This window comes from Lygodium microphyllum, chromosome 4, assembly GCF_053477565.2.
Source record: "Lygodium microphyllum isolate KBCC chromosome 4, Lygodium_microphyllum_v1.1.10, whole genome shotgun sequence".
NCBI classification, from domain to species: domain Eukaryota; kingdom Viridiplantae; phylum Streptophyta; class Polypodiopsida; order Schizaeales; family Lygodiaceae; genus Lygodium; species Lygodium microphyllum.
In genome coordinates this window covers 15,232,054-15,376,232 of record NC_141138.1, presented here as the reverse complement: position 1 = coordinate 15,376,232, position 144,179 = coordinate 15,232,054, and the positions used below count along the sequence as shown (strand labels likewise).

Here is a 144,179-nt window from a genome sequence, read left to right as displayed (position 1 = left end):
TGGAACTATACAGTGACAGAGCTGGAGTGCTTGGCAATGGTGTTTGCCTTAGAGAAGTTTTGCCATTACCTCCTATCCACCCACTTTAAATTTTATGTGGATCATGAGGCCCTGTCCTTCCTGATGAACAAAGCAGATGTGAAAGGACGAATGATGAGATGGCTCCTTTTATTCCAGGAGTTCGACTTTGAGGTGATTACTAAGCCTGGTCGTTCCCATGTTCTGGCTGATCATCTGTCGCGTATCCCACAAACTGCATACGAGGAGCAGGATGATCCAGACCTCCCTGATGCTTCCCTATTCTTGGTAGAAACTGTAACTCCCTGGTATGCAGACATTGCCAATCTGCTGGCAACCCAACAATATCCTCCTGGTATTTCTAGTCAGAAAAGGAAGAAGCTCATGCTGGAATCAACCCCCTACACCCTGCTAGGCGGTGCACTGTACAAGAAAGGTAAAGATGAAGTGCTCAGAAGATGTGTTGCAGGAGATGAGATTGGGATTGTTCTGAAGGCTTGCCATGACGAGCCATGTGGAGGTCACTTTGCAGGAGAAGCTACAGCCAGGAAGGCTCTACTAGCAGGATATTGGTGGCCTACCATTCACAAAGATTCCTATGATTACTGTAAAAGATGTGATGCTTGTCAAAGAATGGGGAAACCCACCAAGACAAGTGCCATGCCATTGCAACCTATTCTTCCTTTGAAGCCGTTTGAGAAGTGGGGCATTGACTTCGTAGGTCCGATCGATCCTCCTACCAAAAGGAAATAGAACCGATACATCCTCGTATGTACGGATTATGTTACAAAGTGGTGTGAAGCTAAAGCCCTAAAGCGGGACGATGGTAACAGCGTGGCCCTATTCATGTACGAGAATATCATCACCCATTTTGGCAGTCCCCTAGAGCTGGTAAGTGATAGAGGCACTCATTTCCTTAACAAAGTCATGGAAGAGTTGACAGAGTTGTATAAGATCCGCCATCGCAAGTCCACTCATTATTACCCCAGAGCCAACGGCCAAGTCGAAGTCACCAATCGCATCCTCTGCTCGATTCTGACAAGAACAATTGCCGCACATCGTCGTGATTGGGATGATCGACTTACAGAGGCCCTCTGGGCATACAGAACCTCCCATAAAGCTGCAACAGGACAGACACCCTTCTAGCTGGTGTATGGTACAAAAGCTGTTTTTCCTGTTGAATTGGGACTACCCTCTTTGAGAGTGGCCATCAAAGAGCGTTTGGGGGATGATGATTCATTGCAACGCCGTCTCCTGCACCTGGAATGTTTGGACGAAATTCGTAGGATGGCTCTACAGTGCATGGAAGCCACGCAAGCTCGACGTAAGGCTTACCATGATAGCTTCATTAAGCACAAGGAGTTCAAAGAAGGTGATTTGGTCCTAGCCTATGATTCATGCTTTGGCAAGTTTCCTGGCAAGCTCCAACAGCGGTGGATGGGCCCCTATAAGGTACTTGCCGTCAACCCTAATGGCTCTATCCAAGTACAGACCCTGGATGCCTCTGATGATCCCTTTCTGATTAATGGATATCGCCTGAAGAAGTATTTTCCTCCTTGGGGATCTTGACAATTACGGACACTTGATCCTTTCCCTCGTTGGCGCGGCACTGTACTTCTTATGATGTTACTTCTGATAGCCGTTCTTCAATCACTCCTGCTGAAGTGGACGCAACCCTCTGTCCCCTCAAACCCCCCTTCCGGCCTTGATCTCTTATCCTCTATTTTCCACCAGCATCAGTGGCGAGGTTGGTTCTGACAGATGGTCTTTCTACCATTCCCTTGCTCAATTCGAAAAAAAAAAAAACAAAACATATCGGTCATGGGAGAAAAGGACTTAGGTCCCTGTCATGCCGACCTATTCTTCGAGAAAAGGTGGAAACACCCTCGGGAATAGGGGAAAACAAGAAAAAGAAAATAACAAAAAAAAAAACAAAACAAATCTGTTATGAGAGAAAAGGAAGCAATTCCCTGTCATAGCAGGCCTCGTTCCAAGAAAAGGTGGTAAACACCCTTGGGCGAGAAGCTAGCTGTGGAAAAGGTGGTAACACCCAGCAGTCCAGAAAGTGGATTCATTAATTGATATTTCCAGGATTCAATTTCGAAGCTGCCTCCCTTGGTACGCTGTGTCCTGGGTCTCTCTGCAAAGTGACTACCTGTCCTCTAGCAGACGACATGTTCATGTCCAATAAAACATTTGATTTGATGGCTACCTCCCTGGGTACGCCTCTTCAACAACTAATGACGCGATCTTCATCGACAAACAATCAAGTGACGTGAGCTTTCATCCTAACCGGATGGGGAAGTGAGTATGGTTGCCCTCTGTATCTATCAACAACGAGTGAGACAGAGGGTGGGACGAGTGACCAATCTTTTCCCTTCAAATCAAATGAGAGGTGAGAAGTGTGAATGAAGTGTTGCACGCACGGGATGGGCCTCTCAATGCACAAAGCACAATTTGTTTCTGTGCACTGCACCATAAGGCTCCCTTGCCTTCCTTCTCGCACCGTATGCCGGCACAGGGCGGGATGCACAGTTGCACCATCAAATGCACACAAGGCATACAACCTTTGCACAAGTGACCGTGAGGATTACATCAATGGGTTTCAGGAAAAGGCTGCCCTCCTGTATCTATCAACAGAGAGTGAGACAGAGGGTGGGTTGAGTGTGACTGGAGTTTCTTCAATCAATTACCGAGAGGTGAGATTGAGGGACATTATGACACTTGGAGTCAGGTATGTTCCACTTTCCCTGTACACCCACGGGATGGGTCTTTACCGTCAACACCAGACACGTCACCATGTTCCGTACACTGCACTGTAAGGCTCCCTTGTTGATTCCTCAACCGGGTATGAGATTTGGGTTTTAATCATTCTTCTTCGAGTGATATTAGTCATGGGGCGAGTGACTGTTCTTTCATTCCAATTGAGTGACTGTGAGTTGAGTGCAATATCCCTCATCATCGATAAATTTCCTGTGATTTCTTCCATCAGCTACCTCCCTGGGTACTGCCGCGTGGTCCCTGCTATGACGAACGTGTGCCGAGAAGATGCCTTGGTCCCTCCAGCGCCGGCAACCACACTGGACGTGCCGTCGACACTCAACCTTGATTCTTGACGAAATGGGCCAAGTTTTTCTAACCCTACACCTTCTGTTTCTTCGTGACGGTCATGTTTTAAGTGTGGGGACGTTAGTGGATGGTCTGTGGCGTGGTCCTAGGTCCCTGTTGCTCGGTTAACCCTATCCGTTAAGGTCTTAAGTGTGGGGACGCGTCCCTGCGCGTCTATATTGCATACCCTTCTGTATATGCCTTAACCTGTTCATGTATGTATGCCATGATTTGCTGTTACCCTGATGGGGTCCCTTCCCATCCACCCGGTTATGTTCCACCCACCCTTGGGGCTGTTCCCCTGCAGTTTTCCTTCATTCCCTGATTTTGAGGTCCTTCCATGTGAATGCATCCTACGTTCACCAAACTCCAAATCCAACCTTATAGCCATGTTCCTCCCTTTAAACATACCATTTTTCCTTTTTACCTACCCCTGTTCCGGTGCACGGTTTTTGAGTTATTAATTTTTGAAGCATTGTGCGCAAATTAGCCGGTTTCCCATGTGAACGCGCTTTTCTTGCTTCGGAACCATGCTCTGACATCATAACCCTGCCATCCACTTTTCCCCTAACATTTTTCCTTTTTATTCCGCATCATTCCGATACACGGTTTGTCCGTTATTAATTTTCTGGGTTTTTTACGACTTTTTCATGCGTATTTTTGACATTTTTCCATGTGAACCTGCCCTGTTTGCATCGAAATTCCAATTTGATTTAACAGCCGTGTCCCTTGTGCCTTCCCCCACCTTTTTCCTTTTTCCTCCACGCTCTTTCGACTTTCGGATTTTTACTTATTAATTTTTAAATATGTTTTCGGGAGTCTTTTTGGAGTTTTTTGCATGTGAACCCCTCCTATTTCCACCAGAATTGCGGTTTAACATGATCACCCTGTGCCACTTCTTTCTGTGGACATTTTTTCTTCTTACTGCATGTCATTCCGGTGAACGGTTTGTCCGATATTAATTTCCGATTCCATTTTCAGGTTTGTTTTTTGGGTTCTTCCCATGTGAGCGCGTCTTATCTCCGTCGGAATTATGTTTTGATGAGATAGGATTGTCGGGCACATCTTTTTTCACAGTTTTCCTTTTTTCTACACCTCATTCCGATGCATGTATTTTTTGATATTAATTTTTAATTGAGTTTTTGTTCATTTTTTGTGTTTTTTGCACGTGACCGCCCTTTACCCCTCCCGGAACCTCCGTCATATATTTTTCTTGTTTTCCCCCTGCTGTCCTGCCCACTTCTTGTTTTTACGCTATTTCGTTTTGACGTCCGGATTGGAAGTTATTAATTTTTCTTTATTTTTACGTGTACTCGCGCACCCGTTTTGCGCGTGAACGCGCCCTTTTTCGATTTTACGCGTCTCCACGCGCCCCGGTCGTGTCCGCATGACCCGTACCGTCATCCCAACATCATTTCAATCCCGTCCCGGTAAATTTTTTTACCCCGCCCCGCGCACGTGCGCGGGACGGGGGTACGCGTCCCTTTCTTTGGGCACCCCTTACCCTACCCTACCCTCTCCCACCCCTACCCTTTCCTTGGGCACCCCCCACTCCCCTTGGGCCCCTGCCCACCCACCCTGCCCACCCCTTCCCCCCAACCACCCGACCCCTTCCCCTCTAACCACCTCCCTCCCCTTCCTCTCCCCGCCTCCTCCCACCTTCCTCTTCTTCTTTCCCTCTTCCCCCTCCTTCTTCCTCCTCCCCTCCTCCTCCATTTCCCCTCCTCCTCCATTTTTCCTCTCCCCGCCTCCTCCCCTTCTGCTCCTTTCTCCTCCCTCCCCTCCTTCTTCTCCCTCTTCCCCTCCTCGTCCTCTGCAGTCCAGTGCCCCGCCCCTGCCCTCGTCGCCTGCCTGCCACGACTGCCCCGCCCGCGGCTTCGTCGCAGCGCCGCCGAGCCCCTGCCCCTTCATCGTAGCGCCGCCGAGCCGCCCCTTCGCCGTCAGCGCCGCCGAACCACCCGCGGCCACGTCGCAGCTCTAGCCCCTGCCCCTCGCCATCAGCGCCACACGTCGCCTGCTCTAGCCCGGGCCTCCGCTCAAGACGCCCCCTTCGCCAACCCTCGTCCTCGCCCGCAACGCCCAACACCGCCACCTCTGCGTGAACGCCGTCCGCCGGGACGCCCGCCGTCTCCTGCCCGAGCCGCCGGACGCCGTCTGTGTGTAGCCTCCAGCCGCCGCCGCGTGGACCGCCACTCCCCGGCCGTGCCACCGCTTCCCCACCACCTCCACCTCCCTCACCACCTCCACCTACAACCACCTCCTTCTCCTCTAACCACACCTAGGTTAGTTACTAACCTAAGCTTAGTTAATCACTAACCTTAGTTAATCCCAATTAACTTAATATTAGTTAACCTCTAACTTAACTCCAGTTAACAGTTAACTAGCTAACCCTAGTTAGTTGGTTACTAACCCTAGTTAGTTGGTTACTAACCCTAGTTAGTTTGTTACTAACCCTAGTTAACTCCCACTAACCCTAACCCTAACCTAGTTAACTCCCACTAACCCTAACCCTAACTAGGATCCCACTAACCCTAACACTAACTAGGATCCCACTAACCCTAACCTAGTTAACTCACCCTAACCCTAACCCTAACCCTAACTAGGATCCCACTAACCCTAACCTAGTTAACTCACCCTCACCCTAACCCTAACACCTAACCCTCTTTAGGTTAGTTTCTACTAACTGGACTTATGTAACTTATCCAACCTGACTAACCTAACCTGACTTGACTTCCTGTGACTACCATGACTTACCCAGACTAACCAGACTTAACTGACTTACTTCTAATTTACTTATCTGATTAACATGATTTATATTATTTAATTAATTTCTAAATTAATTTTTCCATCAAAAAAATTCCATTTGCTTTTTGCCAATTTTTGGGAGTTTGTCCGTTGGAATTTACCCACCCTACAATTTCTGAAAATTCAATATTTCCTAATTAATCCCCCAAATTGCCCATAAATGTAGCAAATTCATTTAAAAATAGTAACAAATTCTTAAAAAAATTCTAAAAACTTCTAAACAATTCCCCTCACCTCCCTTGCTCATTTTCCATTTATTCAACCATAAATAATCACAACTTAACACAACAAAAAATAAAAAATAAAAAATAAACATAAAAATAAAAATAAAAATAAAAAACCAACAAAAACCAAATTAACCCATCCGCTAAGGTGTTGTGTTTGTTGTTTCATCAGTGGTCTTTACTTTTCCTTTACTGGATTCACTTCTTTTGGGAGACTCTTCCGTGTGCATTTCTACATTACATACACACCCCTTCCAGGTATTTATTTTATGTGCTTTATTTATTTTCATTTCCCCCTTAATCACAAATTAATTGTTAAAATGAATTCTTTATTCACCCATAGTTTCCACGCGCATTCGCGCTCAACACACACATACTTTTTAATTAAAATAAACCCGCCGTTCATTAGCACGCGCTACGTGCGCTGCAGAGGCACTTTAATTTTTAAATTAAAATAAACCAGCCGTCACATGAGCACGCGCTGGCAAAAAAGCGCTCCACATCACCTTAATTTGTAATCAATGAACTTGCATTTAGAGACCCAGCCGGGTATCGAAGCCCGGGATTCGAATAACCGCACCGTTTTAACCTAATAATTGGTAATTTAATTTATAATCAGGAACCGTCGTTTTCTTGCTAAGGTTTATCACCTAATAAAAATTCACCCATTTTTAATAATTTATTAAAATCAACCCTTCATTAAATTAATTCCCCCCTCACTGCACTTAATTCCCCTTTTTAATGAACCGTTTCGTGGGATGGGTATGCGCAGTCCTGAGAGTTTTATCACCGATGTAGTATTGATATGTGTCGGATATGGTATTGTTTTGGTTTCCTGTTTTTGTTACGGTTAGGGGTACGGTATGCAGTTTTTTTCTTTTATTGCCTGATACGGGGTTCTGGGTATTTGTCTGATGCATCACATGAAGCTTTCGGTCGCATATGTCTAGAGGTCATGTCGAATTTTTTCTAGGTTGTGGTTTGCTTGGGGTTAGTTGGTCGAGTCACGTTTTATTGGTTATTCTCTTATCCTTGGTTTTTGTCTATTGCTTTGCAGGCATTCTCCTTGATTGTCTGTGTTTGTGGTGTGTGTGTGTAACCATCTGAATGGCGCCTTCTCATGCTCCTCCCCCTATCCAGTACGTCCCACTAGTTAGTAGGGATTACTCTTCCCTACTTACTTTTGAGCCTCTCACGAAGGCGGGACTTACTGCTTTTGTGGCCACTCCTTTTCCATTGCTTCCAGAGGATCCGTCGTTATGTGATGAGTTCCTGGCCTCTTACAGCAAGAAGACAAAACTAGTCCAAGGAATTTCTATGACTTTGACGCCTCGAGGCTTAGGGAAGGCTCTGTCTCTTCCCTTCAAAGGTGAACCTTTTGTGACCACTCGTCAGCTTTTCTCTAATGAAGAGATTCTAAAGCTGTTGCAAAAGCAGACAAGGGAAATTCTCGATGTTAAGAAGGTGATAAACTCTTCAGGAGTTTCCTTTTCTATGATCACTGATCCCGTATGGAAGACGATCTGTCAGTTCCTTCAGGACAGGTTTATGCCTGCCAAAACGCCATCCCACTATTTGTCCAAAGAGCTTTTCACAGCTTCCCGGATGGTGTTGAAAGGAGTTGCTATTGATTGGAGCACTTACCTCCTCACTAAAATGGATCAGCATTTTGTTAAAGTCACCAGGGGTAATGTTACCAATGTTACATACGGATCATATTTTTCTGCCTTCTTGACCTATTCAGGTTTACAGAAGACTGTGCCTCCACCTCCTCCATCAGATCCAGTACCTCCTCCTCCACCTTCAGAAGAGTCAGAACCCATTGACATAGAGGATGATGATTCTCCGCCTCCCCTGGTCATCTAGCGCAAACGCTTGAAGCGGGTAGCAGATAAAGCTCCTTCTGTACTTCCTTCAGTGCCCATCCCTGCTACCTCTGGCAGTGAACTCCCTGGGTATCTCACTTGTAATAACCTGTTCAGAGCACATCGAGAAGGATCCTTGGAGATCTCAGTTCCTTCCCTGAACAGTCTCGTCTCAGGAGATGCCATTCCTTTCCTCTGCAAGGATATTCAAAGTTCCATTGAGTTGTCAGTGACAACCTGTGTTCAACAGCTGTACGCGTCCTTTTATGAAGAGCTCATGCAGTCTAAGGACCAGTTGCATAAGGCAACATCTGAGTTAGCTTCTGCTAAGGATACCCTAGCAGATTGTTTAAGCAAATGGAACAACAAACCCAACTGGTTGCCACCCAAAGCGATGAGATTTCTTCTTTGAAGACCCAGTTACTCGAGGTTCAATCCCAGGTTACTAGCCTTTCAACAGAGAAGGAGAGGATGTCCAGAGAAGCGAAGGAATTCCAAGCTATCTTAGATGACAAGCTTTCAGCTTTACAGATGGCTAATGACACAGTGGCCAACCAAGCCTCCCAAATCCAGCAGTTGCAAGATCAGCTTGCAAAGTCCCACTCTGTTACTCCAAGCCCTCATGTTCCATTGATTCCTTCTCTTTCATAGCAGGACTTGGCTGCTCTTCAGAGACATGCTACTTTGTGCCCTCTATTCCAAGATAAAGTGTAAAGATTGCAGTCCAGAATGGACTTGTTATGGTCTACCTTTGAGCAGTTTCAGGAATATGTTTTACCAGACCATTCTTTCTTTGTCCACTACCACTTACAGAAGTTGGTCTTCTACATGAAGCTTTCCACGATGGATTTACCTCTTCCAGAGGATGGCTGGAGTGGGGCTTGGTCTGCTGAGTTGTTGACAGAGGTAGTCAGAATGGTCTTTGAAGATTCTGTCACACCAGATACCATGTTGATGTCATACATGTATCTACGAGGAGACTTGTTAATTCCAGATGAGGTAGATATTGCATGGTATGTGGGGGATGTGGTCTTACAGGCTGTTTTGTATATCAATCATTTGGAGTTGCGCATAGCTGACATGTTCCAGAGTTATTCCTCCAAAGTAGCTGATTGTCATGATAATTCGTGGCATCCCATGATTGATTCGGTGGTCCTCAATCAAAGACAAAACACAGCTCCTACCTTTGCCCAGAGTACTAATCAACTGAGGATAGATCTCTTAACCTATCTTTCCAAACATAATCCGTTTGATGCTACCTTCTTTGATGCCTATCATAGACGATCTCTTCTGGGACCTTCTGTTCCTACCCTCCTCTATTACCAACAAATGGCTCACCGCTATGCTATATATCTTTCCCTTTGTCAGTCTAATTCCACCATTATTTTACCTCTTCTTTTCCAACCTTCATCTTTCCCTCAAATTCCTATTTTCACTTACTGTTTTTTTATTGAGGATAGGGTATTTTCCCCTTCTCCACCCTGTCCTTCTCCATCCATTAATGTACCCTCCACATTTCCTATTTATCAGTTAGCACCGTTCCTTAGTGATTCCCTACAAATTTCTGCCACTCCTTCTTTAACCTTTTCTTCCTTTTTATGATTTTTCCTATCCCTCCCTACATCCACTTTCCCTTATTCCACTACCCTCTCCTAACACTTCCATATCTCATCCACCTCAGTTGGTTAGTGACTGTGACGGGTTTGATAATCAGATTTCCAAAAGAAGGGGATGGAGTTCGGATGATTGCCTTACAGGACCGCAGATTAATTGGCCAGTAATTCCAGGAGAATGGACAGCTTCCAGTCAAGCTTATCAGAACTATGTTCATTTTGCCCAGCAGTATTCACAGTCTGCCGATCCCTCAGTGAGATTAACTGCTCACTTTGCTTGGTACCTGGCGTATATGCATAGGCACTCTCATAATGATTCCAAGCCTATTCCAAAGTTGTGCATGAATGTCAATGTTAGCATTGATTCCCAACAGCTGGAGATATTGTATTTTCATGCCCTCTGTTTGCCTAGCAGATACCTGGTCCTGTTGGAAAGGATGTGCTATCTCCAATTTTTTCAAAATCCTCCTAAAAACTTTGTAGATGAATCCTTATCTATGGATCGTTTCCGACAACATCAATCTTTTAAGAGGGATCATCTTCATTGATACCTTTCCAATGTATGGTGGAAGCTTTTAATGAAAAACTCTCTTTTTGACGGAGTCATTCAGATGGTTGTGTTGTGTATTAGTGTTTGTGTTGTGAGTTCATTTATGTCAAACGAATGTGGTGGTTTCCTATTGGATTTCGTGTACGAGCTACGTTTTGGAGATTTGTGGTGATGGGGTCGTGCTTGGAGAATTGACGCAGATGCAGATGAAGAAGAAGCAAACTCTTATATCCTTTACAAATTTGTTGTGATTTTTAGTTTGATAAGAGGTGTTAATGTATAAAGGGTTTTCCTTTCTTTGTATTTTTATATCAGAAACAGGTTATAAGTTGGGGTCGTGGTGGATGGATTCTTTGTGAAAAGCTATTGAAGATCAAAGTTGAGATTTTAAATGCACTTGTATTCCCTTTTTCCTGGGTCGCGAGGACGCTTCCTTATTAAGTGTGGGGATATGTTGAGTGTTGAAATGACTTGTTTTTTGGCTGATTTTTGTTGTTTTTGAGAGCTGAATGGTTGATTTTATGAGATGATTGATTGATTTGGAAGTGGTTTGAGAGTGCTTTGGATGGTAATGATTGTGTTTTGGAAGATCATGATGTTTGTTGGTGGTTCTGTGATGTTCTGATAGGTTCTGTATATCTTTTGTTTTGCTCTGTTTTGGTCTATTTTGTTCTGATTGTCTTCTGTAAGGAGGGATGGAGTATTGATTGATGAAGATTGAGATATTGTGAAAGTTTATTGAATAGTTTTTGAGAGTTTGGAATGGTCTGAGAATGAGTTATGTGGTTTTGATGACCTTCTGTAGCCTTCTGTAGGTCTTCTGTAGAGCTTCTGTTCTGTTCTGTTCTGTTCTGTACTGTAGCTGTTCTGGTACTGTTCTGTAGATTGTTCTGTATGCTTCTGTAAGTGTTCTGTGGAATGTATGTGTGACTTTGGGAAAGTTTTCTAGCCTTGGAAAGAGGTGAATACAAGTGCAAAAGAGCTGAAAGAAGTGGAAGAAGTAGCTGTTGAAGACTCAAGAGAAGACTAGAGTGAAGTGACAGTAGTGAGCTATGAAATGACACTGTAGTGGCTCTGGTGACCCTTCATATCAGACATACCTCTTGGGAGGGGTATCCACGACCTAAGAAGGATTATTGAGAGTGATTTTTGAGAGATTGTAGTGAGGATATGATGTATTATTGATGGAGAGAGAGAGAGAGAATCAAAGATAGCCAATTTTACTGAAACAGAGTGATTGTATATGAGAGATTGAGAGAGAAGACTATGAAGATATTGAAGATGAATACTATGTGATGTATTTCCATTCAAAGATGGTGTACTTCTTTGCTTTCTTTGTTCTATTGATGGATTTTGTGAAGATATTGAAGAATATGGTTGATTCTATTAAAACCGTGGGAGATCTACATGATGCTGTATGAAGATTTGTTGTGCCTGGTGTTCTTTTCTTCATTGTGATCATATAAAACATGATAAACAAGCTTGTTGATGTTACAAGATAGATTTTCTTGCAAGAGAATTCCCTTTTCCTTGGTGTTCCTCTCGGGGCTCCAAAAGAGCAAAGGCTCCTCTACAGTTGGTGCATGTTGACTTGTGCAGTAAAATGCCTACAAAATCCTTGAGAGGATTTCTTACTTTATGTTGATTGTCAACGACTACAATAGGAATATGTGGGTATAATTTATTCATGATGAGGCTCAAGATTTTGCTAAGTTTTAAGAATGGTTGAAATTTATTGAGAATGAAACAAGGCAAAGTGTGAAGAAGTTTAGAATAGATGGTGATGGTGAGCTTAACTCAAAGAAGTTTGAAGACTTTTACAAGAGTAAAGGGATTAGCATCAATTGATGATGCCTCATACACCTCAATAGAATGTCATTGTTGAACGTCAAAATCCCACCATTGGGGAAATGGCAAGATGCATGCTTAAGGGCAAGGGAATTAGTTTTGGGTAAAAGTTGTTAATATTGCAATCTATATTCTCAATCGGAGTTACACAAAGGCTCTTAAGGGCCAAACTCCTCATGAGGCCTATTCTGGTAAGAAACCATTTGTCTCACATTTTAGAACTTTTTGATGTAAATGTTATGCACATGTTCCAAAGGATAAGAGAAACAAGTTAAATCCAAAAAGCAACAATGTATCTTCTTGGGTTATAATTGGGTTATAATGATGAGCAAAAGGCTTACAAATTGTATGACCAAGAGGCAAAGAAGATCATAGCAAGTTGTAATGTGGTGTTCAAGGAACAACCGCATACAATGGAGGAGGAGAATATAAGTTCTTCCACTTTATCATCTAGCGAAGAAGTACTCCACAATGAACCTATCCCAAGAGTTGTCCCTACTCTCAAGGAGGAGGAAGCATCGTCTTCGAATAATGAGGACAAAGTTTACCAACATGCAATCATGCCATCAAAAAAGCCATTGCCGCGATGGGTAAAGAAGCTCTATGATTACAACAATCCTATGCCTACCATAATTGAGCAAAAGGTAGATGGCCCAAGGAGGTTGTTGAGAATAGAGGAGCAAAGAAAGGCTTCTGTTCACATAGTTAACATGGCCTTGATGTGAGATTATGAGAGAAGTAAAGGAGCTAGCAGACTTGGAAGAAGCATTTACCGATCCAGCATGGAGAGTAGCTATACAAGCTGAGTATGACAGCATCATGAAGAATGACACTTGGGAGCTAATGGATTGGCCAAAAAAGAGGAATATTATTGGCACCAAGTGGGTCTGGAAGGTAAAGTACAAGGCTGATGGCAACTTAGAAAAGTATAGAGCCAAATTATTTGCAAATGGATTTTCACAGGTCGACAGATTTTATTCTCAAGAATCATGGGACAACACTCCAAGTGTGCTAGAGTTCAACCCATCTCCTTGTTGCACTTCCAGGAGCACAAACCCTCATGACATAATAAGGAAAACACACCCCCTACAAAGTGCACATATGTTAATCATGGGTTCACAACATGAAAATGATCAAGTCGCCAATAACATCAATAGCCCTTGCAAAACTCCTTCCTACCTTTTCTTAGCTATGAGATATAGCAGGACCACCAACTCTCCTTCCCTCTACCACAATGATAGACCAAGCCCCACAACATCTACCTTCATCACCTTCATTACATCATCTTCATGACCCACCATCATCGGCCCACACATAGCTACCCACTAGGTCTCATAGAGTGCCATGGGACTGGCACCTATCTAGGAGGGGGGTAATGTTAACCTCTTCTTAGAAAAGGCAAGCAAAAGAATTCTAAAAATTCAAAAATTTCAAAAAAACAACAATACAAGGCTAGGACACAAATACGAAGGTGATTTTTAGGATACTTGTACCTTTTTTATAACTTTATGTTGTAAATTATTTCTAAGAGCCAAGCAAGTTGTAGTATATTTTGAAGTGAGGCATCAATGGCTTGGAGCTTAAGCTTACTAAAGCCGATAGGAGTGTAGTATATTTTGAAGTGAGGCATCAATGGCATGGAGTTTAAGCTTACTAAATCCAGGAGGGTTTATTAAAATTTTGGAAAGTATGCACAAGCCAGGAGAAGTCCAATTTTAGGCCAAAGAGAGAGTAGGGTGCCCAAAAAGTAATCCCTCCATTTGATTGATTAATTGATTGAGAGAGAGAGAGAGAGAGAGAGAGAGAGAGAGAGAGAGAGAGAGAGAGAGAGAGAGAGAGAGAGAGAGAGAGAGAGAGAGAGAGAGGGAGAGGGAGAGGGAGAGGGAGAGGGAGAGGGAGAGGGAGAGGGAGGGAGGGAGGGAGGGAGGGAGGGAGGGAGGGAGGGAGGGAGAGAGAGAGAGAGAGAGAGAGAGAGAGAGAGAGAGAGAGAGAGAGAGTGTGTGTGTGTGTGTGTGTGTGTGTGAGTGAGGGACTTGGCACATGTGAAGCTTTTCTCTTCACTCATTTTTTTCTTCTCCTTCTTCACAAAGCAAGTGCAGTGATCAAAGCTATGGAGATTGAGCTCACTTTAGGAGCATTTCTTGAGTCATGGAGCCATCAACAAGCCTTCACAAATAGACTACCATGACAAGGCAAGTCGGTGAGTTTGATATGGTAAACTGCTATGCAATAGTTATCTAAAAGGTAGCCATTGTCAAATCAAGAGAAGTGCTTGAACCAGTAAGCATTCCATCAAGTCTATCATCGAGCTTGGGAAAGGTCTGATAGTATAGTTTGCACCTGTGCTCTAAAATTATACATTTTCATGGGATATATACAATGTGCATTTGCTTGAGAGTCATATAATACATCTTTGATTTGAGCAAAACACAACTATTCAAGTATTTGTGTCATTTTCTTCAACCCTAAGGACCCTATTCTCAAAATGTGGCTATAGTAGGCCTCTCACCTTTTTGAGCCCCTTAACACCAAAATGCAACATTTTCTTGTGTTTTTAATTGTTTTCAAAGAAACATCCATGGAAAACCAATTTGATTAGCAAGAGTGGATGGGATCTCAACATGGTAGAGATAGTGAGGACTGCAAAAGTGATGATCCTGACTGTGTAAAATCAATGTTACTACTATCAAGATGAGGATCGACATAAAGACTAACATGATCATGGCAATAAAGAGGGTATTCAAAGATAACATTAAGGTTGTCACACGGAATAGGGTTGGCCTCCTTCTTGTCTACCATCTGTTCAAATTTCTACCCTTAGTAGCACCAAGGACCCTTGTCTTACTATCGTGGCACCCTTCCATACAACACATGTTATTTCTTCCTTCTAGACCAACAACTAAGTTACAAAGGCTTGGTACTGGAGCACTTATTGAAAAAAAATTAACCAAGTTGTAAAATTCAACCTTTTTGACAAAGACATTATTGGAAAATGATAGCCATCTATGGAGGAGAGAAAAGAAAGACAGTGAGAGTGTGTTGAAGCAAAAGAGTAGAGTGTACTTGCTAAATTGAAAGAATGAGAATGAAAGGTACAAGATAGGTCTAAGATAGACCTAGCTCTAACTCAATTAGAGTTAATTGACTCTAACTCACTCTAAGAGTGGTGACACAAATCATAACTTTAGTTGTGTTCACACTAAGAACTAAAAAAGAACTAAAGACTAAAACATTGGGCACTGCAAATATAGAATTGGCAAATTCTAACATCCCCCTACAGTGCCAATGTGGTAAACTACAAGAATGATCAATCACCAAAGGGTAGCAAGTTTAAGGACTTACAAAAAGCCTCAAACTTCCCATGAGATAATGCCTTGGTAAAAACATATGCAACATTTTCTTGTGTAGGAACATACATCAAGCTGATTTCTTTTGCATAGCATCTCTCTCTAACATAATGGTAATGCACATCAATATGTTTCATGTGAGCATGAAACACAAGATTTCATGCCACTACAATAGCACTCTGACTGTCATCAGAAAGAATGGGTGTAGGACCCTCCAATGCTAAATGTAGATCAGCCAACAATCTGTGCATGCTCACTTGAGGTATTGCATATTGAATATCAAGGCGTGTGTTGCAAAGATAAATAAGACAACCAATCGCTGGTTGTAAATTGCAACATTAGACATCTCTTCACCATCATGCATAGAAAACTTTAAGCCTAGCTCTATGGGAGTGCACATAGGTTTGCAATCTTGCATATTAAACCTATGTAACAGCTTATCCACATACTATTACTATGACATTATGATACCATGGTAACTTTGGTTGAACTGAATCCCCAAATATTAGTGTAGAACATTCCATATCTAACATAGCAAATGCATGTTTTAGTTCAACCTTAAAATCTACAATTTTTGCTGTTAAAGGTCCAATGAGCAGCATGTAATCTACATAAAGAATGATAATCAACAAGTCCCCCCCTTAATCTTACTATATAGTGTGAGTAGTTGGACTATTTTTAAACTCTTTGCTGGCCATATATGCATCAATTCTACAGTACCATGCATGAGGAGCCTGTTTGAGACCATAAAAAGCTTTGTTTAACTTGCATACCATGTGCTCTTTCCCCTTCACCACAAACCCTATAGGTTGTGACACATAAACATACTCATGCAAATCCCCATTCAAGAATGTTGTCTTAATGTCCAACTGATATACCTTCCAACCATAATTTGCATCCATAGCAATTACACATCTCACCATACTCATATGGGATGTACGAGCAAAAATCTCTTCATAATCTATGCCCTTCTTCTCTACATAGCCTTTTTCTACCAACCATGCTTTGTACCTGTCAATGGTACCATCAGCCTTGCATTTGAGTTAAAAACCCATTTTGTGCCAATGGCCTTCTTGCCAAGTGGTAAATCCACAAGATCCCATGTAGAGTTAGTGGCAATAGAGTCTAACTCATCCTGCATGGCCCACATCCAATGTACATCTTGTTGAGCTTCATTCAAGGAAGTAGACTCATCATCATCCAACAATGAGCTCATAAATACATGTTTTTCACAATCAACTACTTTCGTAAAACCATCCAAGTGGGCTCCCCTTGCATCATGTGTTGCATGTCTAGCAACCCTTCTAGTGCATTGATCTAAAGGAGCATCCATTTTACTCTCTTGGAGAGTTTGTAATAGCCATCTCAAGACTCTTTTTGCTACATTTACAATAGCCCTTTCATGTTGTACTGCATCTTCCACTACATGTAGCAAACCATCATCAATACCCTATTGTTTAGGTGCATATGGTGTACAAACAATAGCTTGTTGTATTATGTCTGTCATCTGGCCATTTACAATAGGCACAAACTCCAAAGAAAGTGGTAAGAGACCCTCAAAGACATCACCACTGGCTAGCATTTGAAATTGATAATGTGAAAATGCATCATTTTCAACAAATATGACATCCCTATTGAGAAAAACTTTATTTGTGCATGGGTCATACAAGCGATAGCCCTTGCTTTTCGAACTATAGCCAATAAATATGCATTTTACAGCCTCGTCATCAAGATTTCCAAGAAGCTCTTTTAGAACATGTACATAGGCTATGCAACCAAACACCCGAAAGTAGTTAACCTTGGTGGGTGCATGACTCGACTCCCGATTTGCACTTTGAAGGCTTTCTAACCAGAATTTATGAGGCGGCCCTTTGCTTTTGAGCATATAGCGAGTCACCTCCATAAGAGTGATTCCTCATTTCAGCAACACCATTATATTGAGGAGTCATTCTAATAGTTGCTTGATACATAATGCCATGATCAAGCAAATATGTCACAAAATCACGAGACATATACTCCCCCCCTCTATCCATGTGAAGTTTTTTAAGCCTCAAGCTTTGCAAGCAACAAGAGGTTTAAAATGCATAAACACGTCAGATTTTGTTTTTAGCCCGTACACCCATGTATACCGAGAGTGGTCAATCAATAAATGTAACAAAGTAAAGATGACCTCCAAGTTCGTGTGTCCTCATGGGACCACAAACATCAGAGTGAATAAGCTCAAATTGCAGGAATGCACTAGTGGTATCACCAAGAAACTGACACTTCCTTTTAATTATGTCAATGATCTCATCATGAAATTCTTGCTTGGCACTGCGAAGCACCTCTCCCAAGGTAAATTCCACCCGACTGTTTAAGATCTATTCTTCAAGAACCTTCTTAAGATCTGTGGTTGTCTCAATGTCAGATTGCAACTTATATCCTGGCTACTTGCCCTTCTTTTTGCCCTCTTGTTTCTTATCATGTTTTTGCTCCTGATTGACCTCTTCCATAACATGCTTGGGAGGTGGCTAATTTGCAGCTTTAGGTTGATCCATACTTCTTTTTGTCATTCTTTTAGATGTCCCTGCAATATCTTCATCTCTTTTTTATTTTTCTTCCACAAGTACATCTGTGTTTTGTACCTTTGCTAAATATACATACACTGAATATGCATCTACTGGTGATTCCCAACCAGTTATGCCACAAATGTCTTACCCTGCATGACACATTTCACTATCAGTGACCTTTCTCTTTTCAGCTGCATGTAAAGCATGTGTCCATATTTTAGCCTTTGGACCATCACTTGGCCATGCATTCTATCCAACTGTAGACCAAAAGTAGAAGCATGTACCGCCGCTAAGCATTTTAGGACAGCCAAGTCTTCCAACAACTTTTGCATACCTCCCTTTCCAAAATTCAAAGCAAGAGGCAATCATGTTTCTTGTGCATGGATATTGCCATCTTTCCAGAAGATAAGCTGTCGTGCCAAGGCCTCCTAATAGGCAGCACAATCCTTTCTCTCGTGCTACAAACTGTCACACCACATACATCTTTTTCCAAGCTTAGGGACTGCTACCCGTCCCCTTTCCTCTTGTCCGTTTTCGTCCAATTTTGCAACCTTCAATTGAAGATCCCGCATCCCTTTGACCAATTCATCCAAGACATCTTCCCTAACAGAGGGAACAATAGCAGGTACAGCCATAGGGTTAGCCATAGAAGTGGGTGGCTTACTAGATACTTCAACTGTCTTACCCGTAACAGTGGGCAAGCTAGAGACATGCAATCTTTCTCTTCCTCTATGCTTCTTCACAAGCACGGTAACAGCTTCCTTGACATGTCTCCACTCTGTTTTCAAACCTGTCTCTGTAGTCCGATCCTCCAGCAAATCATCAAGCTTCTCTTGAAGCTCAGGATCAGCTGCCTGTAGAAACAATTCAATTTTCTGGCTTGCAAGAACTTGCTGTTCTGCAAGATCCAACTGCTCAAATCGACTTTCAAATTCTCTTAATAATTCCATAGCCACAAGACCCTTATTGGGTTGTATAACCCACTCCTGAAAAGTCTCGCGCATAATCAAACTGGTATCCTCAATGTAAAATTCTTTCTTGAGTGTCTTCTTGAAGGCTACCCAGTTAGTATCCTGCAAGTATAATTCAATAATCCGTGCTTTTAGTTCATGAACAGTAACACGTACAAAATATCGGCTCCATGCAGATTTAGCCATTCCAAAGAATTCCATCTTCTAAGCATAGGTATGTACATATGCAGATGCATTCCTGCCATTGAATAACTTCACCTCACGCTCAACTGCTTGCAAAGCATTCATCACAATACTTTCTGTTTGAGCTGAAGCTTGCATTACATGTTGTTGTTGTTGTACCTGCATAAGCATATTCATATTTTGCACCAACTGTTGCAAAACATCACTGGAGAATGTATTCGGAGATTCTCCCATCTTGTCTTTCCTTCTTCTGACGACCTTTCAAGTCAGGTTCACCAATGTGTCGGAGGGGTTTTTGTCGAAAGGTCGAATCCACCGGGGATCATAAGTAGAAGGAAGTAGAGATAGGAGATGGAAGAGAAGATAGAGAATGCCCAAGTGGTAAACATGACAAAAACAAATCACAATGAATTGAATCAATATGTATTGAAAGAACCTGGAATCTTTGCACTACTCAGAAGCAATCTCTAGGCATTAGTTCTCTTGGAGCTCCTTCGTAGACCAAAAACGTGGATCAGAAAAATCAGCTCTTTCTCTACTGTCCAGAACTCAAATTTGATGTCTCCGTTGGCTCCGAAAGGGGGGTAAAACCCTAGGACACCTGGTCACGGATCTCCCAGATCACTCCTTCTTCCTTCAGTTCAATCTGTAGTTTTCAGCCTGTTTACAACGATTGCGAAGTGCGCGGTTTCGTCAATCTGTCTTTCTATGAAAAATCTCCTAATTGGCTGAAAAAGCAACTAGCTTTTCGCATGCCATCCTAATCTAGAAGCTTTTTCTAACTTTTTCATAATTTTTACAATAAATAATATCAAAAATACACTAAAATTATCCAAAAATCTAGTATTTTCGGATAATCCATGCAACGCACACTAGTACTAATGGATTAGATCACATTGACTCTCTAGGTCAATAGAGAAGTCGGATGATGATGCATTCCATACTTTTTCACACTGTGTCCTCATAACATCACGACAGCGTAGCCAAAATCATGGCCACGATTCGAATTTTTGTTGTCATTCGCATGCCAGTGGAATCAAATACAATCCATAGGGTTTCGATTCCCAAAATCAGACACTCGAACATCTGATTCCTGGAATTCGAACATTCGAACTAACTTGACTTGTCCAATCAAACGTTGTCCATTCAATCCTAAAAATTGGATTATCCATCACCTGTCCAATCGGACATTCACCCCGTCTGATTAGGATGATCAAACTCATTCAAATCGAACTTCGACACTTGCCCATCGGCCACTCGGATAGAGATGAAAATTAAACCTTGTCAAAATCGGACGCTTGCCACTTGAATATGCCAGAATTGGATACTCCAAAATCGGACAGCCAATATCGAATGTCTAACTCTGAGAATCAGACACTATATAATTGAACATTGTCAAATCGGACTAGAATTCTGACAGGAGAGATTGACAAATCTAGAATATCCCTAGCAAGATAGAACACCTCCTGCAATCGGGGAAGGCTCCGGAAGCCTTACAGACAAAATTTACCCTAGAAATTGCAACTCAACAGCTAGATGCAATCGCTGACAGTCACATTAGCTTTTAATCCCTATTAGAGCTATGAGACGGACCCCAGACCCCCATTTGACCCTAATCAATTTGAACAACATAGCACATACCCTAGAGACCAGAGAGAGTGACTAGTGATTGAGCATAAAGCCCTATTTGGCTGAGAACTTAGATCGGAGTGCAGAAGCTGCACTTATTGTCCTGTATTTGCACCCACATTGTTTTCGACACTTGAAGTGCACTTGGAAAAGCTGAAAGCTTGATTGTGTACACAGTACATGAAAAAGAGCAACTTGCATGCATTGAGTGAACTAAAATTGAGGGTTGGTTGTCAATAAAAAGGAACACACTCAGACCTAATTAACAGAATGAACCCACCAATAGGAGGTGAGGCGACACTCAAACCTAGACAGGGGATTAAGTGACCCCGATCGATAGAGCCAAGTGATAGACACAACACAAAAGGCCAGATGCATCAAAGGAGCAACACCATTGGGAGCGCAACTCTACCTGACCTAATCAACCTCATTGACATCTTGGTGGAGCAAACCACAGGCATGGCAAAACCCAGTGTAAACCATGAAAACAAGGAGCTCGAGCTAGGATATTTCCCGGTTGAAATCCAGCGAGATGGTGAATGCATACGACGCACAAACCAAGGTAGACCACCATGGCAGACCATCAGAAGACATCATAGCGGACCTTGAAGAGGAACAAAAGCTGGCACAAAAAGTCTTTTTAAGAGACTATGTCACCCATATGCGGAGTCTTTTCAAGAGAATCCCAGTCGAGACCTAGGAATGAGCAGTCTCCACTGTGTTCATAAGTGGAATCTGAAGTGAAGAGCTTTACAAGGCCTTGGTGAGCAACTAAAGGGATGTGCTAACTAGGGTCTTCAAAGAAGCCATACGAGTGGATGACTTGCTGAAAGCGAGGAGCTCAAGACCCACAATCCAAGATGTCACTGCTCCTAGAACCTCAGGAAGAACCCCGATCACTATAGTGATGAATCTAGGAAAGGCACCCAAGACAAAGGAAAGAATGTTGATCAGAGTCAAGAGTTGGTAGACGTGAATCTAGAGTTGGCTAATTTGCAAGAGATGATGAGAAGGCCTATGAGGTCCCATATGTGTGTATTGCAATGGAAACCACCTTCCAGCTGAGTGTCAAGACCCAAGATCCCAACCTTGCACCAACTGCAGTAGACTCAATCACGATGCCATGCACTGTAGACTACCGCGAAGACTCACATATTCGCAGCCTTACAACCAGCCTTACCAAGGGAATAGACCTCCAAATTTCTTTGGGAGAGGAGCCCCATTGGCCCTCCTAGCACTTAATGATACAAAGCCATCCATCCCTAGGATAGAGATCAATCCCACAAGCATATCTAGGCCACTTGGACCCTATATAACCCATCCACCAAGCAATGCTCCAATCCATTATGTGGAGGAGCCTAATAATGAGGAGCCCTATGTGAACCCTTACATCTCATATGACGAAGAGGGAAATCTAGTCCTCATGGACTATCAACTAGTGTCAATGGTGGCATTAGGAAGGGGGAGAGGCAGAGGCTTAGGAGGGCAAACCCAAGAATCAATTTCTTGTTGGACTTATGGTCACCCACAACACATCTCTTCGTGTTGCCTCGAGAGGGAGCAAGAAAATCGAGATAAGGCTGATCTCAGATGCGCTGAGTGTGGAATCACTCACCATTTTGCCGATTGCCCTAGGTAGAAGCCATCTTCTAGTTTGGTAATTGTCCCATTAGTTCCATTGGGACTATTTAGCATCGAGACACGCGATAGGGAGGCCATGCCCATCTTGTTGCATGTCATGACCCATGTACAGACAAGGTAGGCCAGCATATCATTGCCAAGGCCTAGCAACTTGGATGCAGCCTCAATCAAAAATAAAAGTCGTAGGTGAAGAAAGAAGGGAAGCAAGGCAAAGGTTGCATTGAAAATCGAGAGCACAACGACACTACCTATCGAAAAGAAAGTTACAGATGTTGAGGCCAAAACAAATAAAGAAGATAGTTACCCCTCATCCACATGCTATGGCCTTGTTGTTTGTGGGGCAAGTAGCACTGGTAGCCCCATACACAAGTTGCCTCTCACAAGGCTTCTACACTACTAGAGTTGGGTCCACACCAACCTATGGAGTCCTATGGGCATGGCTTTCCTTAGGAAGGCCAAGTATTTAGTGTTGATAGTCAATGACTTTAGCCATTATGTGTGGCCTTATTTTTTAGAATACAAAAGCAAGGCATACTCCAACTTTTGCAATTGGAAGGTGTTTTTGGAAACACAAACATCTTTCAAGGATCAAGGCATTTGAGCAAACCAAGTTGACAAATTTTGTTCCAACCTTTTTTCTAATTCTTACATGAATAATGGCATTTGGGTGGAGTACTCCCATCCAAAAATGCTATGGTGGAGTGTGTTGGTTGGGACCATGCTTGAGATGGCTCAATCAATTTTGGGTGTGATGATTTTGCTCATGTGCACAAGAAGAAGAGAGGGAGCAAACTTGGCTCTAAGTTGGAGGAGATTATCTTCATGGGCTACAACATGACCATGAAGGGATATCGATTCTATGACCCAAAGAAAAGAAAGATCAAGGTCAGCAATGATGTGATCTTTGATGAGGCTTCAAATCTTGTTGATGGTTCTTGTATTGGTGGTTCTTTGTCATTAATTGACCTCCCCCCCAACCCACCATTAGCCCTCCCCTTCCTTCTAGGTTACCTATCCACTCTTCTTTATTTGCAACTCTCCCCCCCCTCCTTCTCCCCATGATTCCCTTCCTCCTTTGATAGCTCCTTCTTCTTCTACTACTTTGTGTTCAAGTATTCCTACTCCTTCCCCTTCCCCTTAAGTTTTTTCTAGGGGTATTGACCCGTTAGAAAAGGAGCCTTCCTCTTTAGATGAGGGGGCCTTAACTTCACCAAGTTAGGGAAACTTCCTATCCTAGAAATCATCTATTGTGATAAACTTAGTAGCATTCAATTGGTTATGAACCCAGTGTATCATACGCGAACCAAATGCATAGAGTTTCATTATACCATTTCATTTGAGAGCGGGTTTTGGCAAGTGATATTGACTTGGTTTATGCTAGCACCACAGAGGATCAAGCTGCTGACATTTTTGGCAAGGCCTTGGGAGCTGAGAAGCTTCAACGCTTCAGGACTATGCTTGGAGTTCACAAGCTTATGCTAAGATGCTTAAGGGGGAGTGTTGAGATGTCAAGCTCTACATGAGCTGACATCCACTATGTGCCTTAGTGATGTGGCAAGTTATTCTTCACTAGCATGTTAAGTGATCGACCTGAGGATGCACCAATGATTCTACAGTTGGAACTACACCCACATAGTCCATCCTTAGTTATGGCACATTCATTGTGCCACCTCTTCTTTCCTTAGTGGGTTTGCACTTAGTGACTACATGTACATATGTTATGGTACTTTCATATTAGTCTTTTATTATGTTGTAGACTTAGTTCTTTTGTGTGGAAGAAGAAGAAGATTTTGGTCCTATCTCTCTATATTCTCAAATCTCCATTGCTTTTGTGTGTGTGCTCTCGGGTGCTTCACCTCTCTTCCCTCTTGTCTGTTTTTAGTGTACACATGTATTTGTGCACAATCACATTTGTTTACCTATCCCATTGTCCACCCTTGGTACACTTATACTTGACACCTAACTTAGCTCAAACATCTATGTACTAGCAGTAGCACACATGTACATTGACCCACACTTTCATTTTATGATACTTTTCCTATTGCATCCCTATACATTCACCTTTGTATACCACACCCATACACATATAGGCATAGGACATATACATTGAGTCATACCATTGCACACACTTACACCTTCATGCAAGTGGAACTTTGAGGATTGAACATAAGCCAAAAAGCCATAACATAAGAACCAAGGGAAACAAGAGAGAACTCGTTCCCAAAAATCAATTGAACCCATTGAAACAATATTGTTGACTCGAGTTTAGATTGTCTAAGGTGCTGTAACATGGTTGTCTTGTGCATTCACAAGTTTTTGGAAAAGAGAGAAAGCCTACTTGTGCACTACATACTTTAAAAAACTTGAATTTTACTCAAAATAAAGAAAATGTGCAATCATTGCTTAGGATGGTTAATAGAAACTTGTGAAAAAATGTTGGGCAAATTAGAGAGCTTGATTGAGGAACACAAAAAAGACTTAGGAAATTAAGAGAATGATAGACCAAAAAACAACTTAAGAACACCCAATATGTCAAAGGAGAGACTTAGGACTTAAAAATCTCAACATGGATTGGAAATTCTACCCCTGTCAAGAGCAAAGACCCCTAGTCCTAGTGGGACACCTTGGATGACTTCTAGGCTACCATGAATCTTTTATAATATATTGTAGAATTGGATACCTCTAATATGACCCTAGAAGTTGTGGTACCAAAATTTGTAAAGCTAAATGACCAAGGCACAAATTGATTAATAAACATAAATAACAATACATGATAGTAGCTTATACACATACAAAAACTAAGATAGATAGCATCTATAGAACGAACTTGGATACAAAAGTAGTAAGATCCTCACAGGGTTCTCTATCAAATTTAGTGCAAAAATGACTTTCTAATAACATGGAAACACTCTAGGTAGGAACACACATGATTCAAACCCTATCTACTAGAATGGGTAACACCTCAGCCCAATGTGACCAAGCCAAGGTTTCCCTTGAAGTTAAGAAATTTAGGAAATATACTATTAGCTACCTAGAACTAAATATACAAATATGTGAGTATGAAAACCTCAACCCTACCACAATGCCAATACAAGCCCTAGGGTCAAGCATAGGTGAACAAGAATGAATTGAGAACAAATGCCTAGGTACCATCAAATAGTCATATTGTGTAGATCTTGACTTTGAATGAGAAACCTTTTCAAATGACAGGGACTTGGAATATGGACACATGTTTGGAAATGCCAAAACACTTACCCAACTTCATAGAGATATGGCTCAAATATAACTTAGAATAAGACACTATGTGACCTTAGAAGGATGGCACAAAATGCACATGTCTTGCAATCATCACAGGTATTGCTACTCCCAAAATCAACCACAACAAGGCCACATAAACCTAAAGCTTATTGAAACTACCATTAGCCAAGACATATGGCTTGATATTTCCCAAAACAACCACAACCTAATGCCAAATGACCCTTGGTGCATTGAGTATAGCTAGACTCTCTTGTACCAGGATTGTCATAAACATAAGGCATCTAGTAGCACTCCATTTAGGCATATTGAGCCTAACATCTCCACATGCATGGTCAAGGTTGTCACTATCAACCTAGAAGATGAGGAGTTGATTTCATTTGTCTATCTTAGGGTCAAATTAATTGCTAAATAAGAGCATGTAGTTGAAGCTCTCATTGATGAAGGAGCTAACTATAATTGGCAAACACATCCAAAACTACAGTGTATCCAAAAACTACTCTCAGGACCACTTACATGTCCAAAACAGAGGCTAAAATGACCTTAGATGCAAAAAATCATAGTTAAAAAGTCCTAAAGGGTTGATTTGCAGTATGTACACAATTTTTCCATGTCACCAAGTTTCATTGCAATCGAAGATTGCATCCCTACCAACCTCATGAGGGCTATAACCTAAGGCAAATTGAGCAAGGTGGAATAGCTTCTTACCCTTGTTTGCTTACTTGCTTCTGTACTCTAATGCCTTCACTTGCATCAATCGAGCTCTGTGCAATAGTGGGACGGCTTTGATACCATGAAAATAGGTAAGAGGGAAGAGAGGTGAAGCACGAAGAGCACACACATACACAAAAGCAATGGAGACTTGAGCACACAGAGAGATAGAGCTGAAATCTTCTTCTTCTTTCCTCTTCTTCCACACAAAAGAACTAAGTCTACAATATGATAAAAGGCTAATATGAAAGTACCACAATGCATGTACACGTGATCACTGTGTAAACCTACTAGGAAAGAAGAGGTGGCACAATAAATGTGCTATAACTAAGGATGGACTACATGGGTGTAGTCTAGTTGTAGAATCATTAGCCCATCCTCATGTTGGTCACCTAACACACTAATGTATCCTTGGTAATGGTGGACAACTAGTAAGCGTTATGCAGTTTGAAGTGGCCAAAGCTCTAGTTAAATTTTGGGTTGAGACTCTCAAATAGATAAGTTAGTGTGGATGTGAAAGGATATCTTTCACTACAACCAATGGTAATCTCTTATGAAGGAGTAGAAAGAAGAGAGATGCATGTGGGCTTACTAAGAGAATCTTGCTATTGGCCTGGGAAATTTGGAAGAAGGTATGCCACATGTAGAAAATTAGCACTTGGAAAAGGAGGATTGACAGGGTGTATCTTGATGCTTTGGATGGCACTATTGTAGAAGCAATTGGTGAGAGAGCTTGTTGAAGAAGTTTGTGGTCCCCCCCTGTGTGCCCTCTTTGCAAGAGAAAGGAAGAGACACTCCTTTCATCTTTTGTGGGATCATGTGGAAGTATGCACATGTTAGACCTATTTGGAATTGCATCAAAAAATGGCTAAGAGAAGCTAATTTAAGAGATGACTTTGGCCTCAAAACGATGCTTTTCAGAGATGAAGGACATCTAGATGGAGAAAGCCTGAGGTAGATAAACCTACTCAGGGCCTTCACTTTTAAGTTTATATGGTCTTAGGATCTTAGCGCTTTTTAGTAGGAACATGACCTTGAAGATGTTATCTTCAAGATCCTTTGCAAGAAAATGAATCAAAAGATGCAACTAAATGGAGTCCTCAATTGGTTGTTGCTTGTGATTTGTGGAAAGAAATCAAATCTAAATATGAAAAAAAAAGAATGCTAATAAGCTGTTTGATCTAGAAGAGCATTTTGCTTCTGGGGTCTGAAATGATAAGTAGAGATATAAAGGACTAGTATCGTGGCTCATTCCCTTTGCTAATTTCACTCTCAAAACATTGCCATTTCAAGCAATATGTTAAAGGAAAAGTTAGGTTTAGAAGCTAAAAATATATATTGAATCAAATTGCAGAAATATCTATTCCTTGCACACCAACTTCGCTTAAGGATAGCAAGTTGCACTCAAAATATTTATCATTTAATTCTTTTTGTTTTATTTTTACTTCTTGCATTTCAAAGTGTCCTAATGCTTGTTCATATGGTGTATTATCTATTCTTTATTTCTCTTTATATATATAATTGGACCATACCTGTATGCCAATCCTTGCCGTTCGCTCTTCCTACTAGCATATGAAATAGGCCGAGACTCGAGTCCCTAATCGTTCTTTAAAAAAAAAGCTCATAGAATTTAAAGTGTTCAAAAAGATTGATTGTCTTTATGGTAAGGTTCATATCACACTTTAGCTTAGATTAAACTTTGTGGAGTCTCACAAGTAAAGCGAACATGTTGTGACATGTTATTTTGCCTTCTTTGTTATAAAAAATATGATCAGCTTCACACTTTCAAAGCTAGTGAAGAATATAAGCATAATCCACATGTGCAATGTTAAATTCCCTTGCTTTTGGATGCGAATAGATTTATACCACAAGGGATAGGGGATGTGGGGATCAAAATCGCACACTTATAAAACTCAACCCACCCACGATCAAACTCACACATTGATGGATTTGTGCCGCAATGGATGCAGGACATGGGGATCAAAACTCAGGCTAGTTACACACCAAATAAGGGACTCCCACTTTGTAAGTTTTAACCAATCAAAACACTTATTTAAGGGTTGGGCATTCGCAATCCTTTACACACTGAAAAGGACATGACCTGTTGTTTACCTACTAAACAGATGAATTCCTCGCCCTCTTTTGGACTCTCCCCTACCCACTTTGTAAAGTGGTGGACAAGGGTACACTTTTTACATTTGCAACTAATAAAAAAATTATAAATTTTATTTTTTATACTTTTACACATTGTGTCCATTTGATGTGTAAAAGTATGATGCCCATATCCGTGTCCAGTCTCAAAAAGTGCATGCCTATACTCGGAGCGAGGTTGGCAATCCATTACTTGGTGTGTAACGAACCTGACACACTTATAAAACTCAACCCACCCGCGATCTGGGGAGACGAGGAGAGTCTGAGTGTGTTTGTGTGCTAGCGAGCGTGCCTCTTTAAAGAGAGAATGGCTCCGAGAACACCCCGCACAGTGATCAGAGTGGATCCCAACAAGAGGCCATGGGAACAGGAACAGGAGACCCCCATCCACAATCGATGGCACCCACTCATCCCTCCTGTCACCACAGTGGCCGAAGGGGAGCTCTTCCGTGTGGAGATGCTGGACTGCAACGGGGGGGACATCGGGGACAATGACTCGGCCGAGGACGTGAAACATATCCCTCCCTATGGGGTAGAGTATTGTCGTTTGCTCCATTTTCTTGTCCTGTACTGCTGCCTGTCACAGACACAGGAAGGTTGCCCCTTGTGGTGATGATAGCCTGACCACTTATGGTAATGAATAACTGCATCAATGGCACCGTTTGAATGATATATGAACAGTTAGGTACTGTCATCCCCTCACTTGCAGCTGAGATGTCCTTCAAATCTGAAGAAGAGAGGACGTTTTTGTCTCGCAAAACCGTGTATATGATCGGTGGCACTGGTTTTCTCATGAAATTATATGTTTGACAATTAGATGGCTCTCTTACGCACAGACAGACTGACATCTTCACAGGAAGACACGAACTTAAAAATTAGAATTCTGTGCATGAACAAGGCACGTATATAAGTGGACCATTGTCATTCGAGTAACCTATTGTGTATTTCACCAATGTTGTAGTCAACTGTAACTCAGATTGATTGAATTGGCCTTTGCAAGTCCCTTACAATATTAAGGCAACGGCTGTAGCATCGATGCTTCCATGTATGAAGCTTCAAAGAAAGTGGGTGCCTGAATTTTATGTGATTGTTATATGTATTGGAAATTTGGGTACTCAAGCAATGCACTTAATCATATCCTACTTGCAAGTGATAACAACATGGGCAAACCTTAGCTCTCTAGCATTCGCCAAAGTTGATCTCCAACTTGTGAGAGCTTTACTACGATGGAAACAAAGGTGCTGAGGTAAGTGGGAAGTCAAGAGAGAATGAAGGTAGAGATCAACAAGGTTCTTGAGTCCTATGCTAAAGCTCTTAGGTGTAAAATACTAAAGTTAGAATTGAAGGATGTACAAGTTTAGCAATCTATGAATAGGTAAAAGATGGAATTTGACCAACCTGCAATTAGGCAAAAATAATTGACTTGAATGAGTGTTCCACATGGCATAAGTAGCCATGACAAAATATGCAAGGAAAATGGGTGCCCAACCTCAGTAGCCCAAATTTCCTTGGACAAGGTTGTAAATACTCAACCAATGATATGGAGTTCGATATACAAACCCAAAACCCATTCTCATCAATATAAAAAAATGGTACTTCAAATGAGCTAAAGGGTTACAAAAGAATATATTTAAAAAAATAATTGAGAGGTAAAAGACATTGCTTCCCTCTTAACCAACCAAAAGTCCAATTGTGGTGGTCCAAAACATCGGTTTAAACTAGTTGAGATTGAGCTAAAGTAATGGCACTTGAGCTATCCAAGTAGGTGTTAGTAAGTTGATCATGGGAGCAACCTAATTCTTGAAGGAACTATGTAGGGAGCTTGGGAACTCAAACTTTAAACTCTAGAGCCTTAGTCATGTTGACGTCAAACATAGGAAGATCTTGTTAAGAAATACTTATCTATGGACAACAAACACAATTGTATGTCAAAGCATAGACTGATAAAGGACTCAATAGGACTATGCAAAGTGAATACAAAACCTTGAATTCTCGTGTCTCTAGGACCGAGGTAGAGAGAGTGAATTGGAGAGTGTGTAATCCTCTATATGGATCCTGAAATGCAAAAGGCAATCTCCAAATGTATGTGCAGCAACAAACATATATTTGGAGAGATTGGACAGTGGATCAGTGCCAGATGTGACTAGGACAGCTTGAATAGGAGGCAACAGGCTCAAAAGAGTCTAAATGAGGTGGTAGCTGCAGTAGACTGAAAACCATAGCTGTTGATGATGACTGGCAGGCTGATGACAGCAGGCTGGGAGTTGCGAATGCAAGCTGGTGTAGGTCATACAGCAGCAAAGGCAGGCCAAAAACTGGTCATACAGCAGCAAACACAGCAGTAGAAGGTCACTCAGTGGATGGCGATGGTTGGGAGCAATGGAACTAGATTGGAAAACTGCTGCCATCAGCTATACGTAGCAGATGTAGGGCTGATGCAAGTGCTTAGCTGTAGGCAACAGCTTGAACTAAGATATCCTCCAAAAGATGGGGTTTGGAGAGCAGAGACACGGCATTGACAATCTGAAAACAAGGATAGGTTGAGTGGTGGGCAGCCTATCCATTTATAGATGAGTGGATCCTCCCAAATTAGGGTTTGGCTTATGGGACACAGACACTCTCTAGGAACACCTTTCTTTTTTATGTAAGTTTGGTAATAATCAATTGAGTTTTGGGGCTATACTAAAGAGCTCATTAATATAAGATACATTTCTCAACTCAACCCCCTCTTTGAGGTCCAAAATTGGAACTAGCAAGAGATTGTAACATAGCTCAAGCCCATAAGTACCTCAAGATATTGCAACCCCAAGTAGCCAAGGCATTGGGCAAAGGGTGCATGTTGATTGCCTAGTGACCTACCAAGACTATAGAGGCGATAGTTATCTTACTAAGGGAGGTCAAAGGGTCATCCCAGAAAGGCCAAGGCATCGGTATGAGCTCTAAAGATTTGACAATTTGATTAACCACGCTAGCAAGCTCCACAATTCTTCATCCTTGATCATGCTGTTGAGCTAAAATATGCATTACTTGCTGATTAGCCTCTTAAACAGGCCCAAAACACACTAAAAATGCTCTTTTAGAGTAAAATCCTAAAATAGGGAGCGGTTTGAGAGAGTTCAGTGGAAACCCTAAGCGGTTCGAGAGAGTTTAGTGGAAACCCTAATTTTTGGGACACCCTTCCACATCTATAAATAGACAGGTTGCCTCTATTCAGTGATCATCCTTGTTTGCAAGTTATACCAGCCTACACACCCTTTGCTGGTGTTGGCGCCTAGTTTCCAGCCTGTAGCCCGCCTCCATCTCCAGCTATCATCGATTGCAGCCACATTATCTTCAGCCTGTCCATTGCTGTATGCGATAGCTCTTAGCTGCTGGCGACTGCTCCAGACTGTCCGAGACTGCTGTTCAGCGTGCTGTCCATCATTTCTAGGGTTAGCCAGCCTGCGTTTTCAGCATTGTAGGCCCTGACACTCTCATACACTGTTTCAGCTTGCTGTTTACAATAGACTGTGCAGAGTTTCCAGCCTCCGATCGGTGGTACACTGCTGTGTTTTGGTGACCAGCCTGCTGCCATTCACTATTCAGCTCTCCTACACTCCGACTGGTGGTCATAGACTTGGGATCCGTCTTCGGTGGATGTCACACTCTGACATTGCTCTGCCCTTGAGCATACCGTATACTCTTACATTCATTTACAACATTCATTCACTTCAGAGTTGTGTTCTCTCTCTCTCTCCCCTTTTTTTGTTTGTGTTTGAGTTTTGAGTTTTGCCCTTTGTGTCTGTGTCTATCTCTTTGTGTTTTTGTTGTGGTCGTACACTCTGTGTGTCCTCAGTGCAAACCCTAGCAGTTTCCTTCACACATGCGTATGCAAGAAATCGATTTCCTATGCTTATTCCTCCAAGATGAAGCGAGTCCCCCTCCCTTCTCTCTTTCCAAGCCCTCTCAAGCTCTTTGGCCTCTGACCTGTCACAGTCTTCGTGTCTCTCTACCTCTCAAATTAAAAAAAGAAGGTGAGGAGAAGAGATGGAGTTGTAGACAGGAAATAAGAGAACAAGCCTATAAGCTCAACTAAAAAATGCTTCCCAATTTTCTTAGCCTAGCTCACATGCAATGGTGGAATAAACAAAAAAGGTCGACATATAGATAGTGAAAAGAGATAAGCCTTTGATTCTTAGTTATGTGGAATGATTTACAATAAGTTTTTTCAACCGTATATATGAAATTTGAATTTTGAACCTTGGGTAGGGCCTAATTTTCTATTAATGCTCGCCAGACGTTCCTCTTAAGTGTCAGAAGTAGTATAGCAATGGAAGCGTAAACAACATGCTGAAATAAACTGCTGAAACACAAGACGTGAAAGTATGAATGAATGAACACAAATACAGGTGAGAACTCAGATCTATGCTTGGAAAATGGAATCCATATCGAACACGAGATAGCAACATACAACAGTGAGTCATTGGCTTTGTGAGCACCCTGGCACCGGCTCCTCTCTCCCAAGAAGAATCCACAAATGATGGCTGAAGTACACCAGAGGAGGAGGAGCCCTAGCAATATATAGGCATAAAATTGGGGGAGCAATAAATGCAGTCGGCCAGCATTAAATGCTCCCCAGCCTCTAAAAAGTGCACAAAAAATGCTGAAAAAAAAACTACAGCACAGACTCTAAGTTGACTAATCTGCTAACACCCTCTCTAAGATTAGGGGTGATTTGATACAATACAATAGTACAATGATGGGGAATCATAAACTATACAACATAGAACCACTAGAAGAACCATGGATATCCAAGCAATGAGTGGCCGGTCCACCACCAAGATGCCTTGGAGAGTATCTGACGTCGATGTCGATCATAACAGCACCACCTAAAAATAGAGAAGAATCATAGCAGCTCTCTGTGTTATGTCACCTATGTCACTCAGGACATAGAAGACCAATCTGCCAAATATGTCTCTGAACATGTGACCATGGAATCCCCGCCTTCGGCTAGAACTGCCAAAGTGTCCCCTCATGTGGGCTCTAGACGAAAGCCTCCCGCTCTCTGTCAAGTAACCAGCCCATCATGAACCTAGACGTCAATCCTAGCTCTAGGATTTGTACCTGCCAGACTTCGGTCGATGCATTAAGTATGTCCCTCTTTGGATCCTGTGCATCTGTATAGACATATAGATGAGGCACGGCTGCCCCATCTCACCACCCTCTCACACTCCCTCTCTGGCATTGGAGAGTCATGAGGAATATCTGCATCACCGCCACTAGAAAGCAGCTGAGGAAGGGGCCACTAAGCCCTTCCCACGATCCGAAGAAGAGGATCCCTTCCGTCCCTTGGACTTTGCCTTGGTTGGAGGATTGGAATCAGAATTTGAGGCAGATGATGACTCGTCGGAGGAGTTCGCATCCTGCTTCGTCATCTGCTTCTTTTTCTTCCTGGAAGCTGCTAACTCTTTGTAGTCCTTCCTTAAATGACCTTTCTTGCCACAGTGGTAACATTGGGCCTTTGACTTCTGCTTCGTCGAACCCCTCTCTGAAGCTGCATGAGCCTCACCTAAACCTTCATGGAGCGTATCATCAGGGGATGTGCAAGGAGGAGCCATTTGGAGAGGATTGAGAAAAGTAGAGAAAAGAAGAGATTGGGAGAGGGAACTCAGCCAAACCACGAGTATAGACTACAAAAAACAAGAGTTCACATACAGTATAACCCAAAAGCTGATCAAAATAAGCCAAAATCTGCTGCACGAAGTCAAAAAATCAGTTCAAATCTGCTAGAAACAGCAAAAACGGCCTGTTTTGCCAATCGCCCAGCCCAAAATAGTGTTGTAAACAGCAAAATGCAGGCTGCACATTGCCTAAACAGGTGTAGGGAATTGTCGCCAGCAGCCTAATGAGGAAAACACAGGTAGGAGGAGGTGTTGGACAGGCAGGCGATGCAGATGCTGATCAAAACGCAGAGTATGGAAGCCAAAATCTGGTCGCAATCTGGTTGACAGCAATCGCTAGGGCAGTAGAGGGGTAAATCAGTCCTGAAATCAGTAATAAAACAAAGTACAAGGTGTGCACAATCGGAAATCTAATACCATGTCAGAAGTGGTGCAGCAATGGAAGCATAAACAACATGCTGAAATAAACTGCTGAAACACAAGACAAGAGAAAGAAAGAATGAATGAACACAAATACAGATGAGAACTCAGATGTATGCTCGGGAAACAAAATCCATATTGAACACGAGAAAGCAACATACAACAGTGAGTCACTGGCTGTATGGGCACCCTGGCACCGGCTCCTCTCTCCCAAGAAGAATCCACAAATGATGGCTGAAGTACCCCAGAGGAGGAGTAGCCCCAACAATATATAGGCATAAAATGGGGGGAGCAATAAATGCAATTGGCCAACATTTAATGCTGGTCGGCCAGCATTAAATGCTCCCCAGCCCTAAAAAGGGCACCAAAAAATGTTGGAAGAAATACTACAAAAAGGCCATAGCCTCTGTAGCACTGACTCACACCTGGGTTGACTAATCTGCTAACATTAAGCTCACCATTAGGGTCTGCAACCCATCAAGCTATCTATTTTTCTGAAAGAACTAACTCATACACTCGTGCACTATTAAATGTGCCTAAATTTTATAATTTGCACGAGAGTGAGCTCAGCACTCAGAAACTAGTTTTACATTTCATTATGTTAGGCCATATAATATTTCAATGTTAGAATATTTCTCATTTTTTGTGCCATCCTATCCTTGTAGTTTTTTGCTATCTATGCTTTTTCAATTTTTGGATTCTTTTTCTAAATTTTAATAAACTTCTCTCTTTTGTCTACTTTTTCTTGCTTCTTGGCCATTTTCCTTACTTTTTTCCACTATAGACTCATAATCGGTTGACATTACCCCTCTCACTATTTAAGTGCTAGCCCCATGGCACTGGTAGAGGTGCCTGGAACTTGCGTGGAATAGTGGTGGGTAGGGTAAGAGGTCATGTGATGTCAAGGGAAAGGTGGTCATCGATGGTTCTTCTCAGCACTTCAAGATACATGCAAGGAAATAGTGTGTTCTATGTGTAGAGGTGAGTAGGTGTTTTGTGTGATTGGGAGATGGGTTTGCGCTAAGAGAGCCAAAACTCCTTAGTATTGTCCCACACTTGAGGACCCAATCAGCGAAGGGTTATTGGTGCAGTGAGGTAGTTGCCAAGAAGACAAGTTGGCCAATTTCTTGGAATGTCTTGCCGTTTAGGACCTTGACAATTTGTGGGGGAAAGGGCTAGGGGATTGAGGATAGAGCAAGCTGATCGAATCATTGGATACCTTTAGCTTGAGGACCCCTAGCTATATGAGCACATACTTCTTTATTTACTGATGAGTTATATATGTACTACTCCTCTTTTCCCTTCTCTTGAGGTGGTGGAAATAAGGGCTTGAGTGAACACTTAAGATAGGCCTTTCTCATTACGTATCCCTTGATTGAGATACGAGTGCTCATTGGGGGGAATGGCAGGAAGGGGTGATCACAACTAGTGAAGTGGCTTTTATGCATGTCTTCCAAGAGGTTGAGACAAAAGGCTGACAACGTGGTAGCCTGAGGGATTAATCTGGCCATGGCATACCTATCAATTTGTCATTAATATCAAAGAATAAGGGATGCAGCCTTCCCTCATTTGTAGCTCTTTCCTAGTTCAGTAGAACCACCAACAACTTAAGGTAATTGCATGTAAGTACAAAGGCGAGGTTAGGATAGTTTTGGAAAATGTCCACCACAAATTTGCAAAAGGAAGGGCCTAGATCTTGCCCTTGGAATCTTATCTTTAGGATCTTTGGCATTGATGTGGAAGATGAGGGAAAAGTCATATTTGCCATGGAGGCTAGGGTTGAAGTCGAGACCATGCCTCCATGGGTAGGGTAGGTAAGTAGGGTTTCCTCTCTCTGTAGAAAGAGATTTGCAGAAGGCCAGCCAAGCTTCCTTACTTGTTTCAAGAATGGACTTTCTCCAAGATGGTTACGCTTCCAGCCCTCACATCTTCCTGGGTGTTTCTAGCATCTTATTCTGCTAGTAGTCTTCATCTCCCTACTGCCACATGATGCTAACTGAAAGTGTAAATTTTATCTTTTGGGTCATGGTGAAGGTGAAAGTCATTGGTGTGTCCAGTGGCCCTCTTTTCTCTAGCTCTTTGATTTCCTCTTCCCATCAAATGATGATCACTTTCCACTCTTTCAAGAATGGTACATCTTGGACATGTTGAGGTGATGGCTTAAATTTAAGCCCAACTTCTTCCAACTACTTCTTCTTTTGTTGTTTGGAATCCTTATGTGCATTTGAAGATGTATATTGGTCTTGCAATTGCTTAATTGTTGCATGCGCAAGACGGAGTTCTAGTTCTCTTGCCACATCCCAATTCCACTGTGTCGATAGGGGGTGGTGACAATGTAGGTGTCATGATCATGAAGCCCAATCTCATTAGCTATTTCTCAATGAGCCTTTTTCCTTAAGTTGGAGTGCCACTTCATCTCTTGTGCGCTCATACTTAGGAGGCTCTGGTAGTGGTCCTAGGGTGCTCTAAAGTGCCTTTCTAGCCATATGCGATTTTCTCTTAAGGTCTCAGACAATGTCTTCCTCGGTTGGCTTTATGATTTTACCCAAAGCTTTGGTGAAGCACCTCTACTAAATCTTCATTATTCTCTCCACCATGTCAACTGTATCCCTGGCCACTTTCCTTTTCATGCCTTGCTTTTGCAAGCCTGTGAGGAAACTCTTGCTTTAGTCTTGTATTTCTCTCCTTTACTTGCTCGATCTTTTTCTTGGCTCTCTCTAGTCCCCTAGCTCGCTACTTGGTCAAAGCTTCCAATATGGCAACTTGCTTCTTTTTGCTTTGTTGGAGCTTCTTCTTTTCCTTGGTTAGCTCCTCCACTTTTCGCTCAAGGCACTCCTACCTCTTAGTGGCTTCTTCCCATTGCTCTCCCAATCTAAACAATCTATCCTTTATCTATATGGTTTTCTCTTTGTTGCACTTGCGAGGGGAAAATGTTGTAATTGAGAGTGGAATTTAAGAAGCAATCCTTGCATTAAGTCAACATTGGTTGTGGCATTGTAGGCTCTCCATTGATGATGTGATTAGTGTGAGCTAATTGAGGGTCTCGGTATAGGCTCGATACCAATGATGAGGTCCAAAGTCCTGAGATTCAAGCACTTGTTGCATGAAATTCAACCATGTGGTGAAACTCAACTTGTTAAAACGAATCTCATCCATGAAGGGAATTTTGGCTGTTTGTAACAGGAGTAGTGTTAGGAGATAAATAAGATCTGTAATGGAAGTTGGGTGAATAGGGAGGACTGGAGGGTAGATCTGGTTTGCCTGTTGTCTTAGCCTATCTTCTAATTGGGTTATGATGGTTATGGATTTCTAATGACACACCTCCTATTCTTCCATGTTCTCTTTCTCTTGCTCGTACTATCATAACTCTTCCTCATACTTGTAATTTTCTACCCCTTTCATTGCTACTGTTACTATTTCCATTTTTAGGGCATAGATATCTCTTGTGTATTGCCATTGTAGGGTGACATGGGCTTCCTTCTCCTTCTCCAATGTGAGCACTAATTTCTTCCTTTCTTTCTCCTTCTAGTCTCTTTGTTCCTGCAAGGTCTTGAGCAGTGGTCATCTAAATCCTGCGCAAGCCCTTGGGTGATTAGGGGTACATGAGAGGATGTTCCTTCTATTCTTGGAACCTTTTCTCCTCTTCTTTTTTATTCCACCTCTTCTATAGCCAATCTCTTTGACCCTGCAACTGTTTATCCCTTTGACAAGTTATGAAAATTTAAGTTTGATATTGTGTTTAAGTACTAAGAACAATAGATTTCAACATTTGGTACTGCATATGCCAAATTTGGTTTAGGTAGTAAAGAAGCAAGAATAAATGACTTGAAACTTTTAGTAATATCTAGTACCAAATATGGTGCTCCATGAAACCAAATTAGGGGCTATCTTAAAGTGGAAATGTTGGGTTTTAAAGGCTGCATGTGCCTAGCTACCTACATCTACTTGTACTTAATGCTTGCACACCTATACGTTGCAAGTGGCGGTGGCCCATTACTATCACTTTATCCCTAATTCTCTAGATGAAAATAGAATAAGGAAAGATGAATCACACACAGTGATTGTTGGAGTTTCCACATACTGTCTTACTCTCTCTTGCTTGAACCTCCATAGCTCTTGCTTTTCTCTTGCTTCCGGTTGTGCTCTCACTCTTGCTCCACCTTTCAATTGGTATTAATGTATCATTTAGTGTTTGCGGGAACTCATGCTTGGAGCAACGAATGCAATGAGTGAAACTTTTTTGCAAAACTTGAGGAATTGAGCTTCTTCTTCAATATTGATGTTTGCTGTCCGCACATTGATAGAGGTACTATTCTCATAGGCCTATCAAGACCTGCAAAGGTGGATTGTATGAAAAAAGATAAGAGGGGAGAGAGGTGGAGGTGTTAGCCTGCTCTTTATCAGTCTCAGTCTGTCATCTCCTGGTTGTGAGCTCCTGTCAGAGTCTGACAGGAGACAGAGGAGCTCTGTCAGTTCATTTTGGTGGCTGCCCTAGTTAGCCAGCAGCCTTGGGTGTTATACAGCCCAAACTGGGCTGTTTTTTGTCCAGACTGCCCATTTTCTGGGCAGTCGGCCAGATCTGGCCAAAGTCCGCCAGATCTGGCTGGTCGGCCAAATCTGGCCAGGTCAGCCAGTTTGGCTGGTCGGCCAGTTTGCTGGCCTGGGGGCTATTTATATCAGCCCCCCCAGTCAGTCCAGCATTATGCTCTGCAGGTACAGCACTGTTCCCGTCGTCTCCGTCTCCGGCATTGGTGCTGCCACTGCTTCCAGTCTGTCCTGGTTCCCTCACTGACGCTCCGGGCTGCGTGCAGGGACTGTTCTGTCCATTTCAGTGTATTCAGCATTCATCTCAGTTAGTGCAGACTTTCTTCCTTCATTCTCTGCTTTCTCTCTCCTCTCCTCTGTGTTCGTGTTCTTCTTCCGTTGCGCACTCTCACATGGTATCATCGCCTGATTGAGAGCACAGAGGACATACCCTCAGGAGTGAGATACCCTGCTGCTGCTGCCAACAGATCAACCACAGCCAGGCGACTGCTACAGGAGGCTGTTCAGCCTGCGTTTTGCTGCCCACGCTGACTGCAGAGGCTGCCATGTCATCCAGCGACGCAGCAACCCTGCGTTTTCCACCAGGCTGCCCCTCCTGCTGCTGGGCGACCTCCCTACAGGCTGTGTTTTGCTGTTCTGTAGGTCGCTTCCACCTCAGGCGGCACTTTTCCTGCTGGAGACCTCTGTCCGGGCTGTTTCCTGGTGCTGGTGGTCTCTTCTTTGGTGTTCGACATCAGTTCTCTTTGCGTTTTGCAGATCCAGGTGTTTGTAGGCACTCTCTGCCTGCGTCTTGGTGGTTGGTGACCACATTGCTGGTCCTATTTCGACAGCGGCACAACTTTCTTTGGTATTTTGCAGATTGGAAGATGTCTTACCAGTTTTCAGGCTTTGAAGACTCAGAGGATGAGCTTCTCTCTCATCATTCCTCTGAGCGGAGGCGGGATTATCGTGAAGTTCGACATCGGGAAGAACCTCCTCGCACTCGTCCTTCTTCAGTCCATGCATCTCAGAGGGTTCCATCTACTGCGAAGGTTTCTTCAGTGAAGACTGCTTCAGATGTGCGGATGCCTTCCTTGATTCCCTCTATACAGGTGCCGATTCTCCCTTCCTTTCCGAAGGAAGATAAGTTGGATGGTTCCAACTACTCCCTATGGTCATGCAAGGTGGCTTGCATCCTTGATACCTTTGACCTTTGGGAGCTTGTTTCTTCGCCCATCGACCGACCCCTCGTGGATTCGTCCGATGGCACCTCTATGGACCGTGCAGCCTTATGGGATAGGCTCAACTCTCGAGCCCGTTCCTTTCTTTTTATGAGTTTCCATGATTCTGTTCTTGTACATGTTCACAAGTTACAGACCGCGGCGGAAGTGTGGACAAAGCTTGCGTCTTTGTATCAGCACAAGACATTTGCTCACAAGATTTCCCTGGAGAAGAAGTTGCGGATGCTCAGTCTTGATGGTTCTTCTTCCATGAAGGAGCACATCACGAAGATGGAGGATATGCGAGGCGAGCTAGCCTCTCTTGGTCGTCTGATATCGTCTGAGGATATGGCGATGATTCTGTTGACTCAGCTGCCATCACCCCGTTATGATGTCTTCTACACCAGCCTCATCACTTCGAGGACCCGTGAGACACTCCTATGGGAGGAGCTTTCCCCGCTTGTCTTGGAGCATGACGAGCGACTCAACGAGGTGGGAGCCAGTGGCTCCACCAAGGCATTTACGGCCGGCACAGGTGGTGGCAAGAAGAAGAAACAAAAGAAGGAGAAGGCAAAGGACAAGAAGGAGGAGAACAAGAAGGATGCGAAGGAGAAGAAGCCCAAGTGTCCCCATTGTGGGAAGGGCACTCATCCCGAGGAGAAGTGTTGGCAGAAGTGTCCCCATTTGAAGCCTAAGGAGAAGGACTCGAAGGCGGCCCCAGCCACAACAGAATCTGCGTTTGTGCATGTCTTTGTTGAGGAAGACACTGCCCTAGCTTCTACCACACAGGAGAAGCCTTGGCTCGTCGACAGTGGAGCATCTTCACATATGACCTTCCGTCAGGATTGGCTTCAGGATCTTCGTTCCAGAGGGGGTACAGTCACCATTGGTGACAATTCTACAGTTCCTGTTTGAGGCGTGGGGACTTTACCTATGTTTTTTGACAAGCGGTCTTCCTCCACCAAAGTTCTCTATGTCCCTGATTTGGGTTTTAACCTATTATTTGTGCATGGCCTTACTCAGTTAGGTACCCGAGTCATTTTTACTCAGGATGCAGTCACAGTGGAGGATGCTTCTACAGGTGATGCTCTTTGGACAGGTACACAGGAGGGTGGGCTTTATACGCTCACAGCCTTGGCTGCGCAGACTTCCCATGAGCTTGGGCTGCTTTGGCATGCTCGGTATGGTCATTTGAACCTCGATTCTCTTTGCCGGGCTTCTAGGAGGAAGATGGTGGAGGGACTTCTTGATTTCCCTCCTCTTCACACTTTGTGCTCTAGCTGCTTGAGGGGCAAGCAGCACCGGCAGCCTCACCCGCAGGTTGCTTCTAGGCGGGCTACTTCTCCGCTTGAATTGGTTCATACCGACCTTTGCGGACCTATGGGCACGGCCTCCCTTGGGAAGGCCAAGTATTTGATGCTGATTGTGGACGACTTTAGTCGTTATGTGTGGCCTTATTTCTTGGAGTACGAGAGCGAGACGTACTCCCGTTTCTGTGAGTGGTAGGTGTTTGTGGAGACCCAAACAACTTCCAAGGTTCGTGGTGTTCGAGCTGATCACGGTGGCGAGTTCACTTCTCACCTTTTCTCTCAGTTTTGCAGGGATCATGGTATTCGGGTGGAGTATTCCCATCCGAACACACCATCAGAGAATGGTGTGGTGGAGCGTGCGAATCGGACCATGATTGAGATGGCCCGATCTATGCTGGAGCATAGGAGTCTTCCTCATTTCCTTTGGGGTGAGGCGGTGGCTACAGCGGTGCATATTTGCAACCGCTCTCCGACTTCGGCATTACAGGACATGACTCCGTATGAGGCTTTCTTTGGAAAGAAGCCTTCCGTGTCCCATTTTTGCATCTTTGGGTGCGATGCTTTTGTCCATGTGGACAAGAAGAAGAGGAAGACGAAGTTCGACTCTAAGTCGCGAAAGCTTATCTTCGTTGGTTATAGTACGACCACGAAGGGATATCGGCTCTATGACCCGACGACGCGGACGGTTGAGGTGAGCAGGGATGTGATCTTTGATGAGGCTTCGGCCTCTGAGGATCCGATTGATGGTTCTATTACAGATGTTTCTTCATCATCGACAGACCCCCCCCCACCTTCTCTCCCTTCCCTTCCTTCCAGGATGCCCCTTAGCACCCCCCCTATTCCTCCTCCTTCGGCTTCCCTTTCCCCTTTGGTGGATGTGCCTTCGTCTACTACGAGCTCTTCTACCGCTACTTCGGGATCTTTACGGGATATACAGCCTTCTTCAGATGCGGAGGATCTACCTTCACTCGGTGAGGGGGAGTCCCTCTCCGATTTGGGTGCTTTATAGGTTTCGGAGACCCCCCAGTCTCCCTCACAGCAGCAGGAGTCTCTCAGGATTCCTTTATGGTATCGCCGGCTCATGCAGGATTCAGGTGTTACTCACTTTCCTGCTTCTTCTTCAGGTCCACGTCGATCAGCACGTTTACAGGCCCAGCGGGACAGTTCACTATGTGTGAACTATGCTCTTATGTCTCAGATTCTTCAGGATTCCAAGCCTTCCACTGTGGAGGAGGCTCTTGCACAGGATATTTGGAGACAGGCTATGTCGGCCGAGCTCGATTCCATCGAGCGAAACCATACGTGGGAGCTTGTTCCGCGTCCCGCGAAACGGAAGGTGATTGGTGTGAAATGGGTCTTTAAGACCAAGTATCTTGCAGATGGCTCCCTGGACAAGCATAAGGCTAGGCTTGTTGCCAAGGGTTTTGCACAGCGTGCAGGGTTGGACTGTGCCATAATCAAGGATGGACTATGTAGGTGTAGTCTAACTGTAGAATCATTGGTGTATCCTCATGTCGGTCACCTAACATGCCAATGAATAATAACTTGCCACATCACCAAGGCGCATAGTGGATGCCAACTCGGGTAGAGCTCGACATCTCAACACTTCCTCTCGAGCTCAGCATGAGCTCGTGAACTAAGTATAGTTTTGAAGCATTGAAGCTTCTTAGCTCCCAAAGCCTTGGTGAAAATGTGAGCAGCTTGATCCTGTGTGTTGACGGAAACCAAGTCAATATCTTTGTCTAAACCCGCTCCCGAATGAAATCGCAATGGATCTCTACGTGTTTGGTCTGCACATGATACATTGGGTTCCTAGCCAATTGAATGCTACTAAGGTTATCACAGGAAATGATAACCTTCTTATTCACGTACATCCCTAAACCAAGTAGCTTGCGTAACCAAGCTACCTCACATGCTGCAATTACAGCATCTCTGTACTCTGTCTCTATACTAGATAGACCACTGTCGGTTGTTTCTCGTTGCTCCAGGTAATAGCAGCACTGCCAAAGGAAAACATAAAACCACTGGTAGACCTGTTTGAAATACTACTAGCCCTATCTACATTTGTGTAACCATGCAAGTCCAATGGTACACTTGTACTATAGAATAAGGCATGGTTTCAATGTGGACTTGATAGAGTACGATGTGTACCGCAATGCATTAAAATGTGGCTTTTGCGAAAGCTATATAAACTAACTCTCCAAACCGATTGTGTAGTTTAGGTCTGGCCTAGTGATCATCAAATAGATAAGACTGCCCACAATCTTCCGATATATAGTGACATCCTCAATTAAGTCACCCTCATATACATTAAGCTTAGCATTAACATCCAAAGATATAGAAATAGGTTTGCAATCAGCCATACTATATTTCTTCAACATATCCAACACATATTGTCTTTGTGACAATCATATACCCTTTGGAGTCTTGATTATCTCTACGCCGAGATAATAACACAACTTTTTCAAATCCCTAATCTTAAATTTAGTCTTGAGGAGACCCTTCACATGGTCAATCTTTGTCTCACTATCACCCACATTGATCAAATCACCCATATATATAGTAAAAACCATAATACTTGCGTCACTCTCATAGACGTAGAGTGAGTGATCAGCTTGTGCTTTGCAAAATCCAATGCTAACAAGGTACTTTATAATCTTGTCATGCCATGTCTTGGGTGCTTGTTTCAGACCATACAAGGCCTTATGAGGTCTACATATATAATTTGGATGATTCTCATCTACATAACAAGAGGTTACTCCACATAAACTTCCTCTTGCAACTCTGTGCAAGAAAGCATTCTTAACTTCCATTTGATGCATGATCCAACCTTTTGATGCAACCATTGCTATAATAGCCCTTATAGTGGTCATTTTAGCCATCGGAGCAAAAGTCTCCTTATAATCAATACCATGAGTTTGTGCATAATGTAAGTGATCTTCCTTCCGTGGATGGGTGGTAAATCCCTGATTACAACTTAATTACAGCAGCAAACAATAAATGCAAATCTGAAAATACAAATTAACCTACTGATCTTGGACAATGCACACTCGATTGGCCCCATAATTGGTGCCCCTTTCGGTATTTATTTAGCTTTATTGAAGAAAAAGTTGATTTACAATGGGATTCTCCCAATCCCTTTCGCAATCCAAACTCCCCTTGCTGTCCAAAGTGACCAGCAAGTCTTCAATCTGATTTGCCTCTTGATTTGGGCACTTAATTGGCCTTCACCCACTTCATAGATGATGGAAATGTCCCAAATTCAATGGCTGGCTAGTCCTCCACCTGTATTTAGTTGAAATTCACCTTCAGCCTTGAAAAGTCCAAGTCTTAGAGCTTTCAATTTTTAACGCGCTTTCCGAGATTGCTGCTAAACCCTAATTTTTGCTGTAAATTAGTGTTTACAGCAGAGAAATTTGCAATTTCTCAACCTCCAAGGGTCCAAATGCTAAGATCTTTAAAGCAAGGCTGTGAAATGGCTGGGAGATGAGAGAGAAAGCTGTAGAGAGAGAAAATTCAAAGTTTTGTCGCAAAGAATGATTGAAAATCAGTCAAATGCAGCTGCTGCCCTGCCACAACAGCTTGAAGATGCAAAGATTTGAAGAAAATCAGTCACTTACTGCTGCTGCCTTATCTCAATAGCTTGTAGATGCTGTCACCTGCGCTGTTGATTGGCTTTCTCTAGCCCCTAGCTGCCTCAGAAGGTCCTCCAATGGTTGGAAATCAGACCAACATCTCCCCCCTCTCTCTTGCAAGTTGAATACACTAAAAATGCCTCTCTCCAACCTCTAAAGACGTTTTTCAGTCTTACACGGGCATTTTTGACAAGTGGCAGCCTTCCCAAATGTTTTTTCCAACATTATCCATAATTCAATATTAATTTTCAGCCTTTAAATATTGAAAATTAATCTAATAATTATTTTGGTGCCTTGAAAAATAAGCTGACTAGCCGATAATTAAATTGGCCAAGCATCTTTCACTCCCGAGTGTCTCTGCGTCATCTTTGACCATCAGATTGGCGTTAGGTACCATTAAACGTCCCTTCTCTAGTGTCATCAAGTGACACTTATGGCCAAATAAACGAACTAGGCCAACAACTGGCACCAGATACCACCAAGTACCTATGCGGCATGAACATACATGTGTTAACAGTGTGTTCAGTACACAATGTTAGCTGATAGCATGTATGTGTTGTACATGTAGTGCCAAGTGTAAGTTCACTAGGTTAGCTGGAAGTATGTATGACATTCATGCAAACGAGGACGTTTGCGATTTCGGGAGAGAGGTATGTCACAAGACTGTGACAACTATTATCTTTTTGCTGATTTTTTAATTACTACTTTATTTGGTTTTTCTTTTTGGAAGGATCCCTCTTGAAATCTAAACGCCTGAGTTGCATGGCCAATATGTGAAACGGACAGGAATGTCCAGCGAGTCAAGACTGGACAATTAAGGTCCAATACAAGTCTGGAAGAGACTGATGGCACTGTAGATTGACAAGCCTGGAAGAGACTTGTGAAAGTGTATGTGGACAAGTGTGTTGAAGAACTAGCCTGGAAGAGACTAGTTCAAAGTGAAGATGGACAAATCTGCAAGAGATTAGTCCATGTGGGGTTATCAGTGGAAATTCACTTTCAGTTGAGCTACATTGCAAATTTGGATGTAGCCATAGTCTGTAAAGATGGTCAGAAGACTAGTGGGGATGCAATGGAAGCAGCTCCTAAAATTTAGGGAGTTACTATTTTTGCACCCCAGAATCTGTTCGCGACATTATTTTCTTTTTTGCACGAGGATTAATTCTCTGGTCTGTGCCGAGGTCAAATTTTGCACCAATCATAGAGAATTTTAGACCGAAAGGTTTAAACAGGAAAATTGTTACGTGTATGCCATGTGTCACAATTTGGGCATAAATTCCCAAAAGAGAGAGAGAGCAGCACAAAAACGAGTTTCAATGCATGAGGGGCAGATTGAAGCATGGAACTCATGGGGCTGAGGGCAGATTGCTGCAAATACATCAGCTATGGAGGGTACTTCTTCATCTCTGACTCATGTACTTCACAACATCTTTGTCATAACTGGTTTTGTCATATTTTATAAGTAAATAAGGACATGTCTTGCTCCTCCTAGGTCACTCTCTCCTTATCTGAGCAGATGGATTATGTACAGTGTTGTGGGCTGATCAGATGGATCATGTACAGTGTTGTGGGTTTATGCATAATTGCTGAGGCAAGAGCCTCTTGAACAGGTACAGGGTTTGCTAATTGCATTTCCAAGCAGATACTTGTGTGGAAAACGCTGTTTTCCTGAGATTTCTCGCGTGAAATCTTGTAGGATTCAAAGGGCAAGTGGCCCATAAGGTGCGGGAGCCCACTGGCTATGCACACAAGTGATTGGCAGGTAAAACAGGGCCCAAAACAGGAAATTACAGCCTGCTGTATATTTTTGCAGGTCTAGGTTTTTGAACATTTTTGGTGTCTATTTGCTCCAGAAGCTTCAAGGAAGGTCCAGGGACACTGTACATGTATTTTGGAGCAGTTTAAAGACAAAAACCAAAAAATTCAGCGTGCTGAATTTCTTACCAGGCACTTCATTGAGTGTGGTTAGGTGTATGGAGGCACCTATTGAGTAGGGATAATGACCAGATCAAGTTGTACTGCCGTTATGGTGTCCAAATCGGGTTGGAATTGTGTTTCTTTCTCCACTTTGTACAGGGACAGCTTGTAGGCAGGTTATTGTGGGATTATCCCTTTGTTAATGAATAAAGAAATACCGCAAGGGGCGCCTGGCTTAGGGGCCAACAGGGTGTCTGTGTCGCAACAGGAGCATTCTAGCTTCCTGTATTTCTTCTTGGTTCTGTGTCTTTAAGTTTAGGTAAAGTGGGTGACTGTGAATTGGGTGAAAGCATTTATATATTTTTGGTTGTACACTATCGCCCTTTCCAGTGAACAGGCCGGTTTCAACAACACCTAGAGCTTGAACACAGACGTCTAATACCATGTCAAAAGTGGGTGCAACAATGTAAGCATAGAAGGTTGTTGTAATGGACTGCACAACACAAGAGAAAAGAGAGAGCACAAGAACATTGTAAAGAGAGAACTCAGAAATATGCTTGGTAAATGGAATCCATATACCAAACATGAGATAGTCGTGTACAATAGTGAGTCATTGGTTGTATAGGCATTAGCATCGGCTTTCTCTCTCCAACAAGATTGGCTATATGGGCACTGGCACCAGCTTCCTCTCTCGAACAAGACTTGCTCTGGAAATATTGCAAGTGATAAAATGACCGAGGAGGAGGGAGCCACTGACTAAATAGCCAAAAAATATGCCAATATCTGGATCAAGTTGGACAAAAAATAAAATAATAATAAATGCTAGTCAGCCATAAAATAATGACAAAGAAATAATAAAAATAGGCACCAAAAAAATACATGAATAACGTCTTGTGCCCAACCCACTAAATCACACTCACACTCACTCATGAGTAGACTAATCTACTAACCTTATGGAAATGAAATCATGCTCTTAATGTGATGAATACAAGTGACCTCAACCAATGAACTAATCTCTACATAATCATGAATAACTCTATTGTTAGTAGTCATGTTTGTCATGCTTTGTCTTCTCCTACCAATGACCCTTTAGTTTGAGTCAGATGGGAACATTAGGAACTCTGACAAGTTTGTCATGTGTTTTGATAGTGGAGGCAGCTCATTCTAGAGCATGCATTTCTTCTCCTAGTTGGATTTGTGTGCATTTCTTGCCATTTCTGGCACCTGTGCAGATGGCTATGATCTACCACATCGACATTTCCTGATTAGTGTTTAGGGTTTATTGCTGCCATATCAGCATTTTATGCAGGTCGGCCAGTATACGGCATATTTGGCTATATATAGCCACTTCCAGTTGGCTATCATTCATATTTTGTTTTGCAGGCTCCAACATACTTCAACATTTGGATACTCCATCTTCCGATGTTGCCATGATCTAGTGCCCTCATTGACACCTTGGGTTGCGTGCAGGGATTGACATCAGTCCTCCTTGTATTCATCTTTTCTTATTGTTCAATGCAGATTTCTCTTCTCTTTCTGCTTTCTCTTCTCCTTTGCTTATCTCTTTGTGTTCATGATTCTCTTCCGTTGCGCACTCTCACATCTACATCATTGTGAATAACATCATCCTTGAAACGAAATGTAGCATGTGTGATTGAAGCCCATCTGGAAAGTAGCCAACAATATTTGAATATATTGCTATTGTGAGAGGAAAATTCCCCTTTTCCTTTTCCATCTCTCATGGCCAAGAAAGAAGTAGTGGAAGTCCTTCGTATTATGGATTTGGGCATCCATCTCCTCTTTGTTCATGGCCTTATCCAATTGGTTATCTTAATCGAGCAGGCCATCTTTACAAAGGATGCTATGTTAGGAGCCATTCTTTGGACAGGTTGTCAAGAGTGTAGGCTTCATCAGCTTCATTTTCCTTCTTTTGAGCAAGGTCATCTTCGTCATCTCCCCTTTGCCTCATCTATTAGGCTACCATCGATCCCGTAGGTTCCACCTGTTAGAGTGCAGCGATGCAGAAGCGTATGACTGGACTGAACATGAATGCAAAACACAGAGAGAAGAGAGAGAGAAAGGGATAGTAGAATGCTGATTGCTGAAGAACACTGAATACCGAAAATACAAGGGAAGAATATGTACAGGCCTGTGAGTATATCAGCCCTCTCAACCTGCGCTACTAAGTGTTGAACACCAAGGTTCTGTGGGGCCTACATAGGCTAGGTCCCTAGACCTGCCCACTGCGCGCGATCTTGTCCATTTTGCATGTAGTGCTACTTGGCATGACCTGGTGCCTGTCTGACTGCTCGTTGCTGCATGCCGAAGCTGGTGCCCGCCTTGGAGGTGCCTAGGCCCTAAATTGATAACACCCCTCCGAGATGTGGGATGTGGCATGAGGCTTGAGGATCTAGAATGCTGATGAAGAAGGGTCTGAGAAAGTGATTTGGTAAACAAGTCCATCAAATTATCCTCTATCTTAAAATACTCCACATCAAGAGTCCTGTCCAAGTTCTTCTCATGGGTGAAGTGATATTGGATCTCGATGTGCTTCATCCTCACATGAAATATTGGATTCCACACCAAGGCTATGCAACTCTCATTGTCACATAGAAGTTTCGTAGCTCGAGCTGTGAACGGCCAAGCTCACCTAACAATCTTGGAAGCCATAATGTCTCACAAGTGGTAGAAGATGCTGCTCCGTACTCCGCTTCTGTTGAAGATAGGGCAATAGTCGGTTGCTTCTTGCTACCCCAGATAGCACCCACATCTAGTTGGAAACAATAGTGTGTAGTCGAGCATAATTCCGCATTGTTGTTGCTCCAATTTCTTCATCAGCATCTGGCATGGAGTATTGGTGGTCTATCGCACTCAAGCTCCATTCTAGAGAATGATACCACAACTCTCCCTCACTCCATTCCAGGAGAGAAAATGGCTATTAGACAGCCCTTTGCTCCTTGGGCATTAAATGTATTCACCTCACATACTTGGTTTGTTAATTGAGTCTTGATTCAGCTTTGATCATTCATTCTCCTTCTCCTCCATTTGAGTTTTGTCTAAGTTCATAGTGTTAGTAGTGTTCATACACAATTACATTTTGTGTTTTCTCTGCAAACCTTGGTGTATCCTCACTATGACATTTGATCTAAATCTCTCTTTTTTGACCTTGGTTTTTAAGATCATGTGTCTTATATCAAGGAGATATGAAATGTGTTTGGATGCTTCAAGTTGTGGGTGGATATGGCTGAAAACTCATGTGGGTTTTAAGTGGTTCCTTTTTTTTGGGTTTTGAGGGGGGGGCAGGGGGGTGTAAGAGGGAATAACTTTATCCTAAGTTTGATGCATTGCTGTCTTGTCCAAATATCATATTTAATGCATTATGCATTCACACTCAGAAAAATGTTTTTGCTGGCACAATAGCTGTTCTTGTTTGGAAATGGTGATGTGCAAAATGGAAGAAAGATTTGGTAAACAAATTTTTGTCGGACACTGTTAGGTCTGCTGCACAGGGCCACGTGGTGACCGCCCATGTATATTGGACAAATAATTCCACTCTTTAAGTTTGGCAACAGCTAACTAGACCTGGACTTGTGAAACTGCATATAGGTATTCATTTGAGGGTCCTGGTGGTTCTTTAAAAAAAAATTCTTAGCTTCATCAATGGGCTGCTTTAATGCGATAACAGGATTAGATACTCAGCATGCAATGCCTTAGTTGGGCAGATTATGCACAGCGTATGTATCGAGCATTGACAAGTAGTCTAATGTGCCTTAATTGTAAGCTAATTTCTGGGCTGCATTTCCCTGGAGGCTCCAGTGTTACCTTGCATGCTTTTATGGGCAGTGCTTGGGCAGGCTGTTAAAGCACCTAAGTGTCTCGGGGATTTTTTTTTTCTGGTGATGTATGCATTTCATGGCTCAACAAAAAACAACTGATTAAGGGCACCTCTAGCTGTGAGTGAGAAAGGGCGGTAGTTAGCCCTAATGTGGCATGCTTGAAGGTTGCAGCTGTCTTAAAATATAGACACAAATCCTTTCAGGAACAATTTGTCACAAGGACCGGTTTGATAACTATGCAGTTGTTGAAATTTCAGGTGCATTATCTTAGTGGCCCAATTAGAATCACTGATTTAGAAGGCAGACCTGCTCAACCTGGTGATCTGCTGAAGGTTGAGATTTGTAACATGGGGCCCCTTCCAGGTCATGAATGGGGCTACACTGCCATTTTTGATCGAGAAAATGGTGGTGGGTTTTTGACCGATCATTTTCCTGCTGCAGCTAAGGCTATTTGGTATTTAGAGGGCATCTATGCTTCTTCTCGGCATATTCCAGGTGTTTATACTAGTCCAGTGTTATGTGTGAAACTCAATGGGTAACTTTTGTTTTGCAAAAATCCTCTTCTCAGAATACTGGAATCTTTGCTCCATTGGTGAAGGCTTTTGTGTCTCCTTCAGGTGTGCGCTTTCCCGGAATCCCTCATCCTGGTCTCATTGGCACTGCACCCTCCAAAGAGCTTCTTGACATTTGGAATGACAGGGAGAGGGCATTGGTAGAGAGAGGTCTAGAGTCTTTCTCACTTGCCAAGGTCATGCATACACGGCCACTAGCTGCCTTGCCAACATCAAATGGGGCCCTTCTTGGGAAGGTTGGTTTACATGTTATGGAAAGCATGTGGTCTGGTTCCCCAGGAATTTGAGACCTTAATGGAAAAAATCTTGCCTGTTTGATATAAAAAATTTGAGATGGTTACTTCTACTAACTTCTTACCCTGCATGTGAAAATGAGACTTCTATTCTTATCATAGATTGAAAAAGGCACACCTGAGTGGGAGAGAATAGCAGCTGAGGCTGCAAGGACAATACCTGGCCGTGAGAATGGTGGCAACTGTGACATCAAAAACCTCAGCCGGGGATCGACGGTGTATTTACCAGTGTTTGTTGAAGGTGCTAATCTAAGCATGGGAGACATGCATTTTTCACAGGGTGATGGTGAAATAGCCTACTGTGGTGCAATTGAAATGAGTGGATTCTTGGAGCTCGAGTATGAATCTTGCAGCATCATGTTCACCCTCCATGTGTTAAACAGTTGCAGTTAGGCTTCTCTCTTTTAAACAGGCTAGTGTGATAAAAGTATTCTCATTTTTGTGAAATTAGATTAAGTGGGTTTTTTGTCTTTCCTTTCTTTTTTTTTCCCTGAGAAAGGGGGGGCGGGGGTATGGGAGCTATGTGGGCTTAGAAACTGCAAGCGCAGAGTCAAAGCCACAGTTTCATGCCCTTGAAATTGTGAGGCTCCTAAAACTCTGTGTCAGTACCCACAAACATATGAAACTAAAATGTTCTGTTGTGCACTTGACATTTCTTGTTTGAAGTGGTTGGTTTTCCACCTTGCTTATTTAAAGTCCCAGACTGGGTTGTATAATAGCTTCTTTCTTATATTAGAGCTATGAAGTATGAACATTCACATTGGGAGATTTTTTTGCAGATGTGAAATTCTTCGTAGTGGAATGGAACATTATCTTACACCATTTGGGCCAAGTAAGTTGAATGTAAATCCGATTTTTGAAATCGGGCCTATAGAGCCACGATTTTCAGAATGGTTAGTGTTTGAAGGGGTTAGTGTTGATGAGAAAGGGAGGCAACATTATCTTGATGCCACTGTGGCTTACAAGAGGGCAGTCCTCAATGCCATCGACTATCTAGCTAAATTTGGCTATACCAAGGAGCAGGTGGGGACCATTTCTGGAAAAAATTGTGTGCTGTGTGATAGATTTTTTATACTAGCTGTTTCAAGCACTCACATTTATCAATTTATAGGCATATATTCTTCTATCAGCTTGCCCATGTGAGGGCCGTGTCTCAGGTATTGTGGATACTCCAAATGCATGTGCAACACTTGCTATTCCAGTATCCATTTTTGATCAGGTATGCCTCATACACATTTTTGAGTTTCCACTTTCGACCTTCTAAAAACATGATATGTTTACTCCTTTCCTTCTATGGTAGTGTATATACATATCGTTAATGTATGTAATTGCCCAATTCAACAAGCGTGAACTAATAGAGGTGATGAAAGAGGACACTCCAATGTATATCTTCCAGACACATGGAATTGCTCTTAGATGGTGCTCTAGACCATTGAATTGGACACAACTCTCTTTCCAATTTTGTATTGAGTGACTTGAATGAGGGCGACTTGGAATTTTTCCCCTAAGAGAGACTAAGACAACTTTCAAGTGATAATCCAATTTCCTTACATCTTTGTTTTCATATCATCGCACATAGTTGCCAGCATGATTGACTGAAGATTTTTGAGCAGAAAAATCAGCCGACAAAGTTGCTTTTCTTTCTACAACATGATAGCATATATTCGTCATGGTGAGGCCCCTTGGTACATCTAAATAGTGAGATGCAAAGGCTATAGAGCAGTAGCAATTAATAGGCATGTTCTACATTGTCTTCTGTGTATCTCATGCTTGTCAGCCTCAGTCTGAGTCACATGAGTACTTTTTGAGCTCTATCACCATCTTAGTCTGTCCTTTATTCTTGTGTGTTTGTCTTCTTCATTTCAGGCACATTAGGTGGAGATTAGAGTGCATTTGCCACTTATCCACTTAAGGCTGTTCACACTACACACTTATGATCAGAGGAGTGCAATTTGTTTTTGGTCACATGGGCAGCTGGATTGCCAGTTTTGGCCAACACCATTCTTTTAGGCATCAGGACGGCCTATTCATGCATCCTATGCCTATTTATGGGCAGTCTAACATCCATGCCTCTATCATTCAGATCAGATCTAACGCGGATGTTCAATACCATGTCTGAAGTGGGTGCAATGATAGAAGCATGTAAACCTGCTGTAATAGACTGCACAACACAAGAAAGAAAGTGAGATTGCAAGGAAAGAGAACACTGCAAAGAGAGAACTCAGAAGACTACTTGAGAAATGGAATCCAGATACCAAGACATGAGATAGTCAAATACAATAGTGAGTCACCGGTTGAGTGGGCATTGGCATTGGCTTCCTCTCTCCAATAAGAACTGCAAGTAATTGAGTATGTTGACAATGATACAGAGGAGGAAGCCCAACCTATAAATAGGCAAATGACGAGATTAGGTCAGCTAGCATCTAGAGGCCTTAAAATATAGATTGGCTACCCAAGAAATGCATAAAATAACTAGTCGCCCATTAAATAATTGGGGCCAACTAATTCTCTCTAGAAAAGGAATGCATAGCCCAGGAAGGGATTGAAGCTCAACTGAGAGTGGAGTAGAGAGTGTAGAGTGTGAGAGCATGACACCGAATGCAGTAATCTGTAGTGTAAGGTGCGAGTACAAAGTACAACCATTCAACTTTAGGGTTGTAAGAGGGTGTTCTAAGTGCCCAAAATTGTGTAACATAGGCACATAAAATAAAGGGAATAAATCTGGCGGGAAAAACCTCTCGTACGAAGAGTAAAAAGTGCCCCAGTGTCCTACTGAAGATCACCGACACTCCTCTGTGAGCATAGGTGTGAGTGAAACCCAAGAAATCCCCTTGGAGCGAAAAGTGATTAAAATAGAAGGGTCATCCACCACAAGAGATCAAATTTAAAGCATTGCGAAATGCTTCAAATTTGTCACGAGGAAGAGCTTTGGTGAAGATGTCTGCCACATTACTAGTGGTAGGACAATAGACAAGGTTGATATCTCTTGCATGTAGCCTCTCTCTGACAAAGTGATAATGGATCTCAATGTGTTTCGTGCATGCATGAAACACTAGGTTCCGTGACACTGCAATGGTATTTTGATTGTCAGTGAACAAAGGAGTAGGTTCCGTGACAAATACATCCAGATCAGCTAGCAAGCGCCTAAGCTATGTGCATTCTACTGTGGTAGTGAAAGCTACCTTGTATTCAGCTTCACATGACGATGTGGCAACAGTGGATTGTTTCTTGCTAAGCCAAGAAATGCAAGATGAGCCACGAAAGAAACAATTGCCACTAGTGGAGTGACAAGAATCATAATCACTAGCCCAATTAGAATCACTGTAAGCGTGTAAGTGCAGTGGTTCCCTCTTGGCATAAAGCAATCCAAGAGTCCTAGTGCCCTACAAGTAATGGAAAACACGCTTGACAGCTTGTCAATGTGACATGCGTGGGTGATGCATATGTCTACTCAGGGCTGAAACTGCAAACTGTATGTCCAGTCTGGTGTTGCATAGGTAGATAAGGCATCCAACTGCTGGAGCATATGTGTGGATATCAAACAAGTCACTGTCATCATGCAATGACAACTTCAGTCTAGGTTCCATTGGTATACAAACTGGCTTGCAATCCTGTAAGCCAAACCTCTCAAGAAGTTTACCAATGTATCTCGATTGTGATAAACCAATGCCTTTAGCATCATGAATGAATTGAATGCCCAAGTAATAGTGCAAAGACCCTAAATCTGACATCTCAAAAGTTTGCTGTAAATTTTGTTTGAATGCTAAAATTTGATCAGCATGTGTCCCTGTAAGTAAAAGATCATCAACATATAGACAAATGATCAACAAGGATTCCCCCTCTTTACATACGTAAAGGATAGACTTTGATGAGCTGTTTATGAACCCTTGACTGAGTAAAAAGGCTTCAATCTTCGCATACCAAGCTGGAGGAGCTTGTTTCAAGTCATATCAAGCCTTTTTCAGCTTACAGACCAAGTGTTCGGATCCCTCAACTGCAAAACCAATGGGCTGCTGTACATACACTTCTTCATGAAGTTCCCCATGTAAAAATACAGTCTTTATATCTAGCTGATGCACAGTCCATCTATAATGGACAACGAAAGCAACCATAGGTCTAATGGTAGTCATGCGGGATATAGGAGCAAATGTCTCCTCATAGTCAATGCCTTTCTTCTGTGAATAGCCCTTGGCTACAAGTGTGGCTCTATATTTGTCAATGGATCCATCTGCATTCCTTTTTAGCTTATAGACCCATTTTGTTCCAATGACTTTCTTCCCAATAGCAAAGACACTAAATCCCATGTTTGATTCTTTATGATGGAATCAAACTCAGCTTGCATTGTTGCCATCCAATGCACACTATGTTGTGCATCCTCAAAACATTCAGGCTCCTCATCATCAATTGTATGTGCTGCCATAACAAACTCCATTGTATGTGCACCATCATGCATACGAGCTTGCCTTCTAGTACATCCAACAAAAGGAGCATCCAAATGACTCTTTCATAGACTGTAAATACCATCTAGGCATTTGTCTAGCCTCCTAACTGTGCACAAGCTCTTATTGAATTTCAGATTTAGCACCTTGCTGAATATTTAGATCAGCCATGGGCTGATTTTCTGCATTATCCAATGGAGTAGCTACTTGAACATTAAGTTCACTTGCTGAAACTCCAGTTGTATCACCAAATGAAATGGGCAGCAACCCTTCAAATACATCATTGGCAGCCTGATATGCATCAAAACCATCAAGGGATAATTCTAAATTTTCATCGAAAACCACATCCCTACTGACAAATACCTTTTTAGAGATGGGATCATATATCTATATCCTTTGCTCTCATTGCTGTACCCCACAAAAATGCATTTGATAGCCTTGTTATACAACTTTTTTCTAAGTACCTTGGGAATGTGTGCATATGCAAGATACCCAAAAAGTACAAAAATCGCCCAACAGCAGGTTTTTGGCTGTTCCAAGCCTCAAAAGGTGTGATATTCTTTAATGCTTTGGTGGGGCATCTATTCAAGACGTGGCAAGCACATATAACTACTTCCATCCAAAAACTTTGTGGCAAGCTCTTTGTTTTCAGCATACATCTAGCCATCTTCATGAGTGACCGATTTTTCTTCTCTGCAACCCCATTGTGTTGTGGAGTGTAAGCTGTAGTGTATTGATGAACAATGCCCTTCTACTTTAAAAAAGAATTCAGCATAGAGGACATGTATTCTCCCCCTCGGTCCGAACGAAGAGTCTTCACCCTACAGCCAGATTGGTTTTCAACAAGTGCTAGAAAAACCAAAAATGCATCATACACTTCTAACTTTTTTACTAAAGAGGAGACCCAACAAAAGTGAGTAAAGTCATCAATAAAAGTGATGAAATAGTAATAGCCACCCAATGACTTGGTCTGCATAGGGCCACATACATATGTAACATGGCAATGGCTCTAAAAGCAACATCATGGGGAAACGAAAACTGATGCATTTTTCCCAAAATACATCCCTCGTATAAGTGCTCAGGAGTTCTCTCCAAGAGAGGTAATCCATCAAGCATCTGTGTATGCTGCAAAAGCATCAAGCTACCATAGTTTACATGCCCCATGTGAGCATGCCATAACTCCGCTTGTAGCATAGTAGGAGTAAGAGTGGATGCTAAATAGGCCAACTGATCAATTGAAAGAGTATCCAACTCATATAACCCATGACATAGAGTGCCAATCAAAACCAAAGTCATGTGTTCCTTATCTCTCACCATGCATCAGTTATCATCAAAGGTGACCTACAAACCACACTGTGCCAAAGAAGAAATAGATAACAAATTCTTCTTTATACCTAGCACGAACAAGGCATTCTGTAAGTGGAGAATAGAGCCATCAATGGATGTCAGCACAATCTCCCTAATACCTCTAACAGGGTATGATACATTGTTGGCACACTGTACAGACTTGCCAACCGGGGCTGCAATAACAAAAGCAAATAAATCTCTACAAGATGTGATGTGCCTAGATGCACCACTGTCAAAAAACCATGTGTCTGCATCGTCAGTAGAGCTAAATGCTCTATCAGCCCAAGAAGAGTCATAATTGCATATATAAAAACAATAGTCTCTATTTGCAACAAAGGACGCTGACTCAGTAGTAGTGGAAGATGCATCAGAAACAAACATCCCCGACTCCTTCTCCTTGGCTATGCACTTTCTACACTCAGTGATGTATTGGTCTGGCTTCTTGCAATAGTGGCACTTAACCTTCTTGGCTTGTGTGCCCCCTTGTTTCTTATTGCCCTGTGAAGTGGCTGAAGTCCCAAAGCTCTGCGGAGTATTCTTTGCTTGCCTACCCTTGCCCTTTTGTGGTGCCATAAAAGCTTGCTCAGAGGCTATAACATCCACACTGCTGTTCTTTCGTGTCTGCTCCTTCTCTAAGAGCAAATTGACTAGCTGAAGGAAAGTAAGTGGTTGTGGGGCAATCCTCATGGTGAGGTTTAAGGCCGTATGAAAGGCCAAGTACGAGGGTGGCAATGAATTTAAGGTAGTAGATATCAACTGTGCATCTGAGTAAAACTCATCAACATTCATAAGCTGCTCATGCAAGTTGTGAATTGTATTTAGGTGATCTTGCATAGAATCATCCTCATCCATCTTCATTGTCTCAAGCTCTTTCTTCAAGAAAGAGATGCGGGTCTCATTCTTTCCAGCAAACATCTGCTTCAAGGTCAGCCAAGCTTCTCGTGAAGAAGTTGTAGACCGAATGTGAGGGATAATAGACCGTTGAACTGCCAATGCAATCGGCGACAAAGCTTGTGAATCCCGTGTATCCCATGCCTTTTGTGCTGCTGATCTCTAGGGAAGTGGCTGAGTTGGAGCAGGCTGAGTTGCTTCTTGTCCAGGTTTTCCTAGAGGAGTAGTAGTAGGAGCCACAACTCCGGGCCTAACTTCTTTACCGCTGACATAATCCCAAAGATTCTTCACAATTAGCACATTCTTCATCATGAAGGACCAGAGAATAGTTGTTAGCATCCAACCTATCCTCCTTGGAAGGTAAATGCATCATCTCCTTGATTTGCGAGGCCAAACAATGCTGATCAGAGAGCAAAAGAGCAATGTCTCAAGCTAGACCAACCTGTTAATCTTAGAATTTCCAGAAATTACAACAAGTATCTTGCTGTAATTAGTAAATTGAAGCACACTGTCAAAAATGTCTGAAATGCATGCAGTCCAAGGTGCAATAAATGCTCAGCAGCACTGTAGATGCAAAAGCCCCAATATTTATTGTCCCAAAATTCTCAAAATTAGTCTATTTCAGACTGGAGCTGTACTACATGTACCAATGTCTGCTCAATACCCAAAAGCCCCAAATTTCCTGACTGATTTGCCAAGAAATCTCTGCAATAATCGTGTCCGAGACACATATTGAACCTAATAGTGCCTGCTCGGGCAAAAGCCCCTTCCCCAAAAGTAAATCTGAATTCAAAATAAAAAAACTTGTACCTCCAATTTTGAGCTGATAAGCAGTAACTAGAGGTCAATGTGAAGGCCTGTGCTGGTGGTGCGCTGGAGACCAGAGGTCAATGTGGGTAGATGGGCGCAAGTTACAGGCGATGCCCAAATTGCAGGAGAGCAGGCAGGCGACGCAGCTGGACGAAGCGCAGGGCACAAGCTGCAGGGCGACGCAGCTGGTGGAGCTGCCGTGCAGATGGCTGACAAGCAAGCACTAGGATGGTGCTTGTGGAGGTGGCACTGGCTGACTAGGTGTGCAGATTGCAGGTCGAGGCTGAGGCGGCGACTCTGGTGTTGGTGGGCTCACGGGCGTCTGTTATAGGCTGCAGGGCGGCGCAGCTAGCGGAGCTTAGGAGATTACTGACGGGGTTGGGTGGCGCAGACTGCAGGCCGCTGATACAAGCCGGGGCAGCTGAGGGGACTCCAAGAGCAGATGGCAACCTCTGATGCAAACATCAACTGACCAGGTTAAGGCTAGAGCAGAGCTAAACACAGGGAGAGAAGATTGAGCTAAACACAGCTCTGATACCAACTATAAGAATAGGAAGGGAGAGAAGATTGAGCTAAAGGGAGAGAAGATTGACCCAACCTTGGATATATCTCGTGGGGGGCTTTTTGTTGGCAAGCAATTAGCCAGGGGCGTCACCTTTTGTATGAGGCTCGGATGCAGGATACATTTTTTCTCATTCAGGCTGGGTCTTGTGCAGTGGTCGGCTTGGAGGCTTTACCCAACCGCCAAGTATTGGAGCCCACAGCAAAGCGCTTAGAGGTATGGGAGATCATAGGGAGTCTTATAGGATGACACATTTGGAAGGCACGCTATCATGTGGTTTTTGGCGGGGAGTGCCTTTCAGTATATGCGACTTTGGACCTCCATCATCCACTCCCGCCACGGCCGTTGGGACTAGGTGCAAGGCGAGTCTCAAGCTTGTCAGAAGCTCCGTCTTCACTTTTTGCTCACTTGGGGGGGGCATGACTTGTTCTTCACGATATAAGCGGGCAGCCCCAAATGGCAATACACTCCCCCTACATGGCTTCTTGCCCCCATCCCCCCCAGACTGCCTTGAGAGGCTTGTGTACGTGATGGATTTGTGATTTGCATCAGCTCCAGCTAGTCTGTTGAGCATGTGCACTTCATTGTAATCAACCTTCTGTGTAATATAATTAGCCACATTTTACTTACAAAAAAAGGTTTCTTTCAAGAGGGGGTAAAATAAGAAACACGAGTTTTTTTATACAGGGATTTTTCATAGTTTTGACTAGGAAAAGAGGTTTTAAACCTCTATGGAACTCTCTCTTAAACAAAGAATGGCCAATTGAGCTTGAGTGATAATAGAGTCAATTAAGAATAATAAGTTACATATCCATGATCCATTATGGACTTGTCACTTATGTCAAAGTTAGTCTTTGGATAAGCTATACTATGGTTTAAAACTCAAACATTATGATTCATATATATCATACAAAGAAAATTGAAATAAAAATGTAAATAGCATATCTACAATATGGACTGAGTCAAGTTGCAACATCATGATTCTCATTTCAAAACAAACTAAGAAAATGTGAAAATCGAGAATGAGTTATGATATATCATAAATAACTCATAAATGAGACTAAAGTTGTATAATAATCAACTCTTAAGATAATAATAGATACTAGATTCACAAAGTCCAATAACTAAACAAAATCACAAAACAATTAGTCTCTCATCCAAAATCTTGAGCCCTTACGAGTCATTACACATCATCATCATCATGTTTCACATTGCCCAACAACTTTTGTTAAAAAAAAACCATGTTTTCGGTTCCAACTCAAAAAAAAAAAAAAACCCCACGTTTTTTACTCTAAAAAATGTTTCGTAAAATTCAAACTGAAAGAAACATGTTTCTTAGTTGCTATGAATTCAGTCATTGTATTTATTGAATATTTTGAACATTATATCTTCATCCACACTATCAAGATGACATGATTGTAAAAAGACACTTGGGCAAGTGAACAATTCATTTGTGAGGGCATTGTGTTGGTGGCATTGTTGCATAGCGTTTTGCATGAGCATGATCAAACTTGCATTGCCTCTTGCATAACTCTAGTGCATCGGCATTCTGTTCTATAAACATGCATTTGTGTGCATTTATCCCTTTTCGGTCTTTTTGAGTAATCGACGCTAGACTCACCATATTCACACCATTGCACATGGCAACTCCCTTGCTTGCTTAGCCTCACTAGCTTGATTTTTGACACACTTTTTTTTGCCTCTCCACATACCCCCCATATTTGTTGCACATTTCTCTAGTCTATTACTCCATCATTGATATCCAATAGTAATAGGGATAGCCTATTTATTTTATGAAAGCCCTTGGAACTGGTTACTTGTCTCCCATCCATTACTTAATCGACGGCCACTCCCCTTTTTGAAACAACGATTTTTTTAATTAAAAGTTCATTGTGATTCCATCTACCTTTGCAGGACTTGGTAGGCCACTGGGTAGCCGACGTACATCCTTTGTCTAATGCCTTGGCTTCTCTGGGGTGACCACTTGGACTCCCTTGGTAAGATAATCATTGCCTTTGTAGTCTTGGTAGGCCACTAGGCAGCCACCGTTCACCCTTTATCCGATGACCTAGCTAATTTAGGGTGGGATGCTTCTTCTTGTTGCCTCCTCCTGAACTTACATAAAAGATTTTGTAGAGCCGGATCCACAAGCTCCAATCTCCTTAAGACACTCTTCATGATCCACAACAAGTGGTGCTAACTCCTCCCAAAGAATAGTCTCCCATACCCGAGAGGTCAATAGACTCGGGTAGAAAATATTGTACTTGGGAGATGGTAGATGAGCAAGAATAATTATCACCATATTCTCTGAAGATATTGTCCAACCTAGGGATGCAAGCTCATCCTACATTTCCTTATTTGGTTAATGTGCTCCATCATAGGAGGGGAATCATCAAATGAGAGCATCCAAAGTTTCTTCTCTAGGGTGATGCGGTAGGCAAAGATCTTTCGATGGTAGAGAGAGGGTAACTTTGTCCACTCTTCTGTTGTAGTTCGAAGTCTGCACACATAGACGAGGACAAAATCCTGTAGCCTCATGAAAAGGACAAACCAGGCTCTAGAGTTGAGCTGATCTCATTGAGTGGCTTGGTCCATCACAGACCGATTCATGGATTCTCCACGAGATGGGGAATAGGGGTGGTAATAAAATTCCAAAGATCAAGGGTATCAAGGATGCACTCCACTTTACATGACCAAAGGGAATAGTTTGACCCATCCAGTCGATCTTCTTTGGGTAAGGAAGGAAGCATAGGCACTTGAAGGGCTGAAGGTAAGGACCAGGAAGGAAATATGGAGGAAAAAACAAGGGGTGGGGGGGATCTTCTCAACCTAACAGAGTGAGAACAAGACTCTGAATGTCGAACTTTTTGTTGCTCTTTGCGACAATTTGACTAGTGTGACTATCGATCAGAAGAAGAAGGGAGAAGCTCCTCTTCAGAATCATCAAAAGCATCAAATGGTAGTAATCCATCTCTGAAAACCTGCAAACACACTAGTAATCCATCAAATGGTAGTAATCCATATCTGAAAATCTGCAAACACACTAGGAAAATTTGTGTTTTGGTGTCGAGATGCCGAATGAAAAGAAAATCAGCTAAACCTTGCAAAAGGAAGTTATAGTTGCCCCACGCACTTGTAGATGGCCCAAACAATGTAGAAAATCTGCATTCTTTGCCATAGATCTGATCCAAAAAGCAAACTGAGAATGGTCTTCTCTTTGTAGAACCTCTAAGTCCTCACTTCAGCGATGATATTGTGTGATAGTGCGCAAAGGAAGAAGAAACACGAATAGGGAGAGAGAAGGGAAGAGAAGGACTGCAATGAAAGAGGAGAATGGAAGGAGAAAATATGCACTAGACTTTGAAAGAAAGCTGAATATAATGAGGACTGATCAGTCCCTACATGCGGCCCAAGGCATCAATGAGGATACTAGATCAGGCTGATGATGGAAGTCAGCACTAGAAGACGGAGAAGAGCATATATAGCATACATCAGAGTGTGCTGAAACTTGCAAGACAGAATGACCAGCCAATTGTGGGGGCTGAACATATATTGCAAAAATCAGCTAAATCTGGCCAACCTACTCCTATAGCATACATAAATACTAAACAAAACAATCAAACATATGCTGATTGCCAATAAACGATCAGGTCGCCCCATCTTGGCCAATATAAACGCAGTCCAAACTTGTAGAAAAAGCAATGCAGAGGCTAGAAACTACGCAGCCAATGTGGACATGCCTAAAACCTAACTGAAAAAGAAATGCACTAGAGCACTACAATGCATGCTCCTCTAGAAAGATTTGCCTCCTCTGTTAAAACACCTGATAGACTGAAGGTCATAGCTTCTAATATCCCCTTTTGACTCAAATTGAGGCTCATAGCCAAGAGGTGACTGTGCATGACAAACACAACTCCTAACATAGCCATCTATGCTTGGCCTCTCACTTGGAGGATTAATCACTCTAAAGTTGAAGTTTGGCAGATCTACATCAACATGAAGATTTTTTTCCATCACATTGGTTGGCGCGCTCCAAATGTTTTGTTGAAGTCTCACTACAAGAAGAAACTCTATGGTGTTCTTGCCATTGAGCATGGTCGCTCTCAACTTTGCTTGGTGGACTTCTATGGTGGAATGTCAAGCTCAACAAATGAGCATGGAGATTAAACAATAAGACTCAAATGAAGATACAAACCTCATGAAGATAATTGTTAGCAGATTAATCAATCCATGTGTGAGTCTAGTTGTGTTTCAATTGTTGGGTTTCACTCACGCCTACACTCACAGAGGAGTGTCGGTGATCTTCAATAAGACACTGGGGCACCTTTTACTCTCCGTACGAGAGGTTTTTTCCCCCAAATTTATTTCCTTTATTTTATGTGCCTATGTTACACAGTTTTGGGCACGTATTGTGTTTCACACACTTCAGGTGTGAACACCCTCTTACAACCCTAAGGTTTAAGGGTTGTGCTTTGTGCTTGCACCTTACACTTCAGATTATTATATTGGGTGTCATACTCTCACACTCGACACTATCTACTCCACTCTCAGCTGAGCTTCGATCCCTTCCTATTCTTATAGTTGGTATCAGAGCTGTGTTTAGCTCAATCTTCTCTCCCTGTGTTTAGCTCTGCTCTAGCCTTAACCTGGTCAGTTGATGTTTGCATCAGAGGTTGCCATCTGCTCTTGGAGTCCCCTCAGCTGCCCCGGCTTGTATCAGCGGCCTGCAGTCTGCGCCACCCAACCCCGTCAGTAATCTCCTAAGCTCCGCTAGCTGCGCCGCCCTGCAGCCTATAATAGACGCCCGTGAGCCCACCAACACCAGAGTCGCCGCCTCAGCCTCGACCTGCAACTGCACACCTAGTCAGCCAGTGCCACCTCCACAAGCACCATCCTAGTGCTTGCTTGTCAGCCATCTGCACGGCAGCTCCACCAGCTGCGTCGCCCTGCAGCTTGTGCCCTGCGCTTCGTCCAGCTGCGTCGCCTGCCTGCTCTCCTGCAATTTGGGCATCGCCTGTAACTTGCGCCCATCTACCCACATTGACCTCTGGTCTCCAGCGCACCACCAAGCCGACCACTGCACAAGACCCAGCCTGAATGAGAAAAAATGTATCTTGCATCCGAGCCTCATACAAAAGGTGACGGCCCTGGCTAATTGCTTGCCAACAAAAAGCCCCCCACGAGATATATCCAAGGTTGGGTGCCACACGGCAGAGAATATGGCAGGCTCCTCTCTATATGAGCTATGCCGCCTCGCATGACCAAAGGCAATGGCTCATACAAAAGGTAATGGCCTTGCTTGACTGCATGCTAGCCGAAAGTCTCCATGAGATACATCCAAGGCTGAGTGCCACATGACAGAGAATACGGCAAGCTCCTCCACACAAGCTGTGCCGCCTCGCATGACCAAAGGCAGTGCTTTGGAGTTTCCAAGTGCTGCTGTGGACAACACTTACAACCTCCATCCTGATGCATCTGAGCCAACCAACTCCCAACAGCTAGATCCCCATGTGCCAAAAGCCAAAGGAAATACGACACCCTTCTCGATCTCTAACAGTCCCATAGGCGACGCCAGAAAGTCCGACGGAAGGCATCCGTGATGCTATGCTCCGCCCAGTATCTAGTACGCAAAGGCTTGTATCAGAACATGATGGATTGGTAGACATGCCCAATAGACTAGTTGGAGCTTATGCAAATCACAAATCCATGTCCTCCTGCATTAGTACATGTTTACCAATCCTTGCTGTGTACTCCAAGAACCTCAATGGCTTCTTGGTGACTGCAGTGGCCGGTCATAGCCACCCTCCAGGGTCCCACTCCAGCTTATCAAGTGGCTTGCTCTTCCATATCCAAAGGCGCCACTCCCGAAACTCCTCCCAGGGCACATAAGGATCCAGTCACCAAGTCTTCCCCTGGAGTCTAACCATACGAATCCTCCTCCAAGGAAGGACAACTATCTCCTCATCCTGTTGCCCTTTGTCAAGAACCAAACACTCCCCATCTTGCACGGTGAAGAAAGTCCCGTAGGAGGCACCGCTCACTCTATTTGCCACTATAAAGGGATACTTGCCGATGGAGAATCTAGCAGCCTACACCTCACTAGGCTCCATCGGCTCTCAGATTTGGGGGTCTAGCCACTCCTAAGTCTCCTCACCTGAGCTTCTAGCCAACAACTTGATGCCCGTTGCAACACCTCTTGATTCGCCATCTTGTACATCTCCCGCCACATCATGATAGTACAAGTAGGGCCGGCCTCCCAGCCAGCCCACTGGATGTGGGGGCGCTCACCAATTTGTATCCCATCCCGATCTCTGACATGGGGGTTTCGGACCACTGGTTGGTGATCTAACTCCTCCTGGCATCTTGGGGGACCTCTGAACTAGGGCCTTGCGAAGGCCCTGCTACACTCGAAGTAAGCTGCGGAGGAAGGAAGATTTGGGTGGCGTGATTTGGGTAGTCGTGAAGATCCATCTCAAGGATGGCCTCCAACCACCGCCAAGTCTTGGTTTGCACTCTTGGAGACCCTCCTGCAGAAGGACCTTCCAAGTTTGCCCACCTAGTGTGAGACCATGGATCACTAGCTTGCCCAAAATGACCAAGCTTTGGAACTCTGGGTTGATGATCCCAAGCCCTCCCTCAGACCGATGCCAGATGATGGTCGCCCACGCCACCTTGGCTCGGGAATCCCTAGAATCATCTGAGCCAGCCCAGAGAAAATTCCGAACTAGGCGGCGAAGCTGAACCATACAAGATGAGGAGAAACACCAACAAGAGGCGATGTACCAAGCTGTCGCTAGGAGAACGTAGTTGATCACCAAGGCTCGGCTTGCTAAGGAAAGGCAGACAATGCTCCAGTAGGTCAGCTTTCGCCTAATAGAGTCAAGAACTGGAAGAAACTGTCGGGCAGGAGTGATGTCGAGTCCCACTTGGAACCCTAGATATCCGACGGTTTGTCCCCTACTCACCCATCTGAATCCCAAGTGGACATCCCACTCCGTGCTAGAGACCGGATCTGTAAGCTCTTTCGCTAGTTAATTTTCACTCCAATTGCAGTGTAAAATACCTACAGAGCTAGCCTCACTCTCTCCAACATTAGCTTATCATGCTCTACATAAAGAGCAGTATCATCTACATACTCTAAGTCCAACAACTCGGTCTCCTCCCTTACCCGAAGTCGAAGGCCACATAGCCCGCTCATACGTGAGCGGAGGAAGTAGAACATCACCTCCTTAAAGAGTAGGAACAGATACGGGGCAAGAGGGCATCTTTGCCTGACAAATCTCTCAAACCGAAACTCCTCTCCCCTCCTGCCAAGGAGAACTATGCTAGTGGCCGACCTGTAAAGTGTAGAAACCCCACATATCCATGCTTAGAGGAAGCCCAACCTCGCCATGGTGCCCTCTAAGAAGTCCCAGTCAACCCTGTCATCGGCCTTCTCGAAATCCAGGAGTAGTGCCAATCATTGACCACTGTGTTGAGCCCAATCGATTGCCTTGAAAGAAAGTGAAGACATTGTCTAGGATGCTCCTATTCTGAACAAAACCTGTCTGGGTGTCATGAATGATGTCTGGAAGCATGGGGCGGAGTCGACTTGTGATCATCTTGGCCAGTGCTTTATAGCCTAGTGACAACAAGGTGATTGGTCTCCACTGGGACAGCTCCAATTGGTCTCCCCCTTTGGGGAGGAGACTGACAAGACTTGTTGATAAACTCCCTGGCATCCATCCTGAGCTGAAAATCTCCTGAAAGGCCAGTAGTAGGGGTCCTTCACCACCTCCCAATAGGTAGTGAAGAAGGCCTTAGAAAGACCATCCTCTCCCGGGCATTTTTGCCCATCCTGTGCATGGATGGCCTCAGCTAGCTCCTTCTCTGTGAAGGGATCTAGGAGGGAGTGTCCCATCTCCTTTGTGACAAGGTACGGAATGCAATCCGAGACATGCTGTCTACAACGTTGTACTCTGGTTGAGACTGCCTCTTGCTGAAAAAGCTATCTATAGAAGTCAGTGGCAATCTCCATCACATGATTTGTGTTACAGGGAATCCTCCCGTACTGATCATGGAGGCCGCAAATCTGATCTCCCGAGGTGCGAGACTGATGCACCTGAAAAAACTCCCTGCACATCGTGTCCCCCTTCCGCGCCCAAAAGGCTACTGAGGTACAGAAGGAGAACTCAGAATGTATGTCCTCAAGACCGGCGAGGGCTGCCAGTGCATGCATCTCCTGCGTGTGGAAAGTGGGATCCCCTGGTGCCTCTTGTAGTAGTCTCTGAGTGGTTGCTAGGTCTCGCCGGAGTGCTCTCTCCTTCCAACTGTTGCTGCCTGGCCTGTAGGGCTGCCTCTTGGTAGATCCTACTCGACTTGGGTAAGACCTTTGCAACTTCCTCTGCAATCCGGTCCACCCTAGCCGATTCCCTAGTCCAGAGCTGCTTAATCTGCCTCCTCACCTCCTCTCTCCTGTAGATCGAGTCAGAGATCCGATAGGATCGTTTGTCAAGGGCTGAAGCGGGATCATCAAGTGAGGAGAACCGGGTAGTGATTAGACAAAGTGGTGCCAGCCAACTGCCCTACCTGGCCTCCTTGAGAGCACCCCCACTCTCCCACATAGAACTGGTCCAATTTCTCCAAAAGACCTCCGCCTAGCCGCCTATATTCCAAGAGAAGTCCAATGACCTCTCCCTCCTGTGAAAAACTGGGTCTTGCCAAGCATCATGTGCACCTATTGCGAGGAGAAAGACCTCCCGTGCCTCTTGCTCCTCCCCTGCCATACCTTGGTAATCTCTGCCTTTGCCATGCCAATCCTCTAAGGCCTCCAGGTTGTTGAAGTCTTCTCCAACAATCCGAGAGTCCACCTTTGGAAGTCTTGCTGCGATCTCCATCTAGAACCTGTTGCATGTCCTAACCTCAGTAGGAGCATAAACATTGATGACTCCAAGGCATGAGTTCCTTAAATCCAGTTTGATCCATAGGACCCTCCCTGCCATAATCGTCTTGTGTGAGCTTGTGCTCCTGAAGAAGTAAGATGTCGATTCGTCCAGCAGGGGCAGCTGCAGCTCCTGCCGAACAATCAATTTTCTGGAACCACATGCCCCACTGTATACGAGGTTGTTCATGTTCCACTCATGGGAAAACTTGTGATTGACTGAACATGCATCTGTTTGGTGTGGAAGCTGCTGATGAAGAAGAAGAGCTATGGGGCATGCGAATGCGCTTGGCCGCAGGCTTGGAGGGTGAACTCCATTCCCCCATGGTGGCTCTTGGGTGGACCATGGGAGTGATAGATGCTCCAGGCGGTACCGCCAGGACGTCTATTAGCCAGACTGAGAGGCGTGACTGTGCATTGGTAGAAGTGGGCAACATGTGTGAGGGGCCACTCGATCACATCCATTGCTGAGCTCCACTAAGTAGGGGCTCAAAAAACAATGCTCAGATGTGGGAGTTCAGCTCCAGCCCACCAGTTGATGTCCATCATGCACCCTGGCCACTATTGGGAAAAGAGTGCTAGCCCTCCTTCACCCATCCACTGGGAGATGTTGTCTGCAATTTGGCCCCTCACTTCCTCCTCTATGTGTGTTATCATCGAGTCTCCTGAATGAGAGGTTTGAAAGAAGAAAGCATAGTTTGGTCCATCTAGTGGTGCTAGTAAATGGACCTTGCTGTTCCTTGACTTGCGGACCACGAAGATCCCCACCTCCAAAGGCAGTGGAAACTCTCCACGCTCCGCAACTCTCAAATAGGACCATGGACCACTGTAGAAAAACTTGTGTGGGAGCATCTGCACCTGTCAAGGGAAAGTGTGACGAGCAGATTGTTGAGCTAAAACATGCATTACTTGCTGATTAGCCTCTTAAACAGCCCCAAAACACACTAAAAAATGCTCTTTTAGAGTAAAACCCTAAAATGGGGAGTGGTTTGAGAGAGTTTAGTGGAAACCCCAAAACGGGGAGCGGTTCGAGAGAGTTGAGTGGAAACCCTAATTTTTGGGGCACCCTTCCACATATATAAATAGACAGGCTGCCCCCATTCGGCCTTATTTCGTTTGTGCAGGTTGCTCACTCCGCGTGTAGATTTCGGCCGTCAACCTCCTCCCACGTGGCTGTCCAGCCCTTGAGACTGCTGCCACTCCATCTGTGTTTGCTCTTGCTGCTGGCGCCTTCATCCATGCTGATGTCAGCTGCTAGCGCCTTCATCCATGCTGATGTCAGCTGCTGGCAACATCATCATTTGCTGCGATTTGATCATTCAGTCATCGCCAGCCACATCAGACATTGTTTCAGCCTGTTGTTTACAGCAGACTGTGCGCAGTTTCCAGCCTCCGATCGGGGGTGGACTGCTGCGTTTACCAGTTTCGAGCCTCCAGACTGCTGCGTTTTGGTGACCAGCTTGCTGCCATTCACTATTCAGCACTCCTACACTTTGATTGGTGGTCACAGACTTGGGATCCATCTCTAGTGGACGTCACATTTTGACATTGCTCTGCCCTTGAGCACATTGTACACTCTTACATTCATTTACAGCATTCATTCACTTCAGAGTTGTGTTCTCTCTCTCCCTTCTTTCATTTGTGTTTGAGTTTTGAGTTTTGCGTTTAGGGTTTGAGTTTTACCCTCTATGTCTGTGTCTGTGTCTGTCTCTTAGTATTTTCGTCGTGGTTGTACACTCCGTGTGTTCTCAGTGCAAACCCTAGCAGGATTCTTCACATGGTATCAGAGTCGGTGCTCTTGTAAAGAGTATTCTGCAGATATTGTGGAGAGTTAGTCTTTGTGCGAGGCTCACAATATGACTCGTAACAGAGTCACAATGTCCCAGACATCTTTTTCTCCAGTTCCTATGATGTCTTATCAGGCTTCTCCATCATTGGAGGCCCTGAGACCGCATTATGGACTCGGTGAGGAGGACGACACTCCACCTTCACCAGATTTCACTAACATGACAGAGGAGGGCTTTGAGAAGTACTATCGCAATAAGTACGGTTGATGTTTACACCTCTCCTACTAGTTTTGCTACCACACTCGGACCGGTTCATGAGGTTGGCCACCTCTTCGATCATGGAGGACATACGGCATTCGGAATGTGATCCATCTTCATCATCTCAGCCAGGTCCAATGTCAAGTTTGTACAATGCTTTTGTGTTGCATGAATCAAAACCCTTGCCTGTTTCTTCTTTTGAGGTACAGGATCCGGATGGCTTTGCGTATGTGAACTTCAATAGAGGGGGACTCACGAAGCAGACGAAATTCAGGTACATCTACAGCTTCTGTTTCATTTGAGGATATCACACACACTTCTCACTTCCCTCCTATCTCACCCTCTTCTATATCACACCTTGATCACCTCTCATCATCTTTCCAAAACCTTGGATTACACTCCACATTTGCATCACATATCCTAGGGGTTGGATCTTGCATCTCCGCTCCTAGCACCTTTTCCTTCTCCATCCCATTCTCTACCTCTTTACACCATGGTACTTCATTAGGGGGAATGCCACCCTTTAACACAATACCTCTCACCTTTCAGCAAAGGAGCACACCCATAACTCCTGGGTCGACTGTGATGGGCATCCCTCTCACTATCCCTAGCTTCACATCTCACATGACCACTCAAACGCAGGGGTATCCATCCTCAACTTATGGTGCGTCTTCACACTCTCCTTGGGTTACACCTACGCAAGGATTTTGATCTTCTGTTCCCCGTGTTCCCATTCCACCTCCTTGGGTTCCTCATGTGGCTACCATGCCCAATGCCTAGTCAACCCATCCCTACCTATGGATCCACCTTGCACACTACCCACATGCTTGGTGGGCACTCTGGGGCCCATTCCCAAGTATACTCCACTTTCCCATCCTACCCCCACTACACTTTTTCACACTATCCATCTCCGAGCACTAACACTCTTGTTGCAACAACCAAGAATGCCTTCACGGATAAGACACGTTTTAACGGGTCAAATTTCACCACTTGGTCTAATTTCATGCAACAAGTGCTTGAGTCTCAAGGTCTTTGGGACCTCGTCGTTGGTCTAGAGTCTATGCCACTAGCTCACCCTGATTACATCCGTCAATGGAGAGCCCACAATGCCATAGTCAATGTTGAGCTGATGCAGGGATTGCTTCCTAAGTTTCACTCTCAGTTGCAGCACTTCCCGCTCGTGTCAGAGTATTGGAGTCACCTTTTCGACCGCTATGCGGCTTGTGATTGTACTTGGTGCATCAATCTCGACTTTGAGCTTCAAGAGTTCTCTATTAAGAAAGGGGATGATCTGAAAGTCATGTTGGCTGAATATAGGTGGTTACTTGTTGAGTTTGCCACTAATGGCTCTCCAAAGTCAGATGACGATCAGGTTACATTCTTCTTGAGTAAGTTGCGTGAAAAGTATTTCAATTTCATTCAACACATCATCTCCCAACCTAGATTGCCAACTTCTACGAGTTTGAGTGCCTGTTCTTGCATCATGCGAGGCTGCATGATCAATTCCACAAGAAATCCTCATCCCAACCTTATTGAGAGCAGAGGGGGTTGATTGTCTCTTCTTCGGGAGGGAAAACCACCAGTGGCAAGAACTCGCAAGATGTGAAGGCAAGCCAATCAAAGGGTGACTCCTCTTCCTCAGATGAAACCAAAGAATCTAGACCTATCTGGCAGCAACTCCCTAAGAAAAACCGGTTTTGCACCCACTTCCAGAGAGTAGGCCATGTGAACGAGGAGTGTCACTCCAAGGCCCAAGGTCTTCCACCTAAAAAGCCTCTGCAGACCACTGCGACTGCACAGTCCAATGGGGCTATGCCTTCCGCTCCTGCTTCATCTGCTCCTTCAGTACCTATCGTTGCTGCTAGACATGTGGCTCGAGTACAATCTCAATAGCCCATCTCTTTCACTACCCCCGAGGGATTGGCTGATTGGTCTGCAGGTTTCAATCCCGTTGCACTTCATGCATCTATCTTACCTTCCTCCCCACCTTATCAAGCGTTCCCTTGGCAGAGCCCTGCTACTGTCCGTACGCGATGGTGGCCACCTTCTTAGACTAATGTCTCTAGGTTATTTCGGATACCCTAGGTCAGTCTAGCATTCCTTTTTCGCACTCTTAGAGTCGGGCCCATCGGATTCATTGTCCTTAGCTTTTCCATTCTTTTCACTTCTGCTGCATTTACTTACACACATATACATTCATTGCATTTATTTTGAGTTAGATTTCCTTTCTGTTATGTTTTGCTTTGGAGCATCTCACCACTAACCTCTGCGTTTGTAGATTCTAATCTCTTTTGCAGGGTTTTGTCTTTCAGTGTAGGGCTAACTTGCAGATTGCTTTGGCCCTACCTGGGTTAGAGACGTGGAGATGCGCACCGTTCCTTTCATGGTTTCATCAACCTAGGAGTGCTTGCTTTTCTTCTAGAATGGCGGTCTCCCCTCTCGAGGCGGATCGTGTAACATCTCTCTTGATGCTATCATGGCGGTGACTTTTACCTTGCTTTTCTAGCGGGGTTCTTCATCCCCTTGCTCTTCTTTTATTCCTTATGGTTCTCAGCACGATCCAAAGATCAAGATTAGGCTCCTCTTCCTTCTTCGGCATCTACATCCAGGTTGAGAGAGGGTTCCTACCCTTCTTGGTATTCTACCAGCTTTAGCACTTTGTCTTCGACATTGGCTTCTCCCCCCTGTTGTACCTTACCCTTTGCATTGCATGATTTTATCATCTTTGTATTAGGGTGCTTGGGCAAGTGAACAATTTTCCCACAAGGGACACTATCCAAGTGGCACCTGTTGCATGAGTATTCTTCAGCCTACAGCATACTTTGCGCAGAGCACCACTTGGGTGGATCCTAGGCTGTTTCCATCGGCGGCTCCTTCATCGCATGGATACCTCATCACCTATTTTTCCTCGTCATTAACACCTTGAGTGGATGGGTTAGCTTGTACTATTTTGTGATGTGTTGGGTGTACCCTACCTACTTCCATCTTCTGGGTCACTATTACTCGATTGGCTGCATCCCATAAAATTTATCTCACTTATGCAAAAAAAAAAAAAAGTTCAATGTAGTTTTATCCACCTTTGTAGGGCTTGGTAGGCCATTGGGCAGCCAATGTGCACCCTTTGTCCGATGCCTTGTCCTCTTTGGGGTGGCTACTTGGATTCCCTTGGTAAGATAACCATCGCCTTTGTAGTCTTGGTAGGCTGCTAGGCAGTCGGCGTGTACTCTTTGTTTGATGCCTTGGCTGCTTTGGGATGGGACGCCTTGGGGTCAATAAACATCACAGTGGTTGGCCTACCCTTTCGGTTGAGTTTTGGGCCTAAGAGCGGTTGTTGAGCTAAAACACGCATTACTTGCTGATCAGCCTCTTAAACAACCCCAAAACACACTAAAAAGTGCAATTTTAGAGTAAAACCCTAAAACCAGGAGCGGTTCGAGAGAGTTCAGTGGAAACTCTAATTTTTGGGGCACCCTTCCACATCTATAAATAGATAGGCTGTCCCCATTGAGCCTTATTCCGTCTGTGCATGTTTCTCACTCCACGTGCAGATTTCAGCCATCAACCTCCTCCCATGTGGCTGTCTAGCCCTCCAGACTGTTGCCACTCCATCCGTGTTTGCTCTTGTTGCTGGCGCCTTTATCCATGCTGACGTCAGCTATTGGCGACATCATCATCTGTTGCGATCTGATCGTTCAGTCATTGCCAGCCACATTAGACGTTGTTTCAGCCTGTTGTTTATAGCAGACTGTGCGCAATTCTCAGCCTCCGATCGGTGCTACACTGTTGCGTTCTGGTGACAGCCTGCTACCATTCACTATTCAGCACTCTTACACTCCGATTGGTGGTCACAGACTTGGGATCCGTCTCCGGTGGACGTCACACTCCAAAAATGCTCTGCCCTTGAGCACACTGTACACTCTTACATTCATTTACAGCATTCATTCACTTTAGAGTTGTGTTTTCTCTCTCCCTTCTTTTGTTTGTGTTTGAGTTTCTATGTTTGAGTTTTGAGTTTTGCGTTTAGGGTTTTAGTTTTGCCCTCTGTGTCTGTGTTTGTCTCTTTGTGTTTCTGTCATGGTCATACACTCTGTGTGTCCTCAATGCAAACCCTAGCAGTTTTCTTCACACGGCTGGGCCAGATGAGCTAGTGACTGTGCGGGGAGGGGGAGGGTTGGGCTACTGGTGAGGAGAAGATATGGGCGTGTGAGGCTCGTTACCCCCTCTGGAAAGGGGGGGAATGGGTGGGGGGGGGACACATGTACTGGGTGAGGATCAGGGGAGTTGGTCGGCGGGGAAGGTGGTGGGGAAGAGGAAGAGTGAGGAATGGTGGGGTGATTGGAAGTATGAGTTTGGTGTGAGGGGGGGCCAATGGCCCCAGAAGGGGGGAGGGGTGTGGGATAGGGTCGGGGGGCAATCCATGAGGAGGGGTGGGGCATGGGGGGCTAGGGGATCTTGGGTGGGGTGGGCTGTGACGCCTTAGTGGGTGGTGGGGGTGGAGGCCTGTGATCCTGCTGGGTGCTCTGACAGGGGCCCGTCTCTTGCCCTCTTGCTCTCTGCTGCTGTGGTTGTGTTTGAGGGACTGATTGAGGCCCCCCCTGCCGTCTCTCTCTGTGTTATCATTGGACCCGTATAAAACCGTTAGCATCCACCTGCAGGTCTGTCGACTGAGCCGCCTTGGCTCCAAAACGCGTGCAATCTGCTGCCTAATATCCAAAGTCATGGTGTCACAATAACCTGCTGCCTGAAAGAATGTCTGCTTGTCTCAATCTCAAGAAGCTTAGGTATGTTCTTTGTATCTTTCATAGCCACCCGTACCTTCAGGACTCTTGCAACTGTCACTGCATCCGCGAAGGAGAAAGGAAGAACTGTGCTGAAAAGTTGTCCAAAGTCGTCCACTAATTGACGATACTCTACCGCTAGTCCGGGGATTAGAAGGGTGACCGGGTGTCTAGGAAACTTGTTGTGGAGCGCGGATTTTTCCACCGTGAAGGCACTATACCAAGGAACCATGTAGATGACCCCTTTTGTGGAGGCATAAGTTGAGCTATTCACTAGCTCACGGGCTATATCCGCGGAGGTGAGTCGAACGATGAAGATCCCTTGATCCATGAGAACTATCTCTGCAATCTGCGCTGTGCCAATGCATAGCATGGAGTGAAACCAGTTTCGAAGTTTGGCCCCGGATGGAGAGTGTCGTACGACCTATCCAAAGATTGTTGTTTCTCTCAGTTGTAGCTCTGTGGCACGGACAGAAAGGAGCTGTTCATCAGAAAAGGACGACGCGCAAGGTGTTTGACTAGGGGGCACTCGCAGAATGCACCGGCGTCTGACTAGAGTTTTCCATTTCGCGTCACTGCTAAGGACCTACTGAGCTAGCTATTGTGATACGAGGGGGGGTGTTGCTACAGACAGGGGAGCTACGATTGCTAGTGTTATCACATCTCCGTAGATGCAAGCAACTGCTGTTGAACTAGCAAAGGAGAAGCAATTAACAGGGCATACGAATGTGCATCATAGGATGGAGGCACAAGAGCAGGTCGATTGGGGAGGTCTTTTCGTGCGTGTGGCAGAGGACGGAGCCGCCATAGTAGGTCGATGGTGGACGAAAGTTGATGCAAAGGGCGGAGCCTAGAGAGACGCAGACGCGATGGCGGAGATGCAATCGGGCGGTCACGAGCAGGCAGGCTAAGCAGAGCCGAGACTCTTGAAAGAAACTTATGAAACACGTTTCTAATGTTTCGTTTCTAAACGTTTTTGATGTTTTTGGCTACTATGATGACTGAATTAATATCTATAAGCATCTTCATTGTCACTATCAAGAGAAGAAAGTTGTTCCCTCTTAAACTGGAAGGGAAAGCTAGAGGGAAGTACCCTCTCCCGGTCAATCTGATGAAGTAGAGGAGAAGGTACCAAGCTGGTCTTGGGTATAAATACTGTAGCATCGGCCGACTAACTGCTTTGGTCAATATGTCTGCAACATTGTCAGAAGAAGGTACAAATTTTAGGTAGATGGTGCCTAGCTCAACCTGCTCTTTGGTGAAGTGGAAGTGAATACCCACATGTTGCATCCGTGGTGTAATGATTGGATTGCTTACAAGGGCAATGGTACTCTGGTTGTTGCAGTGCACGAGGGTGGGAGAGTCGCATGGAAAGTGTAGCGCCATCAATAAGCTCCTCAAGAAGATGGCCTCGGTGATACCATAAAAAAGAGCTTGATACTCAGCCTCTGTTGTGGAAGCCACTACCGTCTTCTGCAATTGGCCTAAGAGATGGGTGTTGTGGCCAAGGTAAAGAGGTAGCCGCTATGGGAATGATGGGTGTCAGGATCTCTTGCCTAGTCAGAGTCAGTGTACCCCTACAAACATAAACCAAATCCATAAGTTAGGCCATAAGAATAGGTACATCGCAAGTATCTCAAAACACACTAACATGCAATCCAATGTGACATCCTATGTACAGTGAAATACTGACAAAGCAAACTAACAGAGTAAGCTAAATCTAGCCTAGTGTGAATCAATCAAAGAAGCTTCCCTATAGGTGTACTCGTTGAAGGGCCTACGACAAACCTATAGGTGTGCTTGCGAAGGGCGGACCTAGGATATCCTTAGAAAGATAGACAATGAGATCAAGAGGCATGGCCATAGGCCGTGTCTAATCCATGCAATGTTGGTCCACTAATTAAAGAGCGTACTTTTATTGGGAAATAAAAATACTACCCTCATATTGAACTACCTCCATCCGCGAAAAATAAAACAACAAACCAAGGTCTATCATCTCAAAAATTGAGCAAAACTAGGCCTTTATCTCTACTATGGCAGCAAAATCAGAACCAGTGATAAGTAAACCATCCACATACAACATGATGTAGCTGACCCTCTCTAAAGTAGTACAAACATAAAGGCTTCGGTAGTAAAGGGTAGAATGGTATCTGTGAGTTCTAAGGAACTCATCCATTCTCTCGAACCAAGACCGCGGTGCTTGCTTAGAGAATCTGAGGCTCTGCTCCACATGGAATTCCTTCTCCAAAAAACTATTTAGAAAGGTTTTGACGTCCATTTGATGGATCAGCCAACCGTGGTGAGCGGCTAGTGCAACCAACATAAGAAAGTCAATCGCACTGTAAGAGCAAAGGTCTCTTCATAGTCAATGCCTTGCTTCCGTTAAAACCCTTGCACACAAAACAAGCCTTGTATTTGTCTTGAGTCCCAACAACTTTTAGCTTAGTCCTAAAAATCACTTTGTCCCGATAACTTTCTTGTGGCTCAGAGTATCCACCAAGGTCCAAGTCTCATTTCAGTCAATACTCTCAAGCTTCTTTTTCTTGGCCGTCTTGAGAAGGGTACTCACTTGGTAAATTATTAGAACATCTTATACGCTAGAAACCATTAGGGAAACTACGAAATTCTAGTGGATGTGGGAGGTGAAGAATCTGTGAGTGGGTCAGGAGCGGTTCGGAGACCTGGCTCAAAAGGCACTATCTCAATAGGAACAATGTGAGGAAAGGGCACAAAATTTGGTATAGAAGACTGCACAATGTTCCTTTCATCAAGCATTGCATCTCTCCTAACGATTGCCTTGTTTTTTCGAGGATTCTAGGGGATGTGGGAGGTGAAGAATCTGTGAGTGGGTCAGGAGCGGTTCGGAGACCTGGCTCAAAAGGCACTATCTCAATAGGAACAATGTGAGGAAAGGGCACAAATATTGGTATAGAAGACTACACAATGTTCCTTTCATCAAGCATTGCATCTCTCCTAACGATTGCCTTGTTTTTTCGAGGATCAATAGGCTTTTGCTTCGGAGGAGTATCCTACAAAAATCAAGAGATCAGTGCAAGGAGTAAGCTTGCCTATTTTGTCATCAGGGATGTGCATGTCAGCATAACTTCCAAAAACTCCAAAGTGGAAAACTACAAGCCAAGAGCCAAAGAATGCCTCATATGGAGTCCTCTGAGAAGCAGCCGCAATTGAGCACCGGTTGAGGATATATACCAAAGTCTTAACAACGTCGACCCAAAGGCACTCAGGGAACTCTATTGCGAATAGCATAGAGCATGCCATGTTCATGATGGTCTAATTTCTATGCTCTACGATTCTATTCTAAGAGGGGGAGTTGATAGAGGTGAGCTAGCGGGAAATACCATGCTACTGTAGAAACTCGAAAAACTCATGGGAGGTAAACTCACCCCCACTATTGCTTGTTATGCATCCTACACGACGAACAATCTAGTTATAAACCAGCAACACCCAAGCAAAAAAATAGATGAAGGCATTAGACTCATGCTTAAGAAAGTACATTCACATATAACGAGAATGATCATCCACAATAAAAAAGAAGTACAATGTGCCGTTTAAGGCGGCAGTGGATGTCGGCCCAAAAATATCAACATAAATCAGTCTGATAGGTGCCTCAACTTTATGTGTAGACTGTTGAGGAAATGAGGTATGGTATTGTTTCCCAAGTTGACAAGCTTTACAAACATCTTGTGATAGCTTCAAGCGAGAAAGCCCATCAACCATCTATCGACACAACGAGTCATAGCCAAGATTCCCTAAGTGAAAATGCCAAAGACGCTCAATGCTTATAGGCTTTCATGTAGTGACTAAAGCCTAGAAGTGGTAGAACTCAAAGCTCTCAGTTTTCGGCTTTGAAAAAGAAAATGTGTCGTGTGGTATAGGCCCTAGGTTGTGCCTCATCGCAAGTAATCACTAAACCAATTTGAGAGTCAAGGACCTTGATTGTGGTTATTGTAAAGAAGATTGCTCGGCCCAATTAGCAAAGCTGTCGAATGGATAACAAGTTCACCCCAAGCTGGGGGACATAGTATACATCATCCAATATAGTGTGATCCGGGCCCTAGTTAGTGGGAAAACTAATGCGACTATGAGCTTGAATTATGACCCCGAGTTGTTCCCAGCTCGAATGTGCCCAGCTGTAGGGGCTCGAGAAATGAAAATGTCTAGGATGGAGGTCATGTGATGGGTAGCTCCACTATCCACAATCCAAGGAGTAGTTGAAGTACTCAGCTACGACGAGTAGGCCTTTGCAATCACCTCATTAGGAGGCAACTTACAGATGTGGATGAGACTCACATCCTCAAATTTCTCTATGGAGACAGTGTGGGCCTCTGCAAACCAATCAAACAAGCCCTTTAGCGTTGAGAACGTAGTCGATTGTGATGGCTGACCAGCCACAATGTGGTTTTGGTCTTGCCATTGTTCTTGTTGAGAGTCATCACCACCTTGTCTCTCCTACTGGGGATTGCTTGACTAAGGAGTGGGGGTTTTATTCTTAGCTTTTAGTGCTATGTCTCATGCCCTTGATACATTCTGCCACCCAAGTTTTAGAGATGACTGGGAGTTCCCTTGGGTCTGATTAGTTTTTATTGGATTTTGATTTTGACTTTGTTTTTTTATTGGAATTTTGATTTTGTTTACCCTTTCCTTGCTACCCCTTCTGAGAAGAGCAAGAAGAGCCCCCTCTTTAGAGGTCAAACTGTGAAACTAACCAAACAACCGAGTGTGATGCAATAGCTGATACTCAAATTCATAGAATGTGGACATGGTGGGTTGTGAGATCACCTACTGCACAAAATCAAAGTATTTTCTTAGCAACTTGTTTAGAAACAATGTGACCTGATTGTTCGAGGACTAAGGAGCCGCCATGGTAGAGAATTCATTGAGAAGGCGTCGATACTCAGTCAACTTGACTTTCAAGTTATCTCGGTCAGTGATTTTAAAGTTTTGGAGCTCATGATCCAAATTGATACAATGGGTCCTATCTCGAGATGCATAGCGGTAAGTCAAGTATGCCTAATGCTCAAATGCTAAGTTAGAATGCTGAAGTTGTGAATGAAATTCAAGTAATAGACCTTGCATCAACTCGACAATAGCGGAGGCATTTCTAGCCTTCCATGAGCAGACAACCTTGTATAGAACAAGTGCGAGATCAGGTTGGGGTTCCAACCCTTGCATAAGATTCTGTAGGTTCTAGAAGTCAAGGACATTTCTCGTTAAGTTTGACCAAGTAGTGAAGTTTGACCCATTAAAATGAGTCTTATCATTAAGGGCATGTTTGGCTGATGAGAACAAAGAACCATGAGGTGTTAGATGAGTGGAATAGGAAGGAGGCGGTGGAGGGGGATAAGTAGGAGGGGGAGGTAGGTAGGTAGAGCTAGGCGGATGGTGTCCAATGGGTGTCGATTGATGCGGAGGCATTGGAACATGAATTTTTCCATAAAGTGCCAATGAAGGTGGAGACACCAGGTTACATAAGCCCTATCCAATAGATAGGTGGGACATAGCAAAATGACCAGAAGGCCCAGTAGGTAATACCATGGAGGCAAAATGTGGTATCGATAGAAAGGTGCAATGGAATTAATGGGTGGGATAGATAGGAGATTAAATGGATTTGTCATTTGAGTTATTGTGGGAAAAGTGTTAGATTTCTTTTGTCCATTAAATGCAAATGAAAAGTAGATAAATCACCAAAATCATATTGACATGAGATGTAAAAGCTGAAGGAAAAGATACAAAAGGAGCACTCACCATTGATTCTTGCAATTTTTATTTACCTTCTCTTGAGTGCAATTTGAAATACCTATCCTCTTCAAGGCTAATGTATCAGTACTTGGTATAGATAGTTTATTCATCATGAGCATCTTCGATATCTTGCGGAAAAGAGAGAGTACAATCAAAAGATTGAGAAGTATCATGTGTACTTGACATGGAAGTAAATGAAGGTGGAGCAGAAAATGGCGTTAATGCCAGTTTCCACATAAGAGTGATCACTCCTTTGTGGAACTTCCGTGCTTCTACTTCCTAAAAAATCAATAGACCGGTGCAGCGAATCTAAACGGGATAGCTCAAATTTACCTTCAATCTACTGTTGAGCTTGATACATGAGAATGAGACGATGCACGTTGGTTGCCGAGTGGCTTACCAAGACTACAAAGGTAATGGTTAACTTACCAAGGGGGCCCAAGTGATCACCTTGGAGAGGCCAAGGCATTGGACAAAGGATGCTTGTTGGTTGCCCAATGGCCTATCGAGACCTAGAAAGGTGGGAACTTTTAAAAAAAATATATTAAATGGTTTCAAATAAGGTTTTCGTCTATTAAGTAATTGTGCCCTAGGGGGAGAATAAAATGGATGGTTAGATCCACTACATCACAAAACATACAATCTATCCCAACCACCTATGGGTATTGGTGATGAAGTACAAGGAAGAAGAGGTAAAAGGGTGAAGAAGTATGGAGGTGTGGTGGTAAGGTGATAAAAGAACTGTCAGTGAAAACAACTCAAGATCGGTTCAAGGGTACTCTACACAATAAGATGCATAGAGTAATGCTACATGATGAGAATGCACATGTAGCCAGGTACTGCTTGGATAGTGTCCCTCGTGGAGAAATTATTATGTTGCCCAAGTGCCCTTCTATAAAGATGATAATGATTATGCAATGCAAAGGGGAGGTACAGTAGGGAAGGAATGTTGATGTTGAAGCCAAAACCTATAGGATACCAAGAAGGGTAGGAATCCCATCTCAACCATGGATATCTATGCCAAAGGAGAAAGAGGAACTTGATGTTGATCTTTGTGTGGTGCTGAGAATCACAAAGAAGAATGTGGATAAAGCACCCTAGCTAGAGCAACCATGGATGTCAATGCTGAAGGAGTGCCAAATCCATCCCATCTTAAAGTATTTGGATGTATTGCTTATGTGCATTTTTTTATGAGTTGTGCGGTAAATTGGATCCAAAGCAAAAAAATGTGTATTTCTTGGATATTCACTTGAGCAAAAGGGATACAAGTGCTATAACCTTGCTATACGTGAGTGGAGAGTAAGTAGGATGTTGTCTTTGATTTGCAGGATACAGTTGGGACTGATGTGCATGAGAGTGTGGTTGTGTAGAAAAAAAGCCAATAGTCACGGACATTTAGTAGGCTATAAGAATCTCCTAGTCATGGGTCTATTGATAGACCTTGGAATGATAGATTACAGTCACATGTCACTCCATCAAGTACATCATAGATGTCAAGAAAATGCAAGAAAGTTGGGGACTCACCTATTATGACTAATGTATCATGAGTTCTTGCCACTTTCGGTTTTCCCTTGGGCAGAAGTGGTTACCAAACCCCTCTCTAAATATCGTTCTTGTGGACTTGATCATGCAGCATCACATAATGCAATAAGTGACATTCAAACTCGTAGAAAGTTGGTAATCAGGGCAACAAAGTGAGATGTTGCATAAAGTGGATTTATTTAAAGGTTGTTTGTTTAAGAAAATTGTAACCTAATCGTTGTCTAACTTCAGTGAGCCAATAGTGGCGAATAGCAAACTCATTGAGTAATAGCCTATATTCGGCTAACTCGACTTTCAGTTCATCCCCTTAATAGAAAACTCTTGCAGCTCATAATTGAGATTAATGCATTGGGTTTGATCTCTAGCCACATAGCGGTCAAAGAGATGACTTCAATGATCGAATGTTGGGAATAAAGGGCCATTGTGCCTTTTATATGTGCATGGGTGTGAACACACCCTTAGCACATTTGTACTTTCATATATATCTATCTAAAACTTAAAGAGGTACACTCGTCATTGTATGGAACATCAAGTGTCGTGCTCACTCTCCTCTCTACTCTGCACTCTCTCTCTCTCTCTCTCTCTCTCTCTCTCTCATGTGTGAAAGCAGTGTATCTCAATCCTCATGCTCTTTGTCATAGCAAATTGGTGTCAGAGCTGCGGTTAAGATGTTTGCGCTTCTCGGAGTCCGTGCAGGTCAGCTCGTCATTGTTTCTTCACTGGACAGACAGGCGACATCTCGTGCAGTCACACACAGGTCCAAACATTGTTTTCAGTCAGTCACAGGCCAATAGGCCACATCAGATTGTACGACAGTTGTTGTTGGAGAGTAGGCTACGAACAAGTCGCAGACGGGCAACAGTCGGCGACAGACAAGTCACAAGCAGCAAGCAGCTGTGGGCAGATCACGGGCTGCAGACGTCACGCAAGCAGACGACGGCAGTAGCTGTGCGTGACGGGGCAGTAGTCGTGACAGGCAGGGCGTGACGACTAGTTGATGGGCGACCAGGACCAAGTAGGCGGAGGCGGACCAGGTTTGGAGCTGCACGAACGACACCAAACAGGCGCTGCGTGAGGCTCCAACGTGTGAGATAGGTCTAGTGCGTGGCAACCGCCAGCTACAACATCACATCCCAGGTCGGTGGGTCAACGGACCCCCCATCACGTTTTTTTTCAAAAATCAGTTTTTCTTAAAAACCCTTTTGCCCCCTTTCCTTTGCGGGCATTCGTCTGTGTAAGCACAGTTCAGGATTTTGGGCAGATTTGTGCTAGAAATTTGGGGATTTGTCCAGATTTGATGTGAGCAAGACACAACAGTGATATTTGTCTCAAAAATTGCAGGAATTTGTGACATTTTGCCTCCGACATTTGGGGCTTTTCATGTACATGCAAGAATTAGGCTGAAATTTACGCAATTTCTCGACATTGATGCACATTGGACCCCGTGCAATTTGGGGCTTTTGCTGTTTGGGCAAAATTTGTGTGCCATTTGGTCATCTTAGGTACATGCCGGTTTAATTCCATGCAATTTGGACATCTAGCACTTGGAAAATTTTGGGGTTTTTGCTGAAATTGCTCTATTTTGGCAAAATTGTCCTATTCTATGCATGTCAGAGATAGTGCGGATGCATGGTTGATGCTTTTGAGCACAAAAATTTTGGGGTTTTTGACCGTGCATGTCAAATTTTGTGCTCGTGGGTACATGTACAACAGAAATTGTAGCTAAAGTTTGGGACTTCTCATGTAATGTGATGTATTTGTCCTTGGAACAGCTGTAATCAGTTGTGGAGTACTGTAGCACAAGGTTTAGTGCTTCTGAAAATTTATTTGCAGATTTGAAATTTCTGCTTTTACGTGGTTATTTATTGCTGGTTGGTACTTGTTTGTACCTTGGTCACTTGTGTGACAGTTTGGACATGCATTTGATGAATTTTCTGGTCACATTTGGACTGAAAATCATGGCTGGCAGCAGTGATAGCAATCATCTCATGCACATTAAGAAGCTTGAAGGAGCACATAACTTTGCAATCAGGCAAAAAAAGTGCTATAATATCTTGTTGCAGAAGAAGCAGGCAAAGCCGATTAAGACCAAAGGGGCAAAGCCCGCAGATATGGAACAGAAAGTTTGGGATGAGTTAAATGAGCTTGCACGCTCAACCGTCGAGCTATCAATTTCTGATGCCTTGTTGTTTAACATTGAAGGTTTGGATTCTGCCTATGCTATTTGGACTCGATTGGAAGAACTGTATGCACAGAAGAGTGCCGGAAGCAAAGTTTATTGGCTAAAAAAGCTTATGGATTTGCGTATGAAAGAGGGTACAGCAATGTCTACTTAGTTGAGTGAAATTAACTCCATTTTCAGCCAGCTGGTTGCCTTGAAGTTCAATTGATGAAGAATTTAAGGCTACGTTCTTGCTTTGCACTCTGCCAGAGAGTTGGGATACATTCAAGACTGCTATGAGCAATTCAATGCGATCCTTTTGTATGCTGATGTAGAGAGTGCTCTACTCATGGAAGAAATGAATCAGCAGAACAATGCATCCAGTAAGTCTTCTAGTGCTTTGCATACTGGGGCAGATTACAACAAAAAGGCAAATCTGATAGCAAGGGATGCAGTAAATCACGTGGTAAGAATGTTGAATGCCATCATTGTGGCAAGAAGGGTCACTTTAAACGTGACTGCTACAAATGGAAGAAAGAGAAAGGAAAGGGCAAGAAGACAGATGATAGCAAGGAAGAGAAGAAAGGGAGTCAGCCTAAGAAGAGTAGTGTCAAAATTGAAGAGGTGAATGCAGTCACTCGTGACAGTGACAGTGGGAATGACGTACTCTTGGTCTCTTCATACTTTAGTACACATGCTTTACTTGCAGATACAGATGATGACATGCATACTTGGATTCTAGATTCAGGTGCTTCCTTTCATATCGCCCCTCATCATGAGTGGTTTTCTGACTATACAAGGGGTCGACATGGTGTTGTCCATCTTGGGGACAACTATACATGTGACATTGCAGGTATTGGCAGTGTATAGTTGCAGTTTCAGCATGGTTTTGTCTTCACACTTCAACATGTACGGCATGTACCTCAGCTCAAGGAAAGCTTGATTAGTACAGGGCAGCTAGATAACGATGGATTTCATAGCACCTTTGGTGATGGGAAATGGAAAATTTGTAAGGGATCTAGAGTGATTGCAAGAGGTTGTAAAAGTTATACCTTGTATCCTCTCCATGTATCTAGTGTGTGACACCATGTTGTTGTTGTGACCAAGCAACCAAGTGTCTCTTTGTGGCATGGCCGGTTGGGACACATGAGTCAGACTAGAATGAAAGTGCTTTCTCGTTTGGGTTACTTGCCTTGTTTTCGTTATGCTGATTTTGAGCATTGTGATCATTGTGTTTATGGTAAACATGCACAGACGTCTCATAGGAGTCTCTTTCGCTAAAATCTTCTCTAGAGTTAGTACATTCCGATGTATATCAAATGCCAGGGTTATCTTTAGGGGAAAGAAATACTTTGTCACCTTTGTTGATGATGCTATACGTAAGGTATAGGTTTATCCTATTTGTAGCAAGGACGAAGTGCTTCACAAGTTAAAAAAATTCTTGGCATTGGTTGAAAATCACACTGATAAGATACTTAAGTGACAAGGGTGCGGAATATGTGTCCAAGGCCTTTCAAGCATTTTGTGACAGCAAAGGGATAAAGAGGGAGCTCACTGCCCCTCATAATCCACCCCATAATGGAGTTGCAGAGCGTATGAATCGGACCATATAGGATAAGGTCCGTACGATGCTGTCTCATGCTACATTACCCCATGGTTTTTGGGCAGAGATTATTATGACAGTTGTACACTTGATTAATCGGTCACCAAACAGGTCTTGTGGAGGGGGGGGGAGCTCCCCAAGAAGCCTGGTCGGGCAAGCCACCTTCGTATGCACACTTGAAAGTGTTTGGCTGCGAAGCATTTGTGCACATACGTAAGGAAGAACGCAGTAAACTTGAGCCAAAGTCGTGTAAATGTATTTTCCTAGGATATGGTGATGAAGGTGAAATGGGGTATAGATTATGGGATCCCGAGAAAAGAAAAGTAGTACGCAGTAGTGATGTTATCTTTTGGGAAGATCGCATGCACAAACAACCCAAAGGAACAAAGGAAGTCCATAGGGTTGTATTCTAGGAAGAAATACCTTTTGGATAGCAAGATGTGCCCGCTGTACAACAGCAAATACTTGCTGTAAATGAACTTGCAAATGCAAAAAATAATGTTGGAAATTATCAGCCAACCATTGCCCATAATGATGAGCCACTAAATGTGTAGGAACAGTCAGGACAACAAGCTGTTAATGCTGATTTGTAGTTGAAATGCTAGGACAGCAAGCTGAAAATGGAAATTTGCAGGCTCAACAGCCAACAAATAATGATCATTGAGTTAGGAGATTGTCTAGGGCTACTAAACAACCTGATAGATTCATTCCTGGTGCAAACAATGTGGCTGATTATGTCATGTTAACAAACTGTGATGAACCGTCTTGCTTCTAGGAAGCAATGAACAGACATGACAGAAAGAAATGGTATAAAGCCATGTTGTTAGAGATGGAATCTCTTGAGAAAAATGACACTTGGGACTTGGTGCAGTTGCCTAAAGGGCAAAAAGCCCTTCCATGCAAATGGGTTTACAAGATGAAGGTCACTTCTGGTTCCTGCCAAAGTACAAAGCAAAATTTGTTGCAAAGAGGTACAAGCAGGAATATGGAGTTGACTTTGATGAGATCTTCTCTCCTGTAGTCAAGATGACTACATTGAGAAACATTTTGGGCTTGGTTGCAACTGAAGGTATGGAGCTCATACAAATGGATGTAAAAACTACATTCTTACATGGTGATCTACATGAAGACATATATATGCAGCAGCCTGAAGGGTTTGTGGCAAAAGGGAAAGAGAAAATGGTATGTAAACTCAAAAGGAGTTTGTATGGACTAAAACAAGCACCAAGAGAATGGTATCATAAGTTTGATACATTTATGTAGTCTCAAGGTTTTCATAGAATTCAAGTGGATCACTGCTTGTATACCAAGAGGGCAGCAGATGGCAGCTTGATTATCTTGGTTTTGTATGTTGATGACATGCTGATTGATGGCAGGGAAACTCATGCCTTGGACTCATTGAAGCGAAGTCTTCATGGCAGCTTTGACATGAAGAATCTTGGTGATGCAAATCACATTCTTGGCATGCGAATACTCAAAGATAGGTCAAAAGGATTACTCTATCTATCTCAACAGGAGTATATCTCCAAGGTTTTGCAGTGTTTCAATATGGAGGGGGGGGAACAATTGGGGTTCCACTGCCTCCATATGTGAAACTCAATGCAGAGAACAACCCTACATCTGATGATGAGAAGGCTGAAATGGGCAAGATACCATATGCTTTAGTTGTTGGCAGTTTGATGTATGCTATGGTTGCTACACGGTTGCTACACGTCCTGGCATTGCCTTTGCAGTGGGAGTGGTTAGCCGATACAGGGCAAACCCTGGTAAAAAGCATTGGGAAGCAGTGAAATGTATTATGAGATACCTCAAAGGCACAAAGGATTTGTGCATTTGCTTTGGGAAGCAGAAGGCATCTATCATTGGCTTTACGGATGCAGACTATGCTGGTCATGCGGATTGCAGAAAGTTCACTTCTGGGTATGTGTTTACCTTCACAGGAGGAGCAGTCTCTTGGATCTCCAAGCTACAAAAGTGTGTTGCATTGTCTACTACAGACACAGAGTATGTGGTTGCCACTGAGGTGTGCAAGGAGGCTTTATAGCTTTCATGTCTAGTGGGAGAGCTTGGCATTATAGAGTTACCTATTCTCCGTTGTGATAGTCAAAGTGCTATCATGCTAGCACGGAATCCTGTCTTTCATGCAAAGACGAAATGCATACAGGTGAAGTATCACTTCATTAGAGATATACTTGACAACAAGAGCATTGAGCTAGTCAAAGTGCATACAGATGATAATCCTACAAACCTTCTCATGAAGGGTCTTCTAGCAGCAGAGCGGTTTGCTCATTGTCGACAGATGATGGGAGTTGGATAGGTATATGTATTTCAGCTTTGTACATACCTAGACTTAGCTTATTCTTTTCTCCTCTTAAGGCACATTGCCTTTAGGTGGGAGGTTGTTCGGAATAAAGGGCCATCGTGCCTTTTATATGTGCACGGGTGTGAACAAACCCTTAGCACATTTGTACTTTCATATATATCTATCTAAAACCTAAAGAGGTAGACTCGTCATTGTACCGAACATCAAGTGTTGTGCTCACTCTCCTCTCTACTTTGCACTCACTCTCTCTCTCTCTCTCTCTCTCTCTCTCTCTCTCTCTCTCCTGTGAGAAAGCATTGTGTGTCTTGATCCTCGCGCTCTCTATCATAACAGCAGATGCTAGTGGAAAATTGTTGTAATTGGGAATGGAACTTGAGAAGGAACCCCTATGTCAACTCAACATTTGTTGTAGGATTGGGAGCTCTCCATGGATGAATGTGGTTAGGGTGGGTAAGTTGATGGTCCATTACTCTAAACCATAGGAGCAGGAAATGCTCCAAAACGCCTCTTGGGAGGACCCGAAACGCAAAGAGATGGGCCCAAAACATGTTTCCCCAATGGGAAGGAAAATGGCGGCTACATAATTTTTGGGGTTGGACTTGGGGAAACATTTCGAGGTTACCCGTTTTCCCACATGACCGAAACGGTTTTTCAAATGTGGCTAAGTTAAGCACTAACATTCACCATTTTTCATTTTTCTTTTGAATGTTTCATATCAATTGTTTTTAATGTTATCGTTTTTATCCTTTTAATGTTTCATTTGAGTCGTTTTTAATGTTAACATCTTTATTCTTTTAATGGTATCATTTTTAGTGTCTCCATTTTTTCTTTCAACACCATCATTTTTAATGTTTTGCTTTTATCATTCTGGGTAGATGGGGCTTTGTGGCATGAGCCAGTCCACAAGCGCACACAATTCGTACTAACTTGTGGAAGATTGTGGCAAATTGTGATTATTTCTCTCTACCTTGACAATGGCCTTGATTCGTCGCTATGCTTAGAATGACCAAAATAGATCCTCTCTCTCTCTCTATATGCCAAAGTACACTTGCCAACAAACTTCAATTCTTAGCATAAAAATAGACCCAGGATTGCCACTAACAGCTCTCTCTCTCTCTAAACTTAAATTAGAAAGCTTTGAGTATGAGACTACTCTGAGTTCTAACTTCTAAGCACCTAGGCTCTAAGCTCACCCCCCTCCCCCTCTTTTTGCCCTCCCCTTGATGACGTGGTGTTTCCATTTCCCCCTCTTGGAAACTTGCCATTTTTGTATTTGTTTCTGTTTTCATTTCCCATTTTCCTCAATTATGCTCTAAACTAACTACTAGGTCCCAAAGACCCTAAGATTCAAGCACGTTGCATAAAGTTAGACCAAGTAGTGAAATTTGACCTATTAAACACGTCTTATTTGTAAAGCAACAGTGGTAGTGCTGAATGGGGAATAGGGCGGGTAGAGTGGGTAGGGTGGGGAAGAAGTGTACTCTTGAGAATTAACCCTAGAGTGCCCACTATGCATGCCTGATGTGTGCACGATGGATCTAAAAGTGGGTATGGCCGACTAGGCATGGGCATGGTAGGTGTACATGTAGCCCAAGGAGGGATAGGTAAACAGTAGGCAGAGGATGGAAGTCCATGTGTGGGAGTGGCCTATGGAGTGAGGATTAGTTGCATCAAGGTGCCAACAAAATGGTTGATTCTGGCAAATCAGACAAGGCATGAGGTATAAAATGAAAGGCTTTACAAACTTTTTTTTTCTCAGAATAGAAGGGGCTCTGCTACAGTACAAGGGACTCTAGAGGTGTTCTAGGTACTAGAGGGCATTTTCACGCAGTGATAGAAATATGTCACTTGAGTTGTTCTCAGCTTTTGGCATGATTGCTTGTAGGGCAGTTTCTTGCCCCATGGACAAAGGATCGAAGTTTTCCCAATGTATATATACTACTGGCAGAGTGCAGTGGTGGACACCCCTAGGTATCGGAGGCTAGTTGGGTCCCTATTCTGGATCGTTCATATCTGACCAATGTTTCAACTTACATCACCATCTTGAGTTCATTCATACAAAGGCTAATCCAGTCTTATTATTGGCAAGTTGTAGAGGGTGTTTTGTGGTACTTAAACTGGATCATTCATATCTGACCAATGTTTCAACTTCAGTCACCATCTTGAGTTTATTTATGCCAATGCCAATCCAGTCTTATTGGCAAGTTGTGTTGGGTGTTTTATGGTACTTGAAAGGCACCTGGACACACAGTTAGCTATGCAAAGGGGGTTGCCAAGCAAGGCTGAGATAGGCCAAATTACTGCTAATTAACTGCAAATCATTGGCCAAAGGTCCCATTACAAACAGCCCCAAAAAGGGCCATGTTAGATTATTTCTGAATCTTGGTTTTGGAAAGTGCATAGGACAAATGCCTGCCCAAGCTGCATGAAAGGAGCCCAAGAGGGAGAGTCACTTTTCATTCCCCATTCTGCATGCTTCAGTGATCTATCTTTCTACAGAGCTGTCCAACCTATTCCACTCTAGACTCTGGTATCCCTGCTGTTGCCTCACCTGCTCCAGGATAGCCACATCTTTACCAGCTACCATGGAGTGCTGCAGCTGCTGGCGACTCCTACTGCTGCCATAGCATCCCTACTGGTGGACTGCTGTTGCTTTCTCGAGGTGCAGCTGACAGACAGCCATCCCAACATGGCCTCTGTTGGTTCAACTGCTCCAGACTGCTGTGAATTGCTGTTGTGCTATCACGCATTGAGACTAAAGCATAGAACAGGTCAGCAATGTCAGTAGGTTGGACCTCACATATTGTAGCTATTGACACCCCATATTGTAGCTATTCAAGAGATTCCTAAAGCAGTGGAAATTTAGATTGTTGCCACAAAGTCCTTCGATTAGTCAAGTCTTGACAAACTAGTCAGGATAATGTCCTCACTAATAAGTCTCTTTAATTTGATTGCAACTTTAATCTGGGTTGCAAACTCTATGGACTATGTTGGCCCTTGGTGGCATGTGTGAACTTGAGATATTGCATTATAGTATTGCAATTGCTATCCATTATTTTGAAATCAAAACTTTTGTTTATTGGAATAAGGTGTTGCATTCTTGGAAGGTTGGATCTTTATGCTTTTGACTTAACGGCATTTCTACACTCTTATTGTGTGTAGGATATCAGGCCGAAACAAGGTCCTTTCCCTCAACCTAAGCTCATTCAACACGCTACTTTGCCTATATGCACTTACGATGGAATCCTACCAATCACCAAAAATGATGCAGCCTTATGATTAGAAATTGTTAGCAACTTGTGGACTTGGGGTGATGGAAGAGATTTATATACATAATGATTACTATTCAACACTAATGGCCTCTTACTAAACCCAATTTATATAGGCAACAAACAATTGTTAAAGATGTGTAGATTGCAAAAGTACAAGGTTGCTACCAATACATGTAAGCACAAAGTAACACCTTTATTGTTTATAGTTTTCTTATTTGAAATTCTTGGCTTGAACCAATATTATGAGATTTTATCCCTAATGTTCCAATTACTATAAGATGCTAACAATTTCTTATTGAGATATTACACACACATTATATAACACTTCTCACCTTAGTTCTTTCCAAGTCATACAAGGCCACCATTTTGCTCTAGCTTGTCCATAAAATGGATCTTTCCTCTTGTTGAGTCATGTTGCCTAAACCACCTTAGTTCTTCCCTAGTCATACAAGGCCACCATTTGCCTCTTTACTTGCTTGTTCATAAAATGGATATTTCCTCTTGTTGAATCGTGTTGTCTAATCTATTGATGTTGCATTGATTTGTATAACATGTGTATTGCAATCCAATTAGGTTGTTTGTAGTAGACATTTTTGCTTTTGTTGTAAGTACATTGTTCCATGTGCCCAAAGTGGGCAAATAGATGGAATACAATTAAATTTTCATATGATTTCTTTTAAATAACTAGATTTCTATCAAATAAATAGATGCAATGCTAGTCAATTTTTAGATTTTGATTTCTTTAAATTTGTATAGTAATCTCTCAAAAACTTTTAGGGTGGCTCCTTCTCTTAGAGCATGTTCAAATTCAAGTTTAATGCAGTCCTAGAAACAATGATCCATTGTGCTGATTAGGGAAACAAAACAATAAGCACACATAGAAGAAACCAAGTTAACTTAGATTTGATACTTAAAAAAACAAACAAAAATTAAGAATATATGTTTTTATGATGGCAAATCCATATCTAAACTTCATTATGCCTACAAGTTGAGGCTCAAACTAGACCTAAAGATATATGGTAGACGAGATCAAATACATGCAAAGCTTGTATTTGAATACAATTTAAAATCATGCCTTAAAACAACTAGTTTATAGGTAGCTTTCGTACAATCCATTTTCTAGCTCACATCTTGTTCCACACACAAGATACCAAGTTAACTTAGATTTGATACCAAAAAATACATATTTAAGAATGTATATATTTATGATGGCAAATCCTAATCTAAACTCCATTATGCCTACAAGTTGAGGCTCAAACTAGACCTAAAGATATATGGTAGACAAGATCAAATACATGCAAAGCTTATATTTGCATACAATTGAAAATCACACGTTAAAACTACTAGTTTATATGTAGATACATCTGACAAATATAAAATTGAGCAAAAATCAAATAAAGTGCAAGTTTAGATGGTGTTGAACATGCACTAAGTACTATTACACGTGAGGAGGAATAATAATAGAGTACCAACACATTTTCATAACTTAAATTTTCAAAGAGATTTTTCTTAATGTGATGCCTATTCCTAGCCATACATGGATGCATCATGTTCTATGATGTTTCAAATCTGAGTTTTTTGCACATGTAGCAAAGATCTTATATTTGACCAAAAGTGTAGAGCAACGATTGCGTTGCATCCATTTTAGCACCTTCATTATGCTTGTTAGCAATGATATTGAGAGCATTGCTATTGCAATGGTTGAGAAGTGTTGTGTGCTCTTTAAATTAAATCTAGAGCAATTGGATTACTATAATTTAATTAGAGCATTAATGTGTCAATTCTTCTAGTCTTTTTATGTTCTTGCTTCGTTTTGCGCTCCTTTTGCACATATTGGTCAAAAAGGGTTTCAAGTGGATACCATGGAAAATCATCAAAGTAAACAATCAACTTTGGAATTTGAAAGCATGCAAGATAAGTAAAAATAATAAAGCAATCAAAACGCTTCAAGTGAACCTAAGGACAAGTCACAAATGAACTTTCACCACCACAACTTGATGTATGACCATGTCAAAATCCTCAAAATGAAAGCAACTAGAAATGAGGGCAAGTTGACACTTAATATATATGAAACCATCATAGAGCAATCAAAAACTTGCTTCAACAAATTTTGAGTGTCTAAATAGCTCCATAATCAAAGTCTTTCCCATGGCTCACATGGTACCTATACAAAGAGAATCTTACATCTAGTTAACCTAGATTCACAGTTACTGCGCTTGTGTTCATAAAAGCAACCTAACCTTGCCTTTTCTTTAAACTACTTTTTGCAAAAAACTGGCATACACGAGCTAATATCTACAATAATTACACAATTACTTGCACATATCCATAAACCTACTCTTGTTTTCTTCTACCGTCTTCTTATTCATTAATGCCATGATTCAAACCCAATGTCTAAACAAAGAGAATCCTACAATTAGTTTCACACATCAAATTCATATTTATGTGTATCCATAGAAGTAACCTACTCTTCATATTTATTTTGCTATTTTCTTATTAGTGTCTTAAAACAAGATAACCAATTTTATGCAACACTATCCTTGGCAAGTTTTTCAAACATGCATCACTTGGAATTATAAGTGAGATTCCTAGATAAAACAAAATATCCATGCATGTTAACGAGTCAAGTATGTCCGAGTCTATTTGCGAAGTTATAAGTACAATGAGGTTGGTATAGACAATAGAGTAACATATACCTAAGCCTTCTCCAAGGTCTAAGAATGCACTTTTTGAAAGACAAAACATGCATGGGTTCAACATCTTTACACAGCTAAAGGATAAACTATGGCTCTCTAATAACTAGTGGTGAAGGGTGATGCAACAAACAACGTATTTGATTAGCTCACAATGTACATTTCAAATTTAAAACAAAAAGGGCTCCTAATCCATGTCAAGTTGAAAAATACGCAAACACTTCACAAATATCACTAGCCTACTCCAATGAAGTGATGAGATTCACCCCCATGTTTATGATGGTTATGCTCCATTAAGACACAATCATTACTCCACGGACAACGTTCTTAACATTTGAAGATTCCCAAGCACCTATTACAAAATTGGCCCATGAAACATAGCTCTCTCTCTCTCTCTCTCTCTCTCTCTCTCTCTCTCTCAAAATTGCCAATGCTAGTAAACAAGCAAACACAGCATGCACATGTTCAACACATGCACCCAAAAGATTTGGGTTAGAAGAAAAATTGTATTTGACGAACGCCCATGCATGGAACTTCAATCAAATAGCATTTTTCAGTGCCTCTTTTGGAAAAGCACTAGAGAAACTACACTAAATTCAAAACCTCCACTTTGGAATTAATCTAGCATTAGTCAAAAAGCATGACTACTGCCAGACTAAAGCAAGTAATATTGGAGGAAATTTCCTCCGCTAAGCTTTCACCCTTCTCATAGTAACATCAAACTCCGCACATTAGAATCAGATAGCATAGCCCTACTGAGAACTACATCTTTAACTAGCTCCGGCTTCAAAAAATCAAACTGGCTCAGATATTTTACAATGGTTACTTCTCTGTACCACCATGCTCTGAACTGCCTCACACCTTGTTTGCTTTTCAAAACCTGATCCCACACCCCAAAAAAAAATCCCAAAAGAGTTTAATCCTTTGCTTGGACGTCCATCTTTTAAATGCACAAGCACATAGCAACATGGAACCGCAAGTTTTGGGTCCCTATTCCCTATTATCTGTCCCTATTCCCCGTTCCATGCCTATCCCATGTGACTATATAGCCACATGGAATGGCGAATCATGGCGTTCCCTGTTCCATGTTGCTATGCACGAGCATATACAGTCAGCCATACAACAAGAAATGTTAATACACAAGCACGCATTTTCCAAGACAATAGCTATATAGGAGGCATAGCCCAATTTTATGAAGGTCCAGTCAAAGTCAAGACAGTATCTAGCACACATTTCTGTTTTCCTACTCATCCATAATCGCTGTCTGAATGCAGATTATGCAACCCATGAAGATCATGACAGCCACAAGACTCTTCAAAACTTTAACCTGAAAATTTGAGCCAAGATTTGTAGCATACCTATCCAGATCCAACAATGATGTTGTTGATGGGGATAAATATCAATTTCACAAAGAATCCTACAAACCCCATAACCACAAATCCGATAGCTGTCCGGAAGGCAACCTTGGAGAATTCTGCAAGCACGCAACCAGAACTGAGCCAGAGTAACTTTGATGATTCTGTGTATCTTCTTAAACAACTAAAAATGCTGATACAGAATGAATCATTTTCAGATGCTGCCTCTCGTTGATCATACTAAAACACATTTAACAACACAATAAATTACAACACTTTCATAGGCTGCATTGGAAATCTAAAAATGAAGCAGAAAGAAGAGTGTCTCAAATGGAAGAGAAACTGTGAACAGGCTAGTCAGGTCTTGAAACCTAATGGGTATAAATGGTGGGAACTATGTCTGGCAGTGTCACACATGAACAGCTTAAATTATATCGTTATGGATATCTAACTGCATGAGTGATTGTTTAGTCTTCACACAACCTCAGTACGACTTTTTCTCGCAACATCGCAATTTGTACCGAACCTTCTACCTTCTGCAAGAGAGCTTGCGAGTTTGTAGTCAGACTGCTGAAGAGCAAGAAATTTCACAATGATGCTATCATGACTGCAGCAGCCATAGGCCAATTGTATGCTCAGAAGATTGCATCGCCTAGACAGTCATTAAGTGCTTAGGAGGACTACACCTCTAGCGGAGCATGCGATTTCAAAGTGCACACCATTAACTTGGAACGAGCGGCACATCACAAGTGTATACCGATTTCTAAATGGCGTTGTTATGTGGCGGCCTTACGCGGCTGAGAAACTCACTTTCATCTTCTCAAATCTCAGAATCAGATCAGCTTTCTAAACAAGAACGACGACGAGTCAAACCTTTGCGATCTGGCTTGTGGCATCGCTTCACGAGGCGAACGCTGTCTTTGGCAAACTCCTTGACAGGCCTCACGACAGTATCGAGGGCGTCCATGGCGGCGGCGAAAGAGCCTAGGGACAGATTTAGGCGAAGAGGGGCAGGCTAGACACAGGCTTCCTTGAAGCTTTACTCATAAAACATGAGAGAACGGAAAATGGATTGCACCCAAAGGCGGAGGAGTCGATGTATACATTCCTACCTCTATGGTGTTTTTCCTTTTTCCTCCTCTTGGGGGGGGGGGGGGGGGAGGGATTGACCACTTACATGTGCCATGGAGTCATGGTGGGTGGTTGTCCTCTATAATCAAATGTCCTATCCTTAAGGATATTTTAAATTTTGACCATGTTCCAATTTTGATGACATGCAAGTTGATATGTCCTAGAAGGACCTTCAAGAGCCACACCACACACAAGTCCATTGACTTTGAGCAAAGGTTGTAGATTCCCCCCCCCCCCCCCCCCTCCTTTAATGCCTACATGGCTTTTTAGCTCATGCATTGTTAGAAAGAGCGTAGGTAATACAACCTTTTGGATAATAGTTTCCTTACATTGTTTAAAAGATGATGATTCTTGTACATAGTTGGCTATAAAGTGCAAATACGATGGGGCTTGATGAAATTACTTGCTATAGGGTGCAGATACTATAGGGCTTGGTGAAGTTTCTTGGGTCCTCTCTTTGAGTTTGTTGTCTTGCTCATAAAGAGCATCTTCCATTGAGTTGTGTTTTCTGTCTGGCACATTTCTCAAGGTTGCTACCACCTACTCATATCCTTTGTTAGGTTTGTCTAGACTATTAAGTAACACAACAACGAATTCATCTTCCTCTATGTTTTTTTTAAATACAGGATAATTTCACCTTCAAGCTTTTAAATTTATTTATCGATGACATTAGGGAATCATAATTGTTTATCTCCAGCCTAAAAATACCATTAAACTATTTGTCTTTAAATTCTTTGCTTGGGAGCCAAAGGCTTTGTCCAGCTCATTGCAAGCTTCCTTTGCTTTTGTGATCCTTGATGTTAACCTAAGCGCAAGAAGAAAGCAGAAAAAGTGGAAAAGCGCAAGTTGGGTCACCTGAAAGAAGGGTGGTCTCTAAAAATCAAGTCAAAGACAAAATCACATTTTTAAATGCAAGGTGCCCCTAAAAATATTGTAAAAGAGTGCCAGGCTCCCTCCTGTGCAAATTGTAAAAGGTAGGTGGACATTAGTAAGAAAGAAGACAAATAGAAAGCACATAGAGAAAAAGGGAAAAATGACATTGCCATAATGGCCAGTCATGTAAAAAAAAAGGGGATAAGGGGAGGATTACCCAAAAAGAATTTAGGGTTTTGTATATAAAGTTGAAAAGTGAATGAAAAGCTCATTCCTTGGTGAGTGGCAAAGTGGACTCTTCTTCTTCTCTCCTTCTCTTCTTTTGCTTGCTTGCTTTGTGAGTGCTTGAGGGAGGAGTGTGAGGGATCTTAGAGGTGAAGCCCTCCACCATCTCCTCTCTTCTTCTTCTCTTCTCTTCTCTTCTCTCGTCTTGCACGTGGCTATGGAGGATGGAGCTTGGAGAAAGAGGCTTGAGAATGCTTGAGCTTGCATCACAAATCATGGAGCTATCAGAGTGCTTGAGAGAGGAAGCAACTCAATCGGGCATCAAGGTAAGCTCACTACACTCATCAAGAGGGATAGCGCATTGGCTATGTGAGAAAGTAGCCATTAGTGCTCACTTGAAACGCTTGAAGGAATAAGTGGTCCTTGGGCCTTGGCAGTTGAGCAAGAGCTCCCTTTACATTTTAGTTCCATTGCTGGGACCAACGGATTCAAGCTTAAGCACTTTCATGCTTCAAATCAAGCGTTGAAGTAGGGTTCACCCTCGAATCGGTGCTCTTTGTAGATAGGAGATTTGGGAGTTTAATCTTCGAAACAAGTAAGTATTTTGTGTTGTTGATGATTAGGCAAGTATGAGAAATCATTTCAATGCTTTACTTTTGATTTTTGTTGCATTTAGTATAAGTAGGACCAAGAAATCGAAGCGGGAAAGCCTTAGGGTTGCTACTGTCAAACAGGCCCAAACAAGCCACAAATCAGGAAAAAGGAAAAAAGGCATGCTCGAAGGGGTTTATGTCATCAAAAGAGTGATTGGAGATTGCAAGTATGCACAACTCTTCTCCCTTGTCTATGGCTTTGATTTGGGGTGTTTGCTACAGGGCATGCTGTGAATTGTGTGATTTGAAGAATTTTTGTTACGTTGGCCAAAATCATACCTCATTCAGCCCCATCCGAGTGACGGCGATTCTAGGACAAGAGTCCCAAAATTGGCCCTCGACCCTCATGTGCTCGGCCATCCGGCCCACTACTACTCGAACAAGTGGACATGTGGACATTTGGATCAATTGGGCATTCGGCCCACTAGACTCTCGGCCCTTGGCCATTCGAACACTTGGCCCTCGAACATTCCACTTGGACGCTCCAAATCGGACATTCGACGAGTTACATTCGACCTGTTTTCATTCAGCCTCATCCACTCGAACGGGCCTAATCGGCCATTTGGCCCCTACAATTCGAACCTGTTGGGCCGAATCTCGAATTTCCCAAATTTTTAACTGGAAGACCTTGGCTGACCCAATGGACCATTGTCACACGAACCCCCGCAGGCCATATAGATGCTTGGAACACCTTTCTGTCACGAGAAATAGGTAGGTCAACGAAACGTGGACTTAGAAGCAACTCTAGCCAACCAGCTAGCAGTCCAAGTTACTAAGTAGCGCCAGACTGAGGCATATACCCCCAAACAGATCCTAATCGAGCGGAATGACACAGCACGGACCCTAGGACCAGTAAGATCGGCTAGAAACCGAGGCTTGTGGCTTGTTAGACCGAAATTGAAAATGAGAGTGCGAGAGTTGCATAGTCACTCTACATTTACACTTGCACTGTTCTCCAGCACTTGAAGTACAACTAAGAAAATCCAAAAGCTTGATTGTGCGCAATGCATGAAAAGAGTACACACACACACACACACCAAGTGACTGTAAATTAAGAATTGCTTGTAGTTAACAAGGAACACAGTTAGACACAATAACCTGAAGGAATCAACATGTAGGAGAAGACCCTAAGACTTAGCTAGGTGATTAAAACCCCAAGTGTAGGACCTAGCTGAAAATGCAATAGAGAAGCCAAGTGCAATAAGGACAAGCTCCATCGGAAAAGTGGATCTACCTGACCTAATCTATCTCATCGACAACTTAGTAGAGCACGAGACCGTGGACATGGTAGACACAAGTACCAATCACGAACGGAACGAGGAGCTCGACTTAGGTGGTCTCCCAATAGAAATCCAACGGCTAGTTGCCAATTACGATCTACAGGCTCGGATAGACCACCACACAATAAGATATCCAAGGATATCATAGCGGACCTAGAAGAGAAAACAAGTCTAGTTCGAGAAGTTTTGCACGATATAATGAACTACAACCGGGAGCAGCAAACCAGGAACTTGCAGTAGAGCATAGAAATGTGAGAAATTCAGCGAGTGCTAGCGCTAGCAAGTAGAAATAGGACAGGACCTGATGCTGAGAGGTAGAGAGCACTAGAGGGAGATCTTATGCTGGGTGAGCTTCTCATGAAGCGATTGTTAGACAACGCTTCCATCGAGCGAAGTGCCACTGCAATGGCAACCTCGTTGCTTGCAGGATTATAAGTTACTTAGGGTTCCAAGAGCCAATCTAAAATCCTGATAGTCGTAAAACAACTAGACAAGTACCAGCCAAACGATGACCCATATAGCTTTGTAGAGCAGTTTGAGTAAGTCTGTGAGGCTAACGGCCTCTCCGATCTTACTTTGCACTCACAAGCTTTTGGTGTATGCTTAAGAGATAAGGGTAGGACTTGGTACACGAGTCTAGACGCTGCCAAGCGAACTAACTTTAACAACCTTGACAGTCTCTTCATTAAGAGATTCTCTGAGCCTGGGTACTCCGACAACCTACTAGTGCAACTAATGAATGTCAAGCAGAGGGATAAGGAGGATATCCAAGATTACATAACCCATATGAGGAGTCTCTTTAAGAGAATTCCTACTAGCGAGCGACCAACTGAGAGAGCAGTGTCCACAGTATTCATTAATGGAATACGAAGCGAAGAGCTCTACAAGACCTTGGCCCGCAACTTGAGCTTACCGCGAGACGCGCTAACAAGGGTCTTTGAAGAGGCCATTAGAGTGGATGATCAGCTCAAGGAGAGAAGTTCCAAGAGCTCAAATCGAGAAGACACTACCTATAGGAATCCTAAGAGAGCTTCAATGATAAGCAAAAAATCAGGCCCAAGTACTTAGGATAAATGCAAGGGCACTAACTCAAGCCTGGAGCTAGCGGAGATGAGGATGGAGCTAGCTAGATTACAAGAAATAATGAGATGACGACCAACACGCCCTCATGTCCAATGCATATATTGTGGTGGAAACCACCTACCAGTTGAGTGTCAGGACCCTCAGTCCCAACCTTGTGCCAATTGAGGTAGTTTTGGCCACGATGCCATGCATTCCAGACTACCGAGGAGACTCCCGTACTTGCAACCATACTTAGTGAATAGGCCGCCAAACTTCTTCGGAAGCGGAGCCCCATTGGCTCTCTCAGCACCTAATGACGCCAATCCAACTATTCCTAGGATGAAGATAAACCCTACATGCATACCTAGACCACCTGGACCCTACATGACCCATCTACCAAGTGACGCTCCAATGCACTACATGGAAGAGCCGAATGATGAAGAGCCTTACATACACCCTTACGTCTCATATGATGAAGAGGGAAATGTAGTCCTTATGGACTACCGACCAATACCAATGATGGCGTTAGGTAGAGGGAGAGGTAGAGGCCTCGGAGGGCAGACCCAAGAACCAATCATGGACTTGCGGTCACCCAGGACATATTTCTTTGCACTACCTTGAACGGGAACAAGAAAATCGAGACAAGACCGATTAGAGATGCGTTGAATGTGGAATCACACACCTCTTTGTTGATTGCCCTAGATGAAAGCCCTTCTCTAACTTGCCGATGAACGAGCCCTCAGCCCCATTAGGGTTGTTCGGCATCGAGACACTCGATGGGGAGGCTATGCCTATCCCGTTGCATGTCATAACCCGCGCACAGACAAAGTAGGCTGGCATATCATTGCCAGGGCCTAGCAACTTAGATGGAGTCTCACTCTCGAAAAAAGGAGCTGTAGGAAAACGAGGAAAAAACTAGACACGAAGGTCACAGTAAAAACAAAGTGTCACAACGCTGCCTATGGGAAAGAAAGTGTCACACAGAAGTAGAAACGTTAGTCCCAAGGACAATAGAGAAAGGTAGTGCCAGCCCCAACCCAAAGCGCTAACTCAAAGCCATTGAAAAGGTGAAGTAGTGGATGAAAGAAGCCCACGAACACCTAAAAAAAGCCCATATTGGAGGACGAGATCGATGATATCTCAATCATAAGCACGCCAGTGTCATCTCACAACCAAAATTGAGAGATGCGGCGGCACCACAAACAATGTTGCATAAACAAGGCCTAAGCACTACGGGCGAGCGAATCAGCCATGGCCATAGGCCAGGAAGCACAGAGATAGGAGTGTGGCAAGCAACTAGCAATCTCATCACCTCATTGGTAGCCACCCTCGTGATGCTAAGCCTAGGAGATCTGCTTAGGCAGCATCGGCCACTATGGCAGGAGCTGAAGCAGTGGGTTGAAGGACCAATGGGGCAAGGTTCCGCTGACTTGAATGAACATGATGCAAAAACACAAATACCGAGTTTGACGCTACACTCAGCGCCAAAATCCTTACACTTCAATGCTTTCTAGGAGGGCACTAAAACTCATGTTGTCTTACCGGTCTTAGCTATAGGCGACACCACAAGAAAAGTAATTGTAGACACAGGAGCGAGAGTCAATGTGCTGAGCAATGCAATGCTCCAGACGTAGGGTAACCCACAAGTCGAGACGACTAGGTTTAACATCACTCTGGCCAATGAAACGAAAGTGAAGCCATTTGATGTGTTAAAGAATGGGCTAGTTAAACTCGCAGGAGTCCAATTCTCGGTTGATTTTATAGTCATGAAAGGAGTGGACTATGACATCCTGCTAGGTCGACCCTAGATGTGCAATGCGAGAGTCATAGAAGACTGGGGCAACAGTTTGATCTTCCTAGGCAATCGAATGGAAGCGGTAAGAGTAGAGATGGACACCTAGAAGACTATGACGGTCGACCTAGACGCCATCTCCTCTATGCCGAAGGGTAATGGCCAGAATAGAAAATTTTACAGGCCATTGACTAAGTATATCCCTTGCCCTGAGGATGAGCAAGACTGGATGCATGTCCTTGCTACAATCGACCTACCATTCTCAGACAATGAGAAATATGAGCAAGCTATTAAACCGGTTGTTGGTAAGACCCGAGAAGAGCCCTCAGTGGCGATCCATATGATGGCTAGAAGTGCGCAGAGAGGGCCCAACCGGGCCTCATTTCAAGTATCGAACAACAAATGAGAGCTCCATGAGATCTTAGAACACCCGATCAACAAGTTAGTTGGAAACCCGTTAGCAAACCTTAAACCATTCAAAGATCTTAAGTGGACGTAAGTGGCGATGGACCAAGGTGTATGACTTAAACTTGATGTACAATTGGGCCTTAGTCACTGACGAGAAGGACAAAACATATCAACACTTGAGAAATGATGAGCAATCAGATGAAGATAGCTCTAATGATGAATATGAGGACTGTTGTTCCTTCAGTGACGAGAGTGAAGGAGAGATTAACACGATAGAGTATAGGTGATAGAGCAAATACGAGCAAACTCCAAACCACACAAGGGAAATGCCTTTAGAATCGAAAGAGGAGTCATGTGCATAAGTTGCAATCACACCTAGTTGGAGCAATAGACTTTAGAATCGAAAGAGAAGTCATGTGCATAAGTTGCAATCACACCTAGTTGGAGCATGTAGGTGCAATAGACTTTGAGCAAGTAGGCCTAGCCCAACCAAGTGCCACGCCATTGCTTAAGACAAATTCACCATCGGAGCTATGACCACCGGGAGAGACTTCCTCTTCTAGCGAAGACAAAGAGTTCGATTCTGAGTCGGAAGTAAGCTCAGATAGTGATCCCGAGATACCTCGACCTTCTAAAACTAGAAACATCAAGGGGGACTTACCCGTCCACCTCAGGCGTCGTAGATTAAAGGAGGGAAGAAGGAATCAGCATAAGGATGCGCATATAGAGGAGCAAAGAACATCGCGAGACATACCAAGGAGATTCACCAAGTTCAAGAAAGGCGATAGGGTAGTGATCTTGTTGGGGGCCAAATGCCAGGGGCAAGCAAGTGAACCCATAGAAGGACCCACCAGGGTCAAGGAGGTCAATTTAGCCATGGAAGGGGAGACACCCCAACCTGTCTTTATAGATGATGACCTAGACCAAGGCAAAGGAAGTGAGTCTCATTGCTCTCTTGCAAGGGTATATGGATGTCTTTGCTTGGTCTTTAGAAGAACTAAAAGGGGTAGATCTGAGTGTAGTGACTCACAATATACCCATGACACTTGACATAACATCGATCAAAGCGGCGAGATTGTACCCCATGAATCCAAAGCATGCCTACACTGTCAAGGAGGAAATTGATAAGCTAATGAGAGCAAGATTCATCTACAAGTTTGAGCACACAAACTAGGTCCCACCCATAGTCATCGTACTATAGAAGAACGGGAAGATCAGAGTGTGCGCCAACTACAAGAAGGTAAATGTTGCTATGAAGAGAGATAATTATCCGTTGCCATATATCGAGCACATGCTTGAAAGAGTAGCTGGTAAAGAGGCCCACAGCTTCCTGGATGGCGTCTCGGGGTACAACCAAGTGCAAGTGCACCCTAATGATCACTCCACTTGGAAGGAGCACGTAGACAAACTCCAAGTTGCATTTGAACAGTGTCGGCTATATCTTCTCTCGTTGAACCCCGTAAAGTGCCAGTTCTAGGTGAAGCATGGATGCATCCTAGGGCATGTGGTGTTGAATAATGACATTTCCACCGACTTCTCGTAAGTCACGATTATCATCGATCTCCCACCACCAACTGATTACAAGGGAGCTTAGTGTTTCCTAGGCCATACAGGGTATTATTGGTGGTTTGTGTTGAACTATGCATTGATTGCTAGACCTCTATACAAGCTGCTGAACATATTCGAATGGACCGAGGAATGCCAATACTTGTATGAGCAACTGAAAAAGGATTTAACCACTACACCAATTCTACGAGCCCAGATTGGACAATCACTTCATGTTCACATTGACACTTCCAAATTCGTTGTAGGAGCAATGTTGTGCCGGCCTGGTGAACACAACTTAGACTATCCTGTGAGCTTTGCTAGTAGATAACTCACAAATACAAAAATGAATGATTCGACAACGGAGAGAGAGGGGTTAGCCGTGGTATTTGCTGTGAAGAAGTTTTAGCATTATCTTTTGGTTATGCCCTTTACCTTCTTTATTGACCATCAAGCCCTGCTCTACCTTGTTAATAAACCATGTGCCATGGGACACATAGCTTGATGGTTACTTTTGCTTTTAGAATTTGAGTTTTCCCTGGTCGTACGTAAAGGAAAGAAGCATGATATGGCATTGCATATGAACTACCTGATGCACATCTATTTAATCTATCCAGCGAAAGAGATTTGTTTAGAGCTAATTTGATGCCTTACTAGGCAGATGACATAGTCCAAGTGCTTGAGCACGGACTCCCTGAATGACCAATAGAGAAAGCCCTAACTTAAGTGACTCATTCTCAAAGTCAAACCTTTTTGATAGCATGCCAGCTCTATCGGCTAGAGCAAGATGGATTGCTGCGCAGATGTATCAGTGAGCATGAAATGCACAACACACTTGTAGAAGCACACGACGGAATAGTAGGAGGGCATTTCAGTGGAGACACAAACAGCCCGTAAGGTGCTGTAGTCTCAACTATGGTGGCCTACTCTTTTCTGAGATGCAACACGATTTGTAAAGCACTCTGATGAGTGCCAAAGGACCAAGGTACCAATTTGCAAGGACAAAATGGAGTTATGTTCGATTATTGCAAAGCAACCATTTGAGAAATAGGGAATCGACTTCATTGGGCCAATCAGTCTTGTAGCACAATACTCACAAACCAAATACATCATTGTTTCCATAGACTATCTCACAAAGTGGGCAGAAGCACAAGCTATAGGAAAGAATGACACTAGGACCACTGCCAAGTTCCTTTGGGAGCAGGCGATCTCACGATTCGATTGCCCCATCGAACTCATTAGTGATCAAGGCACACACTTCATTAATGAAGTGATTTCTCATCTCCTATCCACCTTTTTAATCATCCATTAAAAATCCTCATCATACTATCCTCAGGCTAATGACCAGGCTAAGTCTATGAATAAAACTCTAGTAAACATTCTAACCAAGGTAGCCTTTACTTCATGTAGTGATTGGGATAACAGGCTCATGGTAGCTTTATGGGCCTACTACACAGCTTATAAAATGGTTGTGGGACAAACTCCCTTCAGGTTGACCTATGGAATTGAAGGAATTTTACCTGTAGAGTTCTTTGTTTCTAGCCTCAGAATTGCTCATCAAGAAAGATGGGATGGAAAGGAGGCATGGATAGAGCACCTAGTTGAGCTAGAATGCCTATCAGAAACTCGACTTCTAGCCACCCATGCGCTAATATGCGAGAATGAAAGATGCAAAATCTGCTTTGACAAGCATGTCAAATAGCAAGATTTTGAATAGGGATCTTAGTACTCTTGTATCCTGTCAAGGGTCATAAACAGAAGATGAAGTTTAGAGGGCTAGGGCCTTTTAGGGTCCGCGCCATCAACAGAACCAATAATGTGGAACTCAAAACCCTGGAAGGAGAGGGCATAGGCTTCTTCAATGGCAGTCACATCAAGAAGTATTACCCTCCCACACACCCATTATATGAGCTTCCAATGCTAGAGCTGTTAGAAGATGGGCATAGAAACCCACTGTAAGCAAGGGAGTATAAGGGTAGATGGGTGTGAATAGCCCTAAGGGCAAGGGAAACCCTAACCCTAGCTGGCAAAGGGCTATATAAACAGCCTATGGGTCACTATCACTTGTGAGAGAGTGTACCCAAGTTGTACTCTAAGCAACTTAGTAAGCAAGATTTCATTCTTGTACTTTGAGCTCTTCTCTCCCTCTTGTGCACACATTCTACTGCTGCAATCTCTGATTCTCAACATGGTATCAGAGCCACCTCTGATCTCCTCAGCTTCCCTCAACATCAGTCATCACTAAGTGCACACTAGCTGTCATTTTCTTCACTTTATCCTTCTTTCCTCCATAGCTGCCTGCAACCTACCTCCATTGGAGGACTTGAGGAGGACAAAGGAGGCCATATTAGCCTGAGATTTCTTCTGGAGACTTCTTTCCCACATCAGGGCACAGCTCCCTGTCAGCTCAAGCGCTGACATTGTCCACGCGTGAGGCCAGCATTGCCAACATTGAAAAAATGGCGCAGTCTAGACAGGCGTGAATCTCGGGCTGAATCGTGGGCAGCAGACGACGCAATCCCAGCAACTATCATGGGGGTTTGATAGCCCCCCAAGTGGGCTATCCTCAACCAAGAGGACTCTGGGAAATTCCTCTTCTGCTGGCTGCTACAAGCCAAACCCTAACTGTGTTTTTTTGGGCAGCCATAGCCAACAAGCTCCAAGCTTGACATTTTGGGATTTTTACACTCTGAGCTTCATTAACAGTGATTCTAATCACTGAAGCAGAGTCTCTGAATCCTATTCCAGAGTCTAAAGCTCTTGGGCATGATTAACGGACATCACCAAGCATCGGGAAGCCGACTTCAAACCGGGTTCCATTCAAGCACTTCACTAAGCTTGACAATAGTGTTCTCTTAACACTAATCATAAATCATCAGTTGAATAGCTTGCTGGACATTCACTAAAACCAGTGAGTTTTTTTATTCCTCTTCATATATTGTTGTAAGGTTATGTGTAAAATGAACACATAGACCATTATGCACAAGAAGTGTATTGCATACCGTAAGTGACATTGTCTCAAGTACTTTGGTCAGTAAAATCAATAGCATGAGTGTCATCATACTCTCCTCAGAGTCATCAGCAACAAGCATTGAGATCATAGACAAACCGTGTCCAACACAAGCCTCATCCACTAAGCCGTACCACAAGGAGGAGCCTGAAGTCCAGTCTAGGTTTACTTCATTAAAACCTAAAAAGACTATTAAACCGGGATCTTTTACATGTCTTGTAATCCAATGCCACCCTGGCATTGAGGGGGGGTGTTAGAAGATGGGCATAGAAACCCACTGTAAGCAAGGGAGTATAAGGGTAGATGGGTGTGAAAAGGGCAAGGGAAACCCTAACCCTAGCTGGCAAAGGGCTATATAAACAGCCTATGGGTCACTATCACTTGTGAGAGAGTGTACCCAAGTTGTACTCTAAGCAACTTAGTAAGCAAGATTTCATTCTTGTACTTTGAGCTCTTCTCTCCCTCTTGTGCACACATTCTACTGCTGCAATCTCTGATTCTCAACAGAAGCCCCCTGTCAACATACAAGTGGCCACAATTACAGAGATTAAAGATGAGGACAAGGAAACGGTGGAACCAGCTTACCTAAGCATGATGGTCACTGCCAAGTACACGACCACCCTTAATGCACTAATCAATGAGGAGGGAGTTGAATTTAATGTCCTATCTCACGTGCATTGGACCCAAATTGGCAAACCGTAGTTACAATCCACTAACTCCAAACTCACCCCATTTGGGGGCCGATCATATGCTCTCTTGGGAAAGTGAAAAATTGCAATCTCTATCGAGTTTGAGAGCATACCAATGATCTTTTATGTGCTCCCAAACACTAAAGATGCAGGTACAGACTCGTTGTTAGGATGCCCGTTTAAAAAGCAAGCTCATTGCAATGTCGACTATGAGTCCCAGTGCATTCACCTCACCATAGGCAGCGTGTGTATAGTCACCACTTTCAGCAAGGGTTGCATGACTCCTTCAAAGTTTGCAAAGCCACCGATAGAGAACCCCACTGTCAAGTCTAGGGAGGGGCGTCGTGACTTGTTACCACCCACCAAACCCCAAGACGAGCAAACCACTAGAGCCAAAGCTGAGGCCCGTAAACCAAGGCTTCAATGGATGCCTAAACATCAAAACCCGCCACCTAGGAGCAGACATCCACGGCCTTGCAAGGCTAAGGACCCGCACTTGAAACCTAGAAAGCTAAGACGAGACCATAGACATCGACGTACGGTCAAGCCACGATGGTTCCCCAAGATCTTATTGCAAGCACAAGGCTACTATGAGGGCAACACCTAGATCTGGGTACCTAAGGCCAAAATGGCCAACGGCCCTACTCAAACGCCACCCTCACCACATGAAACATCAAGACAAATCAGGCACTCAGACCATAAGAGACTCAAGCTGCTAAATCCCTAGAACCTTCGAAGTTTAGGCCTGTAGAATCTAAACCAATCTATAGGCCAAAACTGCAACCCGCTACTAACAAACTGTCTCAACCTAGGCCTACTAGTGCCCCTCAAGCCTTAGAAGCACCATTAGCAACCACAGGCCGCCGCCTATTGAACAAGAGACCAAGCCACAACCTTAGAAGCAACTCAAGTTGCAACAATTAGCTATTCTGCTTCACCATAAAAATCCTCTCGAACAACTATTTTTCAAGTAATGTAACTTTTTACTAGTTCATATTTTGAGGATGGTGTAAAAACAAAAGTTTTAGCCCTCAAAAAGATCTACAATTGTTATCGAACACATGTTTTACAAAATTTGAATATTTAGCGAGTTATTTGAGTCCTAAAGTAACCTTCCAAACCAAATTCCAATTACAGTGGCAAGGATCTTTCCAAGTTCATTAGAAGTATGAAAATGGTACCTATCAATTGAAAGATCTTAATGGGACACTCCACAAGGGAAGGTTTAATGGTTGCAGACTTAAAAATTACTTTGCTTGTTTGATGGGCTAGTACAAGCACATGATGAGGACCAAAGCTCAAAAGATATGTACTGAAGATTCAAGGAAGATTATAAGATTGCCAATCTATTTAATGTTTCTAAGCATACTTATGCTCTAGCAATTAGTGAAGGAGGTAAACATGACACATCTTTTTTGTAAAATGGGGAAAGCATTCTTGTACATAATGTATAGATCTTGGGTTTTTGCAATTTATAGGAAAATAGGGATGTGAAAGTGAGGTATTTGTAGCATTGTTTGTATGTGGTGTCAATTTTTTTTGTCAAATCTCCTACTCACAAGGCCAATATCTTGAGAGATGATGAGAATTTCATTTTATCTTCTAGTGATGCGATGGAGCCTTAGGTGCATAAGAGCATTTTAAAGAGAAGAGAATCGAGAGAATACCAAAGGATTCAACTATTGGCATGGCAATTTGAGTATCAGCTATATGCACCCAAGTGGGGGAGGGGTGATGCAAGGGAAGGGGATGTCATTTTTGTCACAAGGCAAGGCCTATGGTGCAGGCATATGAGTTATTTGAGTAATCCTATGTGAAGGGGGGCTTATAAGATTAAAATGATACCTTTGTTAAGCCTTAAGCAGTGCTTGCATTATGAATATTGGGCCACTTGGCTACATGGCAAAGCAAGGAAGCTTCTCAATTATTGAATCATCAACAAGATTCATCAAAATAGAAAGATTGTCTTCTTGGCATGTTGGTAAAGCCTAAATGAGTTGAGTGTGAATGAATAGGCATCTCAAATGATGCATTGGGCTGATCAGTTCTCCTCTATGTGTGGCAATGCTTCCCTAGCACTAAGATGATCTAGTATGGTGAAAAAACTATATAAGGTTATTATCTGAATGATGATGAGTTCCATGGAGGGTTGTCATGATGGTTTGTTGATTCCCAACCTCCTTTATCATCATGGTCATTATTCTGAGACATTTGTAAAAAATAGCCTTAAGGGCCCTTTCACATGGGAAAATGTTCATTTGAAACCTTTTCCTCTTCCACCACACCCAAACCATGCATACAAATCCTTGTGAAAAGATTCCTTTGAACGCCTGCAATATGGGCATGCACACTTGGATTGGAGTTTAAATGAAGAACTACTAGCAAGGAGCAAAAGCTAAGCTCACAAGTTTTTCCTGGCTATCTTGGAATTATGCAACTTTTGTGGTTTATCATTCTTGCTTACTTTGTGGCGAAGGTTGAGATTGAAGAAAATGAGTAGACTTCAAGGTCTGCTGTGGTGATTCAAGACTCTTTCACAAAGAAAAAGCTCATCACATTATTACAAGTTATCAAAAAGAGAAGGTTGGTGACTCAATTCTCTTTTGCAAAGAGAAGGTTGATCACATTATTATAAGTTATCAAAAAACTTATATTGGGGCTTTTCTTAGCATTGAGAAAAAGAAAATCTATGTTTTATGTAGTGTATTTGGATCTATGGATCAAAAGAGTTCATTAACAAGCATTCCCTTTGAGTTTTTGTATGAAATATGCTCACCCTTTGAGAGGTGTATTGTAATACACACTTCTTCTCATATTGAAATCCCTCCTAATCTCCTCAAGGATATGATTGATATCATTTCTTGTCCTAAGCCAGCCTTTAATATGTGTCCCTTATATCCTTTGTGCCTACTACTTATGTTTATGACTTTCTATCTCATCTTGTCACTTTTACCCACAATTTCAACCATGATCATATGAGAATGGAGGTAATGTCTTGGCCTTTTTCAAATGAGTGAACACTCCTTCTGAAAGTGTCTCCTTGCATGGAAAGTGTGAGAATCCTAGAGGAGCTTCCAAATGTAGTTTGTGGTGTTTGTGTGGTCCCTAAAAAAGAGTTTTCCCTCTAAGGAGTTTATGTATAAGGTTGTCATGATGTAAAAAAGGATGTTCTCTCTAGTATACATGTATGTATCAATGAAGAAATAAGGGAGCTTGTAAAGAGGGATTCATGTTCCTTGTGTAATTTTTTTTAGTTTCAAGTATATTATGAGCTTTGGTTTCCATGGGTCTTCCTTCCCTTTTATGAGTGAGTGACTATAAGGGTTTGAGTTGTCTATCTCTATTGCTTGCCAATACCATCAAAGGATGTTGTTACAGCCCATACAGCCCAAAAAGGAAGACAAAGGAAGCCCAAGTCAAAAATGGAAGATACCCAAGTAAGAAAAACGGAAAAGAAGGCAAGCTCGGAAAAAATGTAGGAAGTGCAAAACAATGAGTGCATTGAATATTCTAGAAAGGTGCACCGAATATTCTAGCAAGGCGCACCAAATATTCTAGCAAAGAAAGCACGAGCCGTGATATAATTCATTTTGTAAAATAGCGCCATGCTTCCTATTGTGCAAATTGTAAATGTATCTAAAGGGCATGGGCAAAAGAACCATGAAAAGAGGAAATGCATGATGAAAGAAGACTTTGGCTAAAATAGCCAGTCATGTAAAAAAGGAGATGGGTGCCCAAAGGGATGAGGGCATGTATAAAAGTCAAAAAGTGATAGAGAAGCTCATTCTTGGTGTGTGGCTAAAGTGGCTCTATTCTTCTCTTCTCCTTGCTTGTGCTTGTGTTTGAGAGAGAGTGTGTGAGGGTGTGAGGGAGTGAGTGTGTAAGGGTGAGGGACCATGGTGGAGAAGCTCTCCATCTTCTCCTCTCTTATTTTCTCTTGTCTCGTGCACAAAGCTATGGAGGATGGAGCTTGGAGATAGAGGATTGAGCTTGCTTGAGCTTGCATCTTGAATCGTGGAGCTACCAGAGTGCTTGAGATAGGAGGCTACTCGATCGGGCATTGAGGTAAGCTTAGTACAATCACAGGCTTGAGAGTGTGTAAGTACGGCTATGTGAGAGGTAGCCATAGCATTCATCTTGAAATGCTTGAAGCAATAAGTGGTCTATGGTCTTGGTGGTCGAGCAAAGGCTCCCACATTTTGGTTCCGTTGTGCTAGGACCAACAGATTCAAGCTTGAGTGCTTGCGTGCTTCAAATTAGGTGACGATGTAGGAGTTCAACTCTGAAAACAATGCTTGGTTTTAGGTAGGAAACAAGGGAGTTGGAGGCCGTTCGATCTCTTTTGTGGATCATTTTAGGTAAAAGAAGCTTTCTTTGCATTGGTTAGAATAGGAGTTGTGTGTTTTGTATAAGATTTGAGGCACTAAGGTCGGAGAAATAAGGAAAAAAGAGAAAAAGATAACTCTTTGGATAACCAAGGAACAGGGAAACATGGGAAGAAAGAAATCATTTTTTGCATATCGAGGAGAAAAACAAAGGTAAGGGAAGAAGGGGAAACCACAAAAGGGGGCACGAGAGAGAGAGAGAGAGAGAGAGAGAGAGAGAGAGAGAGAGAGAGAGAGAGAGAGAGAGAGAGAGAGAGAGAGAGAGAGAGAGAGAGAGAGAGAGAGAGAGAGAGAGAGAGAGAGAGAGAGAGAGAGAGAGGGGGGGAGAGAGAGGGAGAGAGAGAGAGCTCATTTGCATTCAAAGAGTCTGAGAGAGAGAGAGCTTGTGAGAGAGTGGTAGAGAGTTGCAAGTTGCAGGTTGTTACATTGCCTATGATTCATGGTTTGACGTATTCGGCTTGACTAGTATATTTAGGATCCCTGTTATAATCTATTGCATTATTCTTGAATCATTGTAGCATTAACTAGCATGCATTGAACTCAATAGAATCATTTTTGGCCATTTGTCATTTTTGCACACCGCTCGGACGATGACCGCAAGCCTTGGATGGTCAAGTCTTGAGTGGGCTCAGATGTCCAAGTTACTAGGTGTTCACTTAGACAACTCGGCCTCAGATAGCCACATCCAGATGAGACGACTCGGCCTTGAACGACCAAGTCTAGGTCTCTGACGACCAACTACTAGAACTTTGACTCAGACGACCACCCCTGGGACACTCAAACGATTACCCCTCATCCGAGTGTGAGCTTGACTACTCAGACCTCTGGGATTTGGACCTCTACAATTCGGACCACTTAGGCCGAATGTGAATTTAGGCAAAATTGACATAATCAAACCCTATCAAACCCATACCCAAGCCCAATGAGCCTCGAGAAGCCTTACAAATGAGTTAAACGGCTTCTAGATGAAAAAAATGGAAGAAATAGTGACCTGACGACTTAGTAGTGATTGCTAGCTAACTCGTTAGTTGTTCGCCCCCACTTAGTTTCCCAAATTGACTTGTCATAGACCCTGATTACAACTTGACCAAGGTAGGAGATGTAGTAGAGACCCTAATCAACTCTTGAAAGCCGCCAGCAATCGTGCTTAAATCCATGTTTGACCAAAACCAAACTGAGAGGAGAGCAAGAGTTGCATAATTCATCTAGTATTTGCACCTCACACTATTTTTGACACTTGAACTGCTCTTGAAAGTTGAAAGCCTGATTTTGTACTGCGCACACATTGAGTACACATAAGTTAAGAGTTGTTTATAGTAAGAAGGAACATATCAAGACATAATAAGCTAATCGAACCCACGAATAGGAGACAACTCTCCGGTTGACTAAGAACCCTGATCAGTAGGACCAAAGAGAGAGTCAAGACTATGAAGGCTCAGGAGCATAGATGGGTTGACACCATTGGAGAGGCATCGTTACCGGACTTAATCATCCTAATCGATAGTCTAGTGGAGTAAGAAGCCGCCAATATGTCAGGAGATCTAGCTCTAGCCGCTGCTAAAATGACCAACTAGATTTGGGAGATTTCCTAGTTGATATCCAACAACTGGTTGATAAATATGACTTAAAAACTAGGATGGAGCACCATGGTAGGCCGATTGAGGACATCATAGTGGACCTCGAGGAGGAAAGGAGATAAGCCACGGCAAGCACTACAGTGCATAGCAACATACAACCATGAGCAGCGCTCGGGCTAGGAAGTTGCAGCAAGACATAGAGATGCAAAAAGTCCCCCTAGCCAATAGGAATCAGATAGGACCTAATGCAGAAAGGGAGAGAGTGCTAGACAAACTTGACGCTGAGGGAGCTTCTCATCAAGAAGCATCTCATAGACAATATGGCCTCAAAGTAGAGTGCAGCAACCCTAGTAGTAGCCTTGTTGCTTGTAGGTTTAGGAATCAACCAAGGATCCAAGAGCTAGTCCAAAATCCCTGCAGTCGCAAAGCAGTTAGAAAAATACCATCCGGGTAATGACCCGTACAGCTTCATAGAGAAGTTTGAGCAAGTTTGTGAGGCCAACGACCTCATGAATCTTGCCCAACACTCACAATCCTTCAGCCTTTGCCTAGGCGACAAGGGTAGGACATGGTACATCAACTTAGACGTGGCAGAACGGAATAGCTTCAACAACCTCAAGGATCTCTTCATCAAGACGTCCTCCGAGGCCAGGTATTTCGAAAACCTCATAGTGCAACTTATGAACGTCAAGCAAAAGGACAAGGAAGACATTAGGGATTATGTTACCCACATGCGGAGTCTCTTTAAGAGAATCCCATCTAACAAATGACTCAACGAAAGAGCAGTCTCCACAGTGTTTATAAATGGAACTTACAAAGAGGAACTCTACACATCCTTAGCAAGCAACTCGAGCTTGCAAAGAGACGTAGTAGTAATTGTCTTCGAAGAGGCCATACTAATGGTGGACAACCAAGTCAAGGAGAGAAGTTCCAAGAGCTCAAACCAATATAATGCTACTTCTAGATCCTCAAAGAAAGCCACAACATTTAGCGAATGGTCAGTCCCAAGCACCTAAGACAAAGGGAAAAGTGTTGACCAGAGCCAAGAGCTAGCAGAGATGAAGTTGGAGCTAGCTAGGCTGCAAGAGATGGTGAAGAGACCTACACACCCACATGTCCAATGCATGCGTTGCGGTGGAAACCACCTCCTAGCAAAATGTCAGGACCCTTGGTCTTGACCTTGCACCAATTGTGGTAGGTCGACCATGATGCTATGTAAACTACCAAAGGAGACTTCCATACACCAAGCCATACAACCAGCCATATTTAGGGAATAGGCCACCAAACTTCTTTATAAGGGGAGACTCATTGCCTCTTCTAGCACCCAACAATATGAAACTTGCCATCCCTAGAATGGAGATTAATTCCACAGGCATATCTAGGCCACCTGGGCCTTTCACAACCCATCCACCAAGCGATACTCCAGCCCACTACATGGAGGAGCTAAATGATGAGGAAGCATACATGAACCCTTATGTCTCATACAACGAAGAGGACAGTCCTATTCTCGTGGACTATCAACCAGTGCTGGTGATGGCATTAGGTAGAGGTAGGGGTAGAGGCCTAGGAGGGCAAACCCAAGAACCAATTGCATATTGGACTTGTGGTTACCTATACGGCATATTTCTTCACACTGCCCCAAGAGGGAGAAAGCCAATCAAGAGAAGACTAACCTTAAATGCCTAAAGTGTGGAATCACCCATCTATTTACCGATTTCTCTCCTAGAAAAAAACCATTCTCTAGTTTGGTGTTCGTACCATCAGTACCATTGGGGTTGTTCGGAGTTGAAACACTCGACGGAGACGCTACGCCTATCCCATCGCATGTTATGAGATCTGAGCATAGACAAAGAGGGCCGGTATATCACTACTAGGGCCTAGTAACCTAGATGCAATGTCGATAGGAAAAAGAAGCTACAGGTGAGGGAGGAAAAGAATTGAAGAGAAGGTCACGCTTAAGACAGAAGAGTGCTATGACACTAACCGTAGGGAAAAAATTCATAGATGCAAAAGTAGAAACATCCACTCTGAAGACTATGGAAAAGGGGAGTGCCAAGGTAGAGGAGTATCCCAGCCCAAAGCATCAACTTGAAGCCATAGTAGATAAGGTCAAGGAGTGGGTGAGAGAAGCCCAAGAGCACTTGAAGAATGTTGAGCCCATCCTAGAAGTTGAAATTGATGAGCTCTCTAATGTAAGCATGCCGGTTCCACCTACGCAACTAAAGTCAAGAGATGCGTTTGCACCTCAAGCAGTATCGCATAAACAAATCTTAAGTGCCACATAGGCTAGCTAGCCAAGTCCATTGGCCAAGAAGCATGGAATTAGGAGGGAAGCAAGCACCTGACAACCTTCTTATGACACTAGTGAGAATCCCTCTAACTTTGCACACTTAGAAGACCTACTTAAGTCAACGATGTGGCAAGAGTTGACGCAATGGGTGGAAGGACCAATCGAGCAAGGGGTAGTTGACTGACTTACATGACCACAATGCTGTGACTAAGATACCTAGCTTGATGCTACACTCATTGCCTAAGTCCTTACATGTTAATGCTTTCTGGGAAGGTGTAGAGATGCATGTAGTCTTGCCAGTCTTAGCGCTAGGAGACGCTATGTGGAAAGGGATTGTGGACATGGGAGCAAGAGTCAATGTACTTAGCCATGCAATCTCCAAGCTTGGGGTAACCCGCCTATTGAGAACACTAGGTTCAATGTCACACTAGCCAATGGGACAAAGGTTAGGCCATTTAGAGTGTTGAAGAATTGGCCATTGAAGATCACAAGAGTCCAATTTTTAGTAGACTTCATCGTCATGAAGGGAGTAGACTACAACATCTTGCTAGGCCGACCTTAAATGTGAAATGAAAAGTTATAGAAGACTAAGGCAATGGTCTAATCTTCCTCAGCAACCAAACGGAAGCAGTGAGAGTAGAGATGGACACTTGGAAGACAATGTCAATCAACTGAATGCCATCTTCATTATGCTAAATGGTGACGCCCAAGTTAGAAAATCTTACAAGCCACTAACTAAATGTATCCCTAGCCCTAAGGATCAACGGGATTGGATGCAAGTGCTAGCCACCATCGATCTACCATTCTCGCATGATAAGGAGGAATATGAACAAGCTATTAAGACAGCCGATGAACCCATGAATAAGCCCTTAGTACCATTATGCATGATGGCCAAAAGCTCTTGTAACCTATCCATCCCTATCATATTCCACGTCCCAATTAACAAGCTAGAGCTCCACAGAATCTTAGAGTACTTAATGGAAAAGCTAGCTAGCAACCCAACCGCTAACCTTAAACCCCTCAAGGATCTCATGGACAAACTCAAGTGAAAGTGGACCAAGGTACATAATCTAAACCTGATGTAAAATTGGGCCTTAGTCACGGATGAGAAAGAAGAGGAGCATAGAAAACTAGGTGAGCAATCAAAAGAGGATGATTCGGATGATGAGTACAAAGACTGTTGTTCCCTCAGTGTGGAAAGAGCGAAGGAGAGATTGACACGATAGAGCATGACACTCACTGACAAACACGTAATTGAGCAAATACGAGTAGACAAAACCATGGAGAGGGAATACCTTTAAAATCGAGAGAGGAATCATGCAAACAAAGTGCGATCGCACGTGGTTGGAAGACTTAGGGAAAATTGATCACAAATGAGCATGGCTCACCCAACCAAGTGCCACACCATTATTAAGAACACAATCACATTTAGAGCTACGACCACCAAGAGAGATTCCCTCTTCTAGCGAAGACAGAGAGTTCAATTCTAAGTCGGAGGCAAGCCCAGATAGCGATCTTGAAATACCCTGACCACCTAAGACGAAACACACCAAGGGGGACCTACCAGTCCACCTAAGGTGTCGACGGTTGAGGTAGAAGAGAAAGAGACAACCTAGGGAGTCAAAAGTTGAGGAGTAGAAAAAAACCCAAGATCTATCAAAGCGATTCACAAAATTCAAGAAGGACGACAGACAAGCTTCAATATAGAGTTGCACAAGATATGGCCATTGGTACCATGTTTGAAATGTCGATTGTAGCTGGGCATGTTGTACTTGTGATTGATCACAAACATGGCTAGAATTTTCCATTCATTTTTTAGTGTCTGCATTCTAAGTTTTTTCTTATTTTGGATATATGACAAGTTTTACTCTCAAAGGAGATTGGGTCACATGTCCAGTCACTTAACATGCACACCATAAAGGTATGAGGATGAAAGGTATGGTATAAGAATAATGATGTTAGCAAATGGCATAGGGTGTAAAATGTAATGGTAATATGTGATATAAAGGGTTACATAGAATGTAAGAGATGGTGTACAATATTGATCTTTGTTCAATAGCATCATCGAAAAAAGCAAGGAGAGGTGTGCCACAAATCTATTGTAGAAGTAATTAACTATCATTAGCTTTATCATATGCCCCATGGTTGACATACATATGAGAGCTTGGATTTTGTGAGTTCTCTTACAAATGTATTTTGACCTAGCAATTTCTACACCATCATATAGATGTCTCAATAAAAACTTTAGTACCTTAAATGTGGTCATGGACTTTGTGATACGAGCCAATGCCACATCAAAATATCATGCAAAGTTTTTGATCTTGAAGATACAAAGTACAAGTCTTAGGGGTTGGTGGTATAATTTTATGATTGTAGCTTGTGAGAGGGAGCTTGTTGTGACTGCATTTGCATTTCCAAACTCATATTCTCTCTACTACAAAAAAATGGTAAAAAAACTAGAAGAAAATGTCTCATTTAATCCTAGATATGACTTACATGTAATAATGTGGCTTTTCTTGATTATCATTATCATTATTTGTAATGAATTTAGTTACAGTGATTGATTGGAGTGGATTGATACTATCAATGTTTGTTATCAATTGCAATTTAATTTTATTCTAATTTTATTACTTATTTAATTATATTACATATCTATGGATCCCATGTATTTCATCATCCTTTTTAGGACTCTAGTGTCTCGAATTACCAAAATCATGTGCCTTGTCCTAGCATCCCAAGTGTCCTATATTGCCAAAATCATATACATTATGCTTACATTCTATCATGTAGTCTCCAATGTTGTCCTATATCACCTCTCATGCATGTTATGCTAGTAATATTCTAGTCTAGGTGCTCTAATGTCTAGTTATATCACCAAGTTTCTCACTTGCTCACAATATCATACCATGTGTCATCTATGTGTTACATAAAATTATGATAACACTTTAACCTAGGGCATCTAATTTCTAGATATATCACCTATCATGAACATTATGCTAGCATTTTAAGCTAGGGACCCAATGCCTAGCTATAACACCCATTTATACATTATGGTACCATTCTTGCTGGGTGCCAAGAGGAAAGGATAAGCGAATGAGCCTGTAGAAGGGTCTGCCAAATTCGAGGAGGTTGACCTAGCTAGGGAAGGGGAGAAACCCTGACCTGATGACTTAACGAGGTAGGAAGAGGCAAACCTCATTGCACTCCTACAAGAGTACATAGACATATTTACTTGGTCCCTCGACGAGTGCTGAAAGGGGTAGATCCGAGTGTAGTGACTCATAATATTTCCATGATGACACCAAACGCAATGTCAGTCAAGCATGACCATATCCAATGAATCCCAAGCATGCTCATGCAGTCAAGGAGGAGATAGACAAGTTGTTAAGAGCTAGATTCATTTATGAAATTGAGCACACAGAGTGGGTTTCACCCATCATAATCGTCCTGAAGAAGAATAGAAAAATTAGAGTGTGTGTCAATTATAAGAAAGTTGACACTACTACAAAGAGAGACAACTATCCACTACCATACAACACTGAGCATATGCTTGAGAGAGTGGTTGGCAAAAAAGCCTATAGTTTTGTGGATGGCTTCTTAGGCAACAATCAGGTGCAAGTGCATCCTGATGACAAGCACAAGACCACATTCGTTATTGAGTGGGGTGTCTTTGCCTGTATAGTCATGCCTTTCAAGCTGTTAACAAATGCACTAGCCACGTTCCAATTGCTCATGTGTGCCATCTTCCAAGGACATGCTTAGGCGCAAGCTAGAAGTGTTCGTTGACGATCTTTGCATTCACTCAAATTGGAGGGGACACCTAGACAAACTCCACACAGTCTTTGAATGATGTAGATTGTATCATCTCTCATTGAACCCCCTTAAGTGCTAGTTTTGGGTGAAACATGGATGCATCTTGGGGCATGTGGTGTCCAAGAACGGCACTGCCACTGACTTCTCGAAAGTCAAGGTTATTGACGACCTTCCACCACCAACCAACTAGAGGGGAGTTCAGTGCTTTCTAAGAGGACATACATAGTATTATCGATGATTCGTGTTGAACTATGCACTAATCACTAGACCACTCTACAAACTACTGATAGTATTCAAATGGACTAATGCACATACCAAGAGTTGAAGAATGCTTTGATAATTGTGCCAATCCTAAGAGCCCCAGACTAGACCATAACCTTCCACATACATATTGATGCCTCGGAGTTTGCTGTGGGAGCTATTTTGTGCCAGTCTGGTGAATAAAACCTAGGCTATCCAGTGAGCTTTGCTAGTAGACAACTCATGGATACCGAGATAAACTATTCCATAACAACTCTGAGAGAAGGGTTGGCCATTCCGGCATTATCTTTTAGCTACGCCTTTCACTTTCTTCATAGAGACCATCAAACTGTACTATATCTCGTAAATAAACCTTGCACTACTAGACACATAGCTAGGTGGATACTACTTCTACTAGAATTTGACTTCTCTGTGGTTGTATGCAAAGGAAAGCAGTACTACATGGCCAATCACATGCCTCACATACCCACGGGAGAAGTTGCTGGACAGGGTATTGTAGATGACTTACCAAACACACATCTTTTTAACCTATCTAGTGAGAAGAATTTATTTAGAGCTGACTTGATGCCATATTGGGCATACGACATAGTCCAAGTGCTAGAGCACAGACTACTCGAAAGACCTATCAAGAAGGCCCCACTTAGGGGACTTTCCCTAAAGATACAACCCTATCAGTCAATAGCTGCTTAGCTCTATAGACTAGGGTAAGATGACTTACTACGATAATGTGTGTGTGACCATGAGATGCATGACGTACTTGTTGCAAAGGCACATGGCGGAATCGATAGAGGACATTTCAACGAAGACACGACAATGCACAAAGTGTTGCAGTCTCAACTATGGTGGCCCACACATTTTTGTGATGCAGCACAATTTGTGAAGCATTGTGATGAGTGCCAACGGACCAAGATCCCCACTTGTAAGGACATGATAGAGCTAACCCCAATCATCACAATGTTGAGTGTTGAAATGACTTGTTTTTTGGCTGATTTTTGTTGTTTTTGAGAGCTGAATGGTTGATTTTATGAGATGATTGATTAGTTTGGAAGTGGTTTGAGAGTGTTTTGGATGATATTGATTGTGTTTTGGAAGTTTATGATGTTTATCAGTGGTTCTGTGATGTTCTGATATGTTCTGATTGGTTCTGTATAACTTTTGTATAGCTTCTATTTTGTTCTAATTGTCTTCTGTAAGGAGGGATGGAGTATTGATTGATGAAGATTGAGATATTGTGAAAGCTTATTGAATAGTTTTTGAGAGTTTGGAATGGTCTGAGTATGAGTTATGTGGTTTTGATGACCTTCTGTAACCTTCTGTAGGTCTTCTGTAGAGCTTCTGTCTCTGTTCTGTACTGTAGCTGTTCTGGTACTGTACTGTGACTGTTCTGTATGCTTCTGTATGTGTTCTGATGGATGAGAGTGTAGCCTGGGAAAGTTTTCTAGCCTTGGAAATAGGTGAATACAAGTGCAAAGGAGCTGAAAGAAGTGAAAGAAGTAGCTGCTGAAGACTCAAGTGAAGACTGGAGTGAAGTGACAGTAGTGAGCTATGAAAGGACACTGTAGTGGCTCTAGTGACTTTTCATATCAGACATACCTCTTGGGAAGGGTATCCACGACCTAAGAAGGATTATTGAGAGTTATTTTGAGAGATTGTAGTGAGGATATGATGTATTATTGATGGAGAGAGAGAGAGAGAGTCAGAGATAGTCAATTCTACTGAAACAGAGTGATTGTATGTGAGAGATTGAGAGAGAAGACTATGAAGATATTGAAGATAAATACTATGTGATATATTTCCATTCAAAGATGGTGTATTCCTTTGCTTTCTTTGTTATATTGATGGATTTTGTGAAGATATTGAAGAATATGGTTGATTCTATCAAAACCGTGGGAGATCTACATGATGCTGCATGAAGATTTGTTGTGCCTGGTGTTCTTTTCTTCATTGTGATCATATGAAATATAATAAACAAGCTTGTTGATGTTACAAGATAGATTTTCTTACAAGAGAATTCCCTTTTCCTTGGTGTTCCTCTTGGGGCTCCATATTTTTGGTGCGCAGCCGGGGAACCTTGCCATCAACAAGCACCAGAAGAGGCTGAAAATGAAGGAAATGGCATTGTCAAGAAGAGAAGAATTCAATGGATGTTTGTAAAGTTCCTTCTTCCACTGAAGAGTTGGAATTTCTCATAATCAAAGCCACTTTTCACAAGAAGTTCATCCCACAATGGCGGAAACACATCACCATCGTGATGCATGCTCTATGTGGTGGACAGTTTCCTCTTCCTGTTGAAGTAGCAGAAACTTGCATGTTGGTAGCAAACTTTTTGGGAACAAATTGAAGAGCAGAAATAGAGAGAATGACCATTCATGGAAGATTTGGCATTCATTGAGAAGTTTTCAAACATCATCAAGTGGGAAATTGTGAAGAAGCTTCAGGAGTCTTGGTCTATAGAGGTTCACAGAGACAAGAAGGAAAAGAGTTGGAATTTGTTCGTGGATGCTCAATAGCAAGATACATTGGATGCTTGGTGTACTGATAATCTTCTGTTTGTTCGATTGGCAACCCACTGGAAGTTGGTAGACAGAGTGTTCTTTACAACATACACTGTTGAAACCATCACAAGCTGGCATTACTATGATGATGGCACTACCATAATGCTCAGACGTATGCATTTTGACACCTTCAGAACCGAATACCTTCCTTTGTGCAGTGGCATGAAAGCAGAATTCAGAGACATGGAAAAGGAAGAAGTAGAAGAAATGTTGGCAAGACAGTTCTCCAGAGACTGAAGCCTTCTGTTAACCCTTTGTGGAGCACTAACAATAGAGTGGAGCCAATCCCCTGATGAATGACGCAATAAAGAGGCAAGCGCTAGAGTGAGTCCAGAGGTACGTGAGAAGAGAGAAAGCAAAAATCAGAGCCGAGAACGAGCTCGCAGCAGAAGCCGCCTTTGACGCCCTTGCGGAACTCTTTACAGAAGCCCCAATGGCACATCAAGCCCTTCCTCCTCCTGCTGGAGGTCCACTTCCAAGCCAGATCCGTCTTGGAAATATTGATGACAGGCCAGCGAATGTAGTTCCATTGCCAGTTTTTAAGGGAGAGTACAATGAAGACCCCGATCTTCATGTAGCAGAGTTTATGGTAGCATGTGTGGCTAATAATGCCAGAACCCCTGAGCATTGGTTAGCAATATTCCCCGCCACTTTCAAGGGCGCGGCGTTTCAGTGGTATGAGAGACAAGCAGCAGGAACTTTTGGCACATGGGACGACTTGAAGTTGGCCTTCCTCACTAAATTCAGGCGTGAAGGTTTTGAAGAGCGGATGCAAGAGGAATTTATGAACCTAAGTCACTCCTCTGGAGAAAGAGTAGAAGCTTATGTCTCACGAATGGAATCCATCTTGAAGAGATGGACTAACCATAATCTAGATGATGGTATTCAGAAGGGGGTGTTTCTCAGAGGATTACAACCAGAAGTACGTAAGTTTGTAGAGCTACAAAGACCAGCCACATTGTAAGCTGCAACAGAAGGTGCAAGACTGTACGATGAAGTGGAAGCTAGATTGGCGATGAATTCAGGAAGAGGAGTTCTACCTCCTCTGATGCCAGGAATGATGTACTCACCAAATGCAGTCCCAGGGACTGTCCCCTACCCTTACCAACAGATGCCCCCAGTATCACAGTATAGTGCACCAAATCCACAGTGGCCACAATCCATGCCTCAAATGATGGTTCAACCACAACAACAATGATCCCAACCAATTTCCCCAATGCCAAATCAGCATTAGTGGGACACTACCAACTGGAGCCAACAGCCAACAGTTCAAACAGGAGCTCTGAATCAGAATCAGAACAGAGATCCCTCTGCACTAGCCCAACCTGTTTATGCAGTGATTACCGAGACTCCTCAAAACCCTCCTGCCAGTGCCTCAGGAGGGAAAGCTTGAAGTATTACTTATCCAACTCAGTTGCCAACATAAAAAAGGAGTTGGTGGATGTGATTATAGAGCAGCTACAGACGCTGAAAGTGAATACCGCTAGCATATCCAACGTTGCAGGAGCAGGAAGAGATGTGGTGCAGTCAAATACTTGGTGTGGTAAGTGTCATCAAGCAGGTCATTTAGCCACTGAATGTACACGCAAACCAACCATTCTTGGAGCTTTCTGTTCCTACTGTTTGTGGAAGAACCATACAGAGGACATTTGCTCTCTGAAGGAGATGCATGATAGGAGAAGGAAGGAAGAAGACGCAAGATTCAACTTGCTGGAATCCAAAATGACAACACAGGATATTGGACCCAAGCCTAGGGAGTTTGGTCCTAACTTCGGACCTAGAAGGTTTCCATCCCAAAGTTACAGAGGAAGTCAGTCTGGCGGTGGTCAGAGATCAGAAGTGGAGTGTTACAGATGCGGAGAAAAGGGACACATTTCACCAAATTGTCCAAATCCTAGAAGGTTAGTGGATTACAAGCCCTTATGCAGTCGATGCAAAGGAGAAGGCCACACAGCAAAAGATTGTCCAAGCCCAGCCCCAGTGAAAAACAGTGCTACTGATAGTCCGGCCAAGGCCCAAGAGCCTACCTCCAATTTAGTGGAATTGGAAGTTGTTGCCATCACGCGTGCAAAGAAGAAGGAACCACCTATCCAAAAAGAAAATAATCCTCCTACCAGAATAGTGAAGTTCAATCTTCCACCAGAAGAACAGAACAGAACAGAGCCTGACAGTGCCGTACAGAGCACTACAGTGCCACAGAGAGTTACAGAGACAGTTTTAGAGATAGGACTAGAGGTCCAAGAGATAGAAGAGGCGGAGGTGCCGCAAGTGGCAGAAGAAGTTCCCATAATTCCTCTGTTGGAAGAAAGAGGGAAAATGAAAATGGGTGTTACCCCATTCCCTAACCGGTTAGAGAAGCCAGTGGATCCTATTAAGGAATACGATCTGGTCAGAGATCTAGATACCTTTAAACCAAACCTTACATTCCGACAATTATTGATGTTGTCTCCCAGTTGCCGAAAAAGGTTCAAAAGTATACTGACAAGAAGACGTGGCTTAAGGATTGCTCCCTCAACAGCAACAATGTCCAATAAAGCTCCAGAGCCTGTAAAAGAAGTGGACGTAGCTAACACCTTCCTAGATCCAGGTACCCCAAATACTGGCGTGTGGATAGAAGGCTGCTTTATTGCAAATGCATTGATTGATGGTGGTTCATCAATGAACATTATGTCGGATGTGACAATGAAGGATCTAGGCCTGCAAGGTGTGCAACCCACCCAATGGCTCATTAGACTGGCGGATCAGAGCAGAATCAAGCCTTTGGGCATTCTCCCATATGTGAAGACTACAGTGGTTGGAAAAGATTATTGGCTAACCTATCTGGTGGTGAAGCCAAACTCTTATGGTACATCCTATCCTCTGTTACTGGGCAGACCATGGCTTTTTGAAGCCCGAGCAAGGACGGATTGGTTCAAAGGAGCCTTGACCTTGGGTAGAGGACCCAATAAAGTGGTGTTGAAGTTATATGGTTCTCAAAAAGGACATGGATCCACCTCCTTGGAATTATCTTCTGACTCGCCTAATGAGGCTACGGATGGAACATCAGCAGACGAAGATGCTGTCAAACTGATCCTTCCCAAGAAAACAGTGGCACGTTCCTTAACAGTGGATACTGTAAGCCAACTCCCAAAATATGCAAAGCCATTATCAATGGGTGAATACTTCCTGCCTGAACCAGGAACGATTTCCGAAATCACTTCTAACAGTGAGATAGAAGCATGGATGTACTGCTCTCCCTATTATATGGCCATAGTAGAGCCAGAGACAGAGGCAGAAGATGAAACAGAGAACCTGTTCTTCTCTTACAGAGCTCCTACAGAGACAGAGACAGAGACAGAAGCAGAGACAGAGACAGAGATAGAAGAGGATGGAGATGATATGGACGAAGAAGGTTATGAAAGTGAACCAGAAGAATCTATCCCACCTACAGAGGATACATTTGGAGAAGAAGTTTCAGAAGCATCAGAAGCAGACGAGCTCATGCTATGGGACAGAATGGCGATGGTACCATTTGGTCTGGTAAACGGATCTCCTCATATGCAAAATCTTTTTAAGAAATGGATTAAGAAGAATAAGCCGTCTTTCAGCAGTGGCTCATGCCATCCTCACCCACCCTTGCCAAAGAAAGATGATGATGATACACCATGCCAACAAGCACCAGTCCCACCAACCCAACAGGCATCAGAGGGTCCCTGTTATGTGACATTCCTGGATGTGTCATCAGAAGATGAGTTTTCAAGCCACGAGGTAACTAATCTTGAAACCAAACCCGAAACGGCTCTAATCCCATTTCAACATCTCAAGGAGGAACTTAAGTCTCCACCAAAAGAAGAAGTTGGGTCTAGTGGGACATCAGAAGAGGACACCACTCCCTTGAAGGAGTCGGATCTGTATCCAGAAGCAGTCCGTGGGACCTTCATCCGTGAAGTAGAAGGTGAAAGGCAATTAACCTTTGTGGATGCAGAAGGCACTGAACGCCACTTGAAGGTGGGTAGCAGCCTCCCAGAAGAGGAGTTGTCAACCTTGTACAACTTGTTGAAAGAAAATTCAGATGTGTTTGCGTGGTCCTACAAAGACCTAAAGGGGATTGATCCCACAATATGTCAACATCATATTGACTTGGAGCCTGATGCCAAGCCAGTACGGCAACGACAAAGGCGAATGAACCCGAATTATTCCACATTGGTGAAAGCAGAGCTGCTGAAGCTTCTGGAAGCCGAGTTCATCTATCCAGTGGCAAATAGTGAATGGGTTTCACCCATCGTGGTTGTACCCAAGAAGAATGGCAAGCTTCGTATATGTGTTGACTTCCGCAAGTTGAATTCCAAGACGAAGAAGGATCACTTTCCTATCCCTTTCACAGACCAACTGTTGGACACAGTGGCATGACATGAGCTTTATTCCCTTTTGGATGGATTCAATGGATACAACCAAGTCCAAATCGCAGAAGAAGACCAGTCCAAAACAACCTTCACCACAGAATGGGGGACCTACGCTTACCGAGTGATGCCGTTTGGGCTCTGCAATGCCCCTGCTACTTTCCAGTGAGTCATGATGGCCGCATTCCAAAATCATTTGCACGATTTCATTGAGGTATATTTGGATGACTTTTGTGTCTACCGATGCCGGGAGTATGGGATTTCCCTCAACCCCGACAAATGCATCTTTGGGGTCTCTTCTGGAGTCCTGTTGGGCCACATTGTCTCTGCACAAGGGATATCAACAGACCCTGCAAAGTTCGAAAAGATCGTAGCTTTGACAGCACCCACCGACCTCAAACAGTTGAGGGTATTCTTAGGCCATGTGGGTTACTACAGAAGGTTCATAGCCCATTTCGCAACAAAGGCAACCTCCTTGCACAAGCTTCTGAGAAAAGATGCAGAGTTTACTTGGACGGAAGAATGTGACAAAGCCTTCAACACTCTGAAGCAGTGTCTGATTGAGGCACCCATTCTGCAGCCTCCTGATTGGACGAAAGAGTTTCATGTACACACTGATGCATCTATTGAAGGCTTAGGCGCAGTTCTCTGCCAGAAGGGTTCCTCGAAGTTGGATCAACCGATCTATTACGCAAGCCGGAAAGTCACTGATAGGGAACGGAATTATACAGTGACAGAGCTTGAGTGCTTGGCAATGGTGTTTGCCCTAGAGAAGTTCCGCCACTATCTCCTGTCTACCCACTTTAAATTTTATGTGGATTATGAGGCCCTATCCTTCCTAATGAACAAAGCAGATGTGAAAGGACGAATGATGAGATGTCTCCTTCTATTCTAGGAGTTCGACTTTGAGGTAATTACCAAACCTGGTCGTTCCCATGTTCTGGCTGATCATCTGTCGCGTATCCCACGAACTGCAGATGAGGAGCAAGATGATCCAGACCTCCCTGATGTTTCCCTATTCCTGGTAGAAACCGTAACTCCCTGGTATGCAGACATTGCCAATCTGCTAGCAACCCAACAGTATCCTCCTGGCATTTCTAGTCGGGAAAGGAAGAAGCTCATGTTAGAATCAGTCCCCTACACCTTGCTAGGCGGCGCACTGTACAAGAAAGGCAAAGATGAAGTGCTCAGAAGATGTGTTGCAGGAGACGAGATTGGGATTGTTCTGAAGGCTTGCCATGATGAGCCATGTGGAGGCCATTTTGCAGGAGAAGCTACAGCCAGGAAGGCTCTGCTCTAGCAGGATATTGGTGGCCTACCATTCATAAGGATGCCTATGATTACTGTAAAAGATGTGATGCTTGTCAGCGAATGGGGAAACCCACGAAGACAAGTGCCATGCCACTGCAACCTATTCTCCCCTTGAAGCCTTTCGAGAAGTGGGGCATTGACTTTGTAGGTCCAATCGATCCTCCTACCAAAAGGAAACAGAACCGATACATCCTCGTATGTACGGATTATGTCACAAAGTGGTGTGAAGCTAAAGCCCTAAAGCGGGACGATAGTAACAACGTGGCCCTATTCATATACGAGAATATCATCACCCGTTTTGGCAGTCCCCTAGAGCTAGTAAGTGACAGAGGCACTCATTTCATTAATAAATTCATGGAAGAGTTAACAGAGTTGTATAAAATCCGCCACCGCAAGTCCACTCCTTATTACCCCAGAGCCAACAGCCAAGTCGAAGTCACCAATCGCATCCTCTGCTCGATTCTGACAAGAACGATTGCCGCACATCGTCCTGATTGGGACGATCGACTTACAGAGGCCCTCTGGGCGTACAGAACCTTCCATAAAGTAGCAACAGGACAGACACCCTTCCAGCTGGTGTATGGTACAGAAGCTGTTTTCCCTGTTGAATTGGAATTACCTTCTTTGCGAGTGGCTATCAAAGAGCGTTTGGGGGACGATGATTCACTGAAATGCCGTCTCCTGCACTTGGAATGTTTGGACGAAACTCGCAGGATGGCTCTACAATGCATGGAAGCCACGCAAGCTCGATGCAAGGCTTACCATGACAACTTCATCAAGCACAAGGAGTTCAAAGAAGGTGATTTGGTCCTCGCCTATGATTCACGATTTGGCAAATTTTCTGGCAAGCTCCAACAACAGTGGATGGGCCCATATAAGGTACTTGCTGTCAACCCTAATGGCTCTGTCTAAGTGCAGACCATTGATGCCTCTGATGATCCCTTCCTGATCAATGGATATCGCCTGAAGAAGTACTTCCCTCCTTGGGGATCTTGACAATCACGGTCACCTGATCCTTTCCCTCGTTGGCACGGCACTGTACTTCTTATGATGCTACTTCCGATAGCCGTTCTTCAGCCACTCCTGATGAGGTGGACGCAACCCTCTGTCCCCTCAGCCTCATCTTCCAGCCTTGATCTCTTATCCTCTATTTTCCACCAGCGATAGTGGTGAGGTTGGTTCTCATAAGTGGTATTTCTACCATTCCCTTGCTTAATTCAGAAAAAAAAATAAAAATAAAAATATATACATATTGGTCATGGGAGAAAAGGACTTAGGTCCCTGTCATGCCGACCTATTCTTCGAGAAAAGGTGGAAACACCCTCGGGAATAGGAGAGAAAAAAGAAAAAAGAAAAAAAAAACAAGAAAAGAAAGAAAAAAACACAAATTTGTTATGGGAGAAAAGGAAGCAATTCCCTGTCATAGCAGGCCTCGTTCCAAGAAAAGGTGGCAAACACCCTTGGGCGGGAAGTTGGCTGTGAAAAAGGTGGCAACACCCAGCAGTCCAGAAAGTGGATTCATTAATGGATATCCCCAGGATCCAATTCCGAAGCTACCTCCCTTGGTACGCTGTGTCTTGGGTCTCTCTACAAGAGCGTCTAACTGTCCTCTAGCAGATGATATGTTCATATCCAACACAATGCTCGATTTGCTAGCTACCTCCCTAGGTACGCCTCTTCAACAAACTAACGACACGATCTTCATCGACAACCAATCGAGTGATGTGAGCTTTCATCCTAACCGGATGGGGAAGTGAGTATGGGTTGCCCCCTGTAACTATCAACAGAGAGTGAGACAGAGGGTGGGCCGAGAGACCAGTCTTTTCTCTTCAAATCAAATGAGAGGTGAGTAGTGTGAATGAAGTGTTGCACGCATGGGATGGGCCTCTCAATGCACAAAGCACAATTTGTTTCTGTGCACTGCACTATAAGGCTCCCTGGCCTTCCTTCTCGCACTGTATCCCGGCACAGGGTAGGATGCACAGTTGCACCATCAAATGCGCACAAGGCATACAACCTTTGCACAAGTGACAGTGAGGATTACATCAACGGGTTTTAGGACATGGTTGCCCTCCTGTATCTATCAACAGAGTGTGAGACAGAGGGTGGGCTGAGTGTGATTGGAGTTTCTTCAATCAATTACCAAGAGGTGAGATTGAGGGACGTTACGACACTTGGAGTCAGGTATGTTTCCGTTTCCCTATGCACCCATGGGAAGGGTCTCTGCCGTCAACACAAGACACATCACCCTGTTCTGTACACTGCACTGTAAGGCTCCCTTGCCTTCCTCCTTGCACTTATGCCAGACAGGTTGGACGCACTTATGCACCATCAGTTGTGCACCCTGGCATACTTCCTCTGCACCACCCCCCTTGTCGATTCCTTTTTTGTCTACGAAGGAGCTCCAGGAGAACTAATGCCTGGAGATTGCTTCTGAGTAGAGCAAAGATTCCAGGTTCTTTCAATACATATTGTTTCAATTCATTATGATTTTATTTTATTGTGTTTACCACTCTATATTCTCTTCTATCTCCTACCTCTACTTCCTTCTACTTCTAATCCCCTTCCTGCGGACATTTTTCCTTCTTCCTGCATGTCATTCCGGCGAACGGTTCAGCCAATATTAATTTCTGATTCCATTTTCGGGTCTGTTTTTTGGGTTTTTCCCACGTGAACGTGTCTTATCTTAGTCGGAACTATGTTTTGATGTGATAGGATTTTTGGGCACGTCTTTCTTCACAGTTTTCCTTTTTCCTATACTTTGTTTTGATGCACGGATTTTTTGATATTAATTTTTAATTGCGTTTTTTGATACGTTTTTTGTGTTTTTTGCACGTGACCGCCCTTTACCCCTCCCGGAACCTCCGTCGCATATTTTCCCTGTCTTCCCCCTACCGTCCTGCCCACTTTTTGTTTTTACGTCATTTCGTTTTGACGTCCGGGTTGGGAGATATTAATTTTTCTTTATTTTTCTGTGTTTTTACACGCCCGTCCCGCTCGTGAACGCGCCCTTTTTTAATTTTACGCGTTTTAACGCGCCCGGTCGCATCCGCGTGCCTCGTTCCTGTATTCGGACACCTTTTCAATCCCATCACGGCAAATTTTTTTACCCCCGCCCCGCGCACGTTCGCAGGACGAGGGGGCACGCCTCCTTTGTGGGCACCCTGCCCACTAACCCTTCCCCATCCCCCTATGGGCACCCCCCATGGGCCCTGCCCTTCCCTCTACCCCCCTTGCATGGGCCCCTGCCCACTAACCCTTCCCCATCCCCCTATGGGCACCCCCCATGGGCCCTGCCCTTTCCTCTGCCCCCCCTTGCATGGGCCCCTGTCCATTTCCACCCCCATCCCCCTATGGGCACCCCCGCTGGGCCCTGCCCCTTCCTTTACCCTCCCCACCTTCTCTCTCCCTGACCCCTCCCCATCCCAATTGCCTCCCCTCCCTCTTTCCCTCTCCCGCTCCTTCTGCGTGCCCCCCTCCCTACCTCCCTACCTCCATCTCCACCCCCCTCCCTCCATCTCCACCTCCCTCTCTTTCCCTTCTTCTCCCCTCCTCCTCTTCTCCTCCTTCTCTCCTTCCTCCCCTCTCTCTTCCCCCTCCTTCCCACCTCCACGTGCTGCTCCTGCTCCCTCCTTGTTCTTTTCTCCCCTCCTCCTCCTTCTGTTCCTCCCTCCTCCCCGTCATCCTCCTTCTCTCCTCGTTCCTCTCCCTCTTCCCCTCGTCCTCCCTCGTCGCCGCCTCTGCAGCGCTCGCCCCAGAAACCCAGCCTCGCTGGCATCGCTGCCCTCGGCCAGCCTCGCAGCAGCGCCCTGTGGCCCTCAACGCCGCTCGGCCCTCCTCGTCGTCGGCCGCCCGACGCCAGTCGCCGCGCCGCCCTACGCCAGTCGTCGGCCACCCTACGCCAGTCAGCGCCGCCGTCCGCCTCCACGCCATCGGAGCCGTCCTGGACCACCCGCTTTCGCCGTCGCCGCCGTCGCCCACCTCGCAGCGCCTGTGTGCCTGCCTCCTGCCGCCTCCCGCCTTCACTTCTTGTTCAAATCCCCTTTTCCCTCCATCCCCCCACTACTCCCTGTTCCCACCCCCAAACCCACCCCCCACCACTACTCCCTGTTCCCACCCCCAGAAAACCCACCCCCCCCCCCCCCCCCCCCCCCCACTACTCCCTGTTCCCACCCCCATAATCCTACCTCCCCACTACTCCCTGTTCCCACCCCCTCACTACTCCCTGTTCCCACCCCCATAATCCTACCCCCCCACTACTCCTTGTTTCCACCCCCATAATCCTACCCCCCCACTACTCCCTGTTCCCACCCCCATAATCCCACCCCCCCACTACTCCCTGTTCCCACCCCCAGAAAACCCACTAACCCCCCTTCACACCCACTAACCCCCCTTCACACCCTCATAACCCACCCCCACCTAAACCCCTATTTCCCCAGCTCACACACTTCAACACCCACCCCCCTACCCTTCTGTAAGCCCCCTGTCCTACCCTAGCAACCCCGCAGCACCTGACCCCTCCTTAACCCCCCGTCACGCAGCAACTCGCACACAACCCCATCCAAGCTCCGGTTTTCCCTCGAGACATCGACACACGTGCAGGTGTGTACGCGCGAGTGCGTGATTGAGATTGCTTGTGCGTGTTCGTGTGCGGGATCGTGAGCAGGAGATCATTCGTCGGTTGCTGACATGCAGCTGCCATGCAGCCTATTTCTAGGTATTTTCCTAGATTTTTAATTCACACACCCGCAAACCCTTTTAAAATTCAAAAAAAAAATAAACATTGAAAAATACAAACAAATCATTAAAAAAAACACTTTAAATTCTGAAAAAATTACAAAACACTCTAGAAACTTTCCTATTATTTCTGCAACCCATGCCCATATTTTTCTAAACCTGTAAATTTCAAAAAAAATATTTTTGCCCATTTTCAAATTCCCAAATCTTTTCAAAATACCCAAACATATGAAAAAAATTCATTAAAAATGCTTAAAAAATTCCAAATTAATTTCTTAAAAATTTCTCACACTTCCATTACCATTTTTATTTATTTTTGGCATATTTTTCTAAGCTGTCATAATCTTTCATTTCACACCTAAATTCCTTCACAATAAAAAACACAAATCAATACAATAATAATTTTTTTTTTCATCCAACATGAACTAAACATCTAGAAAAAAATCCAGATATTTTTGGATTGAGGAGAGCACATTCTTTGCATTTCCATACACCCACACTACCAGGTATTTTCCTTTTTATTTGTTATTTTTTTCAGCTACCCCCAAACCCACGGTTAATATAAAAATAAAAAACAAACAAGGAACAAAAAAACAAAAAACAAACAAACAAATACTCAAACAAATGAGCCTACACACCACCATGGCACGCGCATTCGCGCTAAACACACCATTTTTTTAAATTAAAATAAACTCACTGTTCACTTAGCACGTGCTAAGTGCGCTAAAGAGGCACTTTAATATTTTTTAATTAAAAATAAACCAGCTGTCACAAGAACACGCATTGGCAAAAAAGCGCTCCACATCACCTTAATTTGTAATCAATGAACTTGCATTTAGAGACCTAGTCTGGGTATCGCAGTCCGGGATTCGAATTAAAGCACCGTTTTCACCTAATAATTGGTAATTAAATTTTTAAGAAGGAACCGTCGTTTTCTTGCTAAGGTTTATCACTTATTAAAAATTCACCCATTTCTTAATAATTTATTAAAATGAACCTTTTATTAAATTAATTTCCCCCTCACTGCATCCCTTTTTAATGAACTCGTTTCGTGGGATGGGTATGCGCAGTCATTGGAGTTGTTTCCATGGTCAAACACTGGTTTATCAAAGTTGTGGTCTTGATGTGTGTCGGTTGTGGTGATATTTTGGTTCCGCTTCTTTGTTATGGTTAAGGGTACGGTGTGTAGTTTTTTTTTCTTTTATTGCTTGATACGGGGTTTTGGGTGTTTGTATGATGCATCGCATGAAGCTTTCGGTCGCATATGTCTCAAGATCATGTCGAATTTTTTCTAGGTTGTGGTTTGCTTGGGGTTAGTTGGTCGAGTCACGTTTTATCGATTTGGTTGTTCTCTTATCCTTGGTTTTTTGTCTGTTGCTTTGCTCAGTTGGTTAGTGACTATGACGGGTTTGATCATCAGATTTCTAGAAGAAGGGGATGGAGCTCGAATGATTCCCTTATAGGACCTTAGATCAATTGGCCAGTAATTCCAGGAGAATGGACAGCTGCCAGTCAAGCTTATCAGAACTATATTCATTTTGCTCAGCAGTATTCACAGTCTGCAGATCCTTTAGTGAGATTAACTGCTCACTTTGCTTGGTACTTGGCGTATATGCATAGGCACTCTCATAATGATTCCAAGCCTATTCCAAAGTTGTGCATGAATGTCAATGTGAGCATTGATTCCCAGCAGCTGGATATATTGTATTTTCATGCCCTTTCTTTGCCTAGCAGATACTTGGTCCTGTTGGAAAGGATGTGCTGTCTTCTGTTTTTTCAAAATCCTCCCAAAACATTTGTAGATGAATCCTTGTCTATGGATCGTTTTCGAAATCATCAATCTTTCAAGAGGGATCATCTTCATTGATACCTTTCCAATGTATGGTGGATGCTTTTTAATGAAAATCTCTCTTTTTGGAGGAGTCATTCAGATGGTTGTGTTGTGTGTAGTGTTTGTGTTGTGAGTTCATTTATGTAATACGAACGTGGTGGTTTCCTATTGGATTTTGTGTGTGAGCTACATTTTGGAGAATTGTGCTGATGGGGTCATGGTTGGAGAGTTGAAGCTGATGCAGAAGAAAAAGAAGAAAACTCTTATATCCTTTACAAAGTTTGTTGTGATTTTCTAGTTTGATAAGAAGTGTTAATGTATAAAGGGTTTTCCTTTCGTTGTATTTTTATATCAGATACAGGTTATAAGTTGGGGTCGTGGTGTGATGGACTATTTTTGAGGCGATATTGAAGATCAAAGTTGCGATTTTAAATGAACTTGTATTACCTTTTTCCTGGGTCGCGAGGATGCTTCCTTATTAAGTGTGGGGATATGTTGAGTGTTGAAATGACTTGTTTTTTGGCTGATTTTTGTTGTTTTTGAGAGCTGAGTGGTTGATTTTATGAGATGATTGATTAGTTTGGAAGTGGTTTGAGAGTGTTTTGGATGATATTGATTGTGTTTTGGAAGTTTATGATGTTTATCAGTGGTTCTGATACGTTCTGATTGGTTCTGTATAGCTTCTGTTTTGTTCTGATTGTCTTCTGTAAGGAGGGATGGAGTATTGATTGATGAAGATTGAGATATTGTGAAAGCTTATTGAATAGTTTTTGAGAGTTTGGAATGGTTTGAGTATGAGTTATGTGGTTTTGATGACCTCTGTAACCTTCTGTAGGTCTTCTGTAGAGCTTCTGTCTCTGTTCTATTCTGTTCTATACTGTAGTTGTTCTGGTACTGTACTGTGACTGTTCTGTATGCTTCTGTATGTGTTCTGATGGATGAGAGTGTAGCTTGGGAAAGTTTTCTAGCCTTGGAAAGAGGTGAATACAAGTGCAAAGGAGCTGAAAGAAGTAGCTGCTGAAGACTCAAGTGAAGACTAGAGTGAAGTGACAGTAGTGAGCTATGAAAGGACACTGTAGTGGCTCTGGTGACTTTTCATATCAGACATACCTCTTGGGAAGGGTATCCACGACCTAAGAAGGATTATTGAGAGTGATTTTGAGAGATTGTAGTGAGGATATGATGTATTATTGATGGAGAGAGAGAGAGAGAGTCAGAGATAGTCAATTCTACTGAAACAGAGTGATTGTATGTGAGAGATTGAGAGAGAAGACTATGAAGATATTGAAGATGAATACTATGTGATGTATTTCCATTCAAAGATGGTGTATTCCTTTGCTTTCTTTGTTATATTGATGGATTTTGTGAAGATATTGAAGAATATGGTTGATTCTATCAAAACCGTGGGAGATCTACATGATGCTGCATGAAGATTTGTTGTGCATGGTGTTCTTTTCTTCATTGTGATCATATGAAACATAATAAAAAAGCTTGTTGGTGTTACAAGATAGATTTTCTTACAAGAGAATTCCCTTTTCCTTGGTGTTCCTCTTGGGGCTCCACACAAGGCAACCATTCGAAAAATGGGGGGATTGACTTCATTGGACTGATTAGCCTTGCAACATAGTACTCACAGGTCATTAAAAAAAGATGAAGATTAGGGGATTAGGGCCTTTAAGAGTTTGCACCATCAGCCAAACCGACAATGTAGAGCTCGAGACCCTATAAGGAGAGAGCATAGCCCACACATCCACTGCACGAGCCTCTGATGCTAGAATCCCCTGTGAACGTGTACTTTTGATGCGTTGAGATCGACGAGGGACCTGACTCTAATATCCTTTCTCACAATCATTGGACTCTCATTGGTCAACCACAACTACAATCCACAAATGCTAAACTCAGCCCATTTGGAGATCAAGCATACACACTTTTGGAAAAGTGCAAATTTATAGTCTCTATCAAGTCTGAGAGCATACCCATGGTCTTTTATGTGTTGCCAAACATAAAAGATGCTGGTAAGGAATCGCTATTTAGGATGCTCATTTAAGAAGCAGGCACATTGCAATGGCAATTATAAGTCACATCACATTCATATTGCCATCGACAACGTACGCATAGTGACAGCTTTTAGCAAGGGCAACACGGCTCCATCAAAGCCCGCAAAGTCATCAATAGACGAAACTACAACCTAGTCTTCTAAGGAGGGGGATCGTGACTTGCCACAATCCACCAAGCCTCAACGCCCACAAACCACCGAGTGTGCAATCAAGGCCAATGAACCCAAGTTCAAATGGGTGCCTAAGCACCAAGGACCACCACCTAGAAATAAGCAAACATGACTTTGCACTGCTAGAAACTCATAGTCAAGACCTAGGAGGCAAGGAGGGCATTATAGACATAAATGAATGATCAAGCCATGATGGATCTCCAAAACCCTATTGCAAGCGCAAGGCTATTGTGAGGGCAATACCTGGATATGGGTACCGAAAGCCAAGAGTGCCAAAGGCACCACTCAAGCACCACCCTTAAACTTGTCTACACAAGACCACACAATAATTAAGGAATTGAAACCGTAGGAGACTCAAGTTGCTAAGCCTATATAGCTCAAAATTGCCAAGCCTATAGAGCCTCAACACGTCTACTAATAGAGACCACAACTTACTACTTCCAAACCACCTCAACCTAGAGTTGCTAGTGCCCAAAGGATATCACAAGCATCAACTAGTATAACATCAACATCGCAAACCATGCCTCTCGTACAATCGACTAAACCGTATCCTCAGGATCAACCAAGTCACAAACACCAGTTGTTGACCAATCCAGTCAAACCCCAACCTCTTGCAGGCCTTAAACCCTTGTATGAGAAATCCATTCTTACCTTGGCCTCTGACTTAGCTAAAAATACGGGATATGACTTGGTCACTTGCATTCAACATTTTGGATGCTACATTTACCATGCTCACTAAAAGCTATGAGCGATTAGACTTCTTTTAGAAGAACCTTTAGCAACAGAAGTGTGTCCACTGCATTAGCAAAAAGCAGGGCGGCAGAGGCTGTATAAACAAGCTTGGAAGCCCAACGATGCATCTCCCTCAATACTATCTTGGATGTCGCACAATCAAAAGAGGAGGAGGCCGTTAAGTCACTAAAGAAAAAGTTGGAGATCACCCACAAGGCTCTAAGACATGGGTTTCACATCCAACCACAAGCAGTATTAGCCATCCTGAGCCTACAGGATCAAAGAAGCTACTTGCTAAGGGCCTGCTTGACAATCCAAGAAGTGGACTCTCTAGGATTCAATGAAGGAGAGCCACAAGAACACAAGGGAGAGGAGGTGCAAATGCCGACCAAAGAAGCAGGACCAAGCTTTGAAATGGGGTAACAAGACGAGGAGCTAGTCCCATAGCCTCCCTCTCCATAGCCAGAAGTACAGTAGGAGGTAGACATCACTACTAAAAGAAAAGCAGAAATCAAGAAGAAGAGAATGAATATGGTAGACCAAGCATGGAGGAGTCTGAGAGCTCAACTAAACTACTTTCAATTATTTAATTGAAAAAATGATAAATAGTGAACATATGCTAGTTGTTGGGCTTAAATTACTAATTCCAAGTCAATGTCCATGTTCAATTCCAAGTGCAAAAATTCAAAGGAGTCAAAGGTGGAATCTTCCTTGGTTGAGAATGACTCAAATTTTCATGATTCAAATCTCTCAAATGAATATGTAAAAGTGATAAGTGAGACACTAAGAAGGAGTGAAAAGATTAGAAGAAAGAGAAGGGCAAGAAAGTCATGAAGTCCTAGAACAAGTAGGAGACCAAGGCCTATCCTTTAGTGAAAGGTAGCTTAGGAATAATATTCTAGGTCAAGATTTGGTGCACTATCTCAAAATTTGTAACATTTAGCTTTAGAATGTGCCACCAATTAGTTATAATATGTCTTATGGAGGTCTTATGTAAGATTAGTACCCACAAGATAGAGAATTATGTTTATAATGTCCATGGTCATCTAATCCAATCTGAAGCTTTAAGTAGTATTTGTTCTTCCTATGAAATGGCTTGAACCAAGTTTCTCCAAGTAATTTAAATGAATATTCAACTACTTTAATAAGTTAAAAACAAAACAATTACCCCTCATGTTTTCAAAATTTTATTTTTGTAAAACTTTACTCTTTGATAAACTTTTGCTCTTATACAATGTGTGATGTACCTTCATGCCCCTAGCTAGACTGGAGGAGGTATCATTTAGTAGTCACTCAGACACCTCTCCACTAGAGCAGCACTACCTGGACTCAATTTGGATGCACAAACTTAGTTGGTTAGGTAGTCTTCAAGTGTAGCTTGTAGTGAAACATTAAGGCCTCAACTCAAAAGATCGACTTGAAGATTCCTACACTATAAAGGTCTCCTAAACAATAGTCTAATACCCACTTAACAAGGGTCACTTTGTAACCAATCAAAGGTGAGAGTGGGCTAACACTGCACTTGGTTCAAAGAGCATGAAAGACAAGGGAGAGTGTAACTTGATCCCCTTATCCATAAGGTAAATCTCAACTCTTCTCCCCTAAAATGATGTTAAGTCGGTTATCTATCCTGCTGAGTTGGGAGTCACATTTTAATAGTTCTATCTAGTGTTTAGGAAAGTTAGCTGACTAATCAGTTCTACCTGACCATAGACTCTCATATGTTGAGACTGAGGCCTCCCACTTTCCTTAATGAGTTTATTTTAGTTATTTACCACACTGTTAATATATATAAAAGTAGCCTTCTTTTATTATCCCATTGCATAAGGTTAATTACATGTAATTTAGGCACAAAACACAAAAAATCAATAAGAAAAGAAGTTTCTTCTAATCAAGGTTCAATTCCTTTATTATGAGCTGTTCAAGGGTCCTAACTTTAGCAAAGTCGTCTTAGTCCTCTGTGAGAACTCCCAATTCCTCGAGGTGATTCCACTTCTTGACTAGTATTCAAGTTCATCCATCCCTAATTGGTGATGGGGATTACAAAGCTCTATATTCCTATCATAGACTGTTTAGGGATTTACTAGCTCAAAGTCCCTTTAAGCTCCTTTACCTAAGGTGATGTAGCAACAATGTACTTGGGATTTTACACCACTTAACTCTTGGCCTTGGATACCAAGCAACATCCTTCTAGGTTTATCTCAATCACTCTAGCATTCCCATTAGACATTGGGGTTAGTAGTCCACCACAACTACCAATGGATTCATTGCTTCTGTGAATCCAACAATCACATGTCCTCTTTTTATTGATCCCATGGATCCAACAGCCACATATCCTCTTAAATCTTCTTATTAATTCACAAGAAAACTCATAAAGCAAATATATTGAAGCAAGGAATACAATCTTTTTCACTCAATAAACAAGCTGAACTAAAGCAACACTTTTAATCCAAATTAAATAAGCAACTATAAAATAAACAACTCAAACTCGATTATTGTGACTCGGTATGATATGGTCTATATCCTCGATGCCATTTTCTAAGTTCTTCACTATGGTTTCTTCCTTGAGTTCTTGAGAAGTGCCTTCTCGACTGACCTTCTTTCCTTCATGATGTCTCTTATGGGCCATCATTTAAAGTAAATTTGAAAGAGCATCTGCACATGTGTGGGAAAGAGGAGAGAAGCTCGATGGATTTTGATAAAGTTTCCACATGCATATGGAGAAGAGGGGAGAAGCTTAGTGGATTCTCGTAGAGCTTTTGTGCACGTATAGAGAAGGCACTTCCATACACATGTGGAAAGGAAGAGAGAAGCTCAATAGATTTTGGCAGTGCTTTCATGCACATGTAGGGAAGAGAGGAGAAGCTCGATGGATTTCGATAAAGTTTCAATGCATGTGTGGAGAAAAGGGGAGAAACTTGGTGGATTATGATCAAGCTCCCGCACAATTGTAGAAGAGAGAGAGAAATCTAAGAAAGAGATCTTCCCTCTAGCTTTGCCTACACCTATAGAGTAGTGTCTTCTCCAAGAGAGTTGTTTATATGTTGTACCTTCCTCCCCTTTACTAGTTGGGGAGGAGAAGGGAGGGGTCTTCGTTTAGCATTCGCAGCTTATATTTTTGAATTTAGGAGTCCAAAAAAAGTAAAAACATGGTCTTTTTGCACTTGTACTCATCTCATGCATAAAAATTCATGCACACTAAATAGAACTTAAAACATCCATATCTTTTAATTTAGAAGTCAAAATTTGGATCCATTTGACCCTTTGCAATCATAGCAATGAGCCCTACAATTTTACCACTTTATTTTATGTTTTTGAGAAATATAAAGTGCCAAAATTCAAGCATCATAATTTTCTATTAAAAATACCTACCAATACCTCAAAAAAATCATAAAGGCAAGGACTTCAACATTACTCTTGAAGTCACTAATATGCAACATCTTTGATTGCTTTTACCATTAAATATTACATAATATCTAAGGTACCATGGTTAGTACATTACAACGTGAGAGGCTCCTCAATGGTAGTAGGCTCCCTATTCTTTAAGATGTGATCCATGAGGACATAATCATAGAATTGAATACCCTTGCTATACTTGTAGCCTAGCTGATTATCATGCCCTCACTAGCATCTCAAGAAAGGATGTCATTATCTAGTCATGCATTGGCTTTTGGAACCATTGCGGAATAACATAGGGCTTCTCCTCCTATGATGCACCTATATGGGAAAGCGACTCCCCCTCAAATAAGATGGATCTGCCTCATTGGAATAAAAGGCTCTCTTGATGTTCAACACCCTTGAAGGGATGGGGTGGGAGTAGGAGTACTTGTGGAAGGACCTAATAAAGATAGGGAATACAAATAAGGCAAAGGGGGAGGTGTTGAAGACAAAGAAGATGTGCCAAGGAGAATCCTAAAATATTGTAAAGAAGAGAACATGAGAGAGAGAGAAGAGAAGAGAGAGAAGAGTGCATAGAGGAGAGAGAAAGAGAGAAAAAAGAGGAGAGAAAGCCTAGAGAAGGAGAGAGAAAGGCAGAAAGAGAGAGAAAGAAGAGGAGGAAGCCATGGAAGCTTGAAGTAGGTGAAGAGACAATTCTACATAATTTATAGATGCCCTAAACTAGGCCTCTCCAACCTTTTATTCCCAAGTTAGTGTGACTAGGTATTTACCTATGGTTCTCATGCAATCTTAGTCTTTACACTCCATCTCAACCCTAAAGGTTTTTTCCCTCAAAAGCAAAAAGCCAATAGAGAGGGACTTATAGCAGTGGCTAAGGAGTGGAGCTATAGAGTACTACTCTGATCAACATTACAATGAGAAAATTTTCTGGATGGGCAACTCATATCCAAGAGGAATCTGAAAGGTGAGAAGGATCAAAGCTTGCACGCGAGCTATGGCGGGAGAGCAAGAGCAAGAAAGAGAGAGACAAGAAATGGGAACTCCAACAGTCACAATGTGTGACCGGGCCTTCCTTTATTCAAAATATCACTAAAAGAATAAAGAATAAAGTGACGTGACGGGCGCCCGCCACCTGCAGTGTGCAATGGTAGGTACTGTCATTGTAGTAATACACGGGGCGGCACGGTGGAGGCGCCTTTACCCCCAACAAGAAAAATCATCAATGAAGGTAACGAAGTACTTCGCGCCACCCATAGACATGCAAGGCATAGGCCCACAAACATCGGAATGCACCAATGCCAAGGGCTCACTCATGCGTGGTCTACCCAATTTCTTATGCGTAGACCTATTCTGCTTACCATAAAGACAATGATCACACGAGTCAAAACATGCATAATCCAAAGGCGGAAGATACTGCAAACCAGATAACATTTTCATTCCCTTTAAAGACATATACCCCAAACGAGCATGCCAAAGTGATACATGTGGGATAGAGCCCACTGCCAAAACATGGTCTACAGAAGACCCAGATACAACAAGAGGATAGAGGCTGCCAGCCTTGGCGCCTCTAGCAGGCACAAGTCTGCCTTTGGTGATCTTCCAGGTAGAATCCCCAAAACAGACATGAAACCCTGCATCATCCAACTGTCTTGCAGACA

The 144,179-nt window shown here is 43.3% G+C and overlaps 2 protein-coding genes across 4 annotated transcripts; one reads left to right on the top strand and one right to left on the bottom strand.

Moving 5' to 3' along the window:
- Positions 1–28,665: 28,665 nt before the first annotated feature.
- LOC148036823 (uncharacterized) lies at positions 28,666–92,529 on the top strand. Of its 2 annotated transcripts, XM_087675724.1 has the most exons (8): positions 28,666–29,000; positions 51,248–51,485; positions 51,608–51,798; positions 51,958–52,193; positions 52,635–52,687; positions 52,763–52,878; positions 52,967–53,074; positions 92,199–92,529. In XM_087675724.1, exons 1-8 carry the CDS (start codon positions 28,776–28,778, stop codon positions 92,313–92,315), a joined length of 1,284 nt encoding a protein of 427 aa, XP_087531850.1. In that variant the 5' UTR covers positions 28,666–28,775; the 3' UTR covers positions 92,316–92,529. The 2 variants fall into 2 exon arrangements, with proteins under 2 accessions (XP_087531850.1, XP_087531849.1); XM_087675723.1 differs by having other exon boundaries at positions 28,667–29,000; positions 52,635–52,878.
- Positions 92,530–95,121: 2,592 nt separating this feature from the next.
- Positions 95,122–97,480, bottom strand: LOC148036822 (protein transport protein Sec61 subunit gamma-like). 2 transcript variants are annotated; one of them, XM_087675722.1, is made up of 3 exons: positions 97,230–97,480; positions 96,360–96,475; positions 95,122–95,353 (listed from the first exon to the last, which is right to left on the bottom strand). In XM_087675722.1, the coding sequence occupies exons 1-2, from the start codon at positions 97,321–97,323 to the stop codon at positions 96,360–96,362; spliced, it is 210 nt and encodes a 69-aa protein (XP_087531848.1). In that variant the 5' UTR covers positions 97,324–97,480; the 3' UTR covers positions 95,122–95,353. The 2 variants fall into 2 exon arrangements, with proteins under 2 accessions (XP_087531848.1, XP_087531847.1); XM_087675721.1 differs by lacking the exon at positions 95,122–95,353 and adding an exon at positions 95,488–95,881 and having other exon boundaries at positions 97,230–97,477.
- Positions 97,481–144,179: the final 46,699 nt, after the last annotated feature.

Excerpts from the sequence above, each read along its gene's own strand:
- LOC148036823 (XM_087675723.1), top strand. The coding sequence starts at position 28,776 with ATGGCTCCGAGAACACCCCGCACAGTGATCAGAGTGGATCCCAACAAG. Across the intron at positions 51,799-51,957 it reads ATGGGGCCCTTCTTGGGAAG|ATTGAAAAAGGCACACCTGA; the intron begins GTTGGTTTACAT and ends TTCTTATCATAG. Across the intron at positions 53,075-92,198 it reads CAGTATCCATTTTTGATCAG|GATATCAGGCCGAAACAAGG; the intron begins GTATGCCTCATA and ends TATTGTGTGTAG.
- LOC148036822 (XM_087675722.1), bottom strand. The coding sequence starts at position 97,323 with ATGGACGCCCTCGATACTGTCGTGAGGCCTGTCAAGGAGTTTGCCAAA. Across the intron at positions 96,476-97,229 it reads CCACAAGCCAGATCGCAAAG|AATTCTCCAAGGTTGCCTTC; the intron begins GTTTGACTCGTC and ends GCGTGCTTGCAG.